Source organism: Anas acuta, chromosome 2 (genome assembly GCF_963932015.1).
Source record: "Anas acuta chromosome 2, bAnaAcu1.1, whole genome shotgun sequence".
NCBI lineage: Eukaryota > Metazoa > Chordata > Aves > Anseriformes > Anatidae > Anas > Anas acuta.
Window position 1 is genome coordinate 148,010,286 of NC_088980.1, and position 142,494 is coordinate 148,152,779.

The window sequence follows — 142,494 nt, forward strand, 5'->3', positions numbered from 1 at the left end:
TTCCATCCTGCTGCTGGAAGGGCATTGAGCACCTCTCCCAACATCAGGTCACGTCTTTGCTGTGCCAAAAAGCCTGCTGTGACACTCCAGGGGCTGCCGGTGTCATTTGTGCTGGAAAATGGCTTCTATGAATGTTGTGTGTTTGTTATAGAGGGAGAGATTAGCGTAAAGGCTAAAAAAGTAAACAGAAAGGGAAGGACCCTGGGGATACCGCAGTGGTTTACGCCAGCTTGGCTGGTCTGACCTGTTTCTAGTGTCTAACACAATCGCAGGTGCCAAAGAATAACCGACAAGTTAAACAGTTTCCTCTCCAATTTAGCAACAGGAGCCCAGTGTGAGGAGGGCAGGGCCCTGCTGCTTTCCCTGGAGCTGAGCGCTTCCCCCGCGGGAAAGCAAGCACGAGGCTCTTCTCCAGAGCCTGGTGGTGCCTCACCTGCTGCTTCTGTCCTCTGCTGCTGCCAAGACACGCAGTCCCTATCTCAAGCTTCTCAAACTGAGCATCTCCTGGTGGACATCCCCTTGGCACGCCATGTCATAGAGTCACAGAATCACAGAATTGTAGAAAATCTTGAGGAGGAAGGGACCCACAAGGACCATCCACACAGGACCACCCAAAAATCAGCCCATGTGTCTTAGAGCATTGCTCAAACACTTCTCGAACTCCAGCAGGCTCGGTGCTGTGACCAATGCCCTGGGGAGCCTGTCCCAGTGCCCGACCACCTCTGGGTGCAGAACCTTTCCCTAACCCCCAGCCTGACCCTCCCCTGTCCCAGCTCCATGCTGTTCCCTCAGGTCCTGTCACTGTGGAACATCCACCTAACACCATGGCATTGGCTTCAGTGGGCTTGTGCCATCTCCTATAACCAGACCCACAATTCTTACCACCCATCTGATGATGTTCTTCATGCCCTGGGCTTTCTGTCCCTGCTGACAGCACTTTTCACTTCCTCTCCCAGGCCTGCAGCTTCTGGCCTGATCTTTTGCCCTTCACACAAAACAAACTCAGTTCCTTCTCCCCAACGACTCACTCAGTCTTTTTCAGGCACTTCCTTGGGAAATCTGGCTGGGACCCAAATGGTGCTGCCTCTCTCTCCTCAATTCTCTCTTCCTTCTCTCACATTTGTTTTTTCACTTGTGATGTCAAACCTCCAGCCTGTGCTTTTATTAACTCTCCTCAAAACTCAGGCATGCTCATCTCTGGGTCTACTTTCAATCCTATCAGTCCAGCACAAATTTACTAAGGCAGACATTTTTTTTTTCTTTTGCTTTATTATTTATTAAATCACATCCATGTTATTTATCTGAAATTCCCTCCATAATTTCAAATAGAGTTTTTGCACCTCTCTGTCCTGTTGTATCATTCATGCTGCAGACTCAGAAAGACATCAATTTAAAATGTCACTTTTTTATTATTATTGTTTTTATGTATTTATTTATTTATTTTGAGTTCCACAGGCATGGAGAATATACAGAGCATCTGAATCACATGCTCCTGCAGTTGGGCCATCCGAAGCAAGCCTGTTGTTTCAGTGCTTCATATCAACCCTCTTTTGTCACTCTGGCATCATTGCTAAGCTGCTCTGAATTAGGGCCTGAAGGAATCTCCTTCTCCTTGGAACATGTTCCCAATTCTTTGCCAAACGTCTTCCCTACAGTCTTTTAGAGAAGGATTCAGCATGCATTTCTGGGGTCTGAGCAACATCGCGCCTAAGGGAGCTGTATTACAAAATCAATCATCTCTCTGCTTCCTTTCTGCATTATATTTCTCCGTGCCCAATGTACCCCAAGAGAGGTGCCAACCTATGGTTATGGAGAATTCATGGAAAGGAACGGATGGGCAGAAATCCAGTGACATGTTTACATCAGAACAAAATTGCATGTAATCTGGGGAGTGGGACTGGTTATGGTGATGGTGCAATCTGCTGCCACAGCTCTGGGCAAAGACATTTCTTGAGTATCTATAGTACTACCATGATACCTTCCTCTCCTCTTCCTCTTACATTCAACACTGAGAGCACACAGCAGGCAGTGGGAGATATCTACCAGCTTCAGAGAGTTTCCAGTCTTTGCTTCTGCCCTGTTATTGCCACCTGCTCCTCGTTCTTGGAGCTTTGCACCCCCAAAAGCCCTGGGTGAGTCACCATACCCTGGGGACAGATCACTGCTTGGGGACGGGAACACATTTTCAGTAGATGAATATGAGTACTTAAATTAAAAGGCAGGGGAATATAAATAAATTATGAGAACACCATTGCCTGGTACCTTTATTTTATCACGGAATGAACTTGATATGGGCCAACACAACAGGGAGGTATGTGTAAGGGTGAGAAGAGCTGGTTCTGTCAAATCCTAACACCTGCTGCAGAGCAGACAGGTGGGCAAACACTTTGAATACATTCAGGATGGAAATTAGGTGCTTTCTGACCTTCGGAGAGGTGAAGCTCCAAGGTAATACCCCAGAAGGTGAGATGAGGACAGGACACCAATGCTCACCTTGAAGGCCTTATGGCGGGATGTGTGAAATGATGGTTTCCAGTAGGACAGCAACAGACGCAATGACCCAGCATTTGAGTTCATATATGGTTTGGGATGGCTCTAGAGTCAACCTGGAACAGAATCAGTCCCTGGATGATAGGAACTATAAAGTATTGCCACAATGATGACACATTCTCAGCTGTTTTTTCCTTATGTGTCTCCCCATGCCCTGCATCTGGGCTGGGGGATGATAATTTTCACCCCAGTCTCGTTGCACCTCCCTGCTCCAGAGGCCCATGCTCACCAGCTGGAGACTGCCACCTCTATGCCACGCTAACCACAGGCAGCACAGCTCCTGTTCACCCTGCTGGCACCTCACCTCGCTTGGCCAGCTCCGCCTGACACGGATTAAGCAGCTCTCATGTGATCCCTGCAGCCGGCAGGGCTGGTACGGGCATAGACAGGGAAGCAACAGCAGGCTGCCGGAGGGCAGAAGCCTTCAGCTGGCACATATGTTTATATATGTATTTTATTTTTTTTTTTCAACATGCCTCTTGCTCTTCCTTTGGCCTTGTGAGAGCACGTCGCATCATTTGGCCTTGGCCTTGCTGTGTTTGAGCTCAGAGCAGTGCCACCACCTCACGTGGGTGTGCAGGGCTGTCGCAAAGGTGATTACACTGATTGACACAGGCTGAGCTTATTCAGCCTGTAACATTGGATAATTTGCAGAGTGAGACCACCACGCAGGCTGCGGAGCTAAACAATGCAGGCACTGAGCAGATATTACACGTGTTTGTGGAAAGAGGATTGTGGGGTTTCCTCCTGCAATGAGAGACACTCAAGACTTTGCTGATCTCCCATGCCAGGGCTGGGGGGAATGCTTGGCAGCCAGCTGACGCCCCACCACCAGCCTCCTGACTGTGCCCTGAAGGGGCTCTGACCCAAAGGAGGGTTTGTGGGTGATCACAGGGTCTGCACACTGACTTCTGATCACCGGAGCTGCCTCACCAGGGGTGGCCACAGCAACACGTGTGACCACGGGTGGCTTCTCTGGGTAGTTGGGCAGCCTCTGGGTGGAGATGCCTCTGTCTCCTCATGGCACATGGAGCTGGCACCATGTAGCACACAGGCGAGTCTGGGGAGCTGGGAATCGCAGCTTCCTTTGGAGGTGATGTGGAACAGCAGCTCTGCATGTGTTTTGCAGAAGAAGGAAGGGAGTCCTAGGGAGTAAGGAATGAAAACTCAGTTTTGGGGGCTGTTTGATACATATTTCTCTTCCTCTCTGGCATCCAGAAGCTGTGAAGCAGCCATCAGGGCCCCGATAAGGGCAATATCCACATGGAGGCACAGGGCCAGCTCCGTGCCACTGTTTCTGCCAGCCCCCAAAATGGGAACACTTTTGGTGAAATAAATGTGCGAGGCTGCTCCAGCACTCAAGCCCTTTCTGATGGAAGGATCCCTCATTTCCATCAGGATCCCCAGATTTTGGTCTTTATCCCAGGTTCACTGACCTCGGGAGGTCACTTATCTGGGACCTGGGCTGCAGCCAGGTGGGAGAGAGTGGCCCAAATCCACCTTCATGTCACCTCCTCTGTCCCACTGGGGCACAGCAGCTCCCTGGAGGTAGGTCGGGTCCCCCCCGCTCAGGACAGCTCTCCCAGCTCTCACCATGAGCACGCAAAGTTGTTTTTTTTCCAATCCATCTTTCTGTGCCTGGCTCAAACTGCTAGACCACAGAGTCACTTTGGACAAAGCCTCATTTTGTACCCTCATTTTGTACCTTTTGCATTTGCAATGACTGGGCTGTTCCTGCAGATGAGCTTTTTATTGCACCATTCAAAGAGCTGTCGGGGAGTCAGGAACATACTCACTGGTTAATTGAAATGGCTCTCGCTATTCACGGTTTCAGAATTACATTGAACATCTCACCTGAGCTGGGTATGGATGAGTGCTGTGCAGGTGAGCTTGGTGTGGCAGAAGTAGCTTCTAGCCCAGGCACTGCATCTGATGGGTACTGTTGGGGTGTGCGTGCAGTGGGGAGAACATGCAGCAGCTCTTGCTTCTCCCAGAGGTGCTCCTGGATGGAGCAAAATTTGTGTAGAAAAAAAAATAAAAATCACCTAGCATTGAAGGTTCCAGTTCCAGCCCTGAACGGAGGAGGATGCCTTTCATTTCATAGAATTGCAGAATCATCAGGGTTGGAAAAGCCCTCCAAGACCATCTGCTCCAACCATCCCCCTACCACCAATGTCACCCACTAGACCATGTCCCCAAGCACCACATCCAATCTTTCCTTGAACACCCCCAGGGACGGGGACTCCACCACCTCCCTGGGCAACCCGTCCCAGTGCCTGACTGCTCTTTCTGAGCAGAAATGTCTCCTTATTTCCAGCCTGAGCCTCCCCTGGTACAACTTGAGGCCATTCCCTGTAGTCCTATCACTAGCTACCTGTGAGAAGAGGCCGATCCCCAGCTCCCCACAGGTTCCTTTCAGGCAGTTGCAGAGAGCAATGAGGTCTGCCCTGAGCCCCCTCTTCCCCAGACTAAACAACCCCAGCTCCCTCAGCCGCTCCTCACAGGACATGTGTTCCAGATTTTTTTTTTTTACTTCTTACATTTTTACTTGCTGAAAGTAAGCAAATACATAAATAAAAGGGAAAATAGCGCTTGGTTTGCCCGCATTGTGGAGATTCGCTCTGCTTTTCCTGCTCCACCAGCATCCGCATTTTCGATTATTATCCCCCCCCCCACCAACCCAACACACGCTCTGCCAACCACCACCCTTAGCCCGAACGGGGGCTGCCTACCCCCTCCTTTCATTCTGGGGAAGGTGTGCGGGACCCTCCGACCCTTCACCCCTCCATCCATCCCCGGGCACTTCGCGAACCCAAAAAGAGGGGGGAGTGTGGGGGGGGGCGGTGACGTCACGAGCCTCTCGCCAGCACAACGTTCCATTGAGGCGAGCGCGTGCTCCGCCGAGCACATGGGCGCTCCGCGCTGCTTTGCCTTTTTTATTTTCCTTTGCAGCGCTCTGTGGCTTATTTCTATTTCTTTTATTTATTTATTTATTTATTTTGCTCCCGGCCCTCCGGACCCCTTTCTCAGAGAGAGGTTGTTGTTTTTGTTTTTTGTTTTTTTTTTTTTTGGGGGGGTGGGGGGGAAAGGGCGCGGTGAGTACCGGGGCTTGCAGTTAACGGCGGTGGGGTGAGGGGAGGTTGTTTGCATGTGTGCTCTTTACTTCTTTTATTATCATTGTTATTATTGTTATTTTCCCCTTGCTTTAATCATTTCTCCCTCCCCCCCCACTCCCCCTCCCCCCCGCTGTGGGGCTCGCAGGTCGCGGTGGAGTTTTGCAGCGTTGGCGCGGATGGAGGTGGGGAGAGGGTTTGTGTGTGTGCGTCGTTGTTGTTTTTGTTTTTTCCTTTTATTTTCTTATTTTTTTGAAGTCTTTTTAAAGCGTTGGGGGCGACGGTGGGCTAAAAATAGAGCGTGCGGAGCCAAATCCCTGCGGATGGGGAGGCGAAGGGGTCGGGATGCCTCCCATCGCGGCCATAAAGGTCGGCGGCGGTCGGGGTGCGGGAGGTTGGGGAATGCCCCGGCGGCGTCTCCCCCCCTTCCCCCTGGCCCCCATATCCCGGCCCTACAGCCGGGGGGTGCTCCCCGAGGCCCTGCCAAGCCGTTTCGGAGCGGGGCAGCTCGGGGTGGGCAGGGGGGGTCCGGGGGTGCCGGCTGCGGGGGGCGTTGGTGCTGTGCGATGCGCGCAGCCGGGGGGGTGCGGGGGGCTGCGGGACCCGGCCCGAGCCCTCCTGATGTCAGCTGGGTGCCACCGAGGCCTTAGGAGGAGGATGCAAGAAGGGCTTAGGCCTCCTTTTCCTTTAAAAAGAAAAAAAAAAAAGCCTGTTTTCGGTTTGTTTGTTTATTTGGTTTTGGAAGCCCGGGTTAATTTGGAGAGGCCACATCTCCTGGTTATGGATAAGCGGTGGTAAAATGTTTTCGTCGACGAGGCACTTCAGGACTCGAGTCTTAAACTAGCGAACTGTCGGTTAGTGCATCTTAAAATACCCTGCGGAGAAATGCCAGCAGAACTGATAATCCTGCCTGAAAGATGCTGGAGGCCTGCGCAGAAATCTCTTTTAATCACATTTGTGTTGACAAGTTTAGGCATGTTGGCCTGTCCACGTATCTGGTCAGAGGCAGGGCGGTGCGAACCCCGTGCTAGTTCCTTTTTGCTAATGTGTTTGTTCCAAAATAGGCATTATTTGAGGCATTGATTTGGAACGAAACATGCGCCTGATGAGCTTGTCCGGGGGTATGTTAGACCGTATTAGCCAGTATGTTGTGGATGTGTTATGGCTGTACAGAATGAGATTGTTTGTTTCTTCATCAAGCAGAAATAGGCTCGTCAATATCAGTTTGTGCCACTGGTTTGGACTGTCATAACAGCACTAGTACCTATTGCTGTAAAATACGAGTATTTTTTAAAAAAATCTAGCTCAGAAGTGTTGACATCTCTGTTAGAAATGATGTTGCAGTGCAATATTCGGTAACGTCTTACAAACACCATTTCCTTTCCACTGTGATTTTAAAAATTATATAATAAGCATGTGTATTTTCCTAGCACGTGGACCAGTTGGATGCTCTTTTGTGCTAGGTGCTGTGTGTCTCTGATAAGTGCCAGTTCACACCCCAGGGACTTTGGAGTGTTTTTATGCATACTTTGCATTGTTTTGGAAACAAACCTCTAACTTCTGTTGTTTGTTTTTTTCTTTTTTCCCTCTGTCTCCCTTCTAACAGCATTAAGTCATAAGCTTACCCCTAGGTTAGCAGTGCAATAATTCTGATAGATACGACTGTGCCTTTGTGTATTTTAAGTTATATGAAGGTAGTTAGCTGTGCAGGTGCAATTTGCCAGCCATTGGGAATGCCTCTGTGCTTGTTAGGTGTGACATAGGCCGTGCATCTTTACCTCCAGCATCCCTGCATGGGCACAGCGAGAGCAGCGCAAGCTCCCTGCCTCCACAGGGCTGAAATGATTTTGTATCCAGAGGGCTGAAACGATTTTGCATCCCCTGCTTGGTCTGGGTGCTGATGGCCACGCAGCGTGGGAGCAGCTCAGCAATAGTGAAAATAAGGGAAGGCTCAGGCCTGCCTCTGGTGAACGGCCCATCTGTTGCAAAAATGGATTATGTATATGAAGTGGTTCTTAAAATGGAAGATCGGTGTCCTGTGTGAACTTGCGTGCGTGGAATATAACTTTTGTGGGAGCCAACTGCTTTCTGAAACGGATGGAGTTGTGTCTGCCGATGGCACAGCCCATTTGTGCGGTTGTGTTCGTCTCTCCCCGTGACCCTGCCGAACCAAAGCATAGATTTCGGTTTAATTATCTGCTAAACTTTGAGCTTGCGCTTAATTCTTTGCAGGATCTGAACCATATCTTCCTGTTTTTAATCAGAATGCTTTGCAAAGAGTGTTTACAGTTCCCAGCTGTGTGTATTTCACCGACTTTTACACCAAGAATTGCTGGTAGGGGAAGCTGCCCATAGTGCCGAGGTTGTGGAGCAAGGGTAGGGAAAATTCGTATTTCTATGAACTTTTAATCTATTGGAATCTTGTGTTTTTTGTTACCTTTCAGCTGAAGATGTTCAGTGGGTTACTACAGTATCGCTTTTTCTGTAATTATCTGGTGCAGCCATACTAGGAATTGCAAGGTAGGGCTTACATGAGTTATATCTCCATTAAAAAAATGTCAGATATATTTATCTATAGGTGTGTGCATGCACACAAACAGATATATTTCCCCCGTTGGTCTGCGCAGGCACTGACAGGCCATGGCAAGGGGAAATGCTGGGCTTGTGACCTGGAAGGTGTTTCTGGGCTTTGCAGGAGCTCTGGGGCTCATCCTTTGCTCCTGGCACGTGGATTTAGAGCAGGCTCGTGCCAGCACCTGTGGTGTGGTGCACTGCAGCTTGGAGTGGTGCCAGAGACTTGGGGACGCGTTCACGGAGGCTGCTGTCGCTGGTGCAAGTGGCTGCTGCTTTGGGGCGGATGTCACGTCCAGCGGGTCGGTCCCCAGAGTGACAGAGGAGGACAAAGTGGTTTGTGTTTGCACCAGTTAGAAAATATGAGGGTGGGGGGTCTCTCTGAACCTTGGGGGAGCCACCGAGCTGGTCTCCATGCTCCTGCTGGAGGTGGGGGGCTTGCTGCCCTGACCCTCTGCTGCTGGCCCTGGTGTAGGGTGGCCATGTGGTGTAAGGTCGTGCTTTGCGAGCCGAGAAGGGTGCAGGGCTGCAAACAGAAATAGCACAGAGGAAGATGCGTACCTGCTCAGGAAGCTTTTGACTGTTTGCAGCAAGGTGATACAGATCTTGCTTTGAAGCACGGGAGGATGCATTATTTTCTGTCTCCTCACTGGCTGATGGCTTTAACACCAAACACCTGCTTACCTCCTGGCTAGATTTATGGAGAACATGAGAGGGGGAATAAAGAAACAACCTGCCTCTTGGACCCATCACTGCTGTGTATGGGCCACGGTTCCCCTTGCCACAGCTGCCTCTAATCTGAGTCAGCCTGCCTTATGTAGCAAAGTGCGTGGGGTCCTGCAAGGCATGCAGCAGTCCATGTGCAGCTCCCTGAGGTTTATTTATACCTATATACATGCAGGTGCAGTGCCTGCCTGCCCTGTGCTTGCCATGCTCCCGGTTTGGTGCAGGACAGTGTTTCTCAGAGAGCTGCATTGTGCTAAAGCAGCCTTCCTCAGTGTTTCCTGAATTCTGGCTCTGGGAAGTGCCAGGGGACATTTGGGAGAGGATCGTGGCTGCCTGTCACTGCACATGAGATGGATGACAAGCAGCAAGGTGCTTACCCAGTGCCTCAGCTCCGCCGAGCCAAAGGCAGCGCCTGCGAGGAATGCAGGGTAACATGAGCACGGGGACAGCCAGGTGTGCAGAGCATCCTCAGTTGTTTGCAAGCCAGACCTGTATGAATGAAATGCCTTTTAACTCATCCTGAGGTGGTGCCGTATTCTTTAGATACAGGTGTGAGTATCAGTGTGGAGCAGGATCTTGGAAATCAGGGTCTGGCTGCATATCGCTTAGCATTTCCCAGCAGGTTTGTCCTGCCTGTGCTGAAGCCTCTGCTGTCACATCTCCACGGCTATTGATGTCTCAGATTTGTCAGCAGATCCTGCAGTTGTACCCCCCATCACCTTGAAGGAAAAATGATCTGTGTGTGAATTGCTGCTGGTGGAAATACATGAGGCAGGGAAGGGCTGCGTAATGCAGCAGTGGGAGGGGTAGCTGGAACCAGTGGCTGGGGAGCCAGATGAGACAGTAGGCAACTGGAATCTGAAGTTATGGCACAGGTCTTTAATTGCAAGGTGATTAGCCACTGGAAGAAATGACCAAGAGAAGGGATGGGTTCTCTCTCTTGGTCATTTCTGCCTTAAAACCTGAGTTGGAAAAGGCAGCAGAAGAAATTCTGTATGGAAATTATTGAATGGGTTCCTGCAAATTGGCTCCCGTGCTAGAAGGGAGGTTTGGCCACAGCTTCCCCTGCATCAGGGTTGCGTGGGTGGTGGGAGCTGGTCTGTGCTGCCAGAGGATGGGCCGAGCTGAGATGGGGTTTGCAGAGCAGCCTGGTGAGAAAGAGCAGCCCAAAGCCGTGGAAAGACTGTGCGTTTGCACATAGGAGCGTCATTGCTATGAGATGTTTTGGAAGACAGCGTTTTCTTTGAGAGTCATCTCTTTGAATGCCTTGGTCAGGAAAACCTGGCGCAACTGCCATTCTGCCTAGAAACCCTTTATTATATTCCCAGTCAGAGCTGTGGTGGGGCTCTTGCTGTGCCAGGCATGGCCTGGTAGCCTCCTGGTGCTCCAGAACCTGAACGTGGCCAGGAGCTGCAGGACATGGAGCGAGGGAATGGCATCGCTAGGGCCCTCACCTGAAAGCTGGGGCCTTGTCCAGGTGCTGGCTGAGCTCCACTCCTGTGAAGGAGTGCAGAGGAGCCCTGAAAAGCTCTCCTCTGTTTTGGGAGCAGAGGTCTCTACCTCAAGAGCAGTGCCCAGAGCTGTGGGCTGCTTCCTTAGGGCTTGGTGGAGAGCAGAGGTGGGTGGAAGAGGCAAGACAACATCCCATTACACACTGTGTGGAGCAGCTTGTGGGGGTCCTTGATGTGATCTGGATTGTGCTGGGAGCCCCCAGGCTCTGAAGCAGGGCCACTGCAGGGATCCAGTCCCATTTCCAGCCCACCATCATCTTCCCTTTATCAAGCCAGCACAGTCCAGTCCACTTCTCCCTGGTTTCTTCTGAAAACCTTTTCCCTGCTGCTTGGCTTCCCTGGATAACTGCTGGTTCCATGCCAGGGACACATTTTAGCATTACCAGTGAAGTTGAGCTGGTGAAGGGTATGTCATGCCAGTAACACCTTCAGTGAGGGTGGAGCATCACAGTTCTCTGTGGTGATAGAAGCCATCGCGTTAGTACTGTTATAAGCTCTTCAGCATTAGGATAGCTGGACTTCAAAGATTGCTTGCCTTGCTTTTTTCTTACAGTTAGAAGGACTGAAATTTTTGATCTTTTCACCGATTACAGAAGGTCAACATCCTATGTGGTCCTGTATAAATCTCAGCTGGGGTCGGGGGACAGTTGTCAGTAACTTAGAAAGAAGAAGAAAAATCCAACTTAACAGCATGTAAAAGAAAAAGCAACAACTAACAACTTCTGATCGACTCAACACTTAGAATTTTGAGCCATAGGTTTGATCATACTGTAAAGCACCTCTTCTTGAAAGCTGAGCAAAATCTGTGCCAAAATAACTTGCATTGTATTGCCTTGTGCAGTGCCTTGCCCAGGTAGGGGTGAGCCCTGTGGGACAGGACTGGGTGTGCAGCTGGAAAGGACTTGCCAGCTGTGCAAGGAGAGCGTGGCTCAAGAGTTTGGTGTCTTACTGCCTGTGTAGGGACTGCTCTCTTTGTGTGCCTGCAGGTCATCAGCACGTAGACCCCTTGGGGTGTGCTGCTGGTTTACTGGGGTGTTTGGATATGAGAGAGTAAGGATGTAAATGAGTGCTGCAAGGTAAAGAATGAAACACAGGTATCAGGACTGTGAAAGCTGCTTAGGGAAGGTGGCTTTTCCTGGACAGCTTTCTGCCAGGTGCTGTATCCTTGCAGCTTGGTGTTCGATCCTCTATCACTGTCCTCTGGCAACCATTGAGCTGCTGTTGTAGAAACGTGCTGCTCTGTGCTGGTTGATGTGGTGGAAACTGCAGCTGTGGGCTTGTGCCTGGCCTGTGTCAGAGCATGTGGGAAGTGGAGCAGCAGCCAAAGCCCAGGCTGCCCTCAGCTTTGTATTTTGTCTTTTCCACATGGAAACATTTCTAGCTTGGGTCCCTCTTTGCTAATGTTAGAGTTTGGTAATGATACAAGTAAATACATTCTTAATATTAACTGTGGTATTGACACGATGTTTATGAATGTATCCCTGCTGCATTCCCTAGACGTGATAGAGACCCTAACATTTATGATACATCAATGTAGCCCTGCTATAGCAGACCCTAGACGTGATAGACCAAAACTCCTTTGTTTCAGTTGATTTTATAAACAGGTAGTCACACATATCAATGAAGTGATCTGTAATTTATCACACAGAGCAAACAGCTAATATACGTCCTTTTGGAAATATTTAGTAACATTTCAAGCCTCATTTAAATAGTAACAGCTTGTTTATTTTTTGTCTCCTACATAAGGGTAGGAAGGTGTGAAATACACTTTCCCAGAAATGATCATGAGGGGAGCAAAGGCCAAGAGCTTGGTGCTGTGGCACAGGTGGCTTGAAATGCTACTCTGAGGCTTTCAGATGGTAATGTGTTTGCTTTCAGGTATCTCACAACTGGCTCTGGTTCTTGTATTAGCTTGCTTTTAGGTGTGTGGTGTGTAAAGCTTTAATTTTTTCTTAAACATTAAAAAGGCTGCCATTAACTGACATAATAAAACTAACAAAAAATACATGCTTGATTTTACAGAGGAAAATAACCAGTCTTGTTTACAAGATGGGAGGTTGGACTGGAGACCCCGGGGGGTTCTTCCTGCCAATGTTTCTCTGCTTCTGTGGTTACTGAGGGAAAAATGGAAAAGACAAGCTTCAGGTCTTGGTTTGTGGAATGAGATGGAAGGAGGCCCAGCTTTCTGGAATACAAATGATTAGTAAATAAAAACAGTTAAGATTAGAAGGAAGAACATCAGAGGGAGAACTCTGTCTCCATGATGGGGTGAAGAGCCTGTACCAGGTCCTATACCTACGCCTGCAGCCCCCCACAAGTACCTGGGCATGGGCACCAGCACCCCAGATGTGGTAGGATAGGTGAAGGCTAAGCTGCTACATGAAACGTGCAGCTTGGGTGAAGGTAGGGTTGATACCTTGGACCAGTGCAATCACAACAACATGAGTCAGATCAGGAATTTGATGTGTACATAAAGGTGCTAAAGTAAATCATACTTGCACGTGTGTGGTGTCTTCCAAACTGCTGCTTAGTGCGACTGAAGGAAACTCCCCAAGCACCTTGGTGAGAGAAGGAGATGCTGCTGCTATTTACCATCCAGGAAGCTGAAGGAGTGAGAAGTTAGTTTTGAAATGTTTTCCATATCTTAGTTGGCATTAAGACCCACCAGAGCTGGTTGTCACAGGCAGCTTGGATAGACGGTGGGGTTCCCCGTACTTGGCTGTGGGCAGGGTGTGAGGGCTCTGCCCTCAGCAGCCATTTCTTCTTCTTCCTCTTCCGCTTTTCATCTTTGAATGCATCGGGGCAGACACTGCATTTGTATTTTTATTCACAGTGGAGGATGGCAGGGCCCTGATGTCACCTTGACCCTCAGAGCTTCACTGAAATAGTCAAGGTCCTGTGCTTGTGCTTGGCATGGTCAGAGATGGCAGTGGTGACTTTGATAGGCTGTCTTTGAGGGGAAGGTCTGGTGACTGCAACCGACACTACTGGGCAGGAAAAAACTTGAAAACTTTTCACCAATTAGCTCTGTGAGGTCATGCAAGTGTTGAAGGACTGGAAATAAAATCTCCCTTAGCTCCTAGCTTAGTGCAGAAGGAAAATGTGAGTACCAGCTTTTCATCACCCATACCACAGTCTACTCCCATTCTTCCTACGGAGGTAGGAGCAGGAGGAAAAGGGGAAGGGAAGGGAGGTTTGCAATAATTTTATAATTTTAATTTTAAAGTTAAGTGCATTAAGTACAATTTACAGGTTACTAAGTGGTAATGTGAGTATAACCATCTTTCATACGGTTTGCAGACTATTTGGAGCCCAAGAGACTGTACCTTAGCATAAGGCATAACACATTGCCTTGTGTTTTGGGCTGTGCACTACTCTTGGTACCCTGTGTCCCTGTGTTCCTTTTAAATTTTGATGACCTAAGAGATTTTTAGCAAAAACCTTATTTTGCAGGATGTTTTCAGTGACTTCTAGTAAGTATTTTTCTTGGATACTTTCATGAGATAAATTACAGGATTTATCTGTATTTTAAAATATCTGTATTTTTAAAATTTATCTATATTTTAAAATAGGATTTAAATTCTTTTTATTCTTAGAATCATAGCATGGTTTGTGTTGGGAGGGGCCTTTAAAGATCATACAACCCCCCTGTGATGGGCAGGGACATCTTTCACTAGGTAGGTTGCTCAAAGCCCCATCCCCAGCTTCTGTGGACAACCTGTTCCAGCATCTTATCACCTTCATTATCAGAAATTTCTTCCTTAAGTAACTGCTAACAGCACCTCACAGAGCAAGCATTATAGAAGGGGACAGTAAGACAGAAGGATTAAAAAACCTGCCGTCACTTGTGCTGATCCATCATGACCGGGAGAGCTTATAGTTGGTCTTGGTAATGTAATAATATTAGGAGTGCTAATATTCACAGTAACCAACAGTGGTATCTTGTCCTGCTTAGAATATAGGGATGCTGAGCATTTAAAATGCTGTTGTCTCTACTGTGACAGCAGAAACAGCCTAAGATACCAACAGGGACAGGGTTGGTGTGTGGGATCTGGCTCCCAGGCCTGGACCCTCTCTGTTATGCCAGGCACTCTTGAAAGTCTTGAAGTCTAGACTAAATCTATTTTAGGTCTCCTTGAGGCATGGCAAAGCCTGTAGACCCATGAAATACTGCTTATAACATCAATATTCCTTTGGAATATATGAAAGCATTTCAATGCCTATTAGAAGTTGGCAAACAGTAAGGTTGAGCTCATGCAGCTGTGGTTTCATTGGAGGCTTGGCAGGCAGAGGAGGTCTGCCCAGGGAGGTTCCCAACCTCCCTCCACCATGGCAGGCCGCAGTGGGTCTAGAAAGGATCTTGTAATCATGTTCAAGTCCTTTTGGGGTGGCTGGTACCCAGAGAGAAACAATGGTACTGCCTTCTCCCACCAGTTTCCATGCTTGGGGCACTCAGGGGTGACAATAAGCCTTAGCTCTGTTTACCCTTTTGCATCTCGCTGCTGCCAGAGAGACGAATTGTTAGACACTGTTGGCTCAGGGGTGAAGAGCAACTCTCTGAAGCTGAGCTCCAGCAGTGCAGAAAAGCTGACAGGCATGAGAAAGGGGTTAACAATCTGCTGCCTTCCTGGTGGCTCCATTCCACATCCGTAGCTGGTCACTTGAGTTGGTAGGTTAGGAGTGCTCTTGAACTCTTTCTGATGATAAACTCTCCTCTAACAGTGCCCATCATCTCTGGCTCATTGAGAGGGTAAATGCCATCTTCCCAGGCAGAGTCCTGCTCTTGGTTATGCTGACATTCAATGCATCTTGTCTTGACAGCAGCAATGAAAGACCTGAGTAGGGAGCCTGCAAGCAAGGGAAACTCCATCCAGACCAGAAAGCTGCAGCCCATCTCTGCAGCGTGGGCAGCTTACGATGCCTTTCTATGTAGGCTTCTGTTGGAAATACAGATAAAGCAGAGGTCTTTTGTTCTCTTTTCAAGGTGCTCCCTCTGTCACCTCAGGTAGCAGAAGGACTGCTTAAATCTTTGTGCCAGAGACTAGAGGAGTTTTCTGCAAGGAAATGGAGCTCTGCTCTCTGAGGGTCCAGGTTCACACGGAGGGACTGGACATCCCAGGGTGATAAGGACCACCACAAAACTCATCATATTCTGCTCCAAGTGCAAGGTATGTTGTCCCTGACAGTCCTTTTTCTAAATATACAGCAATGTTTCACATAATGATTAAAGATAGTTAGGGAACACACAAGCAAAACCAGGCCCTGCTGGGTTGGAAGAAAGAGGAGAAACAACATGTATCAGATGTGAGTTCATTACTGAGTACATTAGCTGAAAGGTAATGTTGTGATGACTTCAGTCTTTAATCTGAGCATTGAGGAAAACATATTTGACTGGAATTCCCATTACTTGCAGTGATTTGTGCTTTTTCAGAATATATATATATAAAAGAGGAAGTAATAAGATTGAGGTAAGTGCCCAGACATCCTTAACCCTGTCCTGCCTTTCTGCTCTTCACCCTCTCCAAAGTAGCATTAATTACCAGGAATTTTCTGCACAGACAAGATTGATTTGTAACACCCTATCATGTTAATGTGGTCAAAACAAACCATTTTATCTAGCTGACATTTTAAATGTTAAATTACTATACTTAATTACATCACCTCCTTTACCACCCTGTGGATGGACTCACAGAAGTTAATTCGTGTATGACTTTTGGTCCCCATCTGTTTTGGATGTCCTAAAATGTGATATTTAAACAAACCAGCATGCAGAAAAGGAATTGTAAAGTCGGGATCATGGTGGACATTGTGGCCACATTAGCTGGGGTTGTTTGCTGGGTGGTTTGATGGATGTGGTGATTTTGATATGGGTTACTACTTACTGCTGGTTAAGTAATGGGGGTTCTTTGCACCATTTCCATTAGTGGTTTAAGTGGGAATTTGGAGAAGAGGGAATGGGTGGGTCTTTGCTTGTGCTCTGTTGTGGTTCACCCCTTCCCAGATGCCTTTTAAAGCAAGATGCCTTTTTTTAAAGCAAGACTTTTGGATGTGCCCATCCAGGATTGCCATGTATGCTGAGGGGATGGTATCTCCTTTCGCATATCTCTTATTCCACTCCTCTTAGTCTGCCTTACTTGCTTTTACTTTCTATATATTTTTTGCCTTGGTCATTGGGTCTGTGGGACAGAGACTGGCCTTTCTATTCTATTTTTATATGATGTCAAGCACAGAAAGACACATCAGGTATCTCAAGCTCTCGGTGGTGCTATATGTAATGCCAATATTAGCACTGATAGCCCTCCGTGGCTCTCTGTGCATGCCTGATGTGGCAGCTGTAAACATGCTGCCCTGCTGTGAGCTTTCTTACATGGCTTCTGTGTTGCTTTTGCTGTAAAAAAAACACCTCTCTGTGGAAGCTGTCTGTGCTGACCTGTCTGTCAGAGGCCTGTGGTAAAGCATTAACTTCTATTCAGGGCAACACAGGTAAAGCACAACACAATTCTGCTTGGGTGTGTATGTATATATCTGTATCTATATCTAAGTATGTTTTAGGAATGTTTATATAGGCAAACACTTGTGAAATCATTGTTGCTTTAACTTTCTAGTTGCTTCCTCCTCTTAGTTTCCATCCACTTCTCTTTTTCTGTTCCACTTCATGTTAGAATTTTATGCCTGTGGTGTTTTTCATATGAGTATTTCCCTTTTTTCTTACCTTCTTTCCTCTTTCTTTCCTATTCTGGCTATTCATTGCTTACCTTTTACCCTGCATGTTTCTGCCTCCTTCTGCTCCAAGGTGTTTTATAATTCCTCTTTATAATTTCTCTTCTGTGCGGCTGGTACGTTCTCAGAGACAGATCGGCCAAGCATCCTGGTAGCATCTCTGCATGCCCCTGAGAGCCAGCTGCTGCCTGAGGAGTTAAAAAAAAGGAATAGCTGCTCCCATTTCTCTTCTCTGTAAATGAGTGTCAACCTGTCCATTTTTGCTTCTCTTACTGACTTCAGGTTGCAGCTTCTAAGCGAGTATAATGCACCTCAGACCTGATGGTAAGAACTGATGGGTATAAGTGGGGTTAATGGCCATAGTGCTACTTCCCTACACTGCTGATGATTGCAGGCTGTGCTCAGAGCTCTGGGCCTGCATTCCAGCAATTAGCTCCCTTATCTGTCTGCTGCTAATTTTAATGGCATTCCGCCTTGCTGCAAGCCTGGGGCTTTCCACCCTGGTTTTGAATCCGTTTCCCCCCCTCCTGAAGGATTTGGCCCCGGTTTGGGCTCAGCCACTTGGTCCGGTGCTATGCAGGAACAGAGGGCTCCTGGGGGTGCCAGCGGCTGAGCAGGCTGGCTTGTGTGTGATGGTAACAGCTCGATCTGTCTGATCAGACCATGTCCCTGCAAGAAAATGCTGTGTGGGGACAGCACATGGCAGTGCCGGCCCCACAGCATGGGCAGCAGAGGGAATTTTAAACAGAGCCGAGGCACCGTCCTGTACAACACTTGCAATTTCCATGAAAGCAGCGAGAGCTGTAAAGCTCAGCGTCTTTTAGTTTGACTTGTCGGCTATAAAGCTGAGTATTTTGACTGCTTCTGATTATAGAAGCAGAGGGATCTGAGATTCGGAAATGCTTTGATGTTGGCAATTTGAAGAACATGCTCAATATCACTTTGTGGCAGGCGTTTTATTCTTGGCTGCGTTAGCCCCGTGGGCCCAGGGCAGTGAGCAAGTCGGTTGGATGGCTTTGCTTGCACAGCTGTTTTTTTCCAAAAAATCCCAGGACTCAGCACTGCATTTCCCGTGCTGGGAAGCCAGCGCTTTCCAGGCTGCTGTTTGCGGCGTTGGCAATTGTGCCCGAGCATTTCTCCAACGGGTGGCAATTCCTGAACGTGCTCAGCCCGCACTCCTCGGAGGTCAGGTCGGGTGATCTCTCTAACAAGCGTGGTTTATGCAAGCGTGTCTGTGGAGGGGGCTTTCATCATTTGGGTGGCAGTCGCCTCTCGGGAAGATGTAACGCGATCACAAAAATTTTAAGGGGTATCAGCAGGGTGAATGCCCAGAAGCCAAGCTCCAGACCCAACAGTTCATGTTGCTGATAATATGTGAGACTTCTTAAACGAGATGTAAACACTGAGTGTTATGTTTCACTCAGGATGACTCTTCATTTTTTTTTTCTGAATGTCTCTGCAGTGCAGACTCCTCTCCAAGCTGTGATGTGTCCTGTTTACCCACCTCTGCCCCCATTGGGCAAGGGGCTATTTCAGGACACATCCATAACTTGATCTTTCTGGTGACTCTTGCCCACAAGGACCAGTTAGTGCCAATTGTTAGGGTGAATTTCTATTTTCAAGACCCTGGGGCCTGATCCTGTTTCCCTTGCATGCCTGAATGAGATTTTTTTGCTCTGGTTTAGTTCAGAGTGGCAGCAGACTGTTTATCTAACGAAGAGTTTGGTGGTGCTGTCGGTCCCACATCCCCATGCAATAACACGTGAACTTCTTTACCAGCTGCAGCCTTCAGTATGGGGCTGTTTGACATGGGAGGTGCAGAGAGACCTTGCCTTGAAACGGATAAGGAGCGAGTCATGTCTGAGGTAGCCTGGCAGGAGGAATTGTTTTTAAAAGCCCGATCTACTTAATGCAGAGCTGTCACCGTCCGGGGTTGTTCCAGGTTAGTGTTGATGGCAATGCTTGCTCTCCTGCTCCTCCTACGTTTTGGGCTCAAATGCAACAGACCTGCAGTAGTGGGGCAGATGCTCCTGTTTTTCATACAGCATCCTGTTGCTGGCCCTGGCCAAAGCCAGATGTTTTAGAAGAAAGTGGGTGAAAGTGAAATAGATGGCTAGAAATTGGCCAGACCAGATCGTTTTCTACCACAACATTTCAAGCTCAGGCTGGCATGTGCCCAAGTCATGCGTGCCCACTGGAGAGATTGTTTATGAGTTGTAGGTGGCAGATTTCAGCTAGCTTACAGCATCTAGACAGATAAATCTTTTTTCCCCTCTCTCTCTCTTTTTTTTTTTTTTTTCTCCTCAGTATCTAAGTGTGTGGCCTTTGCTGCTTCAGTGTCTCTTTTAAGCAGCTACAAAGTTTTTCTAAATGAAATATGTTTCTAGGCTGAAGTTGAGAGATAAGTATGGCTCTGAGCTGGTGAATTGAAAGAAGGACATAGTAAGTGTTATGTTGCCTTGCCCAGTATTTTTTTTCCTTGTTTTTGTGGTAATTCTGTTCTGACTTAAAATGGAAAACCTCCTGAAAGACGTTATTTTTCCTGTTAAAAGAAATTACATGCTGGAATGCCATTCACTGGTTTATGCTGTGCTGCAGCCAGTGAAGGATTAGAGCCCCCCCACCCCTCTTTTTCAGCCGAGTGCTGTGTGTTTGGAAAGCAGACGCGTTTGCAGCTGAGCCAACTGTAATAATAATAATTCAGCTTGAGAAGCGCAGAGCACCCTGTGATTAGCAAAATAATTATTGCATACTGTAGAAATTGAGAGATGTTTTTTGACATAGCAAGAGGAACGTATGTTGCAGCTGCTTCGAGAGGCAATCGGCTCATGTCACCCTGTTGATGTTTTCAGCATACAGTTTTGTGCAGGAGCCACACTGAGCAAAGCAAGCTTGTGAAAGGATGATTGCCTGATTGCCTTTGAGTTTTCCAGTGAATTCTGCTGATAAATGAGCAGCCAGAAAACTTGTAAATAAAAGTTTTACATACTGTGCTCTGATCCCCATGGTAATTTTTATTTATTTATTTATTTTTAATTTGGATTCAGTTGCTGCATATGTTCTCTCTGCCTGCCAGGAGACCAGACTTTGGCTCTAGGACTTACGAAATGGGATAGGAAGTCTTCCAGAACTTTTCCTCTACGGGTGCTAGCTCAGATCCAGGTCACTGTGAGTGTGACAGAAGTCTCTATTACACGATGCTGCTCTGACATTTATAAAGTGAGTTCCTAGGCTTGTTGCTGATTACTTGCTGCCTTAAAATCTAATCTACCCTTCTGTGTAACAGCAAACTGTGGATTTTATGCATACTTTCCTTTGATGTTTTGTCAGCAAGGCTTGATAAAGAGGGCAGGGTTTCTCAGGCTGTGTGCTGCTGCCCTGGTTTATCTATCTCAACCTTTGGCGTTGGAGCTGTGGGGCCCTTTCTAAGACCTGCCTCGCTTCCGTCATCTTTGTGGCTTCAGTGGCCTCGTGCTGACCGTTTTCGGTATCAAAGCCCTGTGGTAGTGATAGATGCAGCTCAAGCAGTGTGGCAAACTGAGCCAGCCAAAAACCAGCAGAAAAACTGGTGAAATTGTCATGGCATGGAGGTGTAGTGTGAAAGAGCAGAAACAGCTACCTGTGTTGGTGAGGCTGAAGGGAGATTTGGTGGTGGATCTGGGGGAGTTCACACCACATCTGTGTGCTCGGTGCTTGGGAAACATTTCCTTATGGGCACTATTGGGCTTCCCCAGCCCTGGGCTGTGGTTCTGCCTCTGCTGCTGCCCAACCTGTGCACCCTGTCCCTTTGCTAATAGTTGATTTGTATATGAATACTGTACCAATATAAATAAGACTTTAAAATATATATATAATATAAACTGATTTATTCCTTTAGGAGTACCCTATATTAATTTTATCTGAAGTCTAGTACTCCTCTCTAGATCTCTTTAAAATTGCCTTAAGTATTTTCATAGAACTTAAGTAGGGCCCTTATTTTTCCCATGACACCTGCTACTGTAATAAAGAAACAATAATTATAGAAAAGTCTTAATTAGGCTTGTTTTTCTTCAGGCAAGCAGGTGGAGTATGTCCTTTGATCCCTTCCGACCTTGTTTTCTCCGATTTCATATTTTTCTATATATCTCTTTTGCTGACAGTAATCAGAAGGATGTGTGTGTTTATGCAAGTATGTGCATATATGGATACACATGCACACATTCACATACACAAATATGTGCTCCTTTTGCTTTATTACAACACACATTTTTCCCTGATTCGAAAACAGCCTTTTTTTGCCTGTATGCAACTGTACAAGCCATTGAGTTAATACCACTGCATGAGGTTCAGGAAAGACCAGTGAACATTTTTCTAATAAGAGGATATTCTGGTCCTCTTGATAATCAGCCCCCCATTGTAAAGACTTTTTGAGTCACAGGTTTAAATCTTTGTTCCAGTGGAAAAGATTTTTATGGTCAGCCCAATCATGTTTTTTAGCAGAGTTGCTTAAAATAGTACAGATATTGAATCGGAAGAGTGACTCCAAGGGAAAAGAGAAAAAGTTGAAACAATACATATCAAGGTTTGGTGGCACAGACCTTTTGTTCCACCCCAAACCCTGATAGAAATTTGGCAGAGACAGCAGGCTGGTTTTCTTGCTGTGAGACACTGCATGCTTCACATGGCTCTAAAGGATTGGATTTAGATCTTCCCTGAGGGTGGTTACCCTCCTTTATTTTAGGGATTCCAGTAAAGTACTTTGGCATAGTTTGCACTGTTTTGTTTTTTTTTCTATGAAACCTGATTCCCTTGCTTCCTACACCCATCCTGTATTTGGAGGGGAAAGGATTTTCTGGAAAATGTACTCGCAGTTTGGAAATATGGTGTCTTTTCAGGGTTTTGACCTCTTATTTCCTTACCCTTCTCCCATACTGCTAAGGCAAGTAGGACTGCCCAAAAAACGTACACCTGTCACTCTTCACAGCGGTTCTGCACAGTTTATCTGTTTCATTTGCTTTCAGTCACTGGGAGTGCCACGGCAGCAGCAGCCCTTGAGATAATGATTTCATCACGACAGAACATAATGTCAGGACAGCCCATACCAAGGGGAGGGTGCGACTGGAGCTCTGACGAGATGGTGGCTGGCTGAGAGGAGTTCGTGCTGAGGTGAGCTGGGAAACCTGCAGGATTTTCTGGGGATGTGGAGGGGCTCTGCCCTGAGCATGGTGTGTTTTGCTGGCAGTGTTGCAGCAATGGGGCTTAGGGCTCTTAAAATGCATTTTGCTCTTCCTCAGAAATGTAGTATTGAAAAGGTATTGTTTCCTACTTCTCCCTGTGCAGACCAGGTCTTAGTGCACACGTAGCATCTCTGTACCCCTCGTGTATGGTCTTGCTTCTGGAGCCCTGTGCAGTCACTCTTAGGTCTATGGTGCTGCAGGCAGTGGATATGCTGCCTCCCCTGTGGTCCCTTCCTTTTGTCCCAGGATCTGTGCTTGTCCTCACATGGGTGCCTTCCCCTGGCTGTGTCCCTTGCTGGCGCAGCTGGCATGTGGCAGCTCTCTGAGCTGACCCTGGAAACTTGGAGTGCAGCTGCCCTGCACATCTCTTCTTGCTGTTTTCCATGCCCTGTGCTTGAGCACCTGTCACCTCGTGTCCTGGTCCTGCCCTCAATCCTCCCACATCCCACTTGCTTCCTTGCTCATGGTGGGGTGGCCAAAAGACTGAGAGCATCCACTTGGTTTGCTCTCAGTGAGGTCCACTGTGGAAAAGCTGCTGGGGTAGCCCTGGGAGCTGGCTGGAGGTGAGCCAAACTCTCAGTGCATATCTGGGCTTGTGCATGTTTTCCCTGAGCAGACGAGAACTAAGCTTCCATTGCTCCTCTATCACATAGGAATGGCAGTCATGGTATAACGAGGTTTTCCTCTGCACAGGGTGTGAGCATGCTCTGCCTCCCATTTCTCTGTCTCAAGTACTTCCTTAGTTCTCGTGGCTGTGATATTGAAGCATCTTTCCAAAATGGAAAGGTGGTTTTAGTCTTTTCCTTAAAACAGTTCCTGAGCAGGGAAGAACAGTGATGGTAGCATATGGAACTGACGTATTTATTATTGATGATACCTTTAAATGATTAAACATTTTTTCCTTGCATTATTTAGGGGAATTAGGATATTCATCATTAATGGAAGGATGTCTGTCTAGGGATATGCGTGATTCATACTCATAAGTACCTTCTCTCCTCTCATTATTTCCTTCCTGTCTTCTCCCAGCTCCTGCTTGTCCTTTTGGAGCAAGTGTTCATCCTTCTGTAAATGCTTTCTACTGCCTCCTCTGTTGGTGTAATTACCCTGTGGCTGTTACAGGGTGAGGTGTTTCTCTAGACAGGTCACTAACTTATGTAAGATAACACTTATGTAAGAGACATGCCAATTCAAGTAAGGAAATAATGTTTAGAAAAACTAATTACATGTGAGAGCTCTTTCTAGGAAATATTATTCAGATTACTGTTCTTTATTTTGCTGCCACTGATACTGGAAGTGTGAAAAATCTAACTGTTATGTGTGTTTGTCTTCCCACAATATGGTGCGATATTGCAGCTGGATTTTATTGCAAAATAGGACAATAGTAAATGATAATTTGGTTATGATAGAGTAGGCTTCCCCGAGTGCATGAAGATGTGAGTCAGGTTCAGTATGTTGTGGTGATTCTGTCAGTGAAAAATGTTATTTAGATATTGGATATGTCTGATGTCACATGAAAAGCTTCCTAATGCCGTCCTTGGGTCCTTAATGTCTCAGAAAATCTGCGCCTTATCTCTCTCGACTCTTCAGAGTGAGTAATTCTTGTCCTTACACAGGTGTCTGCTCATCCATGAGAAGAGAAAAATGAACAGCCTTTCTCTTTTTTTTTTTTTTTTTTTTGTCTTTTTCTTGTAGAAATGGAGAGTCCCTCTGCACTAGTTATTTGGATACATGTTGTTAAACACCTCTTTTTTCCCACATAGCAGAAATGGTGTGTTTTAAAGATGAGATCTGTGTGTAAGCTTACCTGCTGGTCAGGACATCAAAATATGTTGGTAAAACTTGGGTTATCTTCCCGAGCCCCCATGTTTCATGCATACTGAAAAACAGCACCTTTTAACTCACTGAAGAGAGCAAAATAGAATATCCCAAGTTGGAAGGGACCCACAAGGATCATCAAGTCCAACTCCTGGCTCCTCACAGGACCACCCCAAAATCAGACCATGTGTCTGAGAGCGTTGTAGAAATGTTTCTTGAACTCCAGCAGCTCGGTGCCGTGACCACTGCCCTGGGCAGCCTGTCCCAGTGCCCGACCACCTCTGGGTGCAGACCCTTTCCCTATCCCCCAGCCTGACCCTCCCCTGTCCCAGCTCCATGCCATTCCCTCGGGTCCTGTCGCTGTCCCCAGAGAGCAGAGCTCAGCACTTGCTCTTCCACTGCCCTCATCAGGGAGCTGCAGGCCACCATGAGGCCTCCCCTCAGTCTCTCTCCTCTTCTCCAGGCTGAACAATTCAAATGACTTCAGCCACTCCTCATACATCTTGCCCTTAGACCTTTCATCATCTTTGCCCTCCTTTGGACACCCTCTAACAGCTTTGTGTCCTTCTCACACTGTGGCACCCCAACCTGGACACAGTGCCCGAGGTGAGGCCACACAGCTCAGAGCAGAGCAGGACAAACCCTGCCCTTGTCTGGCTGGCGGCGCTGGGCCTGAGGCACCCAGGGTAAGGTTTGCCCTTAGGGCTGCCAGGGCACACTGCTGGCTCATCTGCAACTTGCCATGGACCAAAACCCCAAATCCTATTCTGTGGGGCTGATCTCCAGTCTCATTCCCCAGTTTGTACGTACAGACATGGTTGCCCCGTCCCAAGTACAGAATCCGGCACTTGCTCCTGTTAAATCTCATATTGTTGGTGATTGCTCAGCCCTCTAGTATGTCAAGATATCTCTGCAAAGCCTTTCTACCCTCAAGGGAGTCAACAGCTCCTCCTAATTTAATATCAGCTGCAAACCTAACAGCTTGTTGAAGTTTCATGCTTCTTATGTCTTTAAACAGATTCTAATAGATTTTAATAAATTAAGACTTTGATGTTAGTTTTCTTAAATCATCAGTCTAAAAGCTGTTTCTTAAAGAAAACAGGGTATTTAAATGGAATCTTGATTGTTGACATGAATTATTTTGATTGAAACTGTAAAATGGATGGGATTTTTTTTTTCTTCTGAAGTTGGATAGCAAGACAGAGGAACGATGTCTCCCGCTAACATGCAGACTTGCTTCACTGACATTTGTAATGTTTTGGATTTGAGATTTCTGTCTGAAACTTCTACTGGAAGGTCTCTCTATTTTATACCTGCCTCATGTAGCAGCAGTCTGGGCCTGGAAGACAGTGTGGTGGACAAGAGGAGGTGCCTCCAGGTGTGGTGGGGTGCTAGGAACATTGATGTCAAAGGGCTGTTTTGAAAGGGTGAAAACTGCACTTTGAGTCAGTGGCATCACAGAATGGCTCAGGTTGGATGATCATCTAGTCCAACACCCCTGCTGAGCAGGATCACCCAGAGCATGTTGTGCAGGATGGCATCAAGGCGGGTTTTGAATATCTCCAGAGAAGGAGACTCCACAACCTCTCTGGGCAGCCTGTCCCAGTGCTCTGTCACCTCACAGTAAAGAAGAGCACCTCTCATACTCGGCCAGAACCTTGTTTGTTTCAGTTTGTGCCTGGTGCCTTTTGTCCTGTCACTGGGCACAGCTGAAAAGAGACTGGCTCCATCCTCTCAACACTGTCCCCTCAGATACTTGTACACATCGAGGAGGTCTCCCCTCAGTCTTCTCTTTTGCAAAGTAAACAGGCCCAGTTCTCTCAGCCTGTGCCTGTATGACAGGTGCTCCAGTCTCCTAATCATCTTAGTGGCCTTCCTGTGAAATTGCTCCAGTAGCTCTGTATCCCTCTGGTACTGGTGTGCCCAGAACTGGACACAATGCTCCAGGTGTGGCCTCACCAGGGCTGAGTAGAGGGACAGGGTCACCTCCTTTGTCCTGCTGGTAACACTCTTCCAAATGCACCCCAGGATACTTTTGGCCTTCTTTGCCACAATGGAACAGCATACTGGCCACCAGGACTCCCAGGTCCCTCTGTACAGTGCTCCTCTATAGTATGCAGAACAGAAATAACCATTAAGTCAAAAAAAAAAAAAAAGAGAGAAAAAAAAAGAAGGAAAAAAAAAAAGAAAAAAAGGATGGATGGAAGAGATTCCTCCCCACCCCTTTCATTTTTCTTCGATCTCTGCTTGCATTGATTAATGTTTGTTTCTGACTTTCAGCCTCAAAAACACCTGTAGGAGCCTAAAAAAGGGTTAATGTTCTTGTAGCTTCTCCCTGTGCAGCTGTACCAGGGAAAACAATTTACTGCTGCTTCACTTTGTTTTATTCCTGCCCTGTTTGCCCAACCTCCAGCCTCTTGTGCTGAAGAAGGTGAGGTGCTCTTCACGTTGGCATCTCAGGCTTGCTGAAGTGCCCTTACGCCGTCTTTCTGGGAAGAGTGGGGTAACAAGCTCACAGATGCCTATGAACCTGGTGATGTAGTGAGTTTCTGAGTGGGGCCTGATGAAGGTATCACAGATATTTTTGTACTCCATGTTTTGCAGCCCCTAGCCTTTGGGCAAGCTGTTGAACTCTAATACACTCGGTTTCACAGGGCACCAAGAGGCTGTTTGCTGCCAATTGGCTTTTGCTGCCAATCAGCTCATTGCCAAGGACATAAGGATTTTTTTTTTATATTCTACCTAATCTTCCTACAGAGGCTCTGTTTAATGTCTTACCCTTGTTTGAAATGTGGAATTCATCTGCTGCTATTATTATCCGAATGCAGAGAGGCTGCAAGGCTTTTTGTTTTCTTCAGTCCAGCAGGGATCACTTTGTGCTCGGTGTTTGTGCAGCACCGGCATGGCTGGGTGCAGGATGGGGCTGCTTAGGCTATAGAATACACAAAACAGTGTTTCTCCCCATATTCCCCAGCAGTCTGTCCTGCAGCTGTAATTCCTTTTTGCTTAAAAAATGCAAGCTGGGTGGCAGGCTGAGTTAGGATGCTTCTAGAGGTCTCATTCTCCAGGCAAAGTATCCTTTGTCACCTGCAATGCTGAAAGCGCCAAGTGGGGATGCAGAGCATGGTCTCTCTAGCTAGAAATCCTGTGTGACCCCACCGTCCTGCTACTGAATTGCACTCCACTGAACTTGAACATGTCCTGGGGGCACACTGGGTCAGTTCCAGACAGGTGAAGAAATGTAGATGCTTAGATGCTGATCTTCAGCTTGTAGTCTACCAAGACGGCACTGCGTGGAGATGCTGGGTGCTGTGGGACACAATTCACCTTCCAGGTGAACTGTAGGGGGTGGAAACAAAAAACACGTTTTTTTTTGCCTCAAAAATGTGCTGTTGAAAGAAATGGGAGTGGTGGGGTGTATGATGATAAGTGCAGGGATACCTTGGCACAAGAGGCACCCTGGGGTTGTCCCCAGCTCTGCAGGTCCCCCCTACTTCATGGGACATTGCTCGTCACTGCCTGACTACCACCTCTCTAAGGCTGTGTCCCCATCCTGGTGTTTTTCCCTGTGCCTCCTGTGTAGCATTTTGCAGCCAGCCTTCCCTTTGGCCTCGAGTAACCTCCTGTTTGTCTCCCGTTTAATGTGCGCCCCCCCTGCTTGCTGGAGGGGCCGGCTGTGGGGCCGCGCGTGTTTACGGCGGTCACGGGGCTGTGACGGGTTCCCAGGCGCTGAGCATCCAAGGGCACGTGGCTCGGGCGTGCAGCACTTGGCTGAGCAGAGGGGAAAAGGAAAAATCTGAATTCGTAACCCTTGACTGCAAAGGGGAGTTAATGATGAGCGAGATGGCAGAAAGCCCCCCCCTGTTTTGGGGGGGAGCCTGAAATGATGAGGCTGCTCTGAGTCTGTGCTCTGGCTCTGAGCTGTGAGGCTGCGCCAAATGAATCATGGGGAGGAGGAATAAAAGTCTGAGTCATAATCCCTAATACTACAGAGTGGATTTGCTTTGTTATTTTGTTCTTGCGTGCTGAACCGATGTGTGGAGGCGCAGTGAGAGCCCTTTCTCTGCTGTTTCATCGGTGAAAAATGCAGCCCTGGTCCTCATGGCTGGTCAGAGCGCAGCGGGACCCACGCTTTCCATCTGGGTGACCCACCCCACTGGGCAGTGCTGCCCCCAGCCACAAACCCACACCCCCACATACCGGGGGCAGCAGCCTTGTGGATTCGTCACTGCTGGGCAATGGGAGGGGAGCCTTAAAATACCCCGGTTTTGCAACCAGCACCTGTTCATGGAGCTTCTCAGAGTGATTTACAAAGGCTTGGTGTGGTGATGGCCACCCAGCACCCACAGCTCAGCGATATAAATGCACTGATGTAAACTAGCTATCACTTCCCCAGAGATATTCCTACAGCTGCCTATGTCTAAGACCCAAAAAATCTTTAAATAATCATATTTTTATAGGATAGCTTACTTTTGAAATGTTATTCTCTAAACCTGTTCTCATTGTGCAGGTTCAGAATGAGCAGTGAGTCCTATTCTGCTGAACTAATTTTGACTAGACCTCCCTCCCCAAAAGACATACATAAAATTAAAAGTAATTTAAAAATATATACCTGACCCTTTGCTTCCATTTGAATAGGGTCAGGAATAGAGCATTGAGCCAAGTCCCTGGGACCAGCACTGCTGATGGCATGAGATGCAGTGGACATCCCCAAGGATGTGGCCAAGAGAGCGTGGTGGTCACAGGGGGTTAAATTGTGACATGGTGGGTGGCGGAGCTGGTCCGCCCCCATGGGCAGCTTCTCCTTTTGGAGCCAAGTTTTGGCTCTCGTATTATTTTAGCTGATTAGATTAATTTCCTGGATGATGTAAGTAAGTGACATTAATTATGTTATATTACCAATAAGAGCTGCTGTTTTAGGCCCTGCATGCATTTAAAAGTATTTTAAATAATTTCCTTTGCTTGAAGGTTAGCGCACAAATTGAAAACTTGGGCGCACACATTGCACACAGAGACAGAGAAAAGAGGTGTGGGTGATTTAAATTTCATGTTTCATTGGAAGATGAGGCTGTTCTTTTCGTCTTACAGTGTTCTTAATTAGTTTTTCATTATACAGGAATTGGTGATAGGATAAATGTTATCCCCAGAGAAAAACTGGCAGCATCTCAGTTCAGTCATGGTAGGCGGGAATTGCTGGTACCAGATCCAAGTTTCACTGCCCTTTGTGCACCAAAAAAATGCTCTGATAGAGCTATAACACACAGTATGAAGCTTATGGGTTGTTTAGATTTTCTTTCTATCATTATTTTTCAGCCAGATCAGTTTCCTTACCAAGTTTGCTGCCTAATTTTAGGAAAGGAGGAAGCAGGATTTTCTAGGGGGTAATTTGTTGTTAAAGCAACATATATGGGGAGCTGAGAAGTGTGAGTGTGGGCTAGTGGAATTGGTCCACTGCTGCTTTGGATGCTAGACATCACCTGTGGCTCTGCAGGTTGAGGCACCTGGCAGGGGCATTTACTTGCTGCTATATCCCTTCTGCTGGAGCAGCCAAAACCTGTTCCCAGGAGGAAAGAAGCTTCTGCAGCAAAAAAAGATCTTTTTCTCTTTCCTTCATCTCTCCCCTCCCCAGCCTCTACAGAGTTTGTTCTAAATCAGTTGCATTTTGTCAGCATAGCTGGGGCTGTGGGTGTATTTTGGAGATATTTATATATATTCATTTTAATTTTCTTTTCATAATTTTACAGGCTGCGAGCAAATCTTAAGTATAGATCAAGCCAAGGCAAATTTGAGATGTCTTGGTTTCTTGCCTGTGGAAAGGAGCTAGTATGCCTTTGGCTGTGAGGATGGGGAATTTGCAAGTCCTGGGTATGGATCCCCCCGCCTTGTGTTTGAGATTTAAGGGGGAAAGGAAGTCTTTGGATAGTAAATTGGAATATTTTTTTTTTAAATACTAAAGCATTTCCTTGTAGGGAAAATCTTCACTAATTTGATATTTAATTCTTCAATTTTTTTTAGCCACCTGTAGTGATACAGACATTTTACTGATCTGGAATGCAGACAACCCTTTTCCAAGTCAAATAAAGCACTTTGACATAGGATCTCTATAATAACCTGCTGATTTCTGCCTTCAGTCTCTATCTCAGACAGCCTGTTTAGGCCAACCCTGCTTCTGAAGTGATCTCACCCATGATGATACGATGATAGCAACTCCTGGCATATGAGCAGGCAGGGACAGGGAGTAAATAATAAATATCCATCCAGTTGGGCCCGGCCAAGGGTCTGAAATGCAAAGTGCAATGAGATCTTTGCAAAGATCTCTCCCCCTCCCATTACACTAAATCTACATGAAATGGAGATGCTGATTTAATTCATGCATTCCTGGTATGTAGAAATGTCTAAATATGAGTGCATTAAAGCAGGTGAAATGATTCCAGCAGCTTTACTTGGGGGGAAGCGCATTATTGCTGTGAGGCTTTGATAGAATGAGGGCAAACTCGTATAAGTTGCCAACGCTTCCTGTTCGCTCCGCATTTGCATAATTCTCAATGCCTTCACAGGGCTCCTCGCTTCCAAATGTTTGTCCAAACATTAAGTAATCCTCGGGAGCCTGGGGCTATCGGTGGCTGTAGTTTCTGCCGGGGAGGATGGGGAGGCTTTTGGATGGGGTTTTGCTCTTCCAAGAGACGGGCACCCGGCTGCCAGAGCCTGGGACAACCCTGCCAAGCACAGCAAGACCTGCCTAAGCTTGGGCTTGTTATATTTGAGAGTAAATTCAGGTGCTGCTTTAATTTGGATTAAAAGATCAAAAGATCTCTCTTGGTTATTCCTGAACAGCTGTGGCTGGAACATTTTAGGGGATTTACCCAGGTTTTTTTTGCTTGTTGTGGGATGGCTCATGATTTGTCCCCAGATAGTTGCCCCTGTGGGTTATTATGGTTGCTGGGGCACTGCCTGCATTCAGTCTTTTACCCATGTAAAAGTGCCAGTGGGATTTGTTTCAGCCTGGGTAAAGCCTGTGCTGCAGCCGTGCCTGTATACAGCCAGGTCTTCCTCCTTGCTTGGCTGAGAGCCTGAAGGCAAAGCCAGAGTCCCAGCTTCACCAGGCACCTCGGATGGGCTCAGCAAACAGGCAGAGAGGTGAGGGTGTCCTAACTGGTATAAACCCACTGATCCCATGAAAACCCTCGCAGTCCACAATCAGGCATTGCGTTAGAAGGCAGTGGAGTACAAGGAATGAATCAATTCGCACATACTGGTGCTTGTGCAGCAGCCACAGGGTTGTCCAGTAGGAAATGGTGTCACACATTGGCAAGGCAGCAGCCGCATTTACTGCCTTAGTCGAGAACTGTTCATTGAAAATCTGCAGCTGAAAGGCTAAACTCTGGATGTCGGTTTTATCTAAACATACAGAGCTGAAAGCTGGAAACCTGTCAGAGGTACAGGCAAATTATCGGTGTGCCTTTGAAAACAAATGGCTCGAAAGAACATTGAGCGGTAATCTCCAAAAACATCCCCAAAAGAGATGGAAGTATTTGGGGGATAGGAAACCTGAATATCTGCAGGGGGCTGCTCGACAGAGGGATGGAGACATGCTGAGTGGTGGTAGGGACAACCTCTGTCTTAAATAGGTCAAGGTTGTACGGAGTTTATTGTAGCATATATAGGAAGAACATTTGGTGATAGGTGGGAGTGGTGGAGCTTTGCTTGTCATTTATATGGTGGCAAAGGGTAACTAAAGTCAGGCTCAGCTGAAAGCTTCTGTTCTTGTTGTGGGGGCAGTGCTTAGAGGAGTGGGTAACGTGGCGATGTCTCTGTCACTGTGTGGTTTTGTCCCTGCTGGTAGTTTGAGCTTGGTGAGTAATTCATGTCAATCCTACATACATGCACAGTGCTGAGAGGTGAGTCCCTTTGCTATGGAAACAGATTGCTTCTGTCCTCATTGCTGCACCTGTAAAATCAGGTATATAATACTTCTTTTCTCTTCAGCAACCTTTTAAACCTCTGGGTTGCTGGAGTTTCCTGTCCCATGCCCAGAATGAGTTCCCAGCACAGTGGATGGCTGTAACAGTCGTGGCATGTAAGTGAGAGAGGATAGGAAAAAAACAACGAAGAGATGTGGCTAATGAGCAGAACAACACGAGCACACAATTCTGGTGGGACCATGAAGGCTTCTTTCTTACCCTCACGAGCAGCCAAGGGGTATAATCTCATTAATAAATTTATCAAGATGCATCTTAAGGCTGATTGGGTACCCTGCCCCACTGCGGCTGGAGCGCATCCTCTTTGCTCCAGCCCACAGTTGTTCATAGACAGCTTATCCTCATTTGTTCTTGTGGCAATATTGTCCTTTCCTCTTTTTATCAGTGATTTAAGCTAATCTTATGCCCTCAGAGCCAGGCAGGTTAAATGCAGCCAGCTCCCTGCCCTCCCTAGTAAGGGTGACTGCTCACCCCCCTTCTGCTCCTGGCAGCTCACTCCTCTGATGGGCTTTGTTTAAATGCATTGTCTTGAACAAAAGCTCCCAAATAGGGCATCTTAGAGTCAGGGTATTCCGCTCTTACAGGTATAGCCTTGTATCTTCTTTAAATCTGCCAGAAATACTTTGCCCTCTGACATTTGCCAGTTGTGTTGCCCTTGAAGCCTGGCTGTGCTGACATCCCTGGCCTCTGGCAATGGCCAGAGCGATGCAGTTGGTTCTTCTAATTGCTAAAGCCTAATGCCTGGAGAAACGGTGGGGGTGATCCCAGTCCACCCACAAAGCTTGACAAAATTTCTAGTGGGAATGGTCTAAAACCGACCTTCCCCCAGCTCTCGAGCCAAGCCCCAGGCTTGGTGTCTGTGTGAAAGAAACAATGTGCAGTTCCTAGAAGGAGCTGCTATTGAAACTATTTTTTTGCATGTTTGGGTCTTCTTTACTGGGATTGTTTGGCAATACGGGGTATAAAAAAGTACATTTAATTTGATGGCATATTTATTTTTGGTTTTAATTGTGGTATCGATGACTAAGAAGATCCAGTCCTTGTGATCTTTTCATTCATAATATACTTTCTGCTGCTAAAATTAAAATTTTGCTTCCAATTTTCTGCAGACTGGCAGGTGCTTCGGTTATTTGTTTAAAGCATTTGCATCTTTTTAATGGGGAAGACAGGAGCTGAAGTGAAGCACTGAAGCTTTTAGGCAGTGCTACGGTTCACCTGGCTTTCAAGGGGCCCCCTCTGCACCGTGGGTTTACGGCAACTCCAGCTACCCATGCAGTGAAGTCGGGACCAGCTCCTGCTGTAGATGGTTAAAGTTGCTTTTTGCAGCAGCACGGTTTGAAATAGGGGTGTACTCTGCTGTAAATAAGGGCTTTATCTCTGGGAGAAGTTTATCTGTCCAAGTTGTACTTTTGGTGGCTGTCATTTGAGGTCTGTCTTTCTGGATCGCCATTAGAAATGAACAATCAGTGCAGAACGGATGCTGACAGGGCCCTTGCTTTCCATGCTTCGTTTCATTTGTGTGGAAGGGAGGAAAAAGAAAGAAAAGCCAGCAAAAACAAAAGCAGAATTTCTGCTGCAGCTGTTTGAAACAATAAATGAACCACGATGTGATGTTGTGGGATGTTTTTTTTTTATTATTTATTTTTTTTTCTTTTTTATTTCTCATTTCCTCATCCAACTTTGTTACTTCTCAGTCCTGGCAGAGGGAAGGACCATTCTCGAGACTTGGTGCTGTGCCTCAGTGACTCACTGCCGCCAGATGTACTCTGTTTACTAGAGTGCAGAACCTGCTCGTGCCTCGCTGCTTCCCCCCGTGCTGCGTGGCTTTCCCTTTGTGCGGGGTTATCCGTCCGGGATGGTCACGGGAACTTATCTTTGCAGAACCAGCACCTGAGCTACTGAATAAGGGAGCCTGCAGTGCAGTCGAGGTCAGCATGCTACGTAACCACAGTGACATAATACACAAGGTTTTGACTCATGGGAGGTTCACCTGGGGTGGCTGAAGTGCTTGCAGACCCAGCCACCCGTGCTGCCCTTCTCCTGGAGTTTGCTCTGGGATGTGTGGGAAGGGAGAACATCACGTTAAGCAGCTCAGACCTTGCCATGCCTTGCAACTTTGGTGTATTGAAGTCACTTGAAATGGGTTACAGGCAGTACTCTGCTCTTTTCTAGGAAGAGGAATGAAGGGGAGAGCGGTGGGTAGCAGACACCTAAGCTATATCACTGGGATTCACCTGTGGTAGGGAGCCAGCACCCTCCTCTACTGTGAGACATGAAATTGTACCCTGGTGTGAGAGTCTGAGTAGGTCTGTTGGGGCAGAAACACAATAGGAAAACTACCTGCGAGATAGTATATGCATATATCTGCAAAAAAAAAAAGTTGGTTTCATCAGTGGCCGTGTGGTTACATGGACCTATAAGGGCTGTTGCAGGTGGTCTCAGGGCAATGCAGCCATGTTGTCATCTCTGTCAGCTGTCTGTTCTGCTTCCTGGAGGCCACCGGGCTTGCCATTGGTGGCAGAAGGGGAACTGCTACGGGTTGCAGCTGATGAATGAGTTCAAACTGCCGATTTAAGCTGCAGGTCCTCTGTGTATGCCTGGTGGGTGATGGGGGAGCTGGGTGCAGGTCTGCGCGCCAGAACATCTGAGGTTGGAGGCCGGATGCTGAGCAAGAGCGGTGGTTGGTTTTGATCCTGTCTGGTGATTCCTGTGTTACTATGTTTAAAAACCATCCATTTCACTGCCGGGCTCGTCACATGCATCACATGCAGGGTTCAAATTCTGTGGAGTTATTCCTGGTTCCTTTAGATACGCAGAGCTGTGATGCTTACGTATTAGTGCCTGGCGTGCCTCGGGGCATCCTAATGAATAGGACTCCATTGATGCAACTGAGCCATTTAAAATGATGGACAATGAACTGCAGGCTTCCAGGTTGTGCATGTCCATGGGGATACTTGAGGGCTTGGGTTTAGAAGGCAATTTCATGGGTTTCCGGAGGTCCATTGCTGTGGGGGGCATAATGAGGCAGAGGGCAGCAGGAAGTGGTGATGTTAAGGCAGTTGAGGATCACAAGGTCTCTAATCCCCCAGTGCCCCACAAGTGAGGCTATTTATGCCTCTCCGTTCCACTTCATTAGGGTCAGAGGAGAATGGACTCCTGCTGTCCTTTCCCAGTCCCACGTGCTGCCCTTCAGTGGCTTTACACCGTCATGAACACTAAAAAGAAAGGAAGACAGGATGCCATCACATCGGCTCTGCTGCACTCATGCAGATCTCTATCAATGTGATGGTTTTGCTTAAAAGAAAACCAGAAATTTCCCTTTTTGCTCGGTGCTGAGTGGGGGGAGTGCTGGTACAGGAGTAGCATATGGAACGTGTAGAGGCTGTGCATGTTCCCGAATCTGCTGGAGAGCAGTCAGACCTCCACAGATAAAATAAAAATGGGCTCAGAGTAGCTATAAATACTTATTTCTTGTTTGCAGCAAGTTATTTGTGTCCAGCTTGAGTAGCCAAATGGACTCAGGTTGGCAGCTCTGTGAAAGAGTAGTTCTGAGAGAGCAAATTCTAGCTCAAAATTGACTTTTGTCCACGTCATTGAGAATAAGAGTTACAAGCTAAGTTAGGCTTTGTCAACTCAAGGCCAAAACTTTAGTGTAGCTGTGGAAAGAGCAGGATGGCTTTGGCATATTGGGATATTGACATGATGCATTTCCTGGTGGTAGGTGTTGGGAAAGCCTGCATCTGCTGTAAAACGAACAAATCTTTCCTTGGAAAAGTTCTCACTGAGATATTGATAATGGACACGTCTCTTGATAAATGTGACTTCACGGATCGTGTTTTCAGCCTCATGGAAAAAAACGGAAAAGGTATCAAATGTGTCAAGCTATTTAAAGGACAAGCTTGAAGGTTTGAAGGTAATGCATTCTAAAAATAAACATTAAAAATGATTTTTGAGCTCGGGCCAGGTTATTTCAAGATCAAAATCAAGGCCACAGCACTTTAACTCTCAGTATGGGTTTCCAGGTCATTTTCATTGGCTTTGTTCATCTGTGCTGCTTTTGAGGTAGGAAAAAATGCTAATAATCTATGAGGATCTTTACACTGTGTTCTTGAAAGTATGTTCCCAAGGAGTCCCGACTGTTCTGCCAGTCTTGTGATTGCAGGCGTACGTTGTCTGTCTGACATATCTCCTTTGATACGTCAATTTACCCATCAGGAAAAAAAAAAAAGAAAAAGAGCTGTGGTGCATTTTGTATGATTTTTTTTTTGGGGGGGGGTGGTGATGTGTATGTAGTGACAGTGTGTGGAGGACTTCAAAGGGACATTGAAGCACTTTTAAAAGGTAGCAAAAAAAGAAAATAATCCCATACTGTCAGTCTAAACCCAGATAGGCAGACCAAAAACTTAGCAAATAACACCTAAGGTAATTTATTGGGTTTTCTGCCGTCTCTCAGGCTGCCTCTGCCATTTCTGATGCATCAGAGGTCCATCCTGCTGGATGGCAGAGCTCAAGTGAGCACATCATCCTGTCCAGAAAGAGAAGGACGTGTCTGCATGGCAGGAATCGCTGGTGGTGCAGGCGATGCCCAGGGTGCTGCAGTGGGACCTAGAGCTTGGGACCTGGGGGAGAAGTGGAGGAGAAATGGTCAGTCACTACTAACAGCCACTACATACACATCACCACACCAAAAAACTGTTCCTGCCCATGGTGAGGGGAGGTGGATTTGGATGATCTGTAGCATTCCTTCCAGCCCAAACCTTTCTGTGATCCTGTGGTTTGCATGAACAGCCTTGTCCAAGAAGGGAGGCAGGCAGCACTTTGACAGACTCAACATCAGGTTAGGACCTAAACATCCTCCTGATGGTAGCTCCTGGCAGCTTCCCCTGCGGTTGATGTGTTTCCGATATGTTTTTCCTCTGCGGGTTGATGAAGTCCAGTCTCCCAGCTCCCAGGTCCTGAGTCCCTCATGCTTTGCCTGAGAGCTGGGGCTTTCCAACACGCATCCCTGGTGCTGCCCTTGCTGTGCTGTTTCCCCATGACCTCCCTCTCTCCAGAGCCCCTCTGGCAGCCCGTTTTGCCCCCCTGGCTCTGGGGGATGGCTTTGGCTATAGGGTTTTCCCCCCTGCCATCGTTCAGCTTGCTGGGTCCTACGAGGACATAGCGAGGCAGGTCCTGGGACTTGCCGGGGCAAGCAGCCGTGATGGGCTTGTTTTTCCGAGGTAATGTTTGATTGGGAAAGCAGCTCCGTGGATGTAGGTGAAAGGTGATATGAGCACAGCTTTGCCGTGCTCCCGGCTGCGTCCTCAGCTTTTTATAACCTCGCGGCATCACGCCGCAGCTCCCGGGCTGCTCCCCTTCTCCTGGTGGGCTTGGGCTGCTCTGGGGTCACAGGACAGATTTGGGGGGACTGGAGAAGCACAAGGTGGTGTCTGAGTGTGTGGGAGCGTGAGGTTTGTTGTGTGGCAAACGTGAGTTGATATCTTGACTGCCGAATGAGCCCCATCAGCTGGAGGGCAGGAGGTGCCATCTCCTTCAGAAGAGGCTGAATAAGTTTACTCTGCTCTATTCACTTTTATTTTTCTTTTTCACTGCTTGTAAGCCCTGAAAGATGAAATTCCGTTGTTACAATGCCACTTAATTATGATACTCCTGATCTACATGAAAATGCCCCCTCCTTTCTTTTCTCGTTCTTTAACCTTGGGACCTCCTCTCACCAAATATATTTCACGGTTTGATTAGGTACCGTGTGGAAAAATATCTCCCTTTATCAGTTTTACGTTGGCTATCTTATGTAAACAGGGAAACTTGTCTAGAAAGACCACAAACGTTTGCTCCTGCGTAGTGCCTGAGAGGAGGGCGTTCAGAGGAGGAAGGAGGTTGGCAAAATGTTTCTTGAGCGAGTGGCGTTTTAGAAGGAAGAAATTTCAAATAGTCCAGGCTGGATCGCACCTAGGGGTTGGAGCTGCTGCAGCTTCAGTTAAGATTATATCTACCTGCAATAATCTCTCTCCATTCATGGGATAAACGATGGCCATCTACATGAAAACAGATCTTCTGTTCTCTTGCTATACCCCTAAAGCAGGTTGTGACCATGAGAGGGAAGTGCTGATTTCACTGAAATTAGTAGAGAAACCTAAAACAGGACTCTCACCCCTGGCAAGGGCAGGCAACAGGAATTTCAGCCTTTCTTAAGCATCAGATTTACCTTCTTACACAGGTCTTGGGGAGGAGGGAGAGCAGCCGGGGGCCCAGGCAGCAGCTTTTCACAGCCACCCCTTGGCTAGTCGTTCAGCAGGGGTGACAGACGGACCTGCTTTTGATGTTAATGTCCTTGCACAGTAGGTGGGACACAGCTGGGATTTGACACGTAGGTGTTTGGGCAGACAAGCTGGTGTGCCTTTCTCCACCCTGAGGCTAGAAGCCCATGTGCACATTTTGGCTGAGGCTGAGGCAGGGGAGCTGTGGAAATTGTGGATAGTCAATGCCACACGAGTTGTAGAGGCTCCAGGCATTTTCCCCCTGGTCCAGTGAGCTCACATTACCATTAAACAGCTTTTTATGACCCTACTGATTCCTTTTTGGCGGGAGCAAATCAAGGAGCACTCACCTGAATCACTCTCTTGGCAAGGCTGCAGGGGCAGTGCTTCCACTGACCGGGCCACGCAAGGCGCAGGTAGGCAGCAATGCTTCATGTGAGGCATGTTCAGAGCGAACCTTGCACCTGGCAGGGCACTGCCATCTGTAAAAGAAAAGGGACCTTTTGGACTCATAAAATACGCTGAGATTCATGGGCCAGTCCTCCTAGGCGAATACAGGATCTAGCTGCATTCACATGGAACAAAAGGTATGCGGCTGGGAATTCCTCTGATGCCTTTAGATGCTAATGTAGTAGTAAAGTAAGCCTACCAGGTTTTATTTATTTTTCTGGCCATTCTAGTCTGAACAACAGCAGGTGGAATTCCTTTCAGAAGCAGCATGCAAGCTCTTCAGAAAACTTGAGCGTTAAGCATGCAAGTCTGGACTGTGTGACACGATGATATAAAAATGCTAGTGGTGGATAAATGGGTGAGAAGGTGCGCAGTACATAACCAGTCTTAAAATGTAAAAAATAAAAAAATAAAAAATCTCTGAATTGCAAGAAATATGGTTGGTTTGGTGAGTGCATTCAGGCATCTTCACCCCAGGGCAGGCCATGCATCCCTCTAGCACAGCTGGAGCATGGTGCAGGAGCAAGGGGAGGCAGCTTGGGGGGCAAGGAGCAATCAGACGGTTCCCTGGAGCTCCCTGCCAGTGGTAGGCTTTGTATTCAGCAAACTCAGAGAGCGTTGCACAGAAGTCAGACGCGCTTGCAGGCATCTTGGGTTTTGTGTGTTTGTTTTTTCCTCCCCTTGGTGTGGCTGCAATAAACTTGACCAAGGGCAGATGTGAAGCAGGAGGAAAACAGAGTGGTGGGAACAGGTTGAGTGGACTTGGCGTTGGTCAGGAGTATTAAAACCTTGATAGGGAGCGATTTTAGTAGGGGAAGGGGGGCTTTGTGGGTATGAGACAATGAGCAAAATCTCTTTTCACAAATGCATGGGAAGGGGCAGCTAGAGACGGAGACCAGTGCTTGACAGGAATCTTTGCATCTCTTCCTCCAAGCAGAAGAGGGACTCTCCTTGGCAGAAGAATGAGCTCTGGGCTGGAACTTCATAATGCAACTGTACTGATGCAATAAATAAAACGTTTCCATGATGGATTTAGTTAAACCAATGCCACATCTATGTTTGGATGAAGCTTAATCCTACAGTTATGAAATCTTTCCTAATAATAATATTTTCTTTCACCTCAAGAGGGTCCTGAGCTAGTGCCCGTTGACTTCACCATGCTGCACATTAGAGCTGCCCATAACAGCGGGTAGGCATTTATTCAGCTTTGCCAGCAGTTGCTGAAATGAGTCAAATTATTCCATGGGCTTTGGTTTGACTGAAAACACTTTCTGTTATTATTTACGGAATATTGAACATGTGCCCTTAATAAATGGGAGTTTAAAAAAAGTAACAGGAAAATGGAGCCTGATCTGCCAAAATGTCTCTGGACTGCCGTTCCCAGAGATGTTTTGAAGTCTTCACCTCGGCTGCCTTAGCTGCGCCGTGTGCCAGCCCGCAGCATGTGGGGTTTCTCCTGGGCTCCGTGGGGGTGCGGGTGCGTGCCCAGGCTGCAGTGCAGACCTCAAGCCAAGCGTGACAGCGCTCAGAGAAAGCAATTATCGCTCAGCTCCCATCCAGGTCTTGGAGAAGGAGGCAGCTGCTGAGATTTAAGCTTTAAAAGGAGCCAAATACTATACTTGAAATCCATCAGCTGTAGAAGGGGTGATTTGCAGTGATTTAAAAATGTCTTTTTCCTTCTTGGCCCTCAACCCGTTGCTTCTCTTTGCTTTACTCGCAGACACACTAAAACACTCTCAGCAAAGAGCAATGTTTGGTTTCCCTGCGGGTTGGTGAGCTGAACTGGTTTGGAGAAGGGGCCATGAATTGCCAGATGTAGTGCCTGGAGGGTGGTGAAAAGGAACAGCTTGGTAGGAAATCTCCCCTTCTTGCCTTTGTGGACCAACAAATCAATTTGCTGGACCTGAAGATGTGACGGTCTGGTGTGGCTTCTGCAGCAACCAGACTTGGCCAACACTGGGGCTTTCTGCTCAGTCTTGGTCCCATGTGTGCCTGTGGGCTGTACCAGTGCCCTCAGCACTGCCATTGCAGCTGCAGGAGTGGGCACATCTGTAACTTCTGGGGTTACTTGTGTGCTGTTTAAGCAGCGTCAGTGGAGGATTTGATGGTGTGAATTGCATACCCAAGTCAGTGGAGGCATTTCAGGAGGTTGCAGTTGTGGGGGGTTGATGAAAAACAATGTTAACTGCGAAGGAAATGCCTTGTGTTGGTTGGTTCTACCTTTGGTTAAATTAAGGAGCTGATGTCTGCTGTTTTTTTTTTTAATGGGATCTAATTAATCTCACTGTTAGCCACTTTTATAATTTTAGCACAACTCCTTCACTCCTGAAGAGATGCAGTCACATGAGAATTTCAGCATTTGTTCAACTATAAAGCATGCTTTGAGCCTTTATGGTAACAAAGCAAATCCTGAATGCTTAAAGAATAGGTCTAACATAAATAACCAAAATAGAGTGATCAGAAGGATTATTTTTGTACCTGCAGCAGTGCCCAGTGGAGAACCCCCACACCAGGCTGCGCGAGATGCAGCCCGGTGGCCCTGGAGATGGAGCAGCAACTCCCTCTCGTACCTGTGAGAGCTCTTTCAGGCCTTTGGGGCTAGACACGGGCTGGCAGGAGAGCTGATGGTTTCCTTATTGCCACGTGCCTCTGTGTAAGGGACCCGAGGAAAGAAAGAGGCTCTTGTTGGAGCCCGCCGGCGGCGCGGGAGGCGAAGTGGTGCCCGCCTGGGTGTGAACAGAGGGGCAGGGATGGAAACCTGGGCGAGTGCCAGCGGACGGGTAAATACCAAATGTCTATTCTGTCGTAAGGAATTAAAAGAATTACGGAATTAAAAAGCCAAAAAGGCTGAGCCTGTGTGTTAATTAGGCTCCCGCTCAGGGTTATCTGTAGCTTCTTTTCTCCGTTGGACGGGGACCGTGATCACCGCCCAGTCCTTGTGCCTTTATTATAGCTGTTGCACACTCCGCTAAGCATAAGTGAAACTCCAAAGTAATTGCATCTGCGCGAGATACAGAAGTGCCTTTTGTTTCTTTTGCAAGCGGAGAAGTCAGCTGTTCGGGAGGGCTGTTCTCTAGCCGTGTTCACGTAAAAGGGCTTTTCTGTGCGGCTGAACTCTTTATCGTGCCTGATCTGTGATTTGGGTCTTTGTCACGGCTAGTGATTGCCTCCCACTGGCTTGTAACATGCGCAGAGCTGGAGAGTCACCCAGGCCTTTTCAGAATAATGAATTCCAAGCCCCTTTCTTCTCTGTAAGGGGTGATGTGACACTTAGCTCAGGCTATTGCCCCAGGCAGCCTTGTCCCAATGGGGTTGCTGCTTCAGATATGTAGGTAGATAATGTGTTTTGGTAGCTTGAACTGTTCTAAGTGGACATTCTTCTCTTTCTGGATACATTTAATGGTAGAAAGAAGTGCTGGTAACACTGTAAAATCTTTGCAAACATGAGCCCTTCCAATTCCTTTTAGTGGGGAGGAGAAGCACTGCTGTATGATTCCCGTATGTTGATGGCCAGGTAGCAGTGATCTGTATCTGCTGTCGAGCATCTCCTGGCTCAGTTGTGAGGTTACCAAGGCAAAACCGAATTCAGTCATTTTACACCCATTGCATAACTTTTTTATTGCAGTGTAAGACATGGGAGACCCCTCCTGTAAGACATAGCTGAAGTCCCCCTCCATAAGCCAAATCAGCAACAATATTTGTGGCTTCTGGCACCTCCGTCAGCCCAGGGTCTTCCTGTCAAAAGGATGTTGCTCACAGATCTGTACTGGCTTCTGGAGGTGTGGTTTGCATTGAGGAAAACACTGCTTTTGCCCCACTAAGTTTGGAAAAATGTCCCAAAAGGAAGAGCGGGCCAAAGAAAGCAGAAGCATAAGCCCCAGTGGTGCTGACATGGAAGTGCTTTTGCCACTGTTGCATGTTTTGCTTGTTGAACTGTGTACAGCAGCCTCCCTGTGAAGGGTCTCTCTGTGGTGTTCTCAGTAGGATGAACCTACAGACACTTCATTGGACTTTCAGACTGGTGCAGGTTTGTGAGATGTCCGGCTATGTCAGTCACTAGTTTGAGCTGGATTGAGATACAGACACAGCCACCAAAATGAGTGTGAACAGCAGAACAAAAAGTAGACCTGAAGAATGAAGGAAAAGGACTGGCATCCTACAAAGTATTGCACTCCTTGTCCTTGCTCAGCTGCAGCAGGCATTGCTTCCCATGGTAGGTTTTCAGAAAGGTGTTAAGAAAAGCATTTGCTCGCTTCTAAAACAGTGTGATGGCTTGAGTTGTGTGAAGTACTGACAGCAAGCAGTGCGACACCCTCACATGTCCTTTTCCACTGCCTTCGTTCCATAGCACTGCACAACCTGCAACAGGTGCCGTGCCCTCCTCTAGCTCTCGAGGCCCCCATAAAACACAGAAGATGAGATGTAGCTGGGACTGGTGTGGCTGTGCTCCACCTCTCCTGCAGGACCTGGACCTTGGGTTCCTCCCCTCGTCTGCTGAAGAATAAGCTGAAAAGTCTGCAATTGCTCTTACAATGTGGCCAGTAGTACGTAGGAGAGTGCTGGGAGATGTTCCCCTGGAGCTGCTGTGCTTTGCTCAACCAAGCTGGCAGAGGAAGGCCCTTCTTCCTCCCAGTTGCTGTTCATGTCGATGCACGGATCTTTTATTTTAGTAGTTGATAGGTAGAGATTATTGATTTCGATCAGAGACTATTTAAAGCAGAAAGCAAACAAGCAAAAAAATATCCATTTCCTCTTCCACTTGAAGAGGCACAGCTTATCTCTACAAGCTCAGCCTGGGGATCAGCATTTCTATAAAAGAGCTTTAAAGCCAGAATCCACAGTCCTGAGAGAGCAGGAGACACAAATTGCTATCCCTTGCTTTGTATCCTTGTGCATCAGGTGTACAAGACTGATTTTCCCCTTACACATATCCCACGCCAGCAGCATTTGGGAACTGAAATGTCCTTGCTTCTGTGTAAAGGGAGTGGGCAGCTGGAGGAAGGGCAAATGTATTGCAGCTCCCCTCTCATCATCCACACCCAGCTACAGCTGTAAGTGCAGGAGAGGGGTAGTTTGTGCTGGGCTCTGGCACAGCTGTTCTGAAACAAAGCGGGGGGGGGGGGGGGGGGGGGGGAAAAGGTTTTTAATGAGTTTGTTCATTGGCTATGCTTTTGGTGCATCACTGAGCAGTTGGGTGTCTGTTCCTGCTACACAGGGAGCCTGATTGCATCTCAGATGGAACTTAGCCCGAAATGGTCATTTTTGATAGGTTTTGTATTTTTCAATAGTCTTCTATCTTTTTTTTTCTGGGTCAAACAGTTCAGTATCTCTTGAGAATGACACTAATGCATTGCAGGGCACCTTTTGCAGAGAGGAGGAGGTGTGGAATGCTATTTTCCTTATTAGAGGTGATTTTCATAGCATGGAATAAAATGATTTTTCTTGCTGCTGTGATCTACTAGGTTGAGGAAACATTCTTGTCTTGAATATTGCAAAAAAAGGCTAATTAATATTTTCCTTACAATTCCTTCCTTTGGTCTTTTCTATGCAATGGTCTTCCTTTTATTAGGGGAATATCTCCTTCCAGTCCCCATTAGGGAACACTAACATTTTTCTCTTGATTCAGCTATGTCAGCTGGTGCAGATGGAGCAGAAGCTTATTAAATCTCACCCTAAAAATGATCAAGATGACATTAGATACTTAGAATGTTAGATTGTGGGGCATTTGCATAAAATTGTGCTTTTTATGTTAAAACCCCTTCAGGCTTAGAAGAATGGTGCTGCTCAGCAGTGTTTTTTAAATAATGTCCCTGTTCGTGGTACTCATTTGGAATCTTTTTAAAATTGTATAATCCTGACATGCATTGTGTGTGTGGAAAACTTGGGCTCTAAAACCAGTGTCCCTCGGTCTCTTCTGGGGTGTTGGTTCAGGTTGGTTGGCAGATCCTTACTGAGTGGGGGTGAAGAGTCCTGGATGGATGTGAAAGGGAAGGATTTGTGTAATAATACCTAAAATTGAACATTTAAGTTTATGTTTTAAAAAGTGCACTTCTGTGTGGAACTATTAAAAGAATCAGTAGTTCTTGGAAGTGTTTTGCTGTTTTTTTTTTTTTTTTTTTTTTAATATCAAATGATTTGTCATTGGGCAGAGTGTAGGATGGAGATTCCAGTCTTGCTGGAGGATCCACAATGTGCTTGTCTTTCACCTTCCAGCTCTTTTGGTTGGTGTTCATAGAAAGGAATTGACTTAAAAAGTCAATTTTGAATGAAAAAATGTAGGGTGGGACATGATAAACAGTTGTGGCCTTTACCTTGTTTTCCTATGACACTAGTGGGTGACATTGGCAGTAGGATGATGGTTGGATCGGATGATCTTGAAGATCTTTTCCAACCTTAATGATTATATGATTCTATGTAATACAAACAGTGGCTTTTGCAGTCCATGTGAGGGTATTTTGGTGTGATGCACAGAGGCAAGATTACTGACTTTTGGGGCTAATGAGCAAAGTGAAGCCATCTCCTCCTGCCTGGCACTGGTAGCTGGGTGTGCCTTCACCTGGGAGCAAGCTGCTGGAGCATCAGCAAAGTGCCCTCCCCTCATGAATCACAGCCCAGCCATGGCCACATTTTGTGATCAAGGAGCAAAAGCCTCTCTCTAGAGACCACGTGGCTCTTGGCCACGCTTGTGAAGCCATCAAAATGAGTCAGGTTACTCCAAGAACTTGACATTACTAAGTGAGGTGGGAAAAGGAGCCTTTATGATTTTGGTGGTAGTAGGGAGAAGCACAACAGAATATTTGAAGTGTTTTGGTTTAAGGGCTGTGTTGGTTGCCCTGTTATAAGGTCATAAATATGATGGGTAGACAAGCACACTGTTACTGCTGTCCTTCCATGACTCCATGAAGTAAACAGGCTCAGACTGCATGCCTCCTCACTGATGAAAAACACAAGCCCTGTTGACCTGGAAACCCCTGATACTGCGACTGAATCCTCTGCCAGGTTCAGTCTGCAGCTCTTTTTGGATTATGAGTTTGAGAGCAGGGTGGTAACAGCCGAGGAGACGTTTCAGAGATGACCTGAACTGATTCACCAGCTGCATGCTGTTGCAAGGGACAGCCTGAACTTAATCCTGCCCTCTTCTTTCTATCAGCGCTGGTGCTGAGTCTCCTTCAGCTTACCAAACTGGGATGAAACCATTCCCCTTTGGTCTGGGCTATGAATGGTGGTGAATTGTATCTGTTCCTTGAAGGATCTGACGAGTGCATGAGTTGACCTCAGCAAGGGCAGGGGCAAAGGAAGGAGAGAAGGGGGACAGAACTGTGTCCAGTGGTGACAGCTCTTGCTAAACTCAGTCACACCCCAAGCATTGCTGACTTCCAGCATTTGTACCTGCAACCATTTGCTTAAAACGGGATGGAGAATATCTAGAAAAATAGAGAAGTTTTGTCTTCCTTTTTTCCTCCGCTTTCTTCTGCTGGCTAATGTTGACTTTGAGGAGGAGACTCTGCAGGTGGACATGTGTTTCTGCACAGGAATGTGGTGAAACCATTTGAGGATGTTGATGCTGTGTTTTGGAGGGCTGAGCTCGGCGCGTGTTGGCTGAGTTGCCTGGTGGATGGGAGAAGTGGAGACAAACACCCCTGCTTGTTTTTATGTCCATAATAAAGTTACCACTGCAATTACTACTACATCAGATAGTGAGGCTTAACAGGTCCCTCACTGCACTTAACTCACATGGTTGGTTTGTACTGAGCATGCTGAAGTGGAAAACAGCCCTTTCCTTAAAACAAAAAACACCCTTTGTTTTTCAAAACGAGCCATTGCACTTGGGACTCTAGTGGTAAATATTTAACAGGTGGAACTCCTTATTCCTTTCTCTTTTCCCCTGCATTTCTTAATTAGCAACGAGTCTTTCTAACTTGTTTTTCATTGGGCTATTAATCATCTGGGGCTCTCCTTGGGCACTCTCCATAGTTCTTTGCTTGCTGCTGTTTTCCTTCAACTCGTGACTCCTCCTTGCTGTCCTTGAGAAGGAGCTGTGGGCTCCGAGCACTGCTGTCTGTTTTTGCAGCCGAAACCTTACTTGTTTGGAGCTGAACATGTGTTCAGCGCGTCATGTTCCTCCGTGTGGGTGATTGAACTGTGCCCTTGTCTGCAAAAAGTGGAGTTATTCTTCATCAGGGGATGAGAAGGATGAATGTGTTTCTCAAGTGCTGGACCGTGACTTGCAATATGTAGACGTACTGCTGGGCTTTGCTACCAGCCAGCTGCATGACATTCAGTCAGTTATTTAGGGCAAGACCTGCTGGTGTTAGGCAATGCTTGGAAGCAAACTGCAAGGCTCCCTGACTTGGGAGAGCAGCAAAAGGCTGCTGAAAGCCTGGAAGGCACAGAGCTGGAGGTGGAGGTAGGATCTTCAGAGCAGGCAGAGTGCTGATAGCCATAATGACCTGGTGGATTTTAAGGGCAATTTGGAATGAACTGGAAAAATGTCTTCCCAGGTTTTCTCTGGGCACGAGAGTGTTTGACCTCCATCCACATTCCAAGCTGGGACAGCCTCATATATTGTCCTCACAGCCTGGAGTGGAAGGTGGTGAGCACATCACAGAATCATAAAGTCATTAAGGTTGGAAGAGACCTCCAAGATATCTGCTCCAACCATCCCCCTACCACCAATGTCACCCACTAAACCATGTCCCTAAGTACCACGTCCAACCTTTCCTTGAACACCCCCAGGGACGGGGACTCCACCACCTCGCTGGGCAACCCGTCCCAGTGCCTGACTGCTCTTTCTGAGCAAAAATGTCTCCTCATTTCCAGCCTGAACCTCCCCTGGCACAACTTGAGGCCATTCCCTGTAGTCCTATCTGCCATCTCATGAAGGCAGATGCTTAAAATGAGCGTTAATCATCAGTGTTGTGGGTTTATCAGTTGTCCCAACCCTCACAGCCTAACTAGAAAGGGATGGACATTTTTGTAAAAGCACAGAGCACGTGTCCGCCTGCCTGTTGGTCTTCCATAGCCTCGAGTCCTTCTACCACCCAGCTGGCTTTGCAGGAAGGAGAGAGTAGAAGAAAATGGGAAAACAATGGTTTTGTTCATTTGACAGTGAGAACCGTTAGGCTCAACTCCTGGGAGAAGTGGGCAAAGTGTGTTAAGTCTTGTAGTTCACAACCTAAATATGTTGGGAAGACACCGGATTTCAGCGAGTTACGGCATTATCAGTCCCAGTGGTGGCAGTTGTGACTCAGGTTAGCCTGGGTTCTGTTAAGACTGCATCTTTCCTGCAGAGAAGGCAAATTTTTTTGTATTCCCTGGTAAGACAAAGTATTGATTAAAGGCAGGTGCCATACTCAAGGTGATGAAAATATGATCAAAGTGAGTGGAATTTTATTTAAAATAAGCATGAGTTTCTTCAACACTTTAAAGAGGGGAAAAATGATGTCTTTTGTTCATTTAATTATTCACTTCATTATTTCTTATTTTTTACATCTGGTGACGTTTCAGCTGCTTGAGGAGAGATAGGACTTTATTGACACAATTAGCAAAACAAATTATTATCACACCTTTTATTTAACCCTGTGCTATTTAATCTATTTGCTTGCACTTTCATTACTCATTTGCTTGGTTACGTTACCACAATGATATCACCTTTCCTGTGCTGCTAGAGCTAAAACAAAGCAAAAAAAAAAAAAATCTTTTGGCTCTGAGCAGCTCTCTGCTGTTTTTATTACAAATGAACTAGAAAGCAATGTTGGGCAGAGAGTTATTTGAGTTTCCTTTCACTGCTGGCTAGGCATTATTTCCGGGCCTGGCAATTTTGGCTGTGTTTGTGTGACAGTTTTCCTATCTTACAATAACAAACAAGAATCCCAGCAACTTTATTCCCAGCACAGTTAGTAATATCAGATTTTAAAAGGAAAATAAAATAAAAGAATTCCGATGGTTTTATACAGTCAAATGACTAGAATCTTTATGACTGATTCTTTGGTATTTCAAGCCACTTTGCTGAGAGGTTTGTATTTTATTTGGACGTGGAGGCAGGCAGTGTGCTGTAGCTGGTAGGAAGTGCAAATAAGGTTATTTTATTTGAGATCTGAGATGTCAGGGTTAGGATCCGGCTGATCCGAACATCGGGATATTCCCTCCACCTTGGCCCAGACTCTTAATGGTGTGATGCTACCAGCTGTGGGTGGACGTTTCTCTTGGAAATTAGGAAGGCAGGTGGTCCACCATAAGGAGAGCCTTTGCTTTCTGTGTCCCTGTGGCTGCTGTCGTGTAATGGCTGTTCCCTTTCCTCTTTCCAGAGGTCCCAGCCCCGTGCTTTCCACCACTCTGGAATAACATCTGAAGGAGCACAGCAGCACAGTCCTTTCCATAGCTTCCAAGGATTTTTAGGATCATGGGATTTATGGACCCACAAAACCCTCTGAAGAACATCAGCTGCAGACAAAAGCATTGGGAAATTCCTACCGTCTTCTTGCTCTTTGTTTTTTCCTGGGTCACCGAATTTGGGAAGGAAGCATGTCTGTCCTGAGGATTATAGCAGAGCAGTTACTCGCCACCCTTACTGGAATACGGTTTCTCAAGACGGAGCGATTATTGCGCAAGGCAGAAGGATATTTTTTCCCTTTCGCAGAGCTGTTCTGGTGCAGCAGTCGTCATGTCCAGCAGGTACGTAGAGGTTTCTCTCATTTACCAGCCATTTGGGTTTCCTGATGTTTAGGAAGTGAATCATTGTGTTTCCTTACTAGCCTCCGCTAAAAGGTAAGACCTTTCCAACTGTTTGGCACCGTGCTGTGAGACGGCTTTTCCTCGTTAGGACGCAGACAGTATTTGCAAGTTTTTTTCAAATATTTGAATATTTGAGGTTCTTGTGGGACCCAGCCTGGTGCTGCACACTTAGGGCATGCGGGAGCTACAGGGTGTGACTGCGAGGGATTTGGGGAAAATGTTTGAAAGTTTTGACAGCTGAGGAAAGGGGTGGCTTTATTGGCTCATCATTATGGCTCGTTATTCCTCTTCCTGGACCGCCCCCAGATGCTCAGCCAGTTACTTGGCATATTTGTAACTTGGAGCAGACACCAGCTGTGTGTGAACCTGCTTATCAAGCTTCGTCCTGTAATTTCAAAGGAGATGATATGGGTGTTTAATCCATTTTTTCTCATCTTAATGTAACAGTATTTCTGCTGAAGAATAGCATCATTTAGAGGATGATTTATCCTATAAAAAGGAGATGGCTTAAATTTCAAAATTAAAATGATTCCCATTCAATATAGACATAGATAACTCAGTAATTGCAGTGATAATTACAAAATGTACATTTTTATAATCACAGTGACTTAGATGTTTTTCTGAAGGTGATGAGCTTTTTTTTTCTTTTTTTTCTTTTTTTTTAAATCCTTAAACACCAGAAGTGGATCATTCTGTTGGTCTCTGGGGGTGTCAGCTTGCTGTGAAAATCCTAATTTTGACAATTGCACTGGCAGTTTTGGGAAGAATCTGCTCGTGTGTGCTGATGCAAAGAATGCTTTTTTAAATAGATAGAGAATAGGGGGGAAAAGTTAGCTCTTTGAATCTAGCTTCTGGGTTTATTTATTTCTCCTATACAAAGAAGAGGTGCTAAAGGGAAAGTGCTGAAAATGCTGTACTGTACATTTTTTCTGCGTTCCCCTCAGTGTGTGTGAGGCATTAGAAGTTTAATCTTAATGCTTTGTAAGCACAATTTTATATCAGATTAAAGGAAGGAAATGGAGCTGGGGGTAGAGTGTGTGCGAGGAAACAAAATTGGTTGACAAGCTCTTGAATTTGGTGAGACCTGTAGGCCAGACTGAGATGGCAGACAGAGATTGAGAATAAAAAGGTTCTTTGCCTTACCTAGCAGGAAAGTTGAGTGCTTACTGTGCCTCTCATAGAGACCAGAGTTTAACTGCAGGGAGGTAAAAGCAGCATCGTAACAGCGAGCTGGGGAAGGTCACGTGCATTGCTTGTGTTTTGTGCTCTGTGGAGGGCTCTGCATTGAGCTGCTGGCCTGAAGGGTTTGGGGCAGAGGCATCCCCACGTGCCAGGATGCTCCGTGTTTGGCTTGACCTGCTGAATTCCCATCACTCACTTGGCATGTTGCAATCTATCTCAAATGGCTTAGAAAATACGCTGGAAAATAATCGCATTTCTTTTTCATAGTGACGTGCTTCTTCCATATGTCTGAAGGCAGCTTTCTTGGCTAGCTGAGAGAGAAGAAAGGGAATTAGGAAGTTTGTTTTCTGCAGCTGACTCCTCCAGTGACACCAAATCTGTGCCTCTGGTAAAGTCACCAAGAAATATATTTTATTGTTTCATTCCATACGTGTAGGGTGATACCATTGCGTATGGTAGCATTTAGGTTTCCTCTCCTCCCCTAGTTTTAGGTCCTTCAGCACACAGAAGCAAATTACCAACCCCAATTAAACTCTGCTGAGGTTCACAAGGCTTTGCAGAGCCTCACTCTGCTCTCACTGACGCTCTGACCTGTACCTGGAGCTTGGCGTGCCATGGATGCCACTGCCAACCAGCCCCAGCTCTGGTGTCTGGGCTCAGGAGCTACTCCTCCATCCAGGCAAGGGCTTTGCTCAGAGCCTCCTCACCTTCTGCTCCGGCTTCAGAAACAACTGAAAACCCAAGGCTGGGCTCCTCCATTACTTGGATCTCAGCCATTCATTCAGGGCTGATAGTTTCCCTTCCTTAGCCTGAACTAACTTTAAAGGGTTGGCAGTGCCCGCTGCGTAAAAGTCCGGAAAGTTGTTTGGCCCATTTCTGTTGGTTATTTCCCGATCACAGAAATTCCTGGTGTTTCATTAACTAGCTCCTAAAAACTTCTAAGGCACCCAAGATAGAGAGATCACTGGAAGTGTGAGCTTTCTAACTACGATTTAAGCAAACACGGTCGATATCTGAGGTCCTTTCCTTTTTTACTTTTGCGGTGAGCTGTTTGATAGTGAAGTTGCAAACCAGTTCTCCACTTGTTACTGTAGGATGTGAAAAGATTCTTTGTCAGCAGTGTTCTGCAGCAGCATGAGCTTTATCTTTTGTACATAACGAGGAGCTCGGAGCCAAAAAAAGACCTAATTAGAGCCTGGAACACCTGCAGAAGACTTAGAGCGTATGTGGAAAATGTGTTTATTGGTCTCCTCCCAGCCCTGTTGCTCAGCCTTTCAGGAACAGCATCTCTATAATTTGATGTGAGGGAGTTCCCTGGGTTTCCTCTTTGTTGAAAGAGCAAAGTAAGCGTGATCACCGCTCGTATACTGGATTCTTTGTGCATCTGCAGTGCAAGACAGGGCGTAGGCTTTGATTCTGGAGTACCAGTGGTGCTCAAGTGTGCCCCATGAATCAGGCTGTTGGTTGCTCTGCTCCTGTGCTGCAGTCACCTTGGTGCTTCTGCAGATGCCTGTTTGGAGACCGGCCAAAAGCTCGCCACCACGCATCATTTAGAGCAGCCCCAGTGTCACTTTGCACTGGATGAGTCCTCGCTGGCACTGGGCGTGGAGCAAAGCTGCAGTGGATGTGCCCCAAATCTTCCATTCTGCATTGCCTGTTGCAAACACAGTCCTGCCTGTCCTGTGGGAGCTGTGGGACTATGCACACCCGAGCCTGGCTGCGTGTGCAGGTGGCACAGGTAAGGGAGCCTGACAGAGCTGGGATACAGCTACCACTTGGTGCATTTCACTGGGCGTGCTGCTTACACTGCATTGTGTTGCTCTGCATCCATCCCATGCGTGTCTATGGACAGAAGCATGTTATTAATTAATAATAATAATTAAAAAAAGCTTCAATTTATCTCATTATGAGGGTAGTGTATATGGGTGTGCAAGTTGGTGTGTCTCAAAAGCACATAGTTGATTTGGGGATTGCAACAGCAATATAAAAATTGTGGCTGTGCTAAGTCGGCTTTACCCGCGGTTACGTGAGAGTGAAAAGCAGCCCTGGCACATTGCAGAGATGCTCCTGCCATGACTAACCCCGCACTCTCACTGGAGAGGAATTTGTCAGTGCCCAGCACAGATGAACACTGAAATTGCAGGTTTGCAGAAGTCTTTCACAGCTGGCAGCAAATACAAGAATTGCAAGTATTTGTTGGTTAAAGGGAAAAAAAAAAACTCAAAGCTATAAAACAAATTTGACAATGCAGATTTTTTAGTGTGGAGTCTTTCTTTATGGCTCTGTGAGCTGAGTGTATTGAAGCTCAGCAAAGGAAGAGGATTTAATCTACAAACTCTGTCTCTTGCTTGATGGTTTCCTGCTTCTAAAAATGTCTCCCGGTTCTGTGGAATTGGGGCTGAAACTATTTGCAGCTTTCAGTTTGTGGGTGACTACCTTACCACTTCAGCAAACTGGATTTTCAAGGGTGTGGGGGAGTAAATATGCTGTTAGAAGTTTCTTATCTCGGGTGCCAGAAGTCCATTTGTCATTATAAAAAATACAACTTAAATCCTTGAATTCACTCCTTGCTCCAGGACATCACTTGGGGAAAGCGGAGGTGCTGCTGATGCTGAAATTTTGCTTCAATCTTTCCTTCCCTGTCCTTGCTGGTGGATTTCGAGGAGAACAAGCTGGGGGGCGAGTGGTGCTTGTGGCCCCTTCACTCTGTTTTTTTTTTTTTTTTTTTTTTTAAGGTCTGGAATAATTGTGCTAGCATGTGTTGAATGCTCCTCTGTTTATTACTTCAAGATGTTTCTTGGTGCTTTCCATTGACTAAAGCATCGCAGTGATTACTTTCAGGGTATAACTCGTCCTTACTGTGACCTTTGCTTTTGCTGTGAATGACTATTTGCAGTTGCTGATTTAGCATGCCCAGTAAGTACTGGCTGCCTATGCACACGCTCAGTGTGCTGCTCCAGATTGTCCTTAGGAAGAAACAGTGAAATACCACCAGATGCAATATTGCTACAACCAGCAAGGCAAGGATGTCAGCTTGGCTACTGAATCCCTCATACTACATTGCAGGGCTCTGCGGAGGTGTCGACAGGCTGTTTTCGTGGGCTCCCATCTGCTGAGCAGTGTGATGTGGATTAATATTGAGGAACTCGTAGTGAAATTTGCCTCATGCCACTAAAATGTAAAACCTCCGAAGCTGGCTGGCATCCCGAGGCTGCGAGAGGCCCTGGGAGGGGGCCTTTCACTAAAGGTGTCAGGACTTGCAACACACCAACCCCCCCTGTATGTGAGCAGGAGGGGTTTGTAATTAAGTTTAAATCATCTCCAAAGCAGCCTGCTTGCTGATTTTGGGGCTGCAGAAAAGCCCTGCAACCCAGAAAACACCTGCCATGAGGTCAGATTGCTGTGGAGGTGTCATGTTGTGAGGTGAAGTGAGGCAGGTGAGGGCTTCTGGAAGGGTTTTGTGGAAGTTACAGCAGGGATGAGCTGCCTTCTGCTCTAGGAAGCAGCACCCATGTGGTGTTGGCGTTTGGGGCCAAGTGGAAGCCATGGTCTATTGCAAAAACCTAACTGGAGTGCCCTGGCATGAGGTGCTGAATGGCAGGGGTGATGACTGGATTGGCAGCGCTGGTGTTGCTCCTGGGCAGTGGCCAGTTCCAAGGAAGAGTCCTTCAACCTCTGCCATTTTACATGGTTATCTGGGAGGATGTGAGCTGAGGCTCCCTAAAGGTTGGGAGAAGTCAGCTGGTTGAGCTTTGGGATACAAGGGGAGGCCATGTGTCTTGCCCCAGGGATCCGAAGGGAAATACTTGCTTGTGGGGTCCGGGACCCCCACCTGGAGCTGGGGTTACCTCCAAAAAAGAGGGGCGTCCCAGCAGGATCTGCCAGGACTCCTGGTCCTGCAGTATGAAATCCAGTTCAGAAACAACGTACTGTTTTGTAATTTTTTTTATTTTTATGAAACATAAATGAACTTGACTGGTCCTTCGCTAGCAGGACAGAAACCTCACACCCATCTTCCTGGTTATCCCAGCATTGTTTTTAAGATCCTGAAGCTTCACCCATTCTGCTTTGCAGGAAGCAATCATTGCACTGCCTCCTTGTTACATTAGCAATTTCAAAGCCATCAGGTCAAATCCCAGCCTGCATTGGCTTTTTCTTTCCGAGGCCTTTCGGTTCATCTCTCTGGCATGAGGTGCCAACATCCTGGTGGTGAATCGATGCTCACTGCTGGCACCGTCGTCCCTTGTTTTCCACTCAGCCTTTTGCAGAGAGAAACTCCTTCAGCTGTGCTCCTTGTGCTGTTTTATCTCGTGCTGAGCAGCGTTGTGTTCACATCAGCATCAGGTGGGTTTTGTTTGACCTTTGCCCTGCTTAAAAATTAAATAACAAAGTACTAGGAAAAGAAATAATCTCCCTGATAAGCATTTTTTTTCCTACTCTTTCTGTAATTCACGTGGGAGCCAGCTTACTCTGCTTTTGGATGACTAAGGAGGAAATTCTTTTTTGGTTAGGGTAATGCTGAGAGTTTGCTGGAATTTTTTTTATCACAGGTTTATCACTTCCTCCCTTGAAATCCGTAACTGTTACAGCATGAGGCAGAAAAATATGATGGTGACTGTAAGTTATGGCATTTGTGTTCCATGGAAAGGATGCAGATAGCTAATAGGCTTTTCCCAGGTTTTCTCTGTTTCACATGGAGAATTTGCTCCTTATCCAGATGTTTTTGTAACAAATAAACAGTCTGGGAATGAGTCTCAAATGTTCTAGCAGCTCTCATCTTTGAAATGTCTTCTTTTTTTCTTGTTTAAATTAATTAATACTCATATCTTGAGTATAGGTGAGTGCAAGTCTGCCCGTTGTACAGATAGGTGCTTCTGATTTATCACAGGTGTCTGAGAGATGACAGGGTCAAAATCAAGTTTGTGTCTGACGAGTTTCTGGTTCATCTTGTTAATCTCCATACCTTCTCGATTTATAGAGGGGATCTGGATGTGTATATCTGGAGGACACAGCTGGTGTTTGGACATAGCAGCACCTCAGAGGAGCCTTGCCTGTTGGCTAAACACGTGTTTATTCTAGCAGCATTTGCTTCCCAGTGGTGTTGCTGTGATTTCCCTGTTGATCCTCCCGAAAAGGCTGACAGGGCTTCTGAAAAGGTTTGACACTGCAAAGCGTTGTTTATTTGTGAAAGTATTATTATGCTTTGAATATCTATTATTCATCTCCTTGTTCTAAAACTGACAATATATCACAAAATTGCTCTTAGATTTCAGAGCTTTGAGCAAAAGCTGTTTTTGTCTCCAGCTTCCTATGGCAGTGCTGGGAAGTGCCTTACCCTTTATATCTCCTTAGTCTCCTTTTATGAATCGTGAGTGATGGCGGGGAAGTATAAAAGAGAGCAGAGGAGCTGGTTTGATGTTCATAAAAGGCTTTGATAAAAGATGCAGCACATAGACTTGATATTGTATCCTATTTTTAACTTCTTAAGAGCACAAAGCGCTCAGATCCAATATTTATGTAAATGCAAAAGGGGGGGGCTGTGTTTTTTTTATTTTTATTTTTTATTTTTAGGATTGGCTCAAATAAAACAGCAAAGTCTCCATTTAGCACCCCAGTAAAACTTGGAGTTGCTGTGTCTGGTGGAGCTGAAGTGGCAGAGTTAGTGGCGCAGCTGATGCTGGAGGAGTGGCTCTGCCCACTGACCACGGGGCCAGCACCTAGCATGAGCAGCCATGGGATGCAGGTGTGATATTTTCCCCATGTTCCCAGCCCCACATTTCCCACAACCGATCTATCCCCCGAGAAGCAGAAAAATAAAGTGTTTGAGAGCGAGGGCAGCTCCTCCCGTTTCTGTACAAGTCAGATTACGGTAAAGGCATCTCTGTAATAAGCAGCTTTGCTTGCTCAGTAGGAGATGAGAGGCTGTGTGCAGACGGGGTAATTTGGGTTTTACTGATGAAAGTGCTTGTCATTATTTCCAACCTCCTACATGTTTCGGTGTTCTCTTTAATCTCTTCTATCAGCCTTGCTCGCAGTGTGCCTGCGTACCCATGCATATTCATGCGCGGAGCTGTGATTCAGGAATGCACATACGAGCGCACACATAAAGCTCATTAAGGTGCTTTCCTGTCTGCGTGTGCATACACATGCAGGGATGGAAATTGTCTGCAAGGAGAAGGGCGTGTAGCGCAGTGGCACGGTTGTTTGCGTGGTTGGGTTATTCATCCGTACGCAGGCTTTCGCCCTGGGTCTCGAGAATCCCAGTGGTGACGGCAGCATGCAAACCTGATTTTGATGTCACCGTGGTGCCTGATCACAAGCACCTCACTTTTATTTTGTTGGGGAGAGGTGTCTTGAGCCAGGGAAGCTCAGAATGGGGAGATGGTGCTGAGTCCCCCTTGTTGCAGTGTTGAGAAAGATTTTTATCTTGATCTTGAGAGCAGTCAAGTAGCTGCTGGTGGTGGTTTTGAGTACTTTAGCAGCACGCGCTCCTCTGAGGGGCTGCTCAAATCAGCAGATGGGCTAGGAATAGACGGATTTGGGCAAAGATGTCTCAGTCTGCCACCTGTCTGAGGTGCATATGCCACCTTCTGCTCAGGTCCTCACGTGGGAACTTTCTGAAGGGAAATACCAGCCTTGGGCAGTCATCAGGAGATGCTGAGAAGATGCTTGGGTGTTGCTCGCAGTCCTCTTCTGCCTCTGCTGTCAGCCTGGGAGCTGGCAAAGCTGAAGCTGGGCATCTGCAGGATGAAATGCTCTGTCCAGGTACCCAGGCTCGCGGCAGAGCCGCATGGTGCTGCTCGATAGCCCCACACTTCGTCTGCACCTTCCTCCCGGCTGTATCGCAGCAGAGGTGAGTCCCAAGCATGTAAGTCACTTATATCCCGAGCCTTTTCCTGCACCCACACACAACTTTACGGGATGAATAAGATGAAAATACCTTGTCCAAAGAGTAGTTAACTTCTTTGGGCTCATCTGTAACAGTGCAGCACTACGGAGCTTTTATCAGAAGCGTGTCAGTAGATGCAATGTCTTCAACCTGTGGCAGATGGTCAGTTACCCGAAGCTTTGGGCATCTGTGGATACTCTACAAGCTATTGGAGAACTTTTTAGCATTGGAATGGACACTGTGGTTAATTGGAAAAGCTGAATCTTAATCCAGTAAAGACACAGGGGACAGTTCAGGGTGGGACTTGCTGACCTGCACTTAAATCCATGGTGGGATGCAAGCTGCTTGAGGTGGGCTGCTTGCACAGTCTCAGGTGTTCTGAGGTGTTTGTGCCTTGCCTTGTTGCATGCTTTAAAGCAGTTCAGGTGCTTAAATTGTGTTTTCAGAAGCAATTCAGATGTTTCACTGCGAGTCACAGAGGACCAGGCTCTGAGGTGCACCAGGGGCTCCCCAAAACTGGGCTGCACCAAGCACGGATGTGCCAATGCATTTGATGCTTGGCTTTCCTTTGAAGCATCCTGGCTCTGCACCCGCTGCATTCTTCAAGCCAGATTTTACAGGCTTTCTTATTAAATGAGCACTTTTGTGTAGCTGTGCTGAAGCAGGATCCCAGCAGGAGGAGCGCTGCCAGCTGTGAGAGGCAACCCAAAACAACAACAAGAGAAAGTGTCCAGATGAAAGGTCTGGTAAGCGTCAGGGTCTCCTCTGCCTTGTTTTCAGGCTCTTCTGTAATCAGCTGTCATTTTGGGGTCTGGGCATAGTGGAGCTCAGCAAGTACAGATTGAAACTTAAACAAACAGTGACTCTTCTATAAATATTTAGCTCGCAGTGTTTAGGAACTGCTGGGAGCAGGAGACAAAATAAATTTGAAGTTCATGACTGTCTGAAAAAGCTATTGGAGGATGGCACTTGGTTGCTGGACTGGCTGGCATGTAAGTTTTGAGTAGCTCTTCCTCTATTTTTCCTGAAGGAAAGGGCATATTTAAGCATCCTTTGCAGAGAAATGAGATTGCACTTTGCCAGTGTTTGCACATACTGTTTTTCCAGAAATACACCAGTGGGAAGAGCAAGGGTAAGGCTGAGTTCTTTGACCCCTGCTGCAATTAAGCCTGCCCTGCAAGTCACTGACAGCAGGGCTTGCCTCAGAACAGTTGCCACTTGTCTGGTGGATAAACTAATTTTGTCTTTGTTTTCACTGCAATGGGCAGAAGCAACCTCAGGGGCCGTGTCCTCTGAGGTTCATTGAGGTTTGTGGGGTTTCAGAGCATGGTTGTGCTGCAGCAGAGGTTCAGCGCGAGGCGGAGATCTGCAGCTCAGCTGCTCTAACTCAGTGCCCAAGAACTGGGGCTCCTTGCTGAGAGATGGAGGAAAAGGATGGCCCTATACAGCTCTCTGTGCAAATGTGCATCTGTGTGGAAGTCGAGGATGGAGCTGTGGTGCCTGGAGACGTCTCCGAGCTTTTGGCTGCTGCCTTGGGACCAGCATGGCTGCTGACCACCGGGCCTGTGCTAAATCTTGGGCTGCCACATTGTTCCTGCTCTTGCAAAAACCTCGATAGCGAGGTGGCCCTATCCCTGTCATCCTTTGTTTGCCTCTTAAATATGAAGATAATATCCTCCTTTTACCTCGCAGGGCTCTTGCAAGAAAGGGAAAGAATGAAATGTGCTGATAAGAAGCCATATCAGCAGCTGAGACAGGCAGAGGCACACATGCTTTGTGTAAGGAGAGAACTTCACCACACACAAAAGTCTGGGGTTGTTGATTAAAAAGAAAGAAAAAGATCAATAATTGATTACTTTCTTTCTTCTCTTGCCATTCTAATATGAAGTAGAGTTTTATAAAAATAAAAATTAAAAATATTAACTTGCTGTTCAGTGCCTGCAGTGCTGCTTTGTACCGGAGCTGTCTTTGCCACCAATTGCCGCTGCCTCCCAGCGTGCTGTCAGGCTCCTGGCACTGCTGCCCTGTGCCCCAAATGGCTTTTCCCAATGATGAAAATTCCCAAATGTCTTGGGACAAGACAAAAACATTCAGAGCACTGAGGGACATAGGATTCTCCTCGTGGAGCAGCTCCACGTGCTGCTACCTGATCCTTTGGAGGACTAGAGGTAGCAGTGGCACAGGTTGCCCAGAGAGATTGTGGAGTCTCCTTCTTGGACATATTCAGAAACCACCTGGATGTGGTGCTGGACACCCTGCTCTGGGTGTCCTTGCTTGGGCAGGATGGGACCAGATGGACCCCAGAGGGCCCTGACAGCCTCAGCCCTTCTGGGTCACTCATCTTCACAAAATCCCATAGATACACATCGACAGCTGGGCAATAAGGTGGAAAACCAGAGACAGATTCTTAATTGCTTAATTGAACCTCTTTGCCACCATCCTTCAGCCTGAAGCATTTGATTGACCTTATCTTACTTTGCAAAGTTAAAAAAAGAACCAACAGAAAACACAACCCCTGATGACTTGCTCGAGGAGGAGAGCGAGTACAGTGAAATGTTTTGCATGCCCTGCAAGACGTTCTGTGCTTGCTTGTACCGCCTCTGCCCCCAGCTCTGCTCGGATTTCTGGAGAGCTGAAGGTGTGGGGAGGATTCAGCATGAGGGTGAGTGGTGCCTGGGTGCTCAGCATGCAGCACCCTCCTGTTGGGGTGCTGGGAACATGATATGAAGGGAGAGAAGCCGAGAAGCCAACAGCAGGGAAGGAGGAGAGAGGAGAAGGTAAATTCCTTGGGTGCCAGCTCATTGAAACCATTTCTGGGGCTTGAGAGAAAATGCCAGTGTTTGAGTTGGATGCTGTGGTGGGCTTGATGGTTTTTCTCCTTCAATAGTTTCTTTTAATGCTCTTCCTAATTTAAAAGGAAGGTTTAAAATTATTAATATTCTACCTCCTAAGTGAAGGGATTCCAAAGCCTTTTGCAAAGCTCTGCTAAAGCATCTCATCTAGAAAATAGCCTCATAGTTTTTTCCCACCTTCATCCTCGACAGAAGCCACTCCTTGTCTTCATGCGAAATCTGCAGAAGTGGAGGTTCATTTCTCTATAAGGTAATTTTCTTAAATGATGTTTGGCCAGAAAGCATAAAGATGGTAATTACATATATATAGTGATAGATATAATTTTATTTATATATATATATATATATATATATATATATATATATATATATAATATATATATATATTATTTTCTTTGGCATAGTCTTTCCAGATTTCCGTGTTTCTGACTGTTGCTGAGACCACTCTTTCTGCCAGGGGTGTTGGTGCTCGGTCTGGGACACCCAAGGGGAGCGTGCCCCATGCCCACATCATCCTGGCAAGGGAGACAAGGAGCAGAGCTGAGGCTGCAGGCATTGATCTGTGCAAAAGCTGTAGTTAGAGCAGAGCCTCCCGTTAGATTTACGACGCATTCGCCCACTGAACCTCCCCATTCACTTTGGGTATTTATCCTGATTTTGAACCAAATCTCTTTCTTGCTACTTGTACTGACCCGCAGACAAGCATAAAGAATAACGTAGTATAACTTTGGCACGGGGCAGCTGTCCAAGGGATATATTGGGATACACTTGGCCTTTGAAAGAGGGACTTCAGTCTCCAGTCCTGTCGGTCCCTCTGGCTCCTGGAAGTTTTCCTTCCAAATGGTTACTTCTAACCTCAGAGAAGTTTGTGTTTTTCGGAGCTATGATTAATACCTTTTTTACGCTTCGTTGCAAAATGCCGCACAATAAATGAGACCAGCAGGGTGGTGTTTTACAGGGGTGTGGGGGGGAAATCAAACAAATGCTTTCAGACACTGTTTTGGAACAGTGATGTGTGTGTGTGTGTGTGTGTGTTGTATGATCTCTTGCAAACTGTGAGGTTTTGTTCCTGTTAAAAGGAAAGGGGGAAAAAAAAAAGGCTTAAACCTCATCTATGGAAAAAATGTCAGAAATAGTTGAGAAGTTGAGTAATTACGGTCTTTTTGCACCAGGTCAGTGAGAGCTGAGTTAAGGTGCAGAATTGCAATGTGACATGTTTTGAAATAAGGTGAAGAGCACTGTATTTCGTCTCAGGTCCATGAGCCGTTTATAGGTTCCTGTTCATTCCCAGTCCTTTTCCTTGGGATGTTTGTAGGTGTGACTGCATGGAAGAGGTGCCTGATATGCAGCCGAGCTCAGCAGCAGGAGCAATGGGACAAGGTGCTTGGTTCAGGCTTTGGAGACGGTCACGCTTGGTGCACGGTGCCAGAAACGTTCTCCTTGCTGCTGTGCATGGCTTGCCGTGTGAAGGCAGGCTGCCTGACAGCTTGTGGTCCTCTGGGGACTCTGAATCACACAAGAAGCAGCAGCAGATGGCCCCGTGCAGAGGTAGCTGGTTGCCTTCTGCTTGTCCCTCCTGGGATCTGCCTCGGGATCAGGAAGCCCCTGGGGGCATGTGCTGTGCAGTGTGGGGCTGACAGCAGCACCCAGCCCCTCTCCATTCCAGGAATGTCACCCCAGCCCAAATCTTCCATCACCACCTTTGTTCAGTGCCGCTGGATCCATCAGGATCCATCTGTATGCACCAGTCCCCCTGTGGCCCGCAGGCTCCCCAGTTCTTGAACTGGAAGTGATCTGGTTCTGGGGTTGTGCCTCCAGCTAGTTCCGCTGACTTTTGCTTTCCCTCCCATGGACACAGTGTGCTACTCCCAGCCAGCCCGTGGGCCTGAGTCATTCACCACAGGAATCTGAGACTCATTATCAACATCAAATGCAGCTTGTTAGACCTTTGAAGTGGCGTCAATCTCGATGGAGCTGCAGTGTGAGGTGCTGGTCCCATCACACTCCTCAGCTGCCCCAGACAGCTGTCTCAGTGGCAGATACCAGAGAAGAGAGGTTGAGAGGTTGTTGCATGCCCAGATTCCTCATCTTGTGGTTCAGAGGATGCTCACATGCGTGGGAGATGCTGTCCTGCATCCCCTTGAGGTCACCGAGATTGTCACAGGTTTGTTTCCTGGCAGCACCTCGGCTGATAGAACTCATGTCCTGGCTCCTTTGCTTGGTCTGTAGCGTTTCCTCCTGTTCTCCCTCCCTGGAAAGTAGCAGCCTTGTTTGTTGCCCTGGGAGCTTTTTTTTTTTTTCCTCCAAGCTGCTTGTTTTCCGTGGTCTCGCAGTCCCTGATAAACAGTGAGACTGGCAGGAATGAGGAGATGGTCACCGGCAAGCGCTCCCGCTGTCCACAGACTCACCCCATCGGCATGCTCAGCCCTCATGCCAGTGACATGGCTGTTTGCTCATTAAAAATAGACCACAGACAATGCCACTTCCTGAGGACTGTGATTTATCATTTAATAACAAGTGGTTACTCATTTTCCTTTGGAAAACTTTCTGGAAGTGTTATTTTGCTTTCTCCCCTGGCTTCCTTTTTTTTTTTATATATATTTTTTAAAATTTCCTTCTGAGTGCTTTATTATCCTTCCCAACCACTGTTCCTTTTAAATGAAGTATTCCTTTTTCAAGTGGGAATCATTTTTGTGAGTTCAAGATAGGGAAAAAAATGTTGCTAACCCTTTGGACATGAGCTTTTCTTCGCGGGCTCCTGCAGCCCTGGAGCTCGGCCATGGGAAATTACAGCGAGGAGATCAGTGAAACCCAGCTCGGAAGGAAAGACGTGAGGAAAAGCAGTGATCCTTCACCTAGTCTGGATAATCTGCATTATCTGACCTCTAAGAAAACTTGAAATAACTGCAGAGCTCTTCCATTTTCGCTCATATTGTCTGAGTTACCAGCTCAGCAGGGATGGAGGGCTTCAAGAGCTACAAGGGAAACTCATGCCAGTGGTGGCATTTTAGTGACTGCACCAAAAAAAGTGCTGAAAGCTGTTGAGTAGCTCTCGAGGAAACAGTGACAGTTTGATAAACAAACTTGGGAAATATGACCAAGATGAAATAGTTATAATTGGGTACTTAAGAAGCTATACTTAAAAAAAAAAATAAAATAAAATGGTTTGCTGTTGGATCAGTAAGGCATTTTGAGGAGTCTGCTTAAGGTCTAGTTTCTGTAGTAGGTTATATGGTAGGCTGCAAAGGATACAGAAGATGAAATGCAACCAGAGGCATTGAAGGTGCTTCAGGTGGTAGTATCCTCGCTTGCAGTTGTCTGAAGCTACAGGGGTGCTTTGAAGACAGGAAAAATAAATTTAGTAAAGACAAATGCAAATTAGTGCAGTTGGAAATGGTATGCACGTACCCAGAATGAACAATAACAGGTTAACTGCAGAAGGGGGTCTGGGAGCCGCAGTGAATCACAGCCTGGTTGTGTATTAGGGGTCGGATGCTGTTACAAGAAAGGCAAATCCTGAATAGTACACAGGAAAACAGCAAAGGTAACAATTCTGTCTCGGTTGTCTCATGAAACCTTTCTTGAAAACACAGCATCCAGTCTCTGCCCCTCTATTTTTAATAGGAAAGCAGGTGGCTTGGGAAGATGGAGCTGCTGTTTGGGAAACTTCACTTATGAGGAATAGCGAGAAGGTTTGCATATGCTAAACCTAGGAAAAAAAAAACAACAAACAAACACAACCACAGGTGTTAGGGATGGTTTGATGGGATGCTGTCTGTAGCAGTGATTTTGGAGCCAGGTGTGTCTGCTCTCCTGGTGTTCCTGAGCTGCAGCTCGTCATGTAGGCAGTGGTGTAGCCACGATGGTCTGTCTATATGTTGATACTGTGAGCTAGACAAAAGAACTTACATTTGTATAGAGAAATAAAGCCCCAAAATGTCCCTAAAATTATTTCACAATGTGGCTGCATGGTTTTGCCTGGCCAATGGATAGGTTGCAGGAGGAAGGGCAAGAAGAGAAGAGGTTGAACATCTCTTTTGAATAGAGACTTGAAGGGAAGGTCGCAGATTTGGGATGCCCAGGAAGGTGGTGTGAGGAGCACAGCATCTCTCCTCAGCTGAAGACAGGACCAGAGGAAGGCTGCCCATAAAGCAGCGCTTTCCTGGACGCTGCCTTGCAGTGCCTCAGCTCGGATGTGCCTGGTGGCAACGGGACCGGCTGGTATTCCTCAAAGTACAGGTTCCTGCTCCTGGTGGTGGCGGCGAGGGACGAACGAATGGTTCTGGAGCTGGGCCAAAAGGGATTAGAAAACACTTTGTTAGCGTCCCAGCAGCCCTTCCTGGATGGCGGGGCGAATGCTGCTGGTGGCTGGGAGCTGCAGCTGAGTCTGGCTTCCTTCTTGGCAGGAGCGGAGCCGATGTTGCCTTGGAGAGCAGCACGGAGACAAACGAGCCAAGAGGGCTTCAGGTTGGATGGCTGTTGGACATCCCTCCTGGCCCAGTGTTTCTGCAGTCCTTGCGTCCACATTTTGGCATGCTTCTGGCTGCTGTCCTTTGGTCCTGCTGAGCCTGCGTGTCCCAGCACTGAGGAGTTGTCTCCTGGCAGTCCGAGTCCAGATTTCCGACATGACTGCATTTTTGGCTCCTGGGAGCCGCTCCATTGACCACAAATTGGTCACCCTGTGCTGTGATGCAAGCTGATGATTTCCTCCCCGTGAATGCTAAACCAAATACCCCTGCGACTGCCGTCTCACCCGGTGTTCACAGCTGCTGGGAATGCTCTCCAGCCCCCCCAGACCCAGATGATTCAAGCTGATACTTATGCTTATGATTAAATGCTAAATGCTTTGTCTCTTCTGCCCTCCCAGCTGTACCCCCGAGGGAAAAGAGGGGTTTCACCGCGAGAAGAAAGAGTTTTCTGGTATTGGTTGGTCAGTATTAAGAATGTGTAGCATCAAAGCTAAAACAGCGTGCACTGGCTTTTAAAATCACAGTTGGACATAAAAGTGCCTCGACGAGGAAGATGATAGATAGGCAGAGCTACTGGGTACGCCTGCTCTTTTTCAGAGGTTGCAGCAGTTTCCACACGGTGTGCAGGGCTCCCTTGCCGTGCTGCGACCCTGTGCTGCACTGAGCGCGGTGTCTTCGGGGGTTACAGATCTGAGCCTCGCTACCCAGCCCTGGGTTTCAGTTCTAGCTCAGTCACTGCTGAAATTTCCCTTAAAAAAAAAAAAAAAGCTTGATTTTGACACAGGCAACATGTGAGGTGCTCATTCTGATTTGTGTTGGTCTAGGTTGTTTAAAAAATCCTGATAATTTGCCTTAAAAAGGTTACTGAGAAGGTGAAGAAGAAAATAACCAAATTGCTGTTTGTTGCTGTGTACTCACCGCTCACAGGCTGGGGCTTACAATGGAAAGAAGTCAAATGCAGTCATAAACCCACGCTGCGGAGAGGTGAGCGACTGGCAGTTGAGTTGGACAGGCTGTAAGAGACTTACACTGTGTGTAAATAAATAAAAACAAGATGATTTTGAGCACAAAGCATGGAGCAAAGAGCTCCCATGGTGCGGGGGACTGTGTTACAGCATGTGCAAGCTTTGCTGGGTATGAACATGATCTAAGGAGGAATTATTATTATTTTTTTTTTTCCAGCAGAAAAGCTGAAGGCTGCCCAGGCAGTTCCTCCCCATGATGTTGTATCAGAAGAAATGTCCACCAAGTGCATTTTGCTGGGAAGTGAGCTTGTGGCAGGGCTGCTGAGAGCAGTGTAAGAGGAGCAGCATCACGGGGATGCTTCTTGGGGCATGCAGAAAGCGCCCGGAGTTGCCCAAACCCACCCCGATTTTGCAAACCATGGCGGGTGGTTTGGGCAACGCTGAAGGTTTTTATTTCTCAAATGCTTGGTAGGGGCAGGGTGAGACCCCAGACTGTCTCACAGATACGTAGGTGAGTGAGGTGTTGGGTTATCTCTGTGCCACCCAGCCCCGACAGCAGCAAAGTGGACGTGGGGAGCATGTGCTGCCCTGATGGCACTGAGACCGGCTTGGAGGCTGCTATGGGGAGTGTGTGTCCCCTTGGTCACTTGTTCATGCCCAGGCATGATTATTTGCTGGCGGCACCCTTTGCCCTGCATTTCCGAGGTGTCTCTCTGTACAGTAACATGTGCATCATTAAAAAAAATGGGACTGGGAGGAGCTGTGAGGCTTCCAGGTTGGGTCAGGTCACTGCGTCTGCCTGAGCATCCTGCCCTGTCCAGCAAGGGGGCATGAAACTCCTCCTGCAGCGATGGAGACCTCCAAAGAGCCAGCGAGGAGACCTCCACTGAGCCCTCAGGGCAGCACCAGCTCCAAGCTTTGCAACAGCAAACTTCTTGTCCCAGGGGGAAACTGCAGCTCCTAGGGTCAGGGTATTTGGTGCAGTTTCCACCTGCCTGGTCCAAGGTCATCGTGCTGGTGCCAGTATTGACGGGTAGCATGGAGAAGCACCTGTAAGGTGCCAGTGCTGCCCCATGCCCTTGTCTTACTTTGTATCATTGCAGCCCCGAGTCCTGCTGCAGATCCTTATGCAGGGACCTCATTTGGACACATCTCTGGTGGATGGGGACATTCTATCCTTGGTGTACATTTGGGCTTGTATTAATACGAGTTTATTGGGGTAGTCCAAGTGGCTGTGGCTACCCAAATATTTGGCCACATGCAGCTCTTTTGCCTGGCTCTTGCGAGTGTCCCAGTTATCACTGCCTCTCCCAAACCAGTTGGTAACTTCTGTCTCCTCCCTGTGGTTTTACTCCCTTCTTCTGTACCTTTTCACCCCAAAATCATTTTTAAGAAGGCGCTTTCGAGGCTGGCATACCTTAGCAGGGCTCCACTGATGTGCACGCTCTTTATCTCCGTTTGTAGGCTGCCAGGGCAGGGCTGGAAGTGCAGCTCTGCGGGCACCCGGAGCGAGTCACTGCAGCAGGTCTCCTGGTATGCAGCACATCTGCAGCAGATGGAGAAGAGCCTGTAACATCTTGCTGCCTGCCAGCCTCAGATTGGCAGCAAGCATGGCAATTTGGCATGGGAGCATTGAGAAAAACATGTGTGCTGGGAGCACCAGCAGCGGGGAGCTGTGGCTGAGAGCCCTCGGAGCATCGTGGCTCCTCGGAGGCAGGGCTTGGCAGCCTTGACTTAGCCATGATCCTACTGGCCCATATCTGAGAAAGCTGGACTCTCCCATCCGCTTCAGGAGGCTCTGAATCAGGCTTTTATTAAGCAACCGGTGAGAGCTTCTCTTTGTGCTTGCATGCAAACGTTTCCCAACCCCATGGGCCAGCTGCTGCGCCGCAGCTTGTGTGCTGCAGAGCGGGCGGTGGAGAAAGCTGCTGGTGAAGGCAGCATTTGATGCTTCAATATGGGCAAAAGAGGGGATCTTTTTTAACTGATCAAGCATGTATTTTGTGAGTGTGAAAGGGGCTGGCTGTTGTCTGAGCTGTGTGTATCGCAGCCTCCATCACTGGACACCAGGTTGGTTCATTGCTTTAGTGATGTGCAGGGATAAGTAACAGTGTTTGCTTGGCTGCTGCAGCCAGGCACTCAACTTTAAGGCGTTTTGGTTTGTTCCTGCTGTTTGACAGCTGTCATTTGGGGCAGCAGCCTTTGCAACACAGCATCATGCCTCTGCCTGTCTGCTCCAGGTCGATCCCAAAGGCTGGTCTAGAAGCACAGTGTGGGCAGCAGGAGAGAGCCCCCTCCCTAGGGAGGGATGTTGGATTTGATGGCCAGGAGCTGCCTGCGCAGGGATATGTGGAGGAGCTGGATGTGGGAAGTTGGGTGCAGGACCCTGGAGTGGGACTTTGAGGGTACCTGCCCGGAGATGTTTGATGTCTTCGTTCTCCTCTCAGTGTGCTTGTCCTGGAGCTGCAGGGCGTACTGAGCAGGTGGATACCAAGCAGCATTTCTGCCCAAGTGGGTAATCCATCATCTGGCCATTTCTGCTGGGAAAGCATCTCCTGGGCGGGTCCGGAGCCTTGCCAGGGTGGTACCCACGTGGGGCATCCCTGCAGCGGGACCTCTGTAACTCCCTCCCTGGGGACATCATTTCTGCTCGGAGCTGTCTCAGCAGAGCATCTGATTTGGGTGCTGGGGGGAGCATCCAGGTGAGCTACTGCTTCCCTGGAGCCAGGGAGGAGGAGGTCACCTTGCAGGGGACCTGTGCCAAGCTGCCATCCGTGGCAGGGACAGCTGGCTGACGAGCCCGGCGAGGCGGGTGCCCATGGGGATTTACCCTTATCTCCTGGCGTGCTCACACTGGAGAGCAAGGAAGATCTGCCAGCAGCTTTCCCTTTTTCCGTCCTCATTTTTCCTCTGGCTCTGTCCGCAGCTCGGGAGATTGTCAGAATGGGAAGCGTTGCCCACTGCCTCCCTGCGCTCATCCCCTCGGCTTTTTCCTCCTGCTCCTGGTGCTGAGTGGCTCCGACAGACTTTGGCTGGAGTCCCAGAAACAACCTCTGAACACACACAAACAGGGAAGGCTAAAATAACACTTTAAAATTGTTAAATAAATAGCGATCGGTCTCTGTTAAATGGGAAACGCGGCTTAACTTGTTAGATTTTTTTTTTGTCCTCCCTCGGACAGGGAATTTGTGTGTGTGTGTGTGTGTGGAGTGTTTCTTGTACCTCGTAATTTCTGTGCTGTGGCCCCAAGTGGGCAGAGAAGGGTTATGAGACTGCAAGTTACTAAACACTTACAGTAAAAGTGTAGTCATCGTGAACCTCATCCAAACAGCCTTAGTTTTTTTTTTTGTTTTTCTTTTTTTTTGGGGGGGGGAGGGGAGGGGTGTTTTTTTTTTCTGCTTTTTTTTTTTTTTCCTCTATCCCGCCAGGATGCTGCTGCGTCACTTGCATTCTTCACCCCTACTGCCTTGTTGGGAAGGAGGAACCCTCCGAAACCGGCAGTAACTCTTTCCAGGCTCCTCGCAGCAGTGCCCAGGGCTGCTCGCTGCCTCTCTGCTCCAGCCCAGGGTGCTTGGAGAGTGCGGGGGCACCGCCGAGGGCTCGCTTTGCAGCGGGCGATGCTGCCGGGCCTTTCCGTGCCCAGTCTCTGCCAGCAGCCACCCGAAAAGGACTCGCTTCTTTCTCCCTGGCGCCTTTTCAGATCTCAAGCAGAAATAGCATAACAATTATCGTAGTGTGAGAGAGCGGGGAGCGATGCAGGAAGCATTTGGGAAATGTCTGCTGCAAACGGCTGCCAGCAAAGGCTCTGCTGAGCAGGAAGAGGGATTGACATAGATACCAAAATTTGTGTGTCAGTGTGAGAAAGTGCACTTCTCATCCTTCCTGGGTCTCTTCCTAGCAAGCGTGACCTTCCCAGAGCTTTCCTGAAGGACCCGGGGATGCAGCCTGGGGCTGGAGGGGAGGTGGCTGTGCTGCGGCTGGTTAGCTTCTGGGCCTTGCTGCCTAACAGTCTTGCCAGTTTCTGTGTTTTATTATTTCTGTGATTATTATGTGATTCTGTCATCTCTCAGAAGATGCTTCACTGCCAGCGTATGCCTGTTCTTCTGGGTGTTGTTCCTGTATCCCTGCTGCCCACATGCAGAACACGTCTGCGTGTCTTTCCCAGGCAGCTTCGAAGATATCCTGGGGCTCAGTTTGTTGGAAAGCAAGATGCTCTCAGGACTGTGCTGGCCATCACCTCTCATAAGCATCAACAGGCACCCTACTGCATCCTTCTAGCAGGAGAAGGACACAGAAATCGCTCTTATGGCAGGGACTTTTGGTCATTTCTGCTGGTGGTGATGGGGAAGGCACGGTGCCCATGGTGGGGAGTTCACACCGTGCGGGCAGGTAGAGCAGTGAGGATCAGGTCCTGCTGTTGGCATCTTTGCAAGTCACAGAAGAGTAATAGGATGTGGGTTTCTGTATAGGTCATTATAGGTCCAGCCAGCTCTGCCCTGGCTATGTCACTGGGTTGGAGCCATGAGAGCCCTTCCCTGCCAGGGCAAGCTGTGGTCACACCGGGCACAGGAGCACCCGCACCGGCTCCAGACAGAGCTGTAGGAGTCACCTTTTGGGTTTTCTGGGTTACAGCTTCCCTCCTGCCCTCGCTCACCCGTGGTGGGGTGCATGGACTGTATCGGGGCTCACCTCTCACATTGCCCCTCGCTGCAGCACGGTGCATTGGGTGAGAGATGCAGGGAATGTACCCCTATACCTGGACCTGCTCCTGTTTCGGGCTGCTCTCCAGGTTTCTTTACACATGAATTCCCCCAGTCTGATGTTTTGAATAGTAGAAACTTGTCTGTGTGTTGGCCACATGGGAGACAATTGTTTCTTGCGAGCTAGCTGAATGGCAATAAATAAATAATAATAATAACCTTTAGCTCCCTACAGAGGCAAAATTGTACATTTCATTGCTTGGCTTCCCCAGATTTTCATGGTGGGGGTGAGCTGTGGGGCAGGGGGGCTTTGTGCTTCTGCCCCGTGAGCTGCAGGAGCTCAGGGGCCCGAGATCTATCTCTTTGAATGAGAGCAGAGTAAAACTGCAGAAGTAGCCTGAGCGGGGATACCCAAAATGGACTTCAAAAGGACGGGAAGTGGGTGTCTAAATACAACCTGCAAGTCTTTAGTTCTTTATGACTGTGATGGCCTGAGCCTGTTATCTTGAGCATCGGTGTTGCTGCAGCGATGGAAACAGATGATTTTTTTTTTACCCCTTCCTCTCAGCTGGGGTAGTCATGTTTCTTCAGTATGTACAATAAATCTTGATGCCTGGAGAAGCAAAGTGTCTCTTCGCTTCAGCCTTCCAAAAAGACATGGAAGAACAAAGCAAGAAGATTCACTATGTGTTAAAATGCTCCACATATTAAAAACCAAAACAATCAAAAAACAAAACAAATAATAAAAAAAAACACTGTTCTGTGGATGTCCTGTTTCAGCTTTGCTGTAAAACTCACCGGTCAGTAAACGGTGGATCTCCTGTTCCCATGGAGAAAGCTTTTAGGTCTGCAGCAGCCTTGCTGTGGGAAAGAAAAAAAAAAATAAATCAAAAAGATCCACTCTTGGTCTTGCAAACAAAGGTTGCCTTGGATTGTGGTCACATGTTGCAGTTCAGCTGATCTGCCTTGTGCCAAAAGGGGAAAGATTTCTAGTACTTGCCTGAACCCCACTGAACTGGTTTAGGGAATTAATTAGATGAAAACTCTTCATTCTTTTTTTTTCTTTTTTTTCTTTTTTTTTCTCTCCTCACTGTTTTTTTTCTTAGACCTGATGGCCCTGCGTTGGCTTTACCTGCCCTGCTGCTGTGGGGGAGGCAGGGTCCCGAGGCACTAGGGACAGAGCCACCTCCTTGATGACTTGTGGCCACTGAGTGAACTTGACTGTGATTTAAATTGCACCCCCAGCAGAGGGGTTTTGGCTTTTTCCCTGCTGAAGGTGAAGGAGCCTGCCAAGGAGCTGTGTAAATACATACCCAGCGATTCTCAGTGGCCAAGTTGCATCAAGGATATCAGGAGCAGACACCCCTACGAGACCTCCTGGAGGTGAATTGCAACCCCCAGGTGTATGAAAGGTATCAATAAGCTGCTGGTGCTGGAAACTGGCAGCCCTTCTGTCCTGACCCAATGCTCTGTGTTCAGTAAACACCACTCAGGTCAAGTTCCTTGCCCTGAGCACATTGCGTGGTCCATGCTCAAGGAGATGTTCAGGAGACCCTCCTAAGGCCAGAGATCAGAGGTTGTGTGAACACACCTGCAAAATCTTTGGCTTCAGAGTTGGTATTTAGCTACGTATGTGTGCTGCATGCATTACACGTGGGGTTTTGGGGCAAACCCAGTGCAACAGGTTTAGCTCTCATCCCAGGCAGTTTTCTCAGGGCTTGCTTCTAATTTTACCAAGCTCATCAGATCCCTGGTTCAGAGGGTGCTTCCTCTGAGGGGTATGGTCTCAGCAGAGCTAGGTAGTGAATTGGTTTCCAGGATTTTGTCACCTTGCCATGTCATGGGGCTTTCTGGGGGTGGAGGTTGTAAGTGCAGCCTCCATCACATGCTGTTCCTGTTGTCTTTTCCCCCAGTTGATGAGCTCTGGGTTCCCAGCTGGCACCTTCACCTGGTGGAGTCGGTCAAGTACTTGTAGGGCGCCCAGACCTGTTAGTGTGGAATGGGCTGGTGGTTGTTTTCCCTTTTTATTAGCATTATTATTTGTTAGCCAAGGTAGTAAGGATTAGGGTCTGCTGAAGACAAAGGAATAAAAGCCATTTTGTTTATACCTGCCTGCTTCTGTAAACTGGAAACGCCCAGCAAAGAGCCTGAGTGTGCCAGAGAGGATACTGAAGATCTTGGTTACAGACCTCTTTGATTGTTTGTTTTTTAAAAAAATATTTTTATTATTATTATGCAGTAAAAAACATATCTCTGCTTTTTTTGGGTGAGGTGGAGTTAAATACTTGCCTCTTCCCAAGTTTATTGTGCTTCCCTGTGGCGTTGCACGCTTTGTTCGTAGCATCCTGTATGGGAGATGAAAAGGTTTCGTGCATACTCCCTCCGGGGCAATGTGGATTTCTCCTCAAAAACGCAGATTCTAGTGACTAGTTTTAAATGCCTAAAAAATGAGGCTTGTACTTTATCTCTTGGGAGATCATTGACGGATCCATTTCTCAGAAAGATATTTTATTCATTCGAACTATTCAGTTCTTTAATTCAGCGCCACTCCCTTCATTCGGATGCCTGGAGTCTTTTATCGTGTCTCCTCTTACTCATTGCTTAGCCAAGTTAGACATATTTAGCTCTTTTAATCTTTCCTCGTAACTCAGTGTCTTTAATCATCGTTCTTGATGTCAGAGTGTTTGATGCCCACTTTTACAGAAAGTAAGCCTGGATTTGGTGTGTGTGTGCGAGTCATTTGGCAAGTGATCCAGGAGAGCAGCAGTAGCTGAAGTGCTGCAGCTGGTTGCATGGGCTCCCTCCTGGATTCCTCAAAAGCTCGCTCAAACCTCTCAGTGTGGGTGCTGGGAAAGGTTTCTGGCTCACCTTGTATGCCAGCAGACTTGGCACGCTCTGGGATTAATTAAAGTATTTGTTGGATGTGGGCAGCAACCCCCCCAAAGATGTCTTGTGGCTTGGTTTTCCAGAAGCAGATTTCTCTGGACTTCCACAGAGCTAACTGAAGATGCAGGTGTTGATCATGTTTGTAGAAAACAGGCCTAGAAAGGTTACTGCAACCCATGTTACCTTCCCTTACCCATCAACAACGAGAGCGAGATAGGGATTTATTTCCCTTCTGCAATCTCTGAAGCAAATCCTGGTGATCACTTGTTTTTCGGTACCTGCATTGCAGGTCTGGGTGATTTTGCTACACACTGCTTGTGCTGGTAGCCCATTCTTGCTGCAGGTATTAATGCTGTTTTTCCCAGCTGGTTCCTGTATGTGCACCCTATAAGAGTCATTCACAACTTCTCAGAGCAGCTTGAATGTAAGAACTCTTGCTGGCTGTTACTGAGCTAAGCAGTGCATCCCCTCAGGGCAGTGCCTTCAGACTGGGCTGTCTGACTCCTTCCCTGCGTTGAGATAGGTGTACCTCCTGGAAACCTCTCTTTTCAGTGGGAGCTGTAGGTATTTCTCTGTTCAGAAAGCCTGACTTGATCATTTTCTTTGAATAGACAAGCCCAGATGCTGAGTCGAATGGGTTAATGCAGAGCATCTCCAGATTTGCTGGCATCCCCACTAGGGTAGCTCGGGGTGGCACCTCTGCCTTGCAGGAGGAACAGGGGCTCTGAGTTGCTGAACGCTTGGCAGGGAATTAAAGGAGGCCAGAGACTGCCTGTCCCTCCCCCACATCCCATTCTGCGGGAATGCTTCTCATACTCGCCCAAATTTAGCAGTGCAAATGTCACTCGGTTAAGTACGCTGAATGACGAAGCTATTCTGATCTTAACAGAATCCCACTGCCCTGCCTTGGTTCAGGCTTGGGCTATCAAAGACGCCGTGTGATATAGGGCTTCCCTGACAAGGGGTCCCATGGCTTGGGAGGAAGAAGAGGAGGGAGCCCTGGTTTGTGGGAGAAAGCAGACCCCCAGCACCACCGCCCAGCAGCCCTAGCTGCCAGACCAACAGCCTGGTGTCCTCCAGGTGTCCCTTGCAACCTTTGTGTGATCAGGTTGTATCAGGGGGCATCCATGAGACTGGAGATGGCTGCTAGGAAAAAACCTGTGCCCTCTTGTCAATGCTTTGGGACAGCAGGGTCCTCTACCCCAGCCCTTGTCCTTGCAGCTCGCCATCCCTTCACCATCCGGAGTCCTGGTTGAGCTTCCTCAGGAGTGTTTGGGGGATTGCTTCCCCAAAAGCTGACCTGACTGTCTCTGGAGGACCTTCAGGCTCGCTTTGGTGCCCTGTTGCTGGATCTCTCTGGGTGTTCGCCACGGGGTGGGCACAGTACTGCAGGGTTTCATCCCCAGGCTGCTTGTGGGGGGCACGTCACACCCTGCGTGCAATTACACTTGTATAGCTGGGGGATTTTCACTCCCTGCCTCTTTGATTGCAACCTTGGGGGCCGGAGTGAACACTTTTATATATAATTGCTTTACTTTGCAGCGTTATTTTGGAGAAGAGAGGAAATGAAGCTTTTTTGGTTGGAGGGAGGGAACAGGGTTTGGCTTGCTGACATTTCTTTTGTTGTGATGTTGTGTAGGTCTCGCTTGACTGCGAAAAGGAGAAAGGAGGAGCGTGAGCAGGGAGCTCAGGTCCTGCCAGGGCTTCCTGGGAAATGAGGTGAGTGGTGACAGCTTTCAGCACTGGTGAGCTCAGAGGTGCAAACCCTCCAGGGCTCCCCCACAGCCCTTGGGTGAGAGCTCTTCTGTTGAGCCTCCAGACTTCTTTTTGTTACGGGTTTCTGGGTCTATGTGCCTTTATCGGGACATGGCTGAGGGAGGACTTTATAGTCCTGAAGTTTTCGGGGTCACAGAGGACTGGAGACTAACCCGAGCATGCCGAGGTCTGTGGCTCACACAAACCTTGTGTCTGGCTGTGGCCTGACTGCATTTGGGATTCATGGCATGGGCTGTGCTCCTCTAGATCGATGCTGCAATTACCTGCAGCTGAACAAGTCTCCCCCAGCCTTCTTTAACAGTCAGTGGAGGGAAATGGATAATTTTAGGAAGTGCCTGCCCCTGACCTGTTGTAGGTGTCTGTGGAATGAATCATTCCCTACAACGCCTGCTGCTCTGTAAGGCAGGCACAGCAGGGACGCCTTGTCTGGATGAAAGGCCTGCATTTGCCTGGAGGAATTGCAAGTTCAGTGTCTGCACCATGCACAGGATGACCTGAGACCAGGCTCTTTGCAGTAGCTTTGGATATCTGAACCCACCGGCTGATGAGAGCTTGGGCCTCTGCTAAACTACCAAGCGCCCTTGAATTTTCTTCTCCTTTGAGAGTAGTTTGGACACAGCCTAAATCTGTGAGCTTGTCTGAGCCTGCTCTCTGTGTTTATACACCCCAAACGACAGCGTAAGCACCTTCCTGAAGCATCACCCAGGCAGCTGCAGTCCAACTGGGTCAGCTCACGCCGGCTGCAGCAGTCCCAGTAGGGACCAGCAAGGCACCTCCTGCAGTGGCACGGAGAGCATGGCCCTGTGGCACTTCCCTCATGGGAACCAGCCCTGCAACAGCTCTCTGCAGTCCTTGAGCTTCTTGAAGAGTGTGTCTTGTGGCTTTGCAGCAGCAGGAAGGGTTGAGTTGAAGCTTACACTGTGCCTATGGAATACTGGCACCAGTATGAGTAGTGTAGCACTGAAATGCGCAGCATCCCAGTAACTCAGAAACAGCCTGCAGGTGTGGAAATGTGAAGAAATGAGTCCTACATGTCAGGGCTCTCTTGGTTGGTTATCTCCCTTGAGAGCTTTTGTGCACTTTGCTGCATGTCCTGTGCACAGGAAATTCTCTCCAGATATCCATCTGCCTTTGCTGAGCTGCCTCCTCCCCTGCATCTCCTCACCATAAGCTTTTTTGGGACAGGAACTTTGCTTTCTGCGTGTGTTTGCAGAATGCTCAGCATGTGCTGGCCAGTCTGTGTTGCAATGTGACTACATATTTTGTAGTAAAGGTTAAAATTTAGCAGCACAAGCTGTTTTATCCGAACAGCTGCAGCTCTGGAAGATCTTTTGTATGCTTCTGTCTCCACTGATGCCTTAGGCGTGCTCTCAGCGGTACAGCCCATTGTCCTGCATTGAGAAAGTGGAACTGATATTGATGCATTCTGAGATTTTGACCTTAGGTGAAGGAGGAAATGCAGTTTGCTGCAGTACATCACAGTTGTTGAGTATTAAGTGGGCAAAGAGATGGAGTGTGTGTGCATGTGTGCATATATAGTTTATTTTGCAATTTGCAATTTTGCAATTTGCTGTTACTGGTCATTCCAGTATTTTCACTGCAGCACTGGAGAGGCAAAATGCTTCCTTATATAGTGAGGGAAACACAGGCACAATGACGCTGTATGGTCGCTGCCTGTTGGCTGAGCTCTGGCCATGTCCAAATGGGGGCTATGTACATCTTCCATCCATCTGCCCTGGGGACCAGATGACATTGCAGGGGCTCATGGTGCCCTTGGGTTGGGTGCTTGCTGGTCTCTTTGATCTCAAGCTGTGCCTTGATTCTCTATCCAGAGATAAGGATAAATTGAATCTTTGGAGCTGATTTCCTTCACATGATTATGTGAAGGAAAAGGGATGCAACTGCAGGTCCTGGTTGCGTGTCTAAGCAGAGCTGGATGCGTTCTGCAGTATCAGTGGTTCCCAGTCAAAAAAAAAACTCATTTTCACTTGGCTGCTCTCAGTCTGGCTGGGTTTTCCCAGATAAAATTCATCCAACACAACAGCTGCCTTCCCTCCTTTTTCCCTCCTTTTTTGGAAACATGCTTGTGCTGGGCTGATACCTCCAACATCAGCATCTCAGGGCTCAGAGTTTAAGACTGGGGCCTCTTTGGTCTCTTGATATCTACTTGCTGTGGGGCCACCAAGCCCATGGCCTTGTGCAAGGCTTCGTGCTCTCCGTGGATTTTGTGTGCTGAGGTGAGTGAGAGCCAGGGTTTGATGAGCCCTTGGGATTCTTTAGGCGCTTAAACAGGAGAATGTACTCTTTGATAAAATGTGGCTCCTCCTTGATAAAATGAGCGGCCTGCCTGCAGTAGTGGGGTGGGTGCAAGTGACACCAGCTGAACATCAGGAAGGGCCCTGAATTGGGCTGGGTGGAGAAGGAGGTTTTTTATCTGCTTTCCGGCAGCTAAAAACAGGTGTTCAGTTGACTGGGAGTTGCCCCGAAGGCAGAGAAGAAGGATGCAAATGATCTGTGAAGCATAAAAGGAACCATCCGAATGCCCTGTTCTGCCACGAAGTTTGCCTCCACCCTGAGTGATTTGCATGGTGTAAGTTGTTCATTGGCAGCCCCGAGAAAAGGTGGGTGAGTCCAGCCTGAGGAGACTCTTTCGAACCTGAAGATCTTTCCAAGAGACAAAAACAGGCTAAGCCCAGAGGCCAGGGCATTTGCAGAGATAGGCCAGAAGATAGGTTTTGCACAACAGGGTGGGCTGCGTCTGTGCATTCCTGGCTGGGAGCTGGGTCCCTGAGAGGCTGGGTGCTCAGCTTTGGGCGTTTTCAGTGCTGAGTAACTGCTGATGATAACTGTCTGGCCCTTGGAGGTCCCTGGATGAAGCCTTCCTCAAGTTTTGCAATAGTTCAGATAAATCAGTGCCAATCCCTGACGCTCATACCAGCTTAAAACCTTCTTTAGTCAGTGCAGTCTGAGGACTGAAGGCCTGGTGCTGGGTTCCCGAGCTCCTTGCAGCACACTGCTGTGAACACAAAACACCAGATAGTTTAATCCTACCTGCGTGAGATTTTAGGCTGTACTTTCCTCAGTCCTGAAGGAATTGGGGTTTTACTCCGGAAAAGAGGAGGCTAAGGGGAGACCTCATCTCTCTCTACAACTACCTGAAAGGAGGTTGTACCAAAGAAGGTGTTGGTCTCTATTCTCAGGTGACAAGTGGTACAATTTGAGAAAACAGTCTCAAGATGCACCAGGGAAGGTTTAGATTGGACATTAGGAAGAATTTCTTCATGGAGAGGGTGGACCCTGTTCTGTTTTCTTCATTAAAACGGGCTGCCTGGGGAAACAGGGAAGTCCCCACAGTTGAAGGTATTTTAAGAACCATGTGGACATGGCACTAAGGGGACTTGGTAGGTCAGGTTGATTGTTGGACTTGGTGATCTTGAAGGTCTATACCAACTTAGACGATTTTGTGATTCTCTCATGCAGTAGCAGGACACAAATCTAGTATATTACTGTGGCCCAGCAAAGTGGTAACTCATTAAGGGGTGGCATCCCACCAGCGCCCCCAAGGTCTAAATCACAGCACAGCTGGGAGCCCTCTTGGATAGCACAGTGATGCTGAGCAAGGTAGGGAGTGGAGCTGAGCTCTTCCCATGGTGCTGTTATTCTGCACTTGCCAAATTTTACACCCAAACCGTGTCCCCGTGCATTTAATGAAGTTGATGTTTTTGCTATGATTTGGGTATGTGTCTCTTCTGGAAAACATTTTTGGTTAATCCCTCGCCCACGGATTCTCCTCGCTCTCTCTGTCTGCTGTACTTTTATTGCATTGCACTCTGTAGTCGTGTGTGCTGTCCAGCAGTGTGACGTGTCCCAGCTCAGCTCAGTGATGGTTTTATTGTGCTGCAGTCTTGTTTTTCCCATGTTAACAGGTACTTCCTCAGCCTCCTCGTAAGCCAAGACACTGCCTCTTCACAGCAACATTTAAATGTTTATTTACTTTGTAGGTTAGTCCTCTCCCTTTGTGATTTCACTGCATATGTGCAGGATATAATGATTAAAAAAAATCATTTGGGCTGTCTCCTATTTCAGACCTTTTTACTTCTCTAGAGTAGCCATGTGGGGTCATGGCCTCAAAATAAACTGGTCCAGCCTTGTTTGTGAACTGGATTGTGTGTGACCCATCTGGGTCTCGTGTGTGGGGTCTGGCAGGGGGCTGTGGGAATGCCTGGTGTAGGTATTGTTTTTCTGATAGGTGGGTGATTTTTATTTTTAGCTGATGCTATGTATATGTTATTTTTCAAAGGTAGAAGGTTAAGTACTGAAATGTACGTGTATTTTATGTGCATTCATGGTCAGGGCTAACTGCATATTGCTTATGTAGCATCGCAGAAATGTCATGTTTATGTGTTTCATGGCCATTTGAGCATTTTGACCATGTCTTCTAACCAGACCTAGCAGTTAAACATTACAATACTGCGATCGTAAACCTGACCCACCTCATGACCACAGCCTGGTATATTTATGATGATAACATCCAGGGGAAAGCAAACATATACGGATCATGTATACACACAAGGATAGTGGAGGGTGGGATCTGATTGTAAGGTGGAAGCTGCTTATGGAAGTGTCAAGATGCTGAGTATGGAAAAGCCAGATGTTTTCTGGTCTTTTTCTTAGGTTTTGCACCAGTGGTTTGTGCAATATTGCTGCTTCCTATTAAAGTTAACAGTGTCTTATTAAAATTAACAGTGTCTCATTAAAATTAAGTGTCTATGGCTGCTTAAATCATACATGTATGTGTGCAAAAACCTGCTCTCACAGGTGGTGTGTATCAGACTGTGTGTCTTTCCTCCCTGAGCTCATCCCCCCATGCCTTTGCCTTCCTCACCATTCACAGAGCTGCCCCCGGACCTTTGCATCTCCGTAGGGTCTTCGCTGCCTTTTCCTGGAAAGCCTGGGGACAGGACCAGGAAGGACTTGTTGGGGAGGTGAATGAGATCATCCAGACCTTGTCCATGGAAGGAAATGGAGCTGGCGATGAGGTGGGGAAGTTGTTAGGGATCAGCTGAACTGTCAGGGTCTGTTACAGCCAAGCAGGAGCCAGAGAAGGCACCTGAAACACTGCCCAGAAGGGACCTCAGGAAGTCTCTTGTGCTGCCAGTACTAGAGGGGAGCAACCAGAGCCAAGTCTTGAGAACCTTCAGGGATGGAGGTGTTATCTCTCCAGGTGACCCCTTCCAGCACTACACTGTCCTGCTCACAAGAAAGCTTTCCCTGGTGTCCTACACAATCCTTCCAGGCCACTTTGTGAATGTTGCACTTTTTTATGTTGTCTGTTGTCTTAGCTAAGATGGGATGTTCAAGAGTTTGGATGGAGACAGAGAGATGTCTTCTCTGGGCCACCTGTGGGAATCAAGTGATGGCACCAGTGGACACTGAATTCATCTGCAGATGTCTCCTCAAGACTATGCAACCTTGTACGAGGCTCTGATAGTAACTCTTTGTGGGAATAATGCCCCCTAGTAAATTGATCCTTTTCCAGAGAACCACATACATTTCTGATTTATGAAGCTGTGCATTGAAAACCAGTGTGGAGCTAGAGTAAGGGGGTGGAAGTCACGAAGGATTCATTACTAAATCTGTGGTGTATTGGGCTAATATCTGAGTGTTCTGGGGATGATGTTTTATAACCTTCACACTGATTCATACCTGCAATTCTATTGGAGCCTGTGGCCAGATCAGTATCAGCTCACTTGAATGTTGGTTCAAGGGCTGCATGTGACATGCTTCACAGGCAAGTCATACCAAAATCACTTGGACACAGTGCACTTTCATTGAAGGGGGGAATAACAAACAGGTGGCAAAACATATGAACTAGCAGCACTGCCAAATAGCTGCATGTGCTGGTTTTGGTTTCAGATTTTGTTTATTTTGCCTGAATTATCAACTGGATTCCTAAAACAAGAGGATCTGAGAGGCCTTCAACAATAATAGGTGGAGCTCATCTGTGGAGGAGAGGGTCACCCTTGTGACCAGGGTTTTTCTGCTCTCAGTGAGCCTGATGAGAGCTGTTGGCTTGGAATGAGATGAATGGGGATTTTGTAACTTGTCATTCCCTGGGGTCACGACAGGGAGAGCTGATGTTCCTGCAGATGGGCCATGCATAATGACATACCAAAAATACCTGTTTATTGGGTTGTGTCCTTCTGTGGGAAGACATCAGATACACATTGTGATGGGGATTAATTCCTTAGGCCATACTGTAAAGATAATGCTTTCCAGATGATCTTTTCCTGGAAAGATTTCCTATCCAAATGTAGGTCCAAAGAACATAAAGCTGATGGTTTGGGCTATTATATATTACTCCTAAAAACCTGAATGTGTGTTTGGTATTTTGGATAAACAGGTATAGTTGCAACCCCTTCCTTGTGAGCTTGCCAGTGGGGGTGCCCCTGGTGCAGGCAGGGCTGCCATGTGGTTCAGCAGAACCAGATGGAATGGGCTTTCATCGCATCCAATCACTGGAAAATCACTTACCTTGCAGGTTATCCTGGAAGGAGATGTCTGGGTGATGGGGAAGAATGGGTTATCTTGTTGAATTGAATTTTCATATGTCTTTAGTGGTTGTGCTAAAAAAAAAAAAATCTTGATGCTTGTTGGGATTCATTTTTTGTGTGTTCCTTGAGAGCACAAGAAGATATAGGACCTAGTTTTCTTGAGAGACTAGTGGTTGTCCATGTTTTAATCTTTTGTCTAATTGAAGGCTTTTAAACCATTTCATTTTCTTGAAGTGGGCAGGAGCCCAAGCTTGAGATTCTTTTGTTGCCACAAACTTCCTGTGTGACCTCGGGAAGGTGACACAGCTGGACACGTTCACAAGTGTGACTTGGCAGCCTGAACTCTGGCCCACTTGGACATGTTTGACCTGTGTGACTGTGCCAGTTAGAGCCAATGCTCTAAAACAAAACAAAACAAAACAAAAAAACAACCAAAAAAACCCAAACAATTTCCAACCTAATTTATTGGCAAGAGAGGGTACAAGTGATGCTCTGTAGGAGCCTTTTCCTCCATGGACTGTGGGAAGTTTCCAGGCAGTTGGCTTAGATGAGGAACAGCTGAGAGAAATAAAATGGTTTAGACTGGAGAAAAGGAGGCTGAGGGAAGACTTCATCACTCGGTACAACTACCTGCAAGGAGGTTGTACTGAGGAAGTCGTCGGTCTCTTTCCTCAGATTACGAGTGATAGTACTCACAGAGTCATAGAATATCCTGAATTGGAAGGGACTCACAAGGGTCATCAAGTCCAATCCTTGGCTCCACACAGGGTCATCCTAAAATCAGACCATGTGTCTGAGAGCGTTGTAGAAACACTTCTTGAACTGCCAGGCTCGGTGCTGTGACCACTGCCCTGGGGAGCCTGTCCCAGTGCCCGACCACCTCTGGGTGCAGAACCTTTCCCTAACCCCCAGCCTGACCCTCCCCTGTCCCAGCTCCATGCCATTCCCTCGGGTCCTGTCGCTGTCCCCAGAGAGCAGAGCTCAGCGCCTGCCCCTCCACTGCCCTCATCAGGGAGCTGCAGGCCGCCATGAGGCCTCCCCTCAGTCTCCTCTTCTCCAGGCTGAACAATTCAAGTGACTTCAGCCATTCCTCATACATCTTGCCCTTAGACCTTTCATCATCTTTGCCCTCCTTTGGACACCCTCTAACAGCTTTGTGTCCTCCTCACACTGTGGCACCCCAACCTGCACATAGTGCTGGAGGTGAGGCTGCGCAGAGCAGAGCAGGACAATCCCTGCCCTTACCTGGCTGGCGGCGCTGGGCCTGAAGCACCCAAGGTAGGGTTGGCCCTTAGGGCTGCCAGGGCACACTGCTGGCTCAGCTGCAACGTGCCATGGACCAAAACCCCAAATCTTTTTCTGAGGGGCTGATCTCCAGCCTCTTGTCCCCCAGTTTGTATGTACAGCCAGGGTTGCCCCTTCCGAGGTGCAGAATCCGGCACTAGCTCATGTTAAAATTCATATTATTGGTGATAGCCTATCTCCCTAATTTGCTCAGATCTTTCTGCAAGGCCTCTCTACCCTCAAGGGAGTCAATAACTCCTCCCAATCTATTGTCACCTGCAAACTTATTTAGTATACCTAGTATACTCAAGAAAATGGTCTCAAGTTGCACCAGGGGAGGTTTAGATTGGATATCAGGAAGAATTTATTCATGGAGAGGATGATTGAAGATGGGAACAAGGTGCCCAGGGAACCGGTGGAGTCCCCATCTCTGGACGTATTTAAGAGACACATGAATATAGCATTAAGGGATATGGTTTAGTGGTAGACTTTACAAAATTAAGTTGCTGGTTGGATTTGATGGTCTCTTCCAACCTTCAAAATTCTATGTTCCTAGATGAGATGCCTAATTTCTTGATAGATGAGATTAGGGAGATAGCAGTCCCTCCTGTAAATTTCTGTTGCTTGTATGTCAAATGAGTTTAATGATACAAATGAGTTTAATGATGGTCCTTGCTTTTTTGAAATTGAGGGTAAATACAAAATGTGGAGCTGCTGCCTGGCTACAGCAGTGAGTGGGTGACTGTGTTTGAGATCACAGGCAGTGATGGTCATTGCCGCAGGCAGCATTTTAAAAATGCCAGCATGCCAAGTGTTAATGTGTACACTTTGGTATCTCATGATGAACTGATGAGTTCAGGCTTTTAAAGCAATTTTACTGCTGCACGCCACCACAAACCTTTTCATTTAAGATGTTCCTTTCATGAAGCTTCAAATAGCACCCACGTCGGACTGAAATCGAAATCTCCAGGAGAGATTAGGACAATTTCACTTGAGGTTTTTGTTGTGGTTTCTTGCAGGAGAAATGAAGAGGGTAAGATAACCAAGGTCAGCACCTCACTTCAAGCTGCCAGTTGGGCTCCTCGTGGGGAAGAGGTATTGAGTTACCATGTGTGTGTAATTTATCCATTGTGCTGCTGACCAAATAATCCAGTAAAATGGCAGCAAAAAAGATGGGAAAATTATGAAAACTTTTTGCTGTAAACTGAGCTGACAAAATTGCACTCAGAGTTGTGTTTGGGTATCAAGTGAAACATTCTCTTCAGAAAGTTCTGGAGAGACATTTTTATCCAAAGTTTTGCAGAAAAGTCACAGTGCCCATGAGGTGTGGAGCAGAGCATGTCTCTTCACACGGGGTCATGTTGATCTGGGTCTTGTTGCTCTTAGTGTTTTGGGCACACTGATTCTGATTATGGTTTGCATTTATTACTACTCAATATATTTTTTGTCATTAAATTTGATTAATTAGTGTTTAATATTAGGATATCTTTTATAAGAGCTACTACTACCTTGTACTTACTAGCCTCACTTTTCTAGTAAAGTTGCTAAATGCTTCCTAGCCCTGGGATGCACATGTGTCTCCTTTGACGTCCTTGGGCATGTTATCCAAGTGCAGATTACAGGTGCTGACAGCCCTCTGACCCATTTTCTTTTGTTTGCAACCTCATTTTGCACTTTAACTTGATTTTTATGAAATAATTGAACTAAGTACAGTATTATTTTAGTCTAATTTATACGCATTTGACATTATTGACTTTTTTGCTTTATCTGGGTTAAGTCTCAAGGATGACATTCCAGCTTTCTCTGCCAACATTGCTTTTTGTCTAGTTAATATAGAATTAGCCTTAACAGAGCGAGTGGATTTTGAAAAGTTATTTCTGACCTTCTGCTTGTTTTTGCCATGTCAGAACTGCGTGTTTTTAAGAAAATCACACTTCAGCAGAAGGCTGCCTTCAACAACACGCTAGAGCACTGTGTGATGCCAAGGAAATCATTTGCTGCAGAGCCCCAATATTGCAATCCTTGTTTTTCCTGGGATATCTCCCATGGACCTTCTGGCTGATTTTTCTCTCATGAGATCAACTTGATCATCGTCTGCTGTGGTATGTGGGGCTTCAAGCCAAGAATATCCATTATTTTTGAAACATGATTATTACTGTTCAAAATAGGCTTTTTTTCCATGATCTTATAAGATTTTACCACATCTCTAATAAGCTAATTTTATCCCTGCTTTGGCATCTGTACTCCTTGATGTTATTTTGGTGTGTACTTTATATATATCTTATACATAGCTCTGTGCATGCATGCATCACTATATGTGATTTATATACAGCCTGCCTTGCCTGCGCTGTGACAGGGAAATCATTCTCACTTTTGTGGTGGGGGTCTTGGGTCAGATATGTCAGGGCCATTGCCAGACCTCTCTGTGAACTGTCCCAGTTTGCTTCCCTTCATCCCCAAATGAAACCACTGCTCCTCCCAGGCAAGAGAAGACAAGAACCATCTGCTGCTTTAGCTATGTGCATGTGAGGGGTGCGTGGGCTTTGTAGCTGCAAGGTGGAAGCCCCCAAATCTCCAAGTTACAGGTGTGTACAGACTTGGGTCCACAAATGCCTTCCTGTAGTCAAAGCAGAAATGGGGAAAATGGCTTTAAATACTGGGATAAAACTGCCCTGAAAGATGAGGGGAAATGTGCTGGACCATGCCTGGAGTGACTGCTGTAGCACAGGTGTAGGTGAAGGCTGAAGGCAGTGGTGGTGGGTGGAGGAGAAGATCATCAGGGAGGAACTCTGCATCAGATGTGAGACTTGAAAGGAAAATCCTGATTTGGATATTGAGATGGTTAATGGTGGTAAGTGGATCCCCCTGTTGCTTCTTACATTCCTTACTTTGCTACATTTTCATTATTCACGCTGTGGGTAAAACCAGGGATCTGCAGCCCAATAAAAAGACTTAAGTTGTCACAGTCTGAAATTGGGTGCAACCATCTCTTCTTCCCTCTTGTCCTCCATCCCCAGGTCTTTTAGGATGGGGAATTTTGAATGGATTTTTGTAGAGAAGGAATCTCCTCCTGAGGGAAGGGGTGAGGATGTGTTTTGGTGGTGTATGTCCTAGGTTCACACGCACAAACTTAATAACAAAGGAGGAGGAACCCAACAAGCCAATGTGCTTTTGGGGCAGAAAAGGAACCAGATGTAACCATGGGGTCAAGTTGTGGGAGAAAACTGGACCCTAATGTTCAGCTCCAACCTGAAAGAACCCATGAAGCAAGATGGCCACTTAATTGACCTATCTTTTGGTCCTGTTTGGAAGAGGATGTTCTCATTGCATGAACATTAATGACCTTTATGGTCTCTGCACTGTCAGCATCATGTCTGCAAAGGAGATGGAGACATCGTCTGCCGTGACCGTGTCAGTTTTACATATTTGCATAATGTAAACCCCAGTGAAGCTGAATTGTGACAGGTGTCTTTGTAATAGGCAAATAGAGGTTTACAAGAAGCTCTGGAGTTTCTAGACTGAAAACATGAAAACAGACACTTAAGATGTTTGTGGTCTAGTGTGAGGAGGAGGGTTTGTTTCTTTGTGACAGTTCAGTTTTGGGAAGAAGATAAGAAGATGAAGTTATTATTTATTACAGTAAATTTACCATGTACTTTCACGGTCAGTTTTGAGGTTGTCATCTGAGGCAGATGTTATGCCCAACATAGGGGTCTTGGTGGGCTTCAATTTTAGCTAGATTTTACATCAAATTTCTGGACTGCATAAAGATGCAGCTCTTGCTTTGAGGAGTACTGTAGCTTGCTACCAGTTATTTGCATTAATAGCATTGGTGGACCTCCATCCTCAGTACTGGGGCTGTTACTCTTTCTTGATTTGATTAAAACACCATTTTTCTACAAAAAAAAAAAAAAAAAAAAAGAAAAGAAAAAGAGACCTTACAGTTTGATACAGGCCACAAAGGTGTTAAAACATTGAGCCTGAGTTTTGTCACTTACTGTCACCTTCTTCAGTGAGAGCTCTGCTGATGATAAAAAGGTTTCAGCAGTGTGAAATTGCTGAAGGAAAGAAAACACTTAGAAGTTTCAGCTTAATAGTCACTCAAACCATAGCTCGTTCTGGAAGGGTCGGTGTATGTGTGGACATGAGTAAGCCTTCAGAGATCAGTGTGGGCTGTATCAGACAGAGTGGGGGTTTCCCAGGTTAGACCTGAAGCTCTCCAGTCAAGAGTTCAATGTCATTGCAGCTGCCTCTACAGGAAGGCTTTGGCTAATGCTGTGCGGCAACAGCTGTCAAAAATGGGTATTATTCCCTCAGCAGACAAAGCTATAACAGGAAAAATGTCTTGTGTCAACCTGGCCTTTGAAATTCAAATGAGTAAGAGCAACCTCACTTTTAAATGTCATCATGTGCTTTGTGTGCTTTCTTCATAATTTGGTTGCTTGCCTTTCTGTGGTTACTGCATTGCAAGGCTTTTACTTCAAATGGTGCTTCAACAAAGGGAAAGGAGAGGAGAAAGTGTTGTGTGGGGAGTCCTGCGGGGCTGCTGCCCAGCTGGAGGTTGTGCTGACCCCTGATCGACTCTGAAGCATCAAAATAAGCATTTTGTTCCTCTAAAAGCCCAGCTGATGATAGAAATACCTGCAGCCTTGTTTTCTTTCATCATAAAACTTGGGGGAAAGGTGTGTGAAGGAGCATTGCCAACTTTGTTTTGCAGCATTGCTTTTTTCTGTACACTGCGGGTCCAATTTAGGGTCTTTTTGTGCCTGGCGTGCAAGGTGGGCTCTGGTGCTGCCAAAACGCCTTGAGGTTGGCTCATATCTGTGTTTATTACCTTCTGCATGGTACAGTGCTGGGGTTTGCAGCACCATGCAGCTCCGTAGTGGACATCTGACCCTTCAGACTGAATCCCAAGGCATGTGCTGAGCCATGACTGGAAGTGGGGATGTCCTTCTGTGGAAAGCCGGTTACGGAAATGAACTGTGTTATTTTGGGCAACACCATGACGAGCTTACTGGTAGGGAGGTTTCTGCTCTGTCTGCGATTAACCCGATGGTGACAATAAGAACAGAACAAAAAAAAAATCATTAAAAGTGAACAAAAAACCCGGAAGGATGTTTTGGATGCCAGAGGATGATCATCCACATAATTTAATTGTTTTAAGCTAATCCAGTGATTAGTTCAAGTTGGCTTTACAGAATCCTGTCTGAGCAATGGACATTTCTGTGGAATTAATCAGAAAGAACTGTGGTTCCTTTTACCGTGTGCAAAAATAGCCCTCAGACTGAGGACAATGTGTAATAGCAATGACTGTAGCTGTTGACTTTAGCCAGAAATACATAGCCAGTAAAAAATAAAAATAAAAAATCTGGAAATATCTCAGAGGCCTCTGAATCTCTGCTGTAAACCACTTGGAGCTTTATTGCGATGGGTGGGTAAGGGAGTTGAAAAGAGTAGCAGGAGTTTTGGGACGAGGTCCTGAGGTCAGATCCATGCTGTGGGATGGGATGGGATGCGATGGGATGGGATGCGATGGGATGGTTGTGTGTATGCATGGGAGTAGCAGACCCACAGTGTGTCAGTCCGGGGCTTGAGGAGTGGTTTGCAGAGCTGGGGACAATGCTTGGTCAGTCAGTGTACCATTGATGGCCTTTTACTTTGATGGGATGGAGGGTCAGTTTTGAAAAAAAAGAAAGAAAAGATTGTGGGCACCTTTTCCTCCATTTATTGATGTTGAAATGCTGTGTATCCTGTGTTTCAGGTGATTTAAATCTGCCTCAAGGGTCAATGCATGGTGGTTCAATGAAATGCGCCGGCTTTTTGCAGAGGATGAGGCATTGCTAATCCAAACCACATGGGTTTGGCTGGGTGTGGGGGGCACTGCTCGGGGTGGATGGGGCAGCTGCCCTACACATCTCCCCTGGTTTATGGCACAGCCAATGCAAAATGCAGCAGCTGGGATCTGCACAGCAGTGCTCACACAATGGAGGAAGTGGAATTTGTCTTGTCAGGTCTCTAGGAAGGGGTGAAGTGAGCAGCAGCGTGTTCCCACCTCTTCTCAGCACCCTTCACCTTGCAGACCTCATATTTTGACACTTTCAAATTGGTGATGTGCAGAGGGCTTTCCGCTCTAAGCATGGTTTTGCTAGTTTTCAGCAAAGTTTTTCCCCTCCCTCTGCTTTCAGCATATTACTTTTTTAAGGGCATAAACAGCCTGGTGTTGTGGGGCAGGCTGCTGGTGCTGGTGCTTAAAGGATGTGGGGGCACAAGCACTGGGGGATGCTGCAGCAAACACCACAGCAGATGGAGTGGGGCCTCCCCGGGCCGAGGTGAGCTTCACCCTCATGTAATGATCTCAGCTTCCTGCAACCCCCTGCTTGTATGGGTTAGTGTCTTTCCCACCCTACAGCGCCATTTGTGGGGTGAAGTCACAGTGATACTGATCCCTACAGCCTCTTCCTGCAAGGAGCCTGCCCACAAACTGCTTTTATTTAGCGTGGCAAAGCACAGGTTTGTAAAAGGGCTTACGTACTGCAAGTCCGTGCCAGCTCGTGTATTGTGTTAGTAAAATAAATGTTGTCGTCTTTTGAAGGAAGGCGTTGAAAGCTGCCCTAGCCCGTTACAAACGGCCGGTGTGTTGGGTGACGAGCTACCGTCCCCTTTTCCATTTCCTTCTCCACTTCTCTTTCCGTTTCCTTTTCTGTTTCTATTAATAATGTTAAGTTTTTCTGCTTCATGCTTCTTTAACGTTTTGTTCACCTAAACCTTTCAAGGTGTGTGTTAACTTGACTGAGTTTAAATGCTTTGCCTTTGCTTTGTTGAGAATCGCACGTCGTTTGAATGATTGCTGTTATCTCAGTTTCCCTGTGTCTTCTGGATGGCTGCTTTTGATTTCAAAGGTACATTTGTTGAAAAAAGGAAGATTTCCACAAAAATGCTTGTAGTTGCACCTCTGACTCTTTCACACAGGGTTCCTGTTGAGCAGCTGTCCCGTTTTACTGAGCAGCTGGAGTTGGAGGCTCATTAAAGGAGCAGGAAACCTAATTTCATTTATTTCTGCTGCATGCGTGTGAATTTGGGTGTGCGCTACTTTTGGGTGTGCTCTGCAGGGAAAATGTGTGCTTAATGTGGCTGAGCCTCCTCCTTTGTAAATGGAGAATTGATCCAAATTTACCACTGGGTTTTCTTTAAGCTCTTTGAGAACATTTGGTAAAGGAACTTACTGAAATCCACACTTCTGCTTCGGTTAGTGTTACCCTGGGGGTGAAGTGCATCTGATGTGGTCCTTCTGGGGATGAGGTGGGGATGAGAAGGGTGCTGGGACCCCCATGACATCTTTGGCTGTTGTGTAGTCTTCAGCTTGTGTAGTCTGTTGCTTCTGCCTCAGCATTTTCCCCCTTCTCTCCTTCCTTACACTCGGGCAGCTCACTTTCCAGTTACACTCAGGCAGCTTTCCAGTTGAGGCTGCGCAACCCCTCTCTGTGGGTGCCTGGATGGAGAACTTCCCACCCACCTCAGGTGCTCCTGAGTGCTCCTAGGTCTCCCCCAGGAGGCTGCACCTCTTCTCCCTCAGTGCTCTCCTCCCTTCCACCCAGATTTCTTCCCATTTCCCAGCCCTACAACTGGTGTGGCCGGGGTAGGAGCATCCGTGCAGCACATCAGCACATCACAGACTCAGACTGCCACTCCACCTTCCGCAGGGATTTAATCAGCAGTGCCTGATCTCAGCCCAACCCTCACCTGCTGCCTGTGTTGCCCTCAATGCACAGAGGTGGCAAACAGGCTGCTTCAAAGCTTCAGCATCACCTTTTCCATGTGGGGGAGCAGGAACCTTTTTTGGACATGAATTTGCAAATGAAGGCTGGTGGAGGTGAAGTCTGAAGCTTTTCCACAGTGTGCTGCAGGAGCATGCCTGCTTCATGCCTCCTTCATGCCTCCTTCACTTGCTTTCCTTGTGGAATTCAGTGAATGGAAGTTACAGGCAGCACCCAGTTGGAGAGGAGACGTGGTTTTGCTGGGCACCGTAGGTACTTCCCATTGCATCAGTGCCTGTGCGTCCTGCAGGCGCAGCCTTCGCCCTGTCGCTGCCGGCCGGGCAGGCACCAGGCTGGCTGCTCCCATCTAATAGCTGGAAATTAAGGCTGGGAGCGAGTGAGAGCTGCTTGGCAGCAACGTAGAGGACTTATGTGATGGAGCAGAGGCTGAAACTCAAGGGAGAAGATATTCCTACACATCAGGGCTGAGTGCGGCAGAGCACGGTGGGGTACCTCCATAGCCTTGCAGGGTACTTGTGTACTTTTTCAAATGGTTGAAGCTGAAACCCCACCAAAACAATTTCCAAAGAAAATGGTGTTAAAAAATAATAATAATAATTAAAAAAATCAAAGGTTGGAGTGTTTTAAGGTCTTTACAGCTACCGCAGCCCCTGCTTGGGGACTGGCCCTTGGGCAGGTTGCAGTGCTTACAGGGCAGGGGGCTGGGGAGAGGAGGAGTTAGAGTGGGTTAAATTCCAGAGAGGGATGCGGAATTACAAGAGTTATCCTTGGGAAAGGTGGATCTGCAGGCATTCGGTGAAAGAGCTGAGAGGAGGGGGTGGATTAGGTGAGGGCGTGGATTCCAGGAAAGGGTTTATTTCTTAGATTGCAGATGCTTAATGTTATTAGCATCCAAATGGCTCCAGCTGGGCTTTGAAGTCAGCATCTCATTGAGAAGTAAAGAGCAAAAGAGGTGTGGGGAATAATTTATTTCATTTGGGGCTGGTGAATGTATTTCTCTGCAAGACCTCTGCAAAAATGTATTTTGCTGCAAGAGTTAGCAGCAGGACTGTACGTGGTTTATTTTGGGAGAATTGTTTCTGTGAAACACAAGGCATTTATCACTTTTTTTGTTTGTTTGTTTTTTGGTCTTTTCTCTCTCAATACTCAAGCTTGATTTATGCAGAAGACAGCAGAAAGCCACAAAACTAGAGCCTCAGTAATTTCTTTACACCCACCATTTCCCAGCGCTCTGGATTGGAAACCAACCTCGGCAGCTGCCGACTGTCTCGTCTTTCCTCCGTGTGAACCTGCTTCTAGGGAGCCAGCCGGGAGCTGCAACACTTCCCCCTTCCATCTCCTTCACAGATCTGGCTTTCACGACCATTACAACCAGTTCCTGCCCACAGGATGGCCCAGCAGCGTGCCTTTGATCCAGATCAGACGTGGGCTTCTCCGTGGGATGGGTGCCCATCAAGTCCAACCATCAACCTGACCTACCAAGTCCCCCGTGTAGCAGCGTGCCCTGACTCGTCCCTGCTGAAACTGCCCCACTCCCTGCCCGGGGGCTCTGCTTTTCTGGGTGCCTGTTTGGGGCCATTGCTGATTCCCGGTGAAGTCTTTCCACCAATTCTGTCTTCCACCCTACATCCCTGTGTTTGTGCCCTACAGCTGCAGCCACCACATCGTCCACGGCAGCTCATCTGGGGTGGGACATACAGCATGGTGAGATGAGTTAGGCACTGGTCCCAGTGAAGTGTAGTCTGAGATTGGAGCTAGGAAAGCAACACCTGTAATTTTGGTTGTAATTTGGACAATGTCAGAGCCCTTTCTGGCAAAGAGCATTTCAATGTTTTAACAAACAGAAGAGGAAGGGGAATATGGAGCTTGGAAGGAGTCTCCTGCTGTACTTTTAGGAGTAATGGGCGCTCCTGGCTGCCCTGCACCTGTGACATGAAGGGGGTTAGAGCAGCTCTCTTGTCTGTTCACTCACTTTCTTTCCCACTTATGTGGTCTGTGCAATTTTGAAAGCATTTTGAATGCATTTTTATCCTCTTCTAGACTAAGTGGGTGTCTTCTCTTTTTTTCTTAGCTGGTTCATTCATGCAGAAGTAGGGAATAGTGAAATATTATGGTTTTTTCCTTCTGAAAAGAGATAAATGTGTTTGGTAGTGAGAACTGCTTTTGGTAGTTGTCTGAGTCAGCTTGAAATTCTGAAGGAAAATCATAATTGTTCCATTAGGACAAGATGCTTGCAAGCATCTTGCTGAACAGGCCAAGAAGCTCCAAACAAAACCAAAACAGAGACAAACACCATTCTTTCCAGCTATGAAATTTGCATCTGATTTGGAGTTTTGGTTATAAGCAGTTTCCCAGAAAAACAAAATGAGCCTCTTATACATACATTATGCCTTCCCTTCCTCCTCCTTCTCCTCCTTCTGCTGCTCATTGCCTGTGTGCTGGGCTGTCACCCTTCTGCCACCAACAAGGACAGCACCACTGGTGACCTCTGTCCTTGCACTGACTGCAGCACTCATCCAGCCACAGCTCACTGTGCTGTTAGAAAGGGGAGATGGGGAGAGGCTACCGGATTTTTGGCTGTGTTGAGTTGCTAGACTCATGCCGTGTTGTGTTGTGGAACTGAACTATGAGTTTCAGCCCATTCTGCCTCACCCGTTGGGATTGCATCCATGTGATTTATAGGATGAAAAAGTGTTTTTTTCTTTGTTTTTTTTTTTCCCTCTCCAACTGTGTCAGGAGTTCTGAGGTATAGAAGGTCATTAATTTTCTTATTTTCTCCCTCAAACTATATTGAAACTAATTCCAGGCCTCCATAAATAAATACAGCATAGGGCAAAATTTTATTTCAACAGAAGGGAAAAGTCCGGTACGCCATCAGCTCCTTCTATTTCAGCGCGTGGTTGTCTTGTCACCCACCTACACCTAGAAATATGCTTTATTCTTGTGTGTTTACAGAGGCATTCGAGCTCAACGTGATCGAGCCTGGTGGTTGCTGGGATGGTTCGTCAGGCACTTCCAGGTGCCATCTGTACACAAGGATGTTGGTGATGTGGCAAATGGCTGTTTTCACATGGCTGTTGGACTGGCCTTTTGATGATCACCTAGGATCATAAAGCCTTTGTACATTCATATTTATCTTTGTGTTGGCTGCATTTCAACTCACTTTCTTCCCTGTGAACAAGTTCTATTCTGTTGAATAAACCGTTCCTCGCAAACCATAGCAGTGAGGTCATTGCTGTTGTGGGGGTTTTGTTTGGGTTGGGTTGGGTTTTTAGCAGCTGTTGCCACCCAAGGGTGGATTTCCCTTCATTATACACCTTCTAACTGGTTTTCCACCGTTCTTACCTTGTGGATTCCTAAATATTTTTGTTTATTTTGTGGAGGTGTGGGATCCTTTCGAGGAACTTTATGTCTCCTGACAATAAGCTTGTGTTTCTTAATAATTTTTCCACGAACCTAAACAGTATGGTAACACAGGTCCCCAAATTATTCCCAAAGCAATTGGCGTGAAAGCCACCATTCAAACAAGGCAGTGTTGTACACTTGTTCACTTAAACCTATTCTTTCTAGAAGTTATTAGCTATGGCTATTAGGAATTTTCTGGATCATAGTGAATTTGTAACCCTTCATTCTCATGTAACTGTTGTGGAGGACAGAATCAAAGGTCTGCTGGGCATCCACTCGGGCATATGAGCTTGGGCAGAGCACTGTGTCTCCGTGGCTTTTGTCTTAAGCTGGACTGAGTCTGGTTGACCTTAGTATGAGTGGAGCAAGCCCAGGTCTGTTTGCACATGTCTAGGTAGACATGTTCCACTAGGATCTGGTGAAATCCCTGCTTCATCTGCTCATCAAAGCCACAGAGGGACCCATTTGCCTTTTCTGTACCTGCGGACTGTCTAGCATTGGATATACAGAACCTGCATGGCTGTAATCAAAGCTAGCCTGATAATGCCTGTAATGTCTAATTGTTGTGTTAATAAAACAAAGGGAATTGTTTGTGTTCAACCAAACAGAATCATGCTTTTTCTGAGAAGCCAGTGTTTTCACCTTTGGAGAAATCCTGACCAAAAGTTCTGGTAGCTGACTTAAAGAACAGGTGAAAAGCACAGGCTCTTGCCCAAAAAAACACTTCCATGTGCATGTTTGTAAACCTTCTGGTATGAGCCAGGAGAAATGCTTCCTGCTGGGGGCTGTTGTTGGCTGCATTGTGGGCTTGGGGGAAGGCAGAGCAACCTCTGCATGGCTCAGGTTGATCCCAAATCTGCAGAGATGAGGCCGAGTCCCAGCAATGAGCACAAAAAGTGGCAAGAGAGCTCTCACTTAATTTCTAAGGTCTGCCGTGTCTGTGGTTTGTGCCTGGCTTCTCTTGTTACTGTGTCAGTTCAGGCCAAGTTCAAATGAAGGATGGGCGAGAAGCAGGAAAAGGAGAAACAAACAAACAAACAAACAAACAAAAACAACCCTGCTGATTGCGGATCTCCTTTTTGTGCTACAGGACACTGGTCTCATGTGGCTATCAGATTGTCACCAGGCAGTGATCTGGTGGCTGGCACCAGGTGCAACACTCGCGGCTGCAGCACTGGCTGGATCTGCCCCAATGGTCTTGTGAATGAACTGGCCATGCAAGCCTCTTCTGGAAAGCCACAGCCAAGGGAAAGTCACGTCCACGTGGACTTTTTTTTTGTTGTAAATGTCTACATATCTGCTGAGTAGTGTCCTCAGAGACTTGCAAAGCTGGTTTGCTGTGAATGCCAATGTGAGAGCTGCCCGGCGTATGTTCCTGGCCAGCTGGGTATCTCCTCCTCTCCCTGCTCTTGGCCAGACTTCTCCAGCCACGTCTCGCTCTGCAGGTTTGGCAGATGCCTGCCAAGCAGTGTCACTTGCTGGTCAGGACTCCTGACATGACTATTCAGGGGCATTTTGGCTGTTCTGCCATGTGAATGCAGAGAGGAGTAAATGCTGTGTTTGGATAAAAATCCTGATGTGTTTGCAGAAGCTGCAGCTCAGCATGCTCATGCAGCATGCTCTCTCCTCCTTGATGAATGTGTAGCTCTGTTTGCTTGTTTCCCTCTGTGCTGGGTTGTGGCTGAGCTCCTGCCTTTCCAGGGTTTGATAGCAAAGGTAGTATTTTGTTCTTCTACATGTACAGAAAATCATCATGGGATGCTTTCCGCATTACCAAGAGCGATGTGTCAAGAGATGCCTATAGGAACAGGTCGGAATCTGTGTGCTGCGATTTAATTGAGAACAAATATGACTTTTTGGTACCCAGATGCAGCCACAGTAAGGCACCAAAGTAGAAGTCAGTTTTGTAAGAGTGAGCAGCAGGTTGTGGGTAATGCAGGGCATGGATTATGCCTTGAAAGTTAGGGAACTCTCGAGTATTGAGGTAAGGAAAGAGGGGAGCCTTGATAAGGTGAAGTGGGGTAGAGAAATGACCTTTGTGGTCAATGTACTCCTTGGTCAGAAGAAGTTACATTTCTCAAGGAAGGGTAGTTGTGTTGGCTGCAATGTGAGAAAAAAGGGCTTTGGTGGCAGCAGGAGATTTGGATGCTGGATGAGTGAGCATCCAAAGGATGTCCCAAGACTATTTTGAACATAAGGAGACCAGTCTGGAGTAGAGAGAAAAATCTTGAGTCGTGTGTGAGGCGGAGAGCTGGATGCGTGTTTTAGTGGAGGTGAAGGAGAGGTGAAGAAAAATGGGACCATGGCTGAAACCCACAGGAGGGAAGCCTGACATGGGACTGGGGGATGATAGAGAGGTAGGACGGGAGCAAGGCAGGGAGGGAGAGTTGCTGGAGTTTCTGAAGAGATGAGAGGTGGTGGTGTCAGAGGCAGGTTTGAGGAGCCAAGGTTGGGCAAAGCAACATGTGGATTCTCACCTTTGGCTAAGGAGCCACTGAGTTTTTCAGTGAAACCATGAACAAACAAATGCTATTATTGCTTCCAGACCCAGACAGGATCCTCCGCAGAAAGACCCGCACAGGTGAAAGGTGAAAAGGTTTGGGTGTAAAACGATCAGCATCGGCTGTGTGTGTGCCAGGGACCCGTGCTGCACCCGTGCCCAGCGAGGTGCTGCCACGCATTTTCTGTCCCATCCCTGCACACTTGCAGTGGGATCCTATTCCCATAAAATAGGCATGTGCTGACGTCTCCGCCTGGTTACACGAGCTGGCTCTGGAAAACCTCAGCTCCTAGATTACAAACATAGCAGGGCTCTGTCTGCAAAGGTGTAAGGTTACAAAACACACACACTCACGCAGCTTAACCAAAACCGCCTCGTTTTTTAGCAGTTGTGAGGGTTTATTCACTGCACAGCGGCAGAGGAATGCAGGAATGCGAGTAGCGTTAAACCTATTCATTTGGCTGGGGAGGCATCTCCTCTCCCCTGCTCCAGCCTGCTGAGCTTTCATGATAATTGCACCTCCTGGCTGGCTGAGCTGGCTCGCTGCCGCCTGCCCTGCCCCTGCTGATGCGGGTGGCACCGCTGGGGCCAGGAGGAGGGAGAGGAGGTGGTTGTGTCGGTGTGGGGCTCTCCTTCACCCTGCTTCTCACCCTGCTCACCCCTATCCCCAGCTCCTCTCCTTGGAGAGCCACCTCCTGACTCCAAAACGCTTTCTGTGTTTTCCCAGGGAGGGGAAATCCACCTCCCCTGCAGCCCTATAAATGGCCTCAGCTCGGGTTTGGATGTCTCCTGCTGAGCACAGTGTGATGGAGCCATCCATGCCAAAGAGCCCATCCTGCAAGCCATTGGCCACCCTGCTTTTACAGCATTGCCACAGTGCCTGGGTGGAGTCAGGGCCGGGAGGAGGTGGGCAGCCATCCCCTAGCTCCCCTATATCCTGCTGGGGAACTTGTGTTGCTTTTACTTATTTATTCAGTGGTTCTGATTAACCACCCCCAGATGCATCTAACGATATCCTGGCATTTAAAAATTCAATATCGATCCCCAAAGCCTCGTTACTTTAAAAATGAAAGGAGAGGAAGAAGAAGAAGAAAAAAAAAAAGAGCAGTAATTTTTGTTGGCTCGTTAAGAATTCGAAAGATGCCATAAAATCGGCTTTTCGGTTTATTCGCGCTGCCCGTTCCCAGGGGAGGAATGTGGTGCTCTGCACCACCCGCAGCTGCTGCCGTCGCCACTTCCAGCCCCGCTGCTGAAGTTTCTGGTGAAGCCAAAGGGCCTGGGAAGTTTGGGAAACCGGTAATGCCGGGTCCGTGCTGCGAAGGTGGATGCTATGCGTCAGCTGCGTGCGCAGGCTGACAGATCTTGCTGCCAGAAGTGAGCTGCCCTGGGGACAGTCATGCTGTTGGTGTAACAGCAGCAGCTGGATTTGAGCCCCAGAGACACGGAGAGGTTTTTATTTAAGGTCTGTGTTTAAAGGACACTTCTTTAAAGGGTCTTTGAAGTCAGTTGAGCCGCTAGTGGGGAACACCAAGGTGTCCAGTGCTGCACAGTGCTGAGGGGACAGTCGTGCCTGAAGGATGGTGTTAAATGAGTGATGCTTCCCTAGCTGGGGGGCAGCCACAACACAGCATTTACACTTCTTATTTCTACTGGGAAATTTGAATTAAACTCTCCTTTCCAGCCCGATGGTTGTGCACTGGCCCTGGATTTCGGATGCTCAGTGCTTCTGTATGCAGTGTCTGGACTTTGCTGCTTCCTGCTCATGCTCCATGTCCATACAGTGAGAGTTGGGGCAGAGGTGGTCCTCCATACTCTGTATCAGCCACACATTCGTTTTTGGTCATGGGTGTCACTAGGAGTGAACTCCTGTCCAGTTTCTTCTTGGTTAAGTTGGTGGACTTCTCTGGAGATGTGACCTTTGGAGATGACAGCCTTGGTTGCTGTGAGTTTGGACGTCACCCTTAGTGGCTTTGATGGTAATCCAGGGGCTGGACAGTGCTAACAGAACAGTGGAGACAAAAGAAAAAAAAAAAAAAAAAAAAAGAAACAAGTCATATTATTCAGTCCATCGTCTTAGCTGGGACAGTGGTCACAGATTTCAGCCCGTGGGACAGCAATGGCAGTGCTGTGCAGTGCAACCCTTTGGGACCTCCTGTGGGAAGGCAGCGTGGTCTGGTTGATGGAGGTGGTGGATCCATGTGCCAGACTCTTGTGCAGCCAGTCCTGTCTCCTCTGCTCCCAGTGGGTAGCTGGGCAGTGTTGGGTGGGTTCCCAACCTCCCCAAATTGCAGCTTCTCCACCAGCAAGGTGACAGCTGATAGGGCTGAATTCAGCTTTCAAAGTGCTTTTAAGTCTCTGGAGGAGACTTAAAGAGACACAGGAGAGGGGTGGAAGAAGGGAGAGGATGCAGGTGTCAGGAGTGTAACCGAGAAACCTTTTTTCATCCTATCACCTTTATATGTATTCTGATCCCATTGCTACTGCCGGCTTCCTAGAGCTAGATCAAGACTGCGGTTAATGCAAGGCCCTGAACCTTGCTGTTGCTGCTGGCTGATGCCTGACATCATTACTGTGCTAACAGCAGTGACAATACTGATAAAAAATATTAGTGTCTCCTGGAACATAACTTCTTCAGGACGAGAAGGGCACCCTCTGTGTCCTGGCACTGCACTCTGCCCGGATTTAGCTGTCGATAATGGTTTTTAGTTTCCTGCGCATGTGTCTTTTGTTTTCTTTTGTAATAAGCCCTGCACCCAAGTAACCCTTCAGAACAACTTGCCTCTGTGCAGCACCGTGGTGCGAGGAGGAGCTTGCCAGGAAATAAAACACAGCTCAAGACCGTGTGCCTGGAAAAACCTCTTTCTCCAGATCCTGAATTCGCCGATGTGACAGCTGAGGTACAGATTCTGCCGAGTTAAAAAACAAACAGAGCCAGAATGTGGCTCTCATACGGATATTTTAGGGTGATGCACGGCCATGCGATGCAGTCTGTTGGCGGCTGCTGGTGCCAGCCCTCCTCGCTGGCTGCCGTTTCGGAGCCCTGGCCCTGCGCAGCATCCGTGCCAGGCACGATGGGGCTGCGGGGAGCGGAGGAGCTGGGTTACGCAAGGCATGGCTTCAGCTGGGGCTGCCGAAATGGCTGGGCACTTGCTCAGCAGTGACGCTGCAGGTGCTGCCGCTCCCTCCCGTCATCTTCACCTGCCGCTGAGCTCAGCCCCGCATGTCTGCACAGGCAGGTGCCTGCACGGAGGCATGGAGGCGAGCACTGGCAGCCTTTCCTTCCTATTCTTCTTCCTCCTCCTCCTCCTCCATACGGCTGGCTTTGCTGCATGCCCAGAGCAGCCGGAGCTGCAGAGCAACAGAGCAAAAATTTCCAATTTGCTCCTCTTCCCTCGCAGGGTCTGGTGCAGGCTCTCAGTGGCATTGAGCCTGCCTGGGAATGGGTGCAATTGCTGCGTGCCCGCCCACCCCGTGCATCACCTCTCATCTGGCAGGGCATGCACGGAGCAGGGGCTGAGCTCTGACTCTCCCCAAGGTTTGCCATGCAGCAGACAGGCTGCAAACCCAGGGCAGAGCTAGGTTTCTTCCCCGGGGCTTGTTCTCACCGGGTCTCGTCCTGGCTGGCAGCCCCGGGTTGTGCCCAGCGGCGAGGAACCCGTTACGGCTGCCGCGTGTCAGGGCACGATGGATGGCGAAACCTTTCCTCCCTGTGCGGGGTGACTCAGCCCAACTGCTGGGGCGAGTTCCTTGCTGGAACCTTCCTGTGGGTCGGGGCTGAGATTTCAGCCTCCTCCCTGCGCTTCTCGTTAACAGTCCCGTTTTAAGAGGTGCCTGGCTGGGAGCAGAGGCTGGGGTTATTTATTTATACGCCCTCCCATCAGCACTGTCTCCCAGCTTGGTGCAGGCAACTTGGGATGCTTGGGATGCAGAGATCACCTAACCGCACCCAGAGCATTCCCTGATTTCCTCTTTTGAATTCTTGTCAATAAATATTTAATCCTGCTCTGCTTTGGTGAATGACAACAACAGGGCAGGAGTTGAGACTCCCCTTTCTGGTGCAGCCTCCCTCTAGGACCCTTCACAGTCTGGTGGCTTCAGCATGGAACATCAGGAGCTGCTGGAGAGAAATAATGTGGGTCAGGGCTGGGGGCTGGACCAGGATGGTTTTTGAGGTGTCCCACCTCCAGGAGCTCCAGGCTGCTGTCGCTGCTTAGAGTGCTGGGGCTGTGGGTCAGGGAGCCTGCATCCTTCCCTTTGTTATCCTCGTGAATCTCTAAAGGACAAAAATAGGAGATATATATGTTTGTATATATATATAAATACATAGCTATGGAGAGCAGCTTGCTGGGCAGCAAGGGGTGTTTGTGTGTGTGGAGGGGAGGCAGAGCACTTACTCAATTACTCCTACTCTCAGTTATGAACAGATTACTCCCCAGACGGATGTCTCCAGGACCCTTTCTAAAGGCCATCACTATCTGATTCAGATCCAGCCTGTGCCTGCTTGGATGGTTTTTGCTAGTGACACGCATCAGTCTCAGAAAACTACTGTGTGTTTTTTTTTTGCATCTTTCCATGGGAAGCTCCTTTCTGAGCAGCAGAGGACGTCTTTGCATTTTCTGGGACATAGCATATATGCTTTCAGCAAATAATAACATAAATAGGGATATCTGTTCCACATGAGTATAGGCAAGGCTATCCAAGGTAGCTTCACCTGACAAGGTCAGTGTCCTGTTTTTCAGGTCATGGTTGGAGTAAAATGCACAGTTCTGGTCCCTCCAGTACCAGAGAGACACAGGCATACTGGGAAGAGTCTAGTGGAGGGCTCCCAAGATGATGAAGGGATGGCAGCACCTCTCCTATTAGAGATTAGAGTCCATCTTCCATTGGGGTTGGACCAGATGGACCCCAGAGGGCCCTGCCAACCTCAGCTCTTCTGGGATTCATCCATTGCTTTTTGGTCTGGGAAAGTGGTAGAGCTGTCCTGGCTGTGAATGATGCTGGACCTTGTACATGTGTTGTCCCCAGTGCACACTGACCTTAAAAGCCAGGTGTTTCACTCCTTGGCGTCTGGTCAGAAGTAACTGCTCTTGGGTTTGCAGCCTGTGGTTGTGGTTGGTTTCTTGGGTGCTGTGAGATTGCACAGAAAGGCAGTCAGCTGAAAAACGCCATCACTTGGCCGTGGAGCTGAATTCTGCACAGCTTTTGGATAGCCCAAATAAATGCGGTTGCTCACTAAAAAAAAAAAAAAGCTCATGGCCACATTCGCTAACTTTCACCTTGGGTGGCTGAGCAGCATTAACACACAACCTGCAAATGACCTCAGGTTCCTGAGAGCCAAGGATGTTCCTGAGGCATCCCAGGGAGCACAGGGGCTCCCCTGGCCTTCTCCTGCAGCTGGCTCTGCTGCAAGCACATGGTGAGGAGCTCACCAGGCAACCAGGCAACTCTACAGCTCACATAAATCTATTTTTTTTCTTCCCTGGGTTATTGCTCTGTAAAATTGGTTCCCCAGTGCAGTGCATGGTTTTACATCACAAACTGGCTTGCATGACTGAATGGGAAAGATGGGTGGGAACGATATCACGGGTTGGACCTGGTGCCAAAAAACTTTTGTGGGGGAGAGTCATGGGTAGGACCTCGTGGAAAGCTCGGGAGCTGCAGCTGAACCATGAACCTCCCTCAGGCTTTCTGCCTCTCCACTTTGGTTTGTTGTTGAGGGTGAAGGGAAAGCCTCTGCACCCAAGTACCTGCCTGTGCAGCCTGTTCCTTGGGTGAATTTTTGATGATAGGTTCACATCCTCATGTTTTGCCTTATTTGCTTCCCAAATGGTGCCCTCTACCAGCATCAGTCCGGGGCAAGACCAGACTGCAGAGATGTGAGGTCAGGAAGAGCTGGGCCAAGTGCCATCGTCACAGCACGATGCCCATAGTAGCCTTTCTTGTCCTTCTTAGAGTCACAGAACAACCCAGGTTGGAAGAGACTTTCAGGATCACCAAGTCCAGCCATCAAACTGACGTACCGAGTCCTGTCACTAACCCACAGCCCTTAGTGCCACATTAAGAGGTGTCTCTCTTAAATACCTCCAGGGATGGGGTCACCACCGTGTCCCTGGGCAGCCCATTCCAACACTTGACCAGACCTTGACCTTTGGCTCATCTTGTCCCAGATTAACTGAGGTCTTGTTCCCAACAGCCACATTTTTGTACGACTTGCGTGGCAGGTCTGTGCTTACCGAGTGGCCCCACAGATGATGCCGTGAAGGAGCTGGGTACCAAGCCTTCTGCTGATGCTCAGCCGTGGGCCATCATCTCTGTGGTGTGGAGATGGAGCCACTCATCCTCTGCAGCCTCCCGCAGCGCGTGGCATTTCTGCGATGTGCCGGCCCCCAGGCTCAGTGTGTGGTAACACCAAACCTCCTCTCTTTCTTTGATCCACGGCTTTTAGCGGCACAGCAAGGAGCTCCTGCGCTGGCCAAACGGCTTTGATTCTGCCACGCAATGTGGTGTGCATGTGTCCAAGCTGACAGGGGTTATGAGCGCCCATTTCCTCACAAACTTTCCCCGGTCTGGTATTGCAGAAGTTGAGAGTAAATTCACAGTTTGCTATTGAAGATTTTTTATTTTTTTCCCCCCCGTAATAGCACATATTTTTAACACTTCCTAACGGATGCAGTGGCATCCTGTGTCAGTATGTACCTGCTGTGTTCCTCGCTAGTTCACAGCTCTCATCTCAGGTTCAAAACAGGACAGTAACAACAGTTAGGTCCCCAAAAGGTGTTTCCCTGTAAGCCCTGGGGATGAATCACCCTAATGGGAAGCAACTTGCTGCAAACTTGTGGCCAGAGAAGGACGGATGGTTCTGAGCAGGGATTTTGTGACCCGAAACTTAAGCCTGTGGCTGGGTCACTGCCCTTCTTTCAAGGTGTTTTTTCTAGGCTGGAAGCTTTCTTGTTAGGCACTGAGTTGCATCCAGGGAGGATCTGAAAGGTCGCTTAACCCTTTGCTGTGCACTGAAAGCAGAAAGGAATGATAATACAATAAATCCAGGGCAAGCCAACCGCCTAGAAAAAAGACCCTGAAAGGCTGAAAGAGGGAGGATGCTGACATTGTACTGCAAAAGCAATGTGATAGTGGCCAGCCTGCAGCTGAGTTTGGGTTGCACCAAAGATTGTGCAGAAATTCAGTACTGCTTTGGACGTAACACAGGTAACAGCACTTTTTTTTTTCCCTTCCTTCTCCTTTCCGCTCCTCCTTCATCTTTGTTCTAGTGTTTGACTCAATTACAGTGCAAATCCGTGGCTGTATAAATACCAAGTGGGAAAAAAAAAACAAAAAACGACCGAAACCACAGGCATTGTTTAGGTGGTTCTTTGATGTAGTTCACCCATAAATAAAAACTCTGTGAGCCTTGTGGGATCGTTTTGGGCTAGAATTCTGAACAGGGGCTGGAGACTGCTTTCTTGGGTGCCCTTTAAAAACACTTCACAGAACTTTCCCTTCCCATCTTTTGTCTCTTCGTGTGTGCACGTATGGGGCCACGTACAACAAGCACTTTCACTTGTGGCTCCCAAAATTAAATCCACTCTTGCTGCACCAGTCCTGCTGGAAATCTGTCATTTGCACGCACAATGAGCCCCTCGGTGCTTACATTGGGGTTTTCCATACAGAAGGAGATAATCACAGGCGTAGGCTCTTCCAGACCACCTTGGTGTGTCCCAGGCACAACGGATGGGTGGCTTGGAGCAGGGTGGGTTGGCAGCCGCGCTCTTCAGTCTTTAGGGAGTGCTTGGGGACTCCTCCTCACTGATCCTGGGGAATAAATCTGGACTGCTGCTTAAGTACCAGTTCCCAGGAAATTGCCATTGGACTAATTAGCCTGCGCTGACTTATTTGTACAGTGATAATAGCAGGAAAGTATTGAAGCAGGAAAAGCAAACACATTATTCATCTGAACCTTCAATCCAGAGCCCTTACCTGACAGTTCACTATTTACAATATGCAGGTCTATTTTTAGGCTTCCCCATCAGGCGGGCTCTTTTTCCTTTGTTTGTTTTGTGTTTTTGTTTTTATTTTGCTGACAGAAATTGGAAATTAATCTGTGCTTAGAGATAAACAAACACATTTCTTAGATAAATTCTTTTGAATACCTAGGATTATTTTCTGTGGAAATGCTGAAATGTTGGTAGGATGCCTTAAAAATGTGTGCCCTTGAAAGTGGGATGAGGATGCTGCAGGCAGGAAGAGCTCGCTGTACTTGAGGAGCTTGAGTGAGACCCCTGTTTCTGTTGGATATATGTTGTGTGACCACGAGCATCTTCTTTAGCCCAGGTTTTCCCACTTTGTGGTGAGCGCGGCTTAGCTAGCCTGGTTAAAATTGCCCTTTGAGATGTGAGCACCAAGGGGAAGGTTTCGTAACTTGGGTAATTATTGTTAACGAGAGGCCAAGGGAGGACAAACAGCACGGCACGGGGTCATGAGAGCTTGTAGTCATGAGGCACCTATGGAGGATGTTTGGGGAAGGGCATCTTTATGCGTTTGGAGGAGCTGGTGCAGAGCATGTGTTTGGAAATGGAAAAGAAAGGTGGAGTGGAGAAATGGGTGGATTCACCTTGGGATGGAAAAAATAGGGATGAAAGTGTTTGAGCTGCCCTTCCTTTCAGTCCCTCCCTGCTCTTTTTTATGGCAGTGTCATCTTGGAGCAGCCCTTCCCTCTCAGACACTTGTGTTAAACCCTTTGAAAGCTCCTCTTCTCCTTCTGCAATTAGAAATAAATAAAAGGGTGGGGGCAGAAGACAGACTGTCTCCATGGGAGGAGAGCTGGGGGGCCCCACGGTTTCTCCTGGAGATGTGTTTTGTGACCAGCAAGGAAATCACCAGGCAAAGCACCTCCCACAGTCAGCAGCTGTATCACAGGAACCCCTATCTGCAAATGAAATAGAGATAAATCAGCGTTAAAGTGCCTTTTTTAAATACCAAAGGCTTTTAAGTATTTGAGCCAGCCATCAAAAAGGTGTGTTACCTTCTCCCTATCGGGAAATCTCTGCATGGAGCCTGCATGCCTCTCTGGAAGGTGGGGCTTGGGCAAACACTAACCATGGGGCTCAAATCAAAGGTGAAGGAGTGAAGCTTGAGACCTCTGTTACACAAGAGTCAGACCTGCTGACCTGATGGTCCCTTCAGCTGCTTTAGGAAGTCACAAAGCTTACCTGGGTCTTTGCTCTTCCCCGGCTCTTGTCTCTTGCTGTCTTGCCTCCTTGAGAGCAGCTGGGTGCCCACAGCCATGCCACTTTGTCCTCTTCTGCTGAGCGGGGCGTCCACCACTGTGCCCTGCCAAGGTTTGCAGTAGCTGCAAAGCAACACCTGATACAAATGGTGATGAAAACCTCATTTGCTTTTCATTGGCAGGAAGGACTCGGTGGGGCATTTGCATCCTTAGGGCTTTTCAGCCCAGTCTAAGCAAGGATCCAGGGAAGGACCTTGTCCTGGGACACAGTCTTTGGAGGCTTCGAGAAACCTGGGAGATGTGAAAATCCTGGAGTCCAGAGGCACAGAGGGAACCTGGAAGCCCAGTTATAATTAATGACCAGGGGTGTTTTGGTGCATCAGGGTTGAGGACTTCATACCCTGAACTCTTAGTGCCTGTAGTCCATGGATGTGGACATCTGTTTTCATACTCTGTCTGTGCTGGCAGAAGAATTAAGGTGTGACAATAACGCAAGCAAAACAAAATCATCAGTAAGGTATAAAAAGACAACATTAAAAAAAAGTGTGCATGCATAATATGCTTATGCACACATACATATTCAAGACTCCTTTCATATATCTGTGACTTTCAAATGCTTTTTGTGATCTACAAGCACTTCCCAATCTATAAAATTTAGATAAGCTCTCCCTATTTAGAAAGAAAGGCAAGATTTTGATGTTTTTGTTTTCACACAGCTCTAGAAGCTGCAGCTTTTCAGAAGCACGTCTGATCTTGAGCGGCTGAGTGTACTGGACGAAACTGCATGGTCTAGACCTCTGTTATTTGGAAAGACAGAAACACAGAGGGTTTGTTTGTTTGTTTGTTTGCCAAGACAACACAGACACAGAGCTGGGCAGCAGTTGGATCCTCCTAACACCACAGTGATGCTGGGTGATGTTACTTCCTCCAGATGCCTGCAGTCCTCTTGGGTTTTGCCCTTCTCCTCCATGGAGATGGTGTGCTGTGCCTTGTGCTTACAAATACTTTTTTATGGCCATGTCCTTGCTTCAGGGGGAGGGTGGGTACTTCTCTTTGAAAACTGTGGCGGGGGATCAGGTCAGCACAATTGTCTGCACCATTCAGATCCCGAATTGGCCTCCCGCCAGCCTTATCGTAACACTGACAGGGGTTGTGATGATTTGCCTTTTGCTGGTGGTGTTTCGTTATTGCTGCTACCAGAGCAAGTTTTGGCAGACCTCCATTCCTCGTATTGGCTAATTAGCCCTCCCACTTCCACCTTTTCTTCCCTACCCTCTTCCTAAGCCATTAAGACCAAGTGTGGTCAGAAATAATCCTTATTAAAATATTTGGAGCCTTTCTAATGCCAGATGCCAGAGAGACAGTGCCAGTATTCCTGTAGGCCTCACATCATTTGAGCTCAATGACTTCAACATAGAACTAGCTTTGAGGAGCACGGATCAGCAGGAATTAATAGGTTTCCTTGGCCAGCTTCTGCAAAAAATGCACCCAGCTCTGATTCGTTTCTCGGTTGTGGTTGGCACCACTCCCTTGACTCACCACATGGACCCCATGGCCACATCCCTGCAGCTGAAAGCAGAAGAGGGCTGGAGAGTCTGCAGGCATCAGAGGTAGCTGCTTGGGAGCCATCAGGTTGTCCATCAGGTGGAACAATGTAAATGCAAACTTCCCGTTGACATCCCTGAGTTAAAGGCCACTGATTTCCCAAGCAGATGTTCTGCTAAGCAACTTTTGAGCGATGGGCAGTCTGCTATTCTGTGCACAGTGTGGGATGTGGTCTTCTGCATGACCCTACAAAATGTCATCTCTGGCCTGGAAGCATGACTTGATTTTTGTCGTCGTGTCTGCTGCGTTGGAGAGCAAGCCATTTGCAGATGGGTCACTGGGGCATGGGCTACTTGAATTGCTTTTGCCATGAGCTGGACCACAAGGAAAGTGAGAAGAGGTCTCCTGGTCCAGTTTGCTGGTACATGGCCAGTCTGCAGGCATCGCAGCTCGGGGCTGAACCCCAGCTGTGCCTGGGAAAACATTCAGCTGTGCCCTGAGCAGAGAAGCCCAGCAGTGTTCAAGCAGCTTGTCCTGAAAAAATAACTATCAAAGAATGGTTCAGGTTGGAAGGGATCTTAAAGATCACCAGGTTCCAACCTCCCTGTCCCATCCACAAGAGCAGGTTGCCCAAAGCCCCATCCAGCCTGGCCTTGAACACCTCCTGGGATGGGGCATACACAGCTTCTCTGGGCAGCCTCACCACCCTCAGAATAAAGAATTTCTTCCTTATATCTAACCTAAATCTACCTTCTTTTATTTAAAACCATCACCCCTTTCTCTATAACCACAGGCCATAATAAAAAGTCTCTCCCCATCTTTCCTATAAACCCCCTTAAAGTATCAAGAGGCTGCTATAAGGTCTCCCCAGGGCCTTCTCTTCTGCAGGCTAACAATACAACAATTACTGGTGATATCTCAAAATGAGGAATTAAGGCTTGGTGTCGAAACACAGCTGGTCTCCACTGGTTTTAAATGCTGCTCTGAGAAGCTCAGAAAGCCCAACGAGCTCTGTTAAATGTCTGTCCTCTTCCCCACTGTGGTGTAACACCTGCAGAGTTGGCTTGCCCTGCCACCCAAGACGGCCGGGCTGGGCTCTGGGATGGGGGTTGTGACGTGAGCAGCTGGGTAGGGCGATTCCTGGCTCGATTTTCTTTGCATTTCCTCATCTACTGGTAAATCTGGAGTCAACTCTGCCAAAAAGCAAATTGCAGGGACAGCCCTCCAAAGGACAGCCAGCACTAGAAAGCCACATTTGTCCCATCACCTCACCTCCCAGGAGGCGGAGAAAATTTGCCTTCTGGGAAACCACTCAAGAAGAAATCCGACTGTGAGAGACAATTTTCTTCCTGTATTAACCTCCAAGTGCCCTTCTTTCACAGCTTAGAAAATAAAAATAGGGTGTTTGTTTTGTGTGCTTTTCACCGTGCTTTGTTTCTGCTTGGTCAGTGCAATTTTTTTGACTGCATTTTGTCTGGTTGTGGTTTTTCCCAATTCTTTGGGAAATATAGAGCTGGAAAAAATCGCTGTGGTTTTCTTGGTTTAACCGCAGCTCACTTTGTCACTTTTGCTGAGGATCTGGCACTTCTGCTGCGCCTTGGTGAAATCCATGCCTTGGTGCCGGAGGGGATGAAGAGGACTTGCAAGTGGGGTGGGGATTCCCGGGGGCTGGTGGGGTCCAACCTGTTGATAATTGGGCTTCTTGTTCTCTGTACCTCTTCTAGGTTTTAAGGTAATTGTGCTTGTCTGGTCTGACCTCCTGTACAGCAGAGATGATAGCATTTGCCTGGATTAATTTTCTCTCTGGGTTCAATGGGTGTGGATGGACCCAGAAATGCATTTTTGGGGGAGGAAGAGAGGTGAAGGTACAATCCTATCTTAATTTAGTAATTGTCAGTGCTGGAGCCTTGATTGGAGGACTTTTCCCCCTGTTAATTCACAGCAGTATTGAAAATTTGTATTGTTGTTTCTGGTTTGTTTTCCATCGGGCTTCAACTTTCAACCTTTGCTCTCGTTCTGCCTTTGTCTGGTAGGCTGGAGAGCACTCTTACTGACAGGTACTCACAGGCTGCCAGTCACCTTTTAACTTTCCCTTTGATTGACTTCCTTGAGCTCCTTGGTACAAGCCCGGTTTTGTTCTTACAGCTTTTGTCTGAACTCTCTCCAGTTTTTCCAGCATTACTCTCAAAGTGTGGGTACAAGTATGAAACTCTGCACTCCATCAGCTGTGCCAACCCATGACCCAAAGATAACAGGGCCTCTCTGCTGGTACGTGACATCCCTCATTTGTGCATCCAAGCATTATGGACCTGCCTTGCAAGCTCACATTGGGCTAATTATGCCTCTTGCCTCAGCCAGTCCTGTAGGTCTCATAAGTTTGAAAAGTTTCCATATGGCCATTTCTTTAATACATTAAGCATCTCATTAGTCTTTTTGATGTTTTTTTTTTTTTTTTTTTTTTTCCCCTTGATTAGTATTCTGAAAGGAGTTTTAGTCCAGCCATTCTCGCTGTACCAACCACATGTAAAAAAAAAAAGTACATGGCTGAGAGCTGCTAGGTATGTATTTTACAGAACTGAGGGAAGGAAGGTGGTTCATGGGAGGAATTAACACTGAGTTACATCACCAGGAGATGCATGGTGGGACAGTGCAGACCACGTCTCACTGGGCCCCAGAGTCCAGCAATTTTTTTGACTTCATCAGCTCTTGACGGGCCACTTTCTCCCGTGAAGTTTCACTGTAGAGAGGGTTAACCTGCAAGCCCTGTGCCAGCACAAGCTGTCATTGTCGCATCAAGCTCCTCATCTAGGAGTTGCAAGTTGACTGCCCCCATTGAGAGTGTAGGGTCAGTGCTAGATGATTTCTAGACTTTAGACATAGAGGACTGGCTATATTTCTAATTAGGGTGCTTTTATTTTCACTTTTATGTTGTTTCTTACATATAGTGACTCAGAGGAAACAAGAGTGTTGAGCTGATGGGGAGCCTAGAAAGCCTCTGGTAATAATATCCAGATGTTTCCTTAGCACATCTGCTGAGTTGGTTGAAGTCGTTGCATTCAGCAGCTCTGCCAGTGCCTTTTACTGCATGCTGCTGTGTGTAACACTAATTTATTAGTAATGCAGGAAAGGAGGAGGAGGCAATTTAGACAGAAGTGGGGTCAGCCAGCTGCTGAGGAAGCACAGGAGGGCAATACAGATTGTAACCCAAATTATTCTTGCTTTCACCATTCAGGGTATGTGTTCGGAGGCGGTCTTGCATGTGATTGTCCCCTGGCGTAAGTTCTGTGCCCGGTGGGTTTGGCTGGTGACAGGTGGCTGTGTACCTGTGCCCATGCAGTTCAGCAGTGTGGGGAAGGCATTTGTCTGTGTCAACTGCCTATTCTTATTTGACTTCAGCTGAGAACAGGCCAAACTCCACCTACACAGATATTCCCATCTGTCCCTTTATCTATGGGGAAACTGTTTCTCTCCCCGGTCGTATCTGTGTTTAGCACTTCGACACTGCATTGCTCAGCCCCTTGCCAGGATCGTCAGCATGCGATGTTCCTCCCGGGGAGAGTCGGCTTTGGGACAGCTCAGCTGCCCCGTGGCAGGGGCTCATGCAGGGGTACTGCTGGAAGCTGTGCTTTTCATGTCACTGTGTCAGCGCCATGCCCTGCCAGCAGGAATAGTTCTGGCAGACAGAGAGCAACGCTCCCTAATCCCAGATGCCCTGAGCCACGTGGTCTCTTTTTAGGCTGCACATTGCAAACCCTCGGTGTATGGTCACGTTTCTTCTGACATAAACCCAGGCACAGCTGCCCTTTCTCTGTCTTCCTCAATGACTTTGCTGGTAGCAAATTTTCAATGTCACAGCACATCTCCAGAGCAGACCAGTTTGTGGAGCTCATCGGAAAGCACTGATGTGGACGCCCAATCTTGAAAGGTGCTCAGCAGCCACAAGTGTTTGAATAAACAATGAAGCTCTGTCTCCTCAAATTAAGCTAGTGTGTCATGTCCTTCCAGGGATGACAAGGTGACATTGGAGGTTGTCCAGGTTAAAATAGTGGAAGAATGTGGAAGCTTGTGGTTGGCGCGTAATGAAACACTTCAGTGGGGAGGAGATGTTCATGTGGCAGATGCATGTGAGATGGATGGCCTGAAGGTGTAGATCTCACCATATTCGTGTTCCTTTCCCTATAATGAGTGACACAGCATCGTGACCTGGCCAAGGATGGGCCATCTGGTGGGTTTGGTTGCATGGCAGGAGGAGGCCTGGCCCAGTGATTCACAGGATGGAGACAGACGCGATGAATAGCTTTGTACAACCCAAGAGGAGCCTGCCTTGGCATGGCAGGTGGCGGCAGGGGCCATTAGAGAGACAGGCCCCCAAACAGCCCAGCAGATCTTGGAGCAGATGAGACAGTGTGGCATGAAAATGATTTAGACGTAAACACAGACATCAGCAAGAGAAGAGAAGGTCAGAGAGACACATCCCTCTAGAACTGTTGGTTGTATTGCCACCCTTGTGGCTTGGGCCCTTTTTCCAGCTCCTGTCTTCCTAGCTGTCTTCCCAGTGCTCCCAGTGAGTGCTAGAGTCATTTGCTTCCACCACATCACTCATGACCTGGTTTTGTTTGTCAGTGAGGCCATCTGACTCTGAGCTTCTCTGGTCCTCCTCTCACTTCCCTAGCAAAAATGAGTGTAAGCCTTGGTATCTTTGTATGTCCTTCACCACATTCTGCACCCAAGGGAGAGAGATCTTTACCAGCATAGACCAGCCCTCTAGCTTCTCCTGCCAGCCTGTTATCTGACTGTGGGTCTCCCAGTAAGCAGAAATCAAAATTACAGCTAGATATACTAGAGAAATACCCTTCCCATGACTGGCTTTTGACATTTTTGTTGCAAGGTGTTTCCTTCACTAGTTTCATGGAGGCACTAAGTGAAGATGTGCCTACATTGCTGTACAAGGGAAGGAGTTAGTGGCAGCATGCGTGTTCCCCTAGCGATGTGTCAGCAGAGACTCGTGTTCCCTCAACATCACATCTCAAGTCTGGAAAATTAGGTGAGGGTCAGAGCACTTCAAACACATCAAGGTGGTAGTGTTTCACAGCTAGATCCACCTTGGGGAAGGCTCTTAAGCACACAGGAGAAGGAAAGAAACAAGCTGCCAAGAGAAGGATGCTGCTAAGGGTCTCTCTGCCACAAATATGAGGACAGACAGCAAGATGACTCAAAGCTTGGGTCTCTGTGGACAAAAGGCATGTCCACTCCAGGAGCCTCTCTTTCAAGTTATGAAAAGCAAGAATGTAGAGATGTTGCTCTTCTTAGGAATTCCCAGCCATAACTACTGGTACTGGGCAAGATGGGCTTGGTGATGACTTGGAGCTTTCCTACGTGGATTGATTTCTGCTCTGATGGTGACAACTCTGCTGCAGCAGTGTGTCAGGGGGAGTTGTTTCAAGTCACCCATGGTGTTCCTCCAAGGTCTACTATGCACAGAACCAAACTGTGTGGTGCTGCTCTTTGCTTGCTCCTATTGATGCACTAAGGGACATGGTTTAGTGATGGGACTCAGTAGGTCAGGCTAATGGTTGGACTTCATCTCAAAGGTCTTTTACAATCTAAATGATTCTATGAAAGAGTTCTTTTATGAGGATAAATTATGGGTTATTCCCCACTGCCTCCTAGACCTGACTTCTGTGTCTTTCACCCCGGTGGTCTTCCTTGTTGGGTTGGAGTTTACTGTCTATTCCTAGTGAGATGAGGCTGCCTGTTCCTTTTTCTGTACCTCTCGTCATCCAAAGCAGCCTTTCCATTGCATTGATCCCCCATCCATTTCAAATGTCCTCTTAAAGCAGATGAAGGTTTCTTGTTTCTTTCTCAGGACTGTATTTCTTACTTGTCTGGCCACTGTCAGCAGAATGAGTTCCTGGAGCTTCTTAAAATTCTCATTGAAGAACCTAGATGTTGTAGTTCTATTTCTGTCTCGCCTGTGCTCTGTACACAGACAAGCAACTGCTGTTCTTGATAAAACTTAGAATTTAATCTAGATCTGATCTGGGGAGATTTTTCTGCCTTCTCATGGGACAATTATATTATACCCAGTGGAACAATTTCGTCTTAGTATTAACCAACATGCAGTGTTGTCTTTTTGCTAGTCTATATGAATGTGTAGTTTAGCACAGAAATTGTTTTAGCGTAAAATTTCCATGCAAAACTAATTCTACTGCATTGTATATGCAAACACATTTAATTTGATTAAAGTAGCTAGATATTTCCTTTGCCAGCATTTGAGCTGAGTGGAAATTTTTCTCTAATGTGCCACCATGTTCAGATTGAATGCACCCTCAAGAGAGTTGGTTTCAGTAAACACTCCTTTTGGGGAAAAGAATAGTATTCTTTCGGAAAGGTCTGGTTAGTGATTTGTCCATCTAAATTTTTGGACCGTGTATTTTACTTTGTGTTTGAACTGACTCTTTGCAAGTTGAAATGAAAAATGTAGAAGTTTATGACACTAAACACAAAATTTCTAGCTATTAAAATAAAGCACTTCCAATCAAAATGATTCTGAATTTTAGCAACATTCAAAATGTCAACATTTTCATCTTTTTTTTTCACTCACTAAGAGTGGGAAAAAAATCAAGATATTGAAACCCTCCAAGGATGATAGTTGTTTTTGTTTATTCCCCCAGCTTCATTTGACATCCTGTGTTCATCTCAGTTTGACTAGTACCTTCCGTTGGCTCCTCTAAGGTCATGGTATCCCTTGAAGGGTGAACCAGACATTACTCTCTCATGGTGGTAAACATTCCAGCTCTTTTAACACTAACAAAAATTGTGCATGAAATCTGAAAGTTTGTCAGTCTGTCCCAACCCAGATATCAGAATTGTGTTTTCTTTATAGGTTCATCCACTGTCCGAATGATGAAGTTCGACAAGCTGAGATTTGGCTTGGATTACAGCATGTGGAAAGACATTCTGAACTCTCCATATAAACCCCACCACAAACCTTGGGAAAGGGATGGTATTAAGTTTATATTGCCAATATCACATGAGGAGAAAAGATGGAGCTGACTGCTTCACACAAGTAACTAAAATCAGTGCTGTGTTGCTGTCGGAAGTGCTCGAAGGAAGAAAACCCTGGAATGTAGCTCTTATTTTGAAGAAATGGAATTTGGCCAGGAGAAGAGTGCACAAGAGAAGATACAGGAGGAAAGAGGAGAGGTGATCCCACAGACCAGCTTCCTGACCTCCGGAGTGGGACTGATGCTTTACAACAAGGTAAAAAAATCCCAAACCCGCCAAATGTTTTCCCTCCTTCCAGCCTCACTCCAATATCCATCAGTCAAGACGGGGATGAGCGCAGGCTTTGGCTTCTGGTTGAGTGTTTGTCCTACTGCCTCCAGCCTCCCCCCTGTTCCCTTGCCCACTTCCCAGACTTTGTGTCATCCATGCTTGCCTCTGCAGAACCCATCGCAAAGGCCAGCAGACCCTTCAGCAGGCCTTATGTAAAAATAATCAGCAAATCCTTATAGTCTTACTTGTCCATATATCCAAGACTTAATTCTTCAAGCATCTCTGTTTACACACGCATACACACTAAAATATATCACTACTGGAGGAAGCTTTGTACCTTTATTTTATGCCAGAGGAACTAGCTGCTTTATTTTTGGAAGTGAGGATGACAAGTCCCTCACACTCAGCTGCACTATTTGCAACTCCAACTCCAGAGCATAGCAGCGATGCATTTTCCAAACTGATGAGATACAGTGAGAGCTGAAATAACTGGGCTTAACGCATTGCCTCTTCCAAAGCCACACAAGGAGAAATGTGGGAGCTGGGAAAAATAGAGCAAAATTGCCTGGTTTCGATTTATCACCTTTGGAGAATTGAGAAATGTTGGTTATAGAAAAGCAAGTTGAATCTTGATTTATTTTTTAAATCCTTCCTGCTGCAAACATTGTTCCTTGTAAACAGACATGGTTCCTTGTTTTTGTTGTGGGTTCTGGTGTGTTGGAAGGGTTCTTTGTAGGGGAAAGGTGGCTGGGACTGCAGGGGGGTGACTTGGGCTTGTTCTGACCTGCTGTTTGAGCTCAATGGTTGTGTTGGGCACTTGGCTCTTCTCTGATGGGCATTGTGTGGTCCAGTTGGTTCATGTGAAGCCTGTGTGCCAGTAAGGGTGGAAAGATAATAAGGCTCAAAGTGACAGTGTAACCAAATAATAAAAAGGTGAGTCATGCTTTTCATTGGACTCATCCTTTGAGGCTGCAGTGTATGATGTTGCAGTGAAAGCCCTGCCAGAACACACATCTAGACCCATATTGTCGTGTTAACATTGTCTGATAAATTTGACAGTGATGAAGGATGCTGGATCGAACACCCCTGAGATGACAATCCCCTTGTTCTTTGCAGATCAGAATTTCCCTGGTCACCCTCACCACTGTGCCTCAGCACTGAGCTGGAAGGCCCATCTTTTAGGATTAGTGAGAAATTTCTAATCTCCGTGACTCATTCAGTCTCTGGTTTAACTGCTGATATTTCTAGTGAAAATGTCAATGACATTGGTAGATCTGGTGATGGAAAGATACTGCTGGTCAGGATGCACCACTGATTTCACATCAATGAATAGACTGTCCGTGACTACGTGTGTAGCCACTGCATTTCTGCAGTGGGTTTGAATCAGAGAGAGGAAGGACGCTTTCAAAGTCTACGGCCGCTCAGTTCCTTGGAAGCTCCAACTCAAAATGTTTGCAGGTTAATGCTGAGTTTCTGTTTTGGAGTGGAAGTTCATGTGTTAATCTTCAGTCTGAGAGTGAAATTCCCCCTTTTGAAGGTGATGGTGAGGGAGTATGTGATACGTGTTGAGTAACAGCCATGCTGATGAAGATGAGAGGGAACAGAAGTGGCTGTACAGAGTTGTTCACTATCTCCTTGACGGTAACCAACAGAGAGTATTTGAGGAAAGAGTGTAAGAACCAAGGCACTTGAAGGATGAGCCTTCTCCAGCACATCCTGCCCACAATCAGCAAATACATTAAGTGCTTCTGAGGAGTGTCCTCACTTCGCCCCTATGGCTCAGGCGCAGTGGCCACAGCTCATGTTAGGCAGTTTGTTGCTCTCCCAGCAGCTGATTGCCAAGGCTGGCAACGCCTGGCCCAATATCGTGTTTCTGTGGATTAGCCTGAATCGCCTAAATCATAGGTGCTAAGTTGAACTTGGCACTGGAGGATCGCAGCACCGACTGCATAGATAGTGCTGCAGGCCATTAATTTTAAACTGCTCTAATGACTGGGGCTGGTCTCCAGAGACTGGAGTTCAGCCCCTGGCTCTGCCAGTGCTGCGCAATTCTGTCACTTAACCCCTCAGCTGCCTCCCCTGCGTAGTATTTACTGACACTTCATACGAGCAGCCGGAATGTCTGTGGGTGTAAGTTCCTGTGTAATGAGTTGGATTTAATGAGAGGAACAGACCATAGAAAGTCCCATGCAGCGCCACGTTCATTGGTTGTATGGTGGTGGTGTCTCTCTGGTAGCTTGATGCTCAGAAGGGATGCTGTTGGGCAGCGTAGATGAGCTCCTTGTATCTCTCAGGAGCCTCTTTCAGGTCTCCAAAGAAGAATGGAGTGTAATTTGGCACTTATTATTTCATTGCATCAGCTTTTCTGAGCCTGGAAGTGCTCTTAGCACAAGCAAATAAATTACCCGTCTCATTTTGCTGCATGCTCTGCAGCCAGCCATATGTTTGAGCCTGATAGATTCTTATCTCTCAGGCTAAAATTACTCAATGGATGATGACATTTCTTATCAAGGGCTTTGCTGAATCAGAGAGTGGCCCTGGCACCCAGCTCAGAGACACCGCTCCTCTATGTCCGGCCTCCTGGCCAGCGATAAATGGATTTGTGTCTGTAGGTCAGAGGAGCTTGCGTCAAGGTTTGGTTGCAAATGGGGGCTCTGAGGATTGTCTGTTTGCCTCAGGGGTTGTGGATAATCATACCTTTCTACCAGCAGGAGAAGCTTTTCTCCATACTTACAGCTTGCATACAGTTTTGTTTCTCCATCCATCTGCTTCCTCATCCTCATCATCCCTTTCTCTCTTGTGTTATTCCGAGTTCTCCTGGTAGTTGCCTGTGATTCAAGGTGTTCTCCAGGTGTATAGCAGGTAGGGGTGAGACAGGGAGAAACAACTGCTCTTCCCTGCAGCTTCTTCCCTTACAGCATCTTCCCTTTTCCTTCTCTTTGCCCATCCCAAGGTGTTGCTGTGCAAGACTGGCAGCATGGGGCATTCAGCTTCTGCAGTGCGTCTGTGCAAAGCTCTGACAGGGGCACCTGTTGATGTTTTTTACTTTCCTTGAGCTGTGTTCTGCCCAAGGAGGTAGCTTTATCCCTAGGAGCCTTCCTGAAACCATTCACCCAAGTGTGGCCAAGCTCCCTGTGATGGATTTCAGGGAAAGGTGTCTCTGAATCAGCATCAATGTTTTTTGCATTTTCTGTGACCATAAAAAGTTATTTTGCTCACCTTGTAATTGCAACCATCTTTAAGCTGGCCTCTGGTGACCATCTAATAGTGCACAGCAGGAAGTCAAGTCCCACGAGTCCAGGACAAGACAATCTTTGGGTCGATACAAGGCTGAAAACCACGCAGTGTGGTGAGGGCACTGAGGCTGAAGGCCCCAACATGAACATCCTCCACGCTTTAGCCCTCGGGATGGGTCTTCAGCACGTGGGGTGGGTCTGTGCCTGGCACCGGTGAGAGGATCGCTTTGTTTTGAAGACTGAAACCACCACCACAGCTTCTGCAGTACCCTGCAAGATGTGTGGAGATACCAGACCTCCAAAACCTGGTGGCAGGCCAGCACCACATTGTAGAGACCTTCACAAAGAGGTTCTTCTGCCATTGGCACCTGCCTGCCTTTTTCCAACCTGTGCTGTGGTGGATGGAGCCTGGGCCTCCACAAGAGCAGGGTGGGCTTGTCTGTGTGAGAGAATTGGGTATTAGACCAGGACCCCAGCTGCAGCAAACAGCACGGGCTCCCAGCTCCTCAGTGCCACCACCAGCTGGCTAGGTCAGCCTCCCTGCAGTGCCTCTCTTCCCCATTTTCCTCCCCGAATCGTGCTGAGTCACCCGGCCCCACCGCAGCGACCTCGGCCGGGCCTGTCACCCCTCGGCCTTGTGCCACTGGTTGAGCAACCGCTGCCCATCCCCTGAGGTCACGGCAGGATGGAGGGCTCAGTGGTGGTGGATGACCAGCTGGCCCTTGGACTTTGCTCCCAGCCAGCTCCACAATATGTGCTGCCGTCAGGTTTTGCCCCGTTACCCAGCTCGTTGCCTCCTGTGGTGAATATTAGTTCCCTCAGATGGAGATGGTGGGGCTGTCATGGGGAAGCAGCACACCCCATGGGGATCCTGGCTGGGACAACCCACCAGGACGGCCACCTAACCTGCTGCTCAGTCACTCTGGTGATCAAACTGGGTTTGTTACAAACAATACCTGCAGCATGCATGCCCCACATCCATGGCATGCAGCCTCTGTGCCCACAGTAATAATCTCACATACTCACAGCATGCATCCAGTGTACCCGTAACTTGTGCATCCCAAGCGTTAAATTAATTAAATTAATGTCTTGCCCAGGGAGGTGGTGGTGTCACCATCCCTGGGGCTGTTCAGGGAAAGGTTGGATGTGATGCTTAGGGACATGGTTTAGTGGGTGACATTGGTGGTAGGGGGATGGTTGGAGCAGATGATCTTGGAAGTCTTTTTCAGCCTTAATGATTCTATGATTTTTCTGTGATTTGCTGTGTAATTTTCTGGAAGCGGTGCTGGAGGTGACGAGTGGAGCTCCCCTGTTTGCTGTCTGGTCCCAGCCGGTGTCTGCAGGAATGACAGCTGGAAAAGAAACAACAAAACCATCCTCATATTTATCAGCTGAAGTGTTTTTTCCCTGGAAGTCACTAAGACACAGTCAACCTGGGACTGCATTGCCTGTGGCTGGGCTCAACTCGTGCACTCCCAAGGGGGCTGATGGAAGTGCTTCCAGCTTGTGGCTGGGGCTTTACCAGCATGAGGAGGACAAGCCAGAAGAACTGTGTTACGTCCCAGGGCAGAAGCAGACTAGCTCAGCCCCTCTTTTTTTGAGCAGATCAAAAAATGGTGCCTGTCAGAGGGGACTCAGTAAAAGGTGATGTTGTGTTGCTCACAAGTGCTGTGCTGGGAGCTTGGTACTGGCTGGGACACCCTGGGTTTCAGGGTTAACAAACGGTGAGTTCCTCTCCTCACATCAGTGTGTACCTGATCACCTTCCCACCTGATTCATTACAAGTCAGGCAAGCAGTGATGAGCAGCTAATTTAGGTAATTGCTGTTCAGTTTTAATTAAGATTCTCAATGCCTTTTCATCCTAAAAAAAAAAAAAAAAGTTGAATTGATTGCTTCGGGGTGACGCACTGCGTGTAACTATGTGTCAGTGACTTCAGCAGTCATTTAAGCACGTGTGTAAGTACTTGCCTAATCTGAACCAAAATGACAGAAAGTCTTGATGGCTCTCAACATCAGCCTTTCATCTGCATGAAGCCGTGTAACTGAGGGAATTATTGACAACTCCAGCAGCCAACAGAAAGACTGTGTCAGTTCTAGTGAGGAGGTGAGTTACGGTGGAGTTCAAAGCCTGACACACTTTACATACCCTATCTCAGGTGCCAGGAGGGAGTGGGCTCTTAAAATATGATGCCAGGGACAGAGGGCTTGTTTTGTGCCTCTGAGTTTTTCTGTGTGCCCTGGAGTTTGGGGCTGCCCACTGCCATGAGCTGCAGCTGTTGGAGCATCACAGGATACACGACAGAGTTGCACTGAAGTCACTCGTTTCCTTTCGTGCCACAAGAGTAGCTTTGCAGAGTGGTCGGACCCTAGCTCAGGAAATAATTCGTGTGCTGACCACATCACCAGCCAGCTATTGCCCTCCCCTTCTGAGAGGCAGAGGCAGGAAAAGTGAGCTTCTAGTGAAAGGTCTTCAATTTTCAAAATCAGCCTGAACTGTTTTTTAATAGTGGATCTTTGTATTATTCTTTAAGGTGTCTTTCATTGGGGTTTGCAGAATGATTCATTTATTTTGAACACCTTAGACCAGAATTTTGAAGAGGGAAGCATGCCAACGATGCTCTGCCACTCCAGAGGATGCAGGCAGAAGGTGGTAATGGCAGGCAGAAGGGATTAGAGGTTAAAACAAATTAAATTTATGCAAAATTATCATTAAGATATTCAGCCTGGGAGGGGCATTGGGCAGCAAAACAGCTTCCCAAGGAGAGACCGATCATCAATGCCTTGCTAGTGTGACACAGGGATGGATCCAGCTCCCTTCCCCAGGGGAAGGAGTAGTGCATCTTTTCCATCTCTAATGTCTCCGATTCCTCATATCTGACTTAAATAATTTATAAGATTGAAACATGATCATGGGCCGTCTGTGCAGCAGGCAGACAAGAGCCTGGCTGCTGGAGGTGCCAGGGAGCTGGCACCTGATGCGATACCTGCCCCTTAGCAGGCAATGCGCCAGGTGACCAGCCCCAGTGGGCTGGATCAGTGCCTCAGCCTCACTATAATGTCACCTCACCCCATCTTTTTGCTCTTTCCATCCTTGATTAGTGTCTTCTTTTTTCCTCCCCTTCTTTCCCTTTTTCATCTTTTTTTTTTCTCCCCCCACCCTTTTTTTTCTTCTGTTTTCCCCTTTTCTCCATGTTTATTACTGCCCATGAAAAATTTGCAGCTCTATTTGCCAGCTCAGCTGTAATGTGAGCCACAGCTATTTTGGCCATGTAAGAAACCAGCAGTGGGGGCTCTCACCTCTGCACAGGTCTGGCTTCAACTTGGGGGACAAACTGCAGGATCAGTGCACAATGTTAAGGCGTGTACAAGTGTCCATGAACTTACAGAAATGCTCCCTTGGAATATCCCTGGGATATTTCCCAGGTCCCTGGGAAACAGCTCTGCCTGCCAAATGAGATGGGAGTCGAGCATCATTACGTAGGAAAGTGACGTTTGCTGGCTTATCTTTCTGTGGGCTTTCTCTTGGCGCCTGTCACTGTGTTTGCTCAGAGCTCATTTAAATAGGTGGTAGCTCGTCCTTGTGCCTGGGCGGCTGGTCTTCAGCCCTCCTGGTGTCACTCATGGAAATAAATCTCAAAAATGTTTATTATTAAACTAAGCACTTTCATTACATCAGATGCAGTGGCACAGTGTCCTTTTAGTGCTGTCTCAAATACGTCCTTTACAGCACTGTTTCAAAATAGTGTAATAATCTCGTTGTAGACTCGAGTCTTACTCATAAGAGCAAGATGCTCACTATTTCCTCAGACTCTACAGTACTTCTCCTTTTTGCTTCTCTTTGAGAATCATGTAAACTGCTCTTTATTTTGTAGTAAAACATCCATTTCAGCAAGTGACTGGAGCTGGGGCCTTTGTTTCCCATGTCCTTGGAGCCAGAGGTGCTTCCCAATTGCATAGTCCCTTACTTCAAGGGACCTGGCAGCATCTGAACTCCCCACTTCCTACCACCCCTGTAAGCTGCTCCTGGCAGCACAAAGTTGTTAAATGCTTCCTAGCACTGTTTTTCCCTATTCTTAATTAAATTTTGCTTTGTTTATGAGTTAGGTGATTTTTCTTTTTTTTTTAAATGACTTTTTTTTTACAGTTTCCATGTGTTTTTCATGAGTGGTTTGCTTTGAAGGGCCTTGATCTGTCTTCAAACAGGTAAAAGACCTTTGGTCCATCAGATGCATTGGGCATCAGCCTCAAGAGCGCTTCCATTGCAATGAATTGCTTTAGCTTGACATAAAGGAGCTTGGGGATATTGTAGAAAAATTTAGGGCATGGGTTTGAAGATATTGCATGTGATCGATAAAGAAGAAAAAAGCATGCATCAGGCATGTTCCTGCTCCTTCCAGGGCCATAACTTGGTGCTGCTTTCTTTTTGCACTCCCATTTCTGTTGTGCAGAGTACAAACCCTAAGACCCGATCAATAGCGAAGACCTGAGTGCTTTGCTGTGCTCTCCCCATGCACCTCAGAGCTGAATTAAAATCAACAAGGTGCAGAGGAGACGAAATATATCCCTTTCTGCTGTAGAGCCCTAAGAGAGGTTTAACAGCCCACCCAAAATCCAGGAGGATGACTGCACAGCCAAGCTGGGTATCGTATCCACGTCCCAGCTCCTCAGCCATGAGCTGGGTCTTCTGTGGGACCTGGGGCTCAGGTGGGAGCTGGGGCTGCCTCTCGCCACCTAGGTTTCTTAAAGCCTTTGGGTTTCTTGGAGTTGATGATGGACAGAGTTATAATCACAGAATTGCCAATTGTTGGAGGCTGACAGAGCTCTCTGGGGTCCATCTGGTCCCACCCTGCTCAAGCAGGGACACCCAGAGCAGGGTGCCCAGCGCCATGTCCAGGTGGTTTTTAAAGGTCTCCGAGGAGGAAAGCTCCAGCTGGACATAATGTTTTCTTCAGCAGCGTGGCTGTGGTCCTAGGAATCTTACTAATGAGCTCTTCTCTGCCTCTTCCAGTCTTTTATTTTATTTTATAAGTTTTGACATAAGGAATGACCTGTTTTGGTTATTACAAAGGCCTCTTTCTGCAAGCACTAGTGTCTCCAGTCATGCAGCTGAACAATGTAACAGGCAGCTGATGGCTGGTCCTGCTCCCAGCCGCTGTTAAAGACTCTTTGCGGGGTCTCAGCACTGCATCCCTGGTTGTGTCAGTGATGCTGGATGGGAGTTTGGAAACCTGCTGAGCCATGCATTGGATTCACGTCTGCAAACCCCCACCTGCACACTGACATCCTGGGACATGACATTTTGCTCATACTCTAGAAAACACCACGGGCATCAGGAGCATTTGGTGCCCTGGCATTACGAGAGGGGCAAGGAGAGGAAACGTGGTGCAAGAAAGAGGCTGCTCTTTACATGTCCCATCCATCTCTCCCTCCTACCTTAATTCCTACCCATCCCATCCTCATCCTCCCAGCTGGGGAGGATCTCACCACCGTTCCGGGTTAGAAGGCCACTTGTGTGGCCAGCATGTGTCGGGTTTTTGAAGCCCTGCTTGGTGTTTCGGTTTGCTCCTCTGAGAGGTGAAATGTGAACAGTTGCAGCCTGAGATGATGATAGCTGACAGTTACATCTAACAAATAACTTCAATTTTTTGTTATCTTCCTGCAGCTATTTTCACAAATACTCATATGAATGGTCCGCTTATCTCATTCCTGTCATGGTAAAAATGGCTAAAGAAAACATCCCTGTTTGTTTGTATTGAAACTGGTATGGTTTGTGGCTTTCATGGCTTCTATGTTTTCTTGCCCTTTTTTTTTTTCTAGTATCTTGAACTCTTGAGAAAAAGGTAACAAAACACTCAAGGGCAGATTCTTATCTCTTTTATATCAGTGCAAAGGTAGGATAACTTCCCTCATTTACTGTGGCTTTGCATTATCTCGTTTTCAGACACAGCCTCTCTGTTTTTAAGATAAATAAACAACATACTCTGCAGATGATGGAGCGCATGAATTTTCTGCCCCTTTTCTCACTCATGAAGGCATATTGCACTAGGGGTGTTACGAGACAAGTCTCATAGTGCAGCAGTTGTGTTGTCATTAAAGACAATTTTCTAAATGCTGTTGTGCAGCATTCACATCAGGGAGGAGAAAGCAAGGTTGCGTCTGGGCATCCAGGGCAGTGCCAGAGTTACGACCATGCAACTGCTGCTTGCATGGGTGGGCAAGATGTTGAGTGTGGCTGGCTACCTCAGAGTGGCTGCATGAAGCCACTAGTGGTGTGGATTTGGGAAAAAAATCCAAAGCTAGTCTGGAAGCTTGGGAGGTGGAAGGGCAGGCTGCATAGTGCAAGGGTGCAGTAGTACCTCTGCAAGTCTGATCAAGGATTGGCCGTCAGAGCTTCTCTGGAACAACAGGAGTTTGGAACAGGAACTGTGGGTCCTCATGCTTCCTGGGCAGCCTGCTCTGGGTGTCCCTGCTTGAGCAGGGTGGGACTAGGTTGCCTCCAGAGGGCTCTGCCAGCCTCAGCACTTCTGTGGTTATGTGATTCTGTGATGTTCTTGCTCTCTTCTGGCGTTTGGTGTCGTCTCCTGCTGCCAGACCTGAAGTCTTCCAGCACAGCAGTGGCATTTGTGAGCCTGGAAGAGTAGTCGGGGACCTGTTTGCCTTTGTACTTTGACTGAGAAGTTGCAAACTAGGAGAAGAAAGGGCTTGATTTCTCTGTCTTCTCTCAGGTGCGGGGCTGAGACCACGCTTGTCTGGTAGGAAGGCAGAATGTTTTGTTATGTCTTTAAAAGTCTCAGTGTCTTTGGTCATTAGCTAGATGCAAATCATAAGATTTTTAAATGGACTGGGGTTTGCATGGGGTGAATGACTCAGACGTTTCCCCCTTCGCAGTGGTCTTCCTGCCTGCAGATAGGCGCGATGTGAGAGCGGGTGCACGAAGGGCTTGCCCGCTGCTCTGCTCCAGCAATGACTGGTCAGATAGAAACCAGCTCCAAAGCCTCTGCTTCTTTGATTGCCGATTACTGAACTTAGCTAGCTGGGGTAAATGTTACAGCTTTCTGGGAACCGTCACCTCAGTTGCCACGCAAACGGCATGAAATTATTGTCACGGCACCAGTGCAACCACCACTGTGGTATTTTGCACTTGCGCGGAGATACCGCAGGGGCTTTCTAAGTGCTCCCAGACCTTGAGGAATCCAGCCTTGCAGCCTTTCAGATAAGTAATTTTTCTGACTGCTTTGTAACCTGTAAAACCGAAACGCAGATTAAGAGGTTTACCCAAGATCGTGTAGGATATTGCTGCCCCTGAGATGAAAATCTTCTTCAGTGTCCCAGTTTTTTGCTCCATCTATTAATACATCAGCTCTATTTTTAACCCTCTTGAGTAGACACATCATTGTAATTTGCTTTCCTAATAACCTCTCTTCCATAGTCTTCGGCTTCCACCCGTGGAGGAGTACGCTTTTCCGAAACAAGCCGTACAAAACAAAAGTCGAGCTAATAAAAGACATCCGTGTTTCAAGTTGGTTGTTGTTGAGCAGACGTGTCCTTGTAGCTCTTGTGTTCAGGCAGCTGCATAAATATAGCTCCTGTACCTTCGTTAGGAACGAGGTGTTACTGCAGGGTTTCCGGGGCGTTACCTTGCTGACCTTTGAAGAAAGTGAACGAGCACCATCCCTCCCTCTCCACCATATGCTGAGTCAAGGCTGCTGCTTTCGAAGACAGATAGCATCTCTCATTACCTAGAGCCGGAAATTTAATTAGTGGCTGTAGACATCTTGGATGACGGCTGTATTTATGCCCCTAGTGCACACGAGAATTAGTAGCTGCTGTAGAGGTTGGGTGGTATGCGTGGAGCACCTGGATGAAGCTGGGCAGCCAGACCAGATGCCAGGAGTAGATTAACCGTGGAAGTGATGTCAAGCTGTAGTTAACTCATACACCACTGTGACTGTCGTTTTTCTCCATAAAAAAAACAAAGACGCTTCACCAATTCCAGGGTGAAGGTGCTATCTAAACAAATGGCCACGTTAGGGCTTTAGAGGAACGGTCTAATTTTGCACTTTTTCTTCTTGAGAATCCAGACTCCAGACTTCAAAATTAAGGGCCCCAAAATATTCTTTGGCTTGTAGGAGCCGAGGAGCTAAGTGACCATAATGCTGTGTCACCTCACAGCGTGCTTGCTATGTGACTTTGGCACCCAGGGAGTATAAAGCAGAAGTAGTAGGAGCAGCCAAGTGAGCTCACCGTTCAGCAGATGGGTCACGTCAGAGAGGTTATCGGCGCCGGAGCCCTGACCTCTGGTGAGAGCACCACGTGTTTTCCTCCCGATCTTTGAGATCGGAGCAAACGTCACCATGCTTTGCATGCAAGATTTTTTCTCTCCCTCTTTGATATAAATACATATCTTTGATATAAATACATCAAGATAGTTATCTTTAACTGCACACACACGCCTGCAAGTCAAGCTGGTTCACTGAAAATCAGCACAAGCCATGTATGCTTACACCCGTGGTCTTTATTCAGGCAGAGCTCCTGTTGATTTTTCCTTACTTCTGTAAATTCCAGAGCCGCAGTCCGAAGCTGGTCGTGCACATTTGTTTGCCTTTGTATTGTAATACGGATGGGTAATCCTTGTAATACGACTGCATTTATTTGCCAGTAAAGTTGTATGGAGCTGTGCTAGGCTGCTACATAGATAATCATTGATTATTTTTTTTCCTGAAAAACAGACTGGGCTAAATGCTGTATTAGACCAAGTTTTCAATTGATTTGAGTCTGAAAATCCTCTGTTTTTTTTTGTTTTAATTAAAAAATATTTTATAGCTGGCAAGATGGTCCTATTTTATTTTTCAGGAGTCTACTAATCTGTGTCTAATTTTGTATCACATGTGCTGCAAAAGCATGGTTGAGGCTAGATTGCAGCTGTGACCAGTTTGATTCCCACTCAGTGCTTTATTTGCATCTTGGCAGTAGAATGTGGTGGCTTTTCCTCTCTTCCTCTCTATACTGATTTCCTATGAATCATGTATTTAGCCATTTAAAAAGCATATGCAATTTTGCGTTCTCAGAAAAGAAAAAAAGAAAAAACACAATAAAAACCCCAAGTCCAAAAACCAGAGCGAAAGACTTTACTAGAAAGATCTCTGAGGAGCAGATGTGTGTTTAGGAAAGCTGGAGAACCTTCCTCAAGGGTAGAAGGTACAGGTCACGCTGCCGAGACAGGCTGTTGACTGTGTCTAGTTCTTGTGACGTCCCGGTAGAACAGGATAGTAGCATCATAGGATGATCACAGGATCACTTAGGTTGGAAAAGGCGGTTAAGATCATCAAGCCCAACCATCAAGTGACACAAACAAGTCCTCCACCAAACCATGTCCCTAATCATGTCCACAATGATCAGCTCAAATGGGAAAAGGCAGAAGGGATGAGCTGGGAGAGCCGCTCTTGCATGGTGAGCAGAGGATGGCTGGGAAGATGCTTGCTGTCTGAGTGTGTTGGTAAGGGAGTGACCTTTTCACAAAGAAGGACATTGTTGGTTCAGGAGCTGGGGGATCTCACCTGCTGTGACTATGCTTAGGCTGGAAATAGAAAGAAAATTTCTAATTGCAACCGAAGAGAGGTTTTAGAGAAGCTTTTTAATAAGAGTGGTGGGAGCAAGGTGTTTGGTTGGCTTCTGGGCAGGGCTGTATGTTTGCTTGAGGTAGGCACAGATGGAGTTGGTGCCCCAGGGAAGCCAAAAAAAAAAAAAAAGGGAGGAAGGAAGGAAATGTATATAATGAAAATGAGTTTGAGGATTCAGGAGAGAATAACTTGGCCTGGTTTTATTTCTAGATGGCTGTCCACATACAGAGCCTGCACTCAAGCAAAGGAATTGGTTTTATTTCAAGGTTGGTGATTAAGTGATGAGGTGACTGTCTGAGGCTTGGGGTGTGTGGCCGTTGTCACCTGGCATGAGGGTGCTGATGCCAAACAGGCAGGTCCCACTTGCCTGCCTCTCCCAGATTTGTTTCCAGCCCATCCCTTGTGCTTGAGTTCACGTGGCCCTGCAGTGACCTAGATCAAAACACTGACTTGAATGAAATGTAACAGAAGGAAAAAAGTCATCCAAGCATGTTTTCAACTGGGCTAATTCATGTGCCTGGCTGATGGGAGCCCCCAGCATGGAGACAAGTAGGGAGAATAGGGTAGCCCAGCTTGGGGGCAGTGTGAGACTGGCTCCTCTGGCTGCATGCAGAGTAGCCTAGTGGCAATCAATGGTCCCAGTGCAGGTTGTCACCACTCTGCTCAACCTCAGGCACCCATTAACATCCTCGTCAACATCCCCAATAACCCCTTCCTAGCCCTGGGTTCCTTCAGCCCTGCAGACAGTGAGGTTGTCTTAGCTCTGTGCATCTGGTCATAACTAGGTCAACCACAGGAGGCTGGCTGGGCTGTAAGCCCCTGCCATGGTGATATGTGCCAGGAGACAGAAGGAGCCAAGAACCTTCTAGACTGTCCTTTCCAGCAAATAAATAAATAAATAAATAAATAAATACAATTCAGAAGCAAAGCCTGAGCCCATTGTCTGAATTAGGTGTATAAATGAAAATCTCTCATTGTCAGGAGAGCTGGTCAGCTTGACTTGATGGAATTGCTACCAGCACAACTCAGGTCCTACTGCACATGGGTCTGAGCTGGCATCACATCGTGATGGTTGAGGTCTAGGTTGTAGCAGTAGGCCCTCCTAAAGAACATGCAGGTCCTTATAGAATGATGGATCCTTGGATCCAAGAGTCTGAAGTTCATTCCATCAAGATTATCTCCTGAGGAAAGCAAACCTAAATTGTGTTGACACTGCTGCCCATTACATATTACCGGAACATTCAGGTTAGAAATGAGGAGACATTCCTTCTCAGAAAGAGCAGTCAGGCATTGGGATGGGTTGCCCAGGGAGGTGGTGGCATCACTGTCCTTGGGGGTGTTCAAGGAAAAGTTGGACGTGGTGCTTGGGGACATGGTTCAGTGGGTGACATTGGTGATTGGGGGATGGTTGGAGCAGATGGTCTTGGAGGTCTTTTCCAACCTTAATGACTCTATGATTCTATGATTGTGTAGGAGGTAGGTCAGGAAAATGCCATCTTGTAAGCCTTAGCCATGGCAGAGCTTTTGTTTTCCAGTCCCAGCAGGTAGAAGGAAATGAAGGTGGCCATTTCAGACTTCATGCTTGGGCGTGAAGGTCTCAGGACTTGGTACTGAGTGATGGATTGGTCCCCATGCCATAGGCAGGAGCGATGCAGGCTGTCAGCAAGCTTTGGTCATGGGAAAAGGGAGACCCTAGTCTGCATTGCCTCCCGTGCTGGGTGGGTGGAAGATTTATGACTATGTTTGCACATGCAGAAGTCTGCTTGGTAGAAATGCATTTTGCCCATCTTTGAATCTCCTTACCCTGCAAAACCATGCCAGCACAGTGGGCTGTGAGACCAACGAGCCAGGAGACCTGGTGGCAGCCCGTGTGACATGCTTTGGTGGCTCTTAGCGAGAGATGTTGGGGCAGGGCGCGAAGACAGCGCGGCGCGAGTGATTCATAGCCGGGGTTTTCTCTTCCTTTCTGTCATGTGAAGCTGCAGAGGTGTTGGGAGTTTTCTCCCCTATACCTCCACCCCCCCGCCCCATCACCAGCTACCCCTCCGAAATCGCTGTGCGAGGCCCGTGTGATGACTCAGCCCCCTCGGGAGACCCGTGGGGTATTTCCCCCACCTCCCCACTAGCAATTTCCCCTGTGAGAAAGTCCTCCAAGGCTTTGCCCTGGCTCTTGTGGCTCACCAGAGCGCAAAGGTCACGTCTTGCTGGGTGCGATCGAGCAAGCATGCTTGTTCAGGATTGTTTTGATCAAGCGGAGACCTGAAACAAGATGACTTGTCTTTTTCTTTCATTATCTGCACAATGAAAATGTTTGCAATTTATCTGCTATTCGAGCTTCCCTGAAAACAGGTTTAGAAGGGAAAGCACGGCTGTTGTTTGGGATCTCTCCTCACCCTCCACGGGGCTGGATGGGGATTTTATAGGCACCAACCCCAGATTGCTGCAGAGCCTCTTTACCAGGCTCTGTCCATCCTGTGGCTGATGCTCCAGGACTCCTTGCCCAGCACCACCTGTGACATGGAAGCAATGGGCATCATCCCCCAGATGCTGTAGGTTGTGTTAAATTCGAGTCCCGATCCCCAAACAAAGCTGCATCATGTACAAGCTCTGCCATCCACATTGGCTGCAGCATTCACCAACAGGAAGGGGCACTACGTGAATTGTTGGTGGTACATCACTGGTACCCAGATGCGCTCTTAGAGTTCTCTTGTTCCTCATGGTATCTGTGTTTCTTCAGTCCAACCTGAGCTGCATCCCTCTCTTCTGCTTTGGGTGCTGTCTTGCGGCACAGGTCCTGTCCCAGGTTTGCTCCCAGTGCCCTTTCTTTTACTTCTTTACTCTCATGTTCTGATATTTTCTTCCCATTTGTTTTCTTGCAGATATATCTGGAAAGTATGAGCGGCAGGAGCAGCTTACTCACCATTAGATAAGTATTACAGATGACTCATGCTAGAATACCGATGGCTGTGCAGCTGAGAGGAGCGTGTTGTTTTCTAATAGCCCTACTTCTGTACCAAGAGCCAGGAACCGTAATCCCCCCGTGCTTTCCCACTGACACTCGTTGGTTCTCTGGGACCTTTTATCCCTTGGTTTACCCACTTAAACGTCTCACAGAGGAGATTTTGCCTCCCTCGAGGGGATACAGGCAATGGGGCAGCTCATGTCACTTCAAGCCACATTGCAAGATGTCATCTTAAAACGAAAGCTGGCATCGAAAAGCCACAGTGGTGTAGCTATTCTCCAGGACAACATAGTTTTTGTCTTTTTAACAGATGTGGTTACTGGCTTTCCTCGATTCTTTGTGGGTTTTGTTTTTGTTTTCTTTCCAGAGCCATCACTCCCTTTTCCAGCATGACAGTCACAAAGGTCCAGGACAGGTAAGACAACTGCTGCTTCAGTGTGATTGATTTGATTCATTAAGGGTGGGTCGATTTGATTCATTAAGGGTGAAACACAGACTCCAGTGCAGACAGCATAAAAATCCCATTGACTTGCAGCAAGAATTGCACGCAGCACACTCAGACCCATCGAAGCAAGGGGAGTAAATATGTTTGGGGCAGAATGAGCAGATTTGCTGGAGCTGCACCCCTGAGCATAGCCCTAGGGGAGATGCAGAAGGATCTGAGCTGAGACGAGGAGACTTGGGTGGGAGGTTATCAATGTCTGTAAATACCTGAAGGGATGGTGCAATGATGACAGAGCCAGGCTCTTTCCAGTGGTGCCCAGTAACAGGACAAAAGGCACTGGGCACAAGCTGTCACACAGGAGGCTCCCTATGAATACTTTTGTGCTGTGCCGGGTGCTGGCACAGGTTGCACAGAGAGGTTTTGGGGTCTGCGTCCTTGGAGATCTTCAAAAGCCACCTGGATGTGGTGCTGGGCACCCTGCTCAGAGTGTCCCGGCTGGAGATTCTGTGATTCTGGGATTCCGTGAAGGAAGCAGGTGTTTGGAGCTGCATGGCAGGTGCATTAATACAGAAGGCATTAATACTGAAGATACATCAGGCTGGAGGATCTGTGCCTGCGTCCCGATGGCATGATTTGGGTCTCTGATGCTTTCCTACAGTCATAGCAAGCACAGATGCAGGATCCACTTTAAATGGTGCTTTCTGCTGAGGCCTTTATGGAAACTTTCATCCTTGAGGCTTTTAAGCATGCTGCAGTAATGAGCTGTGTCCTGCATGTGCAGCAAAATTAAACAGCCTTGCAGCTGGCTCTGGGAACAACTGGTGTAGCAGAAGCCCCTGGATGACAGCTTATCTCACAGGGTCAGTTATGTCCCTTGCCAGTAAAGCAGAAAATGCCCAGAAGACCTTCTCCCTGTAGACTCTGTATCAGATATCCGTGTGGCTTGGACTGATCTCATGACAAAATTGTCCTGAGTGATAACCTGCCATTGCTCTTTGTGGAAGGGATGGGAATTTTGCTCCCAGATACTGTGTGTCATCTGCCAGCAAGGGTAAAGTCACCGGGAGTTTTACTGGCACGGTCTTTTGCTGTAGGCATGTCCTCCTACTATGCTGTGCTTAAAAAAATCTGTGAAAAAAATAAAAAAAAAAATCCACCCTGATGAATGCTTTTGACCAGGGCTCAGTGGAAATACTTCTGGGGCAGAGAAACGAAAGTGGCAGCCCCTGTCCTGCTCACCTTGTGCTCCCTGGGGTGAGGATTGCAGCTCAGAGGCAGGATCTGGTGCATCCCCCCTGACTGTGCGTATTCAAATCGAGCACCCAGGCATGTCGCTGTGCCTCGGTGTGGGGCCGGGAGGTACACAGGGGCTTTCCAGCCACACAGGCCATTATTAGTAAGTCGGTTCATGCATGTGCCTCTTGGTTCAAGCTCTGAGCTGCCTACGGGCTCTAAAAACTGCTGCTCTGCCTCGTAAATAATACACTTGCACAAAGTTTCCGAGAAGCGTAATAACTTCCCTAAATATATGTGTGTTTTACATCTCTAGATGCTCAGATGCATGTGTGCTGAGAGTTTGCTGAGCCCGGTTGAGGATGTGTGCCCTTGGTCTTGTTTGGGAAGCTCAAGCAGGAGATGGATAAGGAGGTTGCTGGGGGGGGGGGGGGGGGGGGGGGAGTTTGCTTCTCTCTCTCTGCTTGGGAAGGTAGATTTCGGGGCGTGTTTCTGTGGTTTTGGTGGGTAGGTAGAAAGGGCGATTCAAGCAGTGTGAATGACTTGTGTGGTAACTTCCAGATCCTGACAGCTGTGCAGCTAGATCAGAGTCTGAATCTCCCATGGCACCGAGAGTCCAAATAGGTTTTTAAATTGCACAGGTCATTTTACCAAAGATAATTAAGTTCCCGAGTTACTCAGTAATGCCTACAAATGTTACTACAAATGGCTCATGAAGCACTCGCAGTCTCTAACTTCAGCCGGTGGTGAACGCACTATTAGGAGCAAATTAGCTGTCCGTGCAGCATCTTCTTTCTTGGAGTCTCAGGGTGTTTTACTGCAATGTGCTAGTACAGCTATGCCGAATGGACCGTGCTTACTTGTATGCTCTGATAACCTTCCCTGGCTAAAGTGAATCTCCATGGAGTGCTGTGAGATGTCTCTGCTCCCATTTCCAACCTTGGGCGCTGCCCAAGGCTGCTACCATCAGAGGCAGGGGCATTTGCACCTTATTCTTCATTTTGTATTAGCACAAAGCTATCTTCGCTTACTGGGAGAGCTGGAGCATGAGGAGGGGATGCCGAAACATGACACATATACTCTGCTTCCCCTTGCTGCGGGGATGGGGGATTAACCTCTGGGAACATGGTGGGTGAGGACAGTGACATCTCAGCGTGCTGGATGCGCAGCACTGCCCCAGGTACTGAACCAAAATACTGGATTAAGGAGAGGCTGGTGGTGGGCTCAGGCTGCCATCGGCTCACGGCTCTGGAGAGCTGCTAGGGAGTCCTCATCAACATTTTCAGTGGGGTTAAGGAGTGATTGATTGCGTGATTGATGAGATGGATTTCACCCTCAGCTTTTCCGGCTATGTTGGCACTCTTCCGCAGCTGTGAAACGAGCCTATGCTGACTTGTTCAGATGCAGATCACAATTTTGCAGCCACCTTTGTTTAATCAGATGTGGTGTGCCTGCAGCCAACTAGCTTAGACTAGATACAGAGGCTTTGGATGGCTGTAGGATAGGTGGGATTGGTCCTACATCTGCTACAGCAATGCTCATGCCATGGGCTGTGGAGGGCTGTTTGGGGGTGTTTTTAAAGCAAATTTTGTGAGGCTCCCTTACAGCACAACTTTATTTCCATCCATTTCTGGAGAAGAGGATCGTCAGATCAAGCCCATCTTGGGGAAGGGAAACCTCTTATGGATCAGCAGCAGTTTGTCAGTGGCTGTGTCACCTTCAGGCTGCGCACCTAGTGCAGCTGTGGTACTTGGTGGTGATGGGGAGGCAAAGGGAGGTCTTCAGGGTGTGCACAAGGATTATGGGGGGGCTTCTAAGGATGGATGTTGCTTGGGAGAGGCAGAAGATAAATACCATCCTGTTTTCCCGAGACTGCTCAAGGTTTCCATGGCTGGTGGGTAAGGTTTCCATAGTTGGTGGTCCTCTAGGTTGAGAAGCAGATCTCAGTACATCTGAATTGTGTCTGCTCACTTTTGCTCCCTCTCCTTACAGTCCGTCCAAGGTTTTGGTGTGCTGCTATCACCATGGAATAGAAATGCTTGTTGCCTGCAATCACTCACCATGGAAGGGTCCCTGTGGATTTCAGGATATTCCTTGTAATGAAGGAGCACATTGAGAGGGTTCTGTGAAGTTTCTTCTTGAGCAAGATCATGAGCTCCCCTGCTCATGTGAAGAGGAGGGAAGCATAATTGTGTGCAGTGATGGAGGGAAAGACGCCATCAGTTCCCCCTAGCTCAGGGAAAGGGGCAGGGAGCTGCCTGGTTTATTTGGGTGAATATGACCCTTGGTTTCAGCTGGGTAGGGGCATTTCTGCATTCCTGACCAGGCACTGCCAAGCCTGCTCCATGCCAGGAGCACCAGCAAGAGCCTGAACACCAAGCTGAGCACGAACAGGGTTCTGCTGCCGGACCCTGGAAAAGGAGGAGAGCACCTTTAATTCCTTGTCCAGTTCCCGTTCTTGCAGGGAGGCTATGAACACCCCTTTCCATCTTCATGTGTTTCAAAACATGCTGAAGGTGCTGATGGGCACTTGTGAGTGATCCCGCTCTGGTGTGCAGGGATGGTTTTGCCAACCAGCTCTGGCCATGCTCCTTTCTGGGTCCCAGAACCCACTGTCCCTTTTTTTTTTATTATTTTTATTTTTTATGGTCCCTGATGCAGGTGTCCAGGAGCCAGCTCTGCCATCTGCATGGGTTACGGTGGCAGCAGACTTCCCCCATGCAAGGGGAATTTTGCTGGGCTGCCGCAGAGGCCGAGCAGTTGCAGTGGCCTCGGTATCGCAACAGGTCTATAGATGTATCACGGGCGAGGAAGAGGGGAAGCACCTGGACACACATCTGCCTCAGACCCTGCTGCACTACTGTCCTGAGCAGGCACCAGCCCGAGGCAGCAAGTTCATGCAGTGCTGGTGTTGTCCTCATGTGCACCTGCCAGCTGAGATTTGGGGTCGGAAATGGCAGGGATGGGGCGACTTCCGAATGGCCCTGGTCTGCTCCCTCCTGCCTCTGAGCACTGCAGCGGTGCTCTCCTGGAGAGCAGGGAAGTGACAAATTAATGAATACCCTGGGGTTTCCTGCTGGGCTTTGCAAGCTGTTGTGGGGGGGCCTCAGAAAATCTGTCCATGGGCAAAGATGGCCTTGATCCCCTGATTTCCTCACTCTCTTCCCCAGCCTCATATATATTTTTTTTGCTTTTGGAGCTGCAGCTTGAAAACGCTCGAGCTAAACCCCGTGTTGTAACGGCTGCTCGTCTGAAAGTGTGGAGCCAGCTCTCGGCAGCTGTTAATAGCAGAACTGAAGTGGGGAATGAAAAGTGAGACAGTGATTAAGACCGATTTCCTGTCACAGCCTCGCATGGCTCCCGCTGGCTGCAGAGATGTTGGTGGCGTCGACAGCAGTGGTGTGAAACAGTCCTCGCTGCTCTCCTTGGGCTGGCTGAATCGCTGGTGGGCTGTCCTGCTCTGTGCAGTTACTTGGGTCCCTGTGGGCACTGGTGAGCATGTTGTGCCATGCTTGGGGACCGAGGAGCAGTCCCAGATCCAAAGGCTGGAAGGGAGAAGAGGCCATGTGGGGCTGGCAGCGGGCATGGTGAAGCCCATTCCAGCCCCAGGACAGGCAAGTGTTTGGTGTTTGTTGTATAGCCAGAAGAGCAGAAACAGTGCACAGGATCTGGGGAGTTTGGACTTTTAGATGTTCTTCCATCTCCAGCTAGGACTGGGCAAAGGGAAAAGGGAGGGAAGAGAAATGGCTGCTGAAGGGATGGTGGAACTCCCTATCTGATGCATGCTTTGTTTGCCTGTCCTACATATCGGCCCCTTGTGCATGTAGTTGGTATAAAAGAGCAAAACCATCAGAATTAGTTTACCTTTTTTGGCTTGCTTGTACTAGGAGGTCATGGAGGATAAAACTGTGTGCAGAGGAGATGCTGAGTTGATGGCTGTTCCTCTGAGAACGTTTTTAGGCAGTGCAAGAGGCAGCTTTGCGTTTCTTTCGTCACCCTGAGAGAAGGCTTCGTCACCCTTTCATCAGGCTTCACGGTGACCAGCCTGATGTCTCAACAACAGAGCAGCTGAATAAGCCTGGCGGTGCCGAAGGTGATGGCAGGTTTGTCCACCTTTTCTGACAACCCTGATGATCTTGCATGAACTTTCATACCCCTCAGCAAACCACCTCCTAGTTCTTTCTGAGTTTGAAAGCCACAGCAGCTCCCCATCAACCCCGGTGCTAAAACCACCAGATTCTCTCACTATCCTTTGCCATGCAAAGGACAGTTACAGCTTAATTCAGCCGTGCAAGGCACCTGTGTGTGAAACTCGGTACCACGTGGTGCTGGGCCTTTTTGGCCTCTCTCGGGTCTTGGGGTCACCACTGGTACCTCCAAGGCTGTGTTCTGGTGGCACCCGGTGCCACCAGCACTGCTGGGACAGGCTGGTGTCGTGCGGATGGCACATACATGCCTGATCCTATTTGATGAGTGGTTTTTAAGGAAATATTGATAAAAACATAAATGCATTTTTCACAGAGTGGGTCAGCTCATGGGAAAGGCTCTGGCAGTGGTGGTGTCAGGGAAGACGTGCTGATTCACAGCAGCCAAGGTAATTGCCCTAAATTGGTGCCCTCCACTCCCATGTCTTCCCTCTGATCCTGATTCCTGTACCAGTGTGCAACCTGAGGCATGCATGCAGAAGGATCGGGGGCAGAAGGGAATGATGGCCCCGAGCCTGGTGCTGCATCATCATCATCACATGAGGAGAGGGCAGCCTGCTCACGGAGAAATGACTTTCTGCCTTCGCTGAGAGAGTCATGTAACATCCGCTGCCATAGGGGTGAGTGATATCCAACACTCCGCCGGCGCCTTTCATCCCAGAGGAGTTCAAAGTGCTTTTCAGGTTGCTTTCATATTGCTGAGAAAGGGATGATCAAGAGGTTTTGCATGAACAAAGCTCCCTTCCCTGCCAGCCACTGCTGCCGCTGTGGTGCTCCTCAGATGCTCCCACCTCTGCTGGCAGTGTCAGCAGCAACACAGCCCGCCAGGCACTTGGAAGCCTGAAGGGAGAACTGCCCAGGGTTGTCCTGAGGGTTTTAGGAATCGTTACTTGGGGGTGTTGGGTTAAAAGAGAGGAAATAGCACAGATAGGGAAAGGTAAACAGCTGCTTTTCGAGCAGGGAGGTCAAGGATGTCTTCGAGGTGGTAGCAGAGAACAGGCTGCAGATGTGCAGAGTGCTGTCATCTGCATGTAATGCTCTTCTGTCTGTGCCAGAGAGGTCTTTCATGACAAACTAAGGAAAAAACAATGTTTCAAACATAGCCTTAGTCTGGTGGCACCTGAAATATTCCCTAGTCCTGGTTCCCCAGCCCAGGAAGGACAAAGAAAACCTGAAGGATTTGGAAAAGATTTGGTGCCAGGATCAGGGAATATGACAAGCGTGTTCTGTGACAATTCAAGTGCCTTTCATTAAACTCCTGCAGCCGTGCATGGGGATGAGCTAGTGGAAGAGGCAGGACCATCTGTGTTCGTGCCCACACAGAATCATTAAGGTTGCAAAAGTCCTTCAAGATCACCTACTCCAACCATCCCCCAACCACCAATGTCACCCACTGAACCATGTCCCCAAGCACCACGTCCAACTTCTCCTTGAACACCCCCAGGGACGGGGACTCCACCACCTCCCTGGGCAACCCGTCCCAGTGCCTGACTGCTCTTGCTGAGCAGAAATGTCTCCTCATTTCCAACCTAAACCTCCCCTGGCACAACTTGAGGCCATTCCCTCCGGTCCTATCACTGGTTACATGTGAGAAGAGGCCGATCCCCAGCTCCCCACACCTTCCTTTCAGGTAGGTGTAGAGAGCAATAAGGTCTCTGAGCTGCCTCTTCTCAAGACTGTACAACCCAGACCTGGTGTGCAGAGGAGCTGCACAGGAGAGCAGCTGGAGGAGACGCCAACCAGGTGAGGCACCCCTTGTGGCTCCCTGGTGATTTCTTGCTTTGCTCCAGGAGGTACTGGAAGATGCTGCTCACACCTCAGTGTGTCCAGCACAGCCCAGGTGCTGCAGGGTGGCCTTTGGTGTGCTGCCCATCACTAGCCATGTCCTTGGCTTGCTCACTTCTGTCACATGCTCCAGTGCTTCACAGGACCTGAACTGGGGAATAAAATCCAGTTTAAAAGTAATACGTACGATGTGAGCTGGTCCTGCCACCAGGCATGTGACCAGGGCTGTCCCCAGGGAGGAGCAGTGCTGCTCAGGGAGACAGGGTGGGCAGCAAAGGCACCAAGCATGCGTTCAGGGTGGTGAGTGTCAGCAGCAGAGCCAAAAGCTCACCAGTGGGTGTGTGCCTCTGTTTATAAAGCCTGTGAGAAGACAGAGAAGGTCGCTTTGTCCAGGGGAAGGTGGGCAGGAAGGGGGCATAAGCACGGACGCCACGTGGGCTTGTCACATTCCTGCGAGGAAGACAAAGCATCTCTGCGATGATGGGAGAGCAGCAGGGAAACAGCTGAGAGATGAAACCCAGCTCACCCCTTAGCAACCCTCCCTCATCTCCTCTTGTGTGTCTCTGCCACCAAGAGCAGCGAACAAAAACCAAAACATGCACAACAACCAACCAACAAAGAAGGGAAAAAAAAACCAACAAACAAACAAAAAACGGTGAGAAGAGTTTTGAACGGATGCCAAGGTTGATTTAATTAGATGTATTGAATGCGTTAACTTCTGAACGACATGTCTGCTGCGCAGCACAAATTATCGGTTGCGAGCGGCGACGGCAGCGCAGCACCAGCCTGCCAAAAGGCTCAGCAAAGCAGAAAGATTGACCTACTTTCATCGGCTCCGCGGGGAGCGCCGACAAGCGCCCTCCTCTCACCGGCGCCGGGCCTCCTTTCTGTCTGTCTGCTCTGGGTGCATCCCTCTGCGAAGAGCTGCTCTCACCTCCTGTGCCGGGAGCTGCTGAGGCACCCTGCGTCACCCGTGGACTCCAGCACAAGCACGGGGCTGGGTAAATGTCTGCATCCCCGTGGGGAGCGAGGGCTCTGGCTTCATGTGCTGACCGCTGGCTTCTGGCTGATGCTGATTTTCTGCTTCTCCCACCTATTGCACACTGAAAGTACTCGGGTAGTCTCTGATAATAGGCCTAAATGCTGCTGCAGCTGATAAGGGTGATAAAATCACCCATGCGCACTGCCATGGCAACCTATGGCAGTTGCTTTGTGCTCTAGATGTCTGTCCTCTGCTCTTCGGGGTGTGCACGGGTGTGTGGTTTTGGCAGGGACTTGCCTTGGAATTACCCATTTCGGCAGGGCTAGTGGGGCTGGGAGATTTAGTGCTGAGGAATGAGGTGGACGTGTGGTTACACCACGCGGCAGCTCCTGGCCGTGCCAGGAGTGCTCCCTCTTGCACCTCACTGCGTGCAATTGGTAGTACAGAAATTCTCAAAAGAATTACCATTGCTGCATGCAACTGGTAGTACAAATCACATTGAGAAAGAATTACCAGCACTGGGGAGGGGGCCTCTGAAAAAAAGGAATTATTTGCCAAATGAATTTCATGATGGTTATGAGAGGGACCCCTGGGTTTCTGCTGCCAGCCCCACCAAGGTGCACTCCTGCATGGGCTCCTGCCAGGTGCAGAGTTCTCCCCGCAGATACCGACCACAGGATCCCCATGAGATCCAGGCGGTACTTCCTGGCCAGGTGACCACCGAGCTGGAGAAGTTCAATGACTGAACCGCATCCAGATCTTCTGCCTCTGGCACCAGCCATGAGCTGAACTCCTTTCATTTGGTTGGTAGTCATCTTCATTCATAGTGTCAGTGCCAAAAAATGCCCAGTGGTATTGGACCTGTCTGCCAAATGGAGAAGAGAATGTCCTCTCATGTGTCTCATGAGCCACCAGCCTGGTGGTCTTCATGTAGGGACTGTTTGTCGAGACCTTTGGAGCCAGAAGAAACCAAGAGAGTTATTTGTAAGTCCCAGGGTATAAAAGCGCTGCATGAAACTGTTGTCTAGGTTGTGCTGTAGATCTCCATGTGACCAAACACGGTGGTGACGTACCAGCAGTCTCCTCTAATTTTCACATTATTAATGTTAACCCCAGGATGGCAATGCACACAGATCACAGATACCAGTGGTAGTCACCCAGTGGGCTGAGGAACTTGCTATTTCAGTGGGAAAATGAGACAAAGCAGTGTTGGGGAACTTTCCTGAGGTCATGCAGAGGAGACGACCAGGACATTGTTTTCCACCACTGAACCTCTGGCCTTTTTCTCTTCCTGCCCCGAGCAGGGTTTCTGCTTCTCCTGACCCCAGCAAGCCCCTCAGCTGGTACAGAGAAGGGTTGCTCAAGCGGGGAGGTGAAGGAAGAAATGTTATTTCACTGAGCAACATCAGGAAATTATATGGGAAGGAGAAACACATGACAGGCAGAAGGAAACCATCTGTCTGCTTCTGCAGAGGACATCTCTTCATAGTTTTGAGGCTGCTTTCAGGATTCATGATTCAGCTTTCAGGTTGGTTGTTGATAGTTAGGATGTTTTCATTCTGACTTCATGTGTTGACAAGATGGTAAGAGCCCTGAGAGGACTCGTATCTCTCCATCGGGTATGACTAATTGTATTGGGACAGCCGTAGGTGCGATAACAGTTCTGTTTTTCTCTAGAACAGCTCAATTACAGACCGCCTGGTAGCGGAGCCCCAGCAAGTGTTTTTGCAGGAGTTTTGCTGATTGTGCAGCCCAGATAACCTGTGAGTGAGCAAACATGGGAAGCATTGAATATTCAGCCCAGCGTGAGACACTCAAAAACCAGAAGCAGACTTGTTTTACTGCTTGTCTGAACCCAAGCTTTTAACAATGCGTTGTTGGTGCTTTTCAGGAAAATACCTCGTCTGAGACATGTCACTGGGCAGTGAAGTGCTCTGGTTCACGGAGAGCCACCAGTAGCGCTGTGAAAGCCCAGGGATCAAGTCTAGACACTGGCAGGATTTGCTTCTGGCAGCCTTGCCTTTCAGTGTTTCACAGCAGTGTGCTCTACTTTCCCTGTCTTCTCCTTGGAGACCACAAGTCCATCCATCCAAAATAGGCACATTTTCTAAACAAGAGCAAACTGTGATTTCTCTTAGTCTTGTTCTCAAAAAACAATCTCAAAAAATGCCAACATGTGGTAAGCACATTGTTAAATTCTCTAGTTGTCTGCTACTGTTAGATGCTGTACCTGCAGGAACCCAGGGCTTTGGTACAACCTAAGAGCTGCATATAAACTTATCACAGTTAAACTGGTTGCCCCATGCTCCTTGAAGTAACACTTGTATGTGTGCATGAAAGTCATTTTTATGTTCCCTAAAAAGTGTGTTGGCACAGATGTGCAGCTGACCTCAAGATAATCAGATCAGTGGTCAGCATCCTTATGCAGAAAGGGACTTGGTGTACAACTGTTCCACTTGGCAGAGTTAATCCATGCATTTCAAAAGAAAGCTCTGTACAAGGGGCTACACAGGTTCAGAACCAGGTTGTCTTTGATGGAGATCATTGTTTGCTGCTCCTCAAGACGGTATGGAGTCATCTGAAAGCTGCACTGTGAGAGCATGCAAGTGGACAAGTGGGCAGTCCATCACACATACCAAGGTAGTTGAGATTTTCTTGACCCCTTTTCCCCGAAGTGGGAAGGCAGGTTTTCCTGCCTGCAGCAAGGCCCCCTTCTGATTTAGGAGCAGAAGACTGCTCCCATCACAATGCTGCTGTGGGGCTGTAATTTCTAGTTTGGTGTTTGAAGAATTATTCAGAAGTCAGAAGCCTGCAAGGTGATGCACCAGGAGGTAGTTGTTCAGTGCAGACCTTCTGAGGATGTTGAGTTCCAGTGGTAACGTATCCAAAGGACAATTTCAGTTTTCTCCTCCTCTCCTTGTTCTATTGGCATTGTTATTTGTGTCTACAGGATGGGAGTTACTTAAGGAGGTTTGGGCTCTGGGCACTTGAGCAGAGGGGCAGAGCTCAGGATGTGAACCTTGTGCAGACCATGCCACGGCAGCTGAACACACAAATAAGGATGCTGCACTTCTGGAAGTGTGAGAAAGCTCTGGACACA

At 47.7% G+C, this 142,494-nt stretch overlaps 3 long non-coding RNA genes across 12 annotated transcripts; 1 reads left to right on the plus strand and 2 right to left on the minus strand.

Moving 5' to 3' along the window:
* Positions 1-2,193: 2,193 nt before the first annotated feature.
* On the minus strand, positions 2,194-5,348 carry LOC137851485 (uncharacterized). The gene is made up of 3 exons (XR_011093236.1): positions 5,283-5,348; positions 4,405-4,552; positions 2,194-3,695 (listed from the first exon to the last, which is right to left on the minus strand). It is a non-coding gene; the product is annotated as an uncharacterized lncRNA (long non-coding RNA).
* Positions 5,349-5,395: 47 nt separating this feature from the next.
* On the plus strand, positions 5,396-94,189 carry LOC137851482 (uncharacterized). Of its 10 annotated transcripts, XR_011093231.1 has the most exons (8): positions 5,397-5,586; positions 15,456-15,639; positions 22,192-22,336; positions 49,216-49,582; positions 75,225-75,304; positions 84,219-84,294; positions 85,107-85,301; positions 92,126-94,189. It is a non-coding gene; the product is annotated as an uncharacterized lncRNA (long non-coding RNA). The 10 variants fall into 10 exon arrangements; XR_011093233.1 differs by lacking the exons at positions 84,219-84,294; positions 85,107-85,301 and adding an exon at positions 35,923-36,066 and having other exon boundaries at positions 5,396-5,586; XR_011093226.1 differs by lacking the exons at positions 84,219-84,294; positions 85,107-85,301 and adding an exon at positions 20,239-20,410 and having other exon boundaries at positions 5,398-5,586.
* LOC137851486 (uncharacterized) lies at positions 36,449-39,068 on the minus strand. The gene is made up of 2 exons (XR_011093238.1): positions 38,809-39,068; positions 36,449-36,820 (listed from the first exon to the last, which is right to left on the minus strand). It is a non-coding gene; the product is annotated as an uncharacterized lncRNA (long non-coding RNA).
* Positions 94,190-142,494: the final 48,305 nt, after the last annotated feature.